The following is a 139,379-nucleotide window of genomic DNA, read 5'->3' on the forward strand; positions in this document are numbered from 1 at the left end:
TAACAAATTAGGTCAGGGCACTTCCTTCTTCAGGAAGAAAGTTCCCTTTTTTCATAGTTTTTCCAACGAAGCTTTTAGATTAGAGAAGTGGAAATGACTGGAAACTGCTTTTGTTTCATGAGAGGAGTACTCCTCCGGCTAGGGCTCGCAGCTGTCTTTCTGTGGTCAAGGCCTGGTGCTGGGGATGCTAACCTGCGGTGCAATGCGCTGAGCCCGGGGAATCTTAAGCACATACCCAATTCCCAGAAAAGGAACTAGTGTTCAGAAGCCAAAAAAGGGGGAAATGTTTTGTTTTCAGAAGGTCAAAGGGCCTGGAAGAAGAGCTTGCGGCCTAAGTGTCTTAAGCCTTTCTGGAGTGTTCGTAATCAGGCTGGAACAGTCTGCAGCATTCGCATTCCTGTCCCTCGGTGCCGACTTAATGAGTTTAAAACACCAAAGGGGTGGGGAAATAACTTCCGTTTTTCTCCCACGATGTTTAGAAGCAAATGACTTTAAGCTCAATTTCCTTATTTATCAGGTATGTGGCGGAAGACTTGACGTTAAGTTTCTTTCTACGGCTAGCTGTCCTAATTTAAATACCCCAATCACCCCTCAAAGAGCGCCAACCTAACAACCCACAAGGAACATGGAGGGCTCGGCTTCTGTCTAACGCGCAGACTCCACCCCAGACCCCGCCCCTTCCTTTCCCGGATTCTCCAGCAGAGGGCGCAGGCGCAAAGGTTCTGTCTGGGCCCGCCCCCGGGGGCAGGGGAGGGGTAGGCGGCGCGGAAACTTGGCCTCGGCTTTCCGGGAGCTGTGGCTCGGGAGGGGGTGGCGCAGGAAGGGTCGCTACCCAGTCGGGACCGGGTCGCCGGCTTCCCGGAGCGCCGTGCGCTCCTCCCGTCCCCGGGCTTGCGCTCTCGGAAGGGGCGCGCCCGCGCGAACCTCGCTCCCGTCACCGCCCACTCCTCCTCCCCGCGGCCGCCCCTCCCTCCGCCCGGACAGCCGGCGGCGGCTGCGGCGGCGGCCGGGAGAGGCCCCTCCTTCACGCCCTCCTTCTTTCCCTCGCTCGCAGCGGAGCGGAGCCGGCGGACGCGGCTGGGCCCCCAACCCTCCCCGGGCCATGGCCGGCAACGTGAAAAAGAGCTCTGGGGCCGGGGGCGGCGGCAGCTCCGGGGGCTCGGGCTCGGGCGGCCTGATCGGGCTCATGAAGGACGCCTTCCAGCCGCACCACCACCACCACCACCACCTCAGCCCCCACCCGCCCGGCACCGTGGACAAGAAGATGGTGGAGAAGTGCTGGAAGCTCATGGACAAGGTGAAAGGCCTGCCCAGGACCCGCGGGAGCAGGGGTGGGCGTGGGCGGAGGGGGCCGAGGGAAGGGAAGGAAGGGACAGAGGAAGCTGGGGGAGGGGACGGGTCATGCGGGGCTGGGGAGGCGAGGAGCTGGGGTGACCCGGCCGAAGGGTGGGGGACGCGGGGGTGAGGAAGAGACCGGGAAGGTGGGGGTCGGCGGTGGGGGGAAGGGCTGCGGTTGGGAGTTGGGGAACGTTGAGGTAGTGTTTGGGGGTGGCGAGACAAAGATGGGGTGGGGGCTGGGGTGAAGGTTAACTGGGAAGCCACCAGGGCGGAAGTATAATGGGGGGGGTGCAGAGTTTGGGGCTCTGCAGGGTCTGGGGATGTGGGTCACGGAATTGGCCCCAGGAGGTAGGAGGGAGGGGGAGGGCGAAGAAGAGCGTGCAATTTACCGGCTGGGGCTGTTAGCTGGATGAGCAGTCGAGCTCTGAGTCGGGAATTAACGTTTATGGGCTCCGGTTGAGAGACCTGGGGTCAGGACAACTCCGTAGGCAAACTGCGCTCGGGGAGAGCCCATAGTTTTTTCTCATTAAGATATTAACACCAAGGTAAAAGAAATCAGGATGTTTAAATGGCCAAGGAAGGAACTTTCCTCTACCTCTAGCGCTGGGGCAAATTTTTATTCTCCAAAACATTGGATGTGATCCATTGCTGGTGCTGAGATTAAGCCACAAGTTCTGGTTAGAAACATTATCTTCTGAAAGATGTATTAACGGAGCGTGCTAAGCAGCAGATTCTGACTTCTTCCAGATTCTGACTGCTTCCAGAACTTCCTCCTCATGCTGCTTTTAGCTGGGTTCTACTTTTTTCGTGGCCGACCTGACTCCTTGTTACAGGACCTGACTTTTAAGCTTGTTCAATGAGCTTCTTGGCTTACCTTTTTTTAAAGCAAGTTTGAAAAATATCGCTTTTCTATTTAGCCATCAAGTGTGGCGTTTGGGAGAAGTTTACCTCATTATAGTGTCTGTAATGTAGTAGTCCAGAGTCCTTAAAAGTGCTTAAGCATTTTGAGAGCACCCAGTACAGTGTTTTCTTAGTATTTTTCACGTTCGTTAATTAACAACTTATTTTTGGAAAATTTCATATTGTCAGTGAAAAGTAACTGGAAGTATCTGGCATATTGTAAGAAAATGGTGTTATTTCCTCCAGAGGAAAATTGGTTTTCTCTGGTTCCTCTCTAGGTCTAGGTTCCTCTTCTGTAAAGTCCTTCATGGATTGTTTTGGACTAAAACAGCTAATAAGAATGATTATGAAACACTTGGCAAATATAAAAGTGCTGTATAAATGCTTAATAAGTCCCGTGCGTGCATTAACACTCCTGAAGTGCATACGAGTGGTTTCAGAGCCACTTTTTCGGGGCTGGTGTTTCTCATGTTAAATAATTGGTATTGTAGTTAATGATACAAGTTTTTTCATATTTATTACGTTGGTGGGTGTAGTTTTAATTTCATTATTTAGAAATTGTAATAAAACCGTTACAGAAAGTTAGGCATGTAAAGGAAACTTTAAATTCATTGACACCTTTAAAAACGTTTTTTTTTTCCTTAAATGTTTACTTATTTTTGAGAGAGACAGAATGCAAGTGGGAGAGGGGCAGAGAGCAAGGGAGACAGAATCTGAAGCAGGCTGCAGGCTCTGAGCTGTCAGCACAGAGCCCTGTGCGGGGCACGAACTCAAACCACAAGATCTTGAGATCGTGACCTGAGCCGAAGTCGGAAGTTGGACCCTCAACCGACTGAGCCACCCAGGTGCCCCTCATTGACACCTTTTTAAAAAAATACCAAATGTATTCAAGATCTGAAGTTTGTAGGTTTGCATTTTAGGGATTTACGGCTGAGGACTGAAAAGGTTCTCCTGGATTTAAAAAAAAAAAAATTGTATGTTTAATTAGTTTCTCGTGTAAGATACGTGTATGCGATATACCCAAACTTGTATGGATTAGAGACCTTTCCTTAAAAATAATAAACTTTTCCTCAAACTTTTGAATCTCTGTAAGGTAGTTCAAATAAGATCCTTTTTAAAGTTTTTTTCCTTCATTTCTTTAAAGTATGTGTATAGCGATGTGATTTTTTTTTTCTGCAGGATGTTTAGTTGTATGGGGAGAATAGGACTCACTTTGAGTGCTTTTCAGGTTTTGATAGCTTCAAGGGAAGTAGGTGCCCAGCTTTTCCTTTCTAGTGTTGGGAGAGAGGGATGTTTTATTCTTGTGTTGCTTGTCTTAGAAGGTGATTTTTAGTAATGTCTCTGCCCCATATCACAAATTACTAGTCTTGTTTCTGGTGTATTAGGCTGATAGGTTCATATTGCTCTCCAGATCTCCTAGTACTTTCATAAGTATTGGATTGAACTGTTTCTTTTATGCTTGCATATTTTTTTCCACGTTTTTATTTGGTAGAGTCTTAAATAAATGTCACTAACCCTTCTTCATATGGTATGATGTAAGTGGTAAAAAACTTACTGTCAAATCCACAATTGCCCCACACATTTATTGAATTCGGTTCTGAGTCTCTCTCTCATACCTGTTCTATCCTTGTTGAAGCTAGGTGAATATTATTCTAGCCTATCAATGATCAGTGTCTTGACTTCGTGCTGGGAACTGTTAGTCTCTTCCCCTCCCCCAGTATTGAATGTGTGCAGATGGAGAAGTTGGCATAAGTCATGGGTTCTGGTCAACATAGGCCCAATTTACTAATCCATTGTGGAACTTAAACTCATTGTCGGAAAAATCCTTGTGCTGGGACACTTGTTATTAAACAAAAGACATGGTCAACCTCTGTTTTGCCAGCTGAGTATATTGTAATAAATACTTGTGTAAATACCTGTGTGTGAAAAAAGTGGCTGGGAAGAGAGGATTGGGCAGGGGAGTGGAGAGAAAAATCCTATAGATTGCCTTAAATGTAAACTTAGAAGTAGTAAGGTATCTAGTGAGACTCAAAATTCCATTACGAAGTAGAGCAGGAGTTGGCAATCTGTTTTTGTCAAGGGACAGTAAATGTTTTAGGCTTTGCTGGACACATACTTAGTCTTGTATTCTTTGTTACTGTTTCACAACTCTTTAAAAAAGTAAAAGCCATTCCTAGCTTGCAGGTGGACAAAAAGAAAGGGCTGGCGGTTGTAGTTTGCCTGCCCCTGAAGCAGAGCAACATACTGGCTATATTTTAGGTCTGTTATGTTTTTATTTTGAATTAGCTTATATCATTAAAACACTAAGGTGTTGATTTTTTTTAATGAGATATAATTTATAAGAGAATTTATAGTTCCCTTATGATTTTAAGGGAAAAAGCTTCCCTTTAAGGCATGAATTTTAAAAAAGTATTTTCAAAAGGTGATCATTCTGCTACCTGCCTTCTTCTGTTTGTCCCACCTCTGTCCCACCACCCCCCAAAAAATACCTTGAGTAACTTCCTGTATTTGGGAAGTAAGATGCACTAATTAGAATTTATGATTCAGTGTATTTCATTGGACTACATCCTCCTTTCTTCCTTCCTTCCTTCCTTCCTTCCTTCCTTCCTTCCTTCCTTCCTTCCTTCCTTCCTTCCTTCCTTCCTTCCTTCCTTCCTTCCTTTGCACACTAAGTCCCAGGCATACTGCTAGGTGTAAATTCTTACACTCCAGATTACATTACAGTGATGAGTGACTGCGTAAGTATGTAAACAGTGATAGGAGAACTCTTAAGTTTAAACTTATTTTTTCTGTACATATTAGTTCTGTACTCACCTTAACCTCTTGAGATTGTAAATTCCGTGAGGACAGCACAGCGACCATGATCTGCTTATCTCCTGCAGTGTCCAGTTATGAGGACTTATACAATAGTAAGAGCTTTGTAAATATTTAAATTGCTTTGTGTGTTCTGAAGGGATAACTGAAAAGAAAACGTGTGGGGGTGGGAATAAATTTTAACCACATTAAACTTATTTCTTGCAGTAGCCCTTCGGTGGTATCATCTCTTTTATAGATGGAGACACCTGGGCTCAGAGATGTTACGTAATTTAATTTAGTTAATGGTGGAGCCTGACTTGGAATCCAGGATAACCCACCTCCTTAGGCTTGGTTATTTCCTCCATACAGTACCTTCTCAGGTGTTCCACAAAGCGTCAGTAACAGAAACCATTCAGCAAGTGACCTGTGTGGTTACAATAGTCCTCACACACACACACACACGTTCATTAACGCACCCAAGCAAAGTAGATATTCTCTTGAAAAATAAGGTAGCATTTAATACCATCCAGTGAAATGTCTGTTATCTGCTTTCAAGTTCAGTGTTTGCATTTCTTCAAATTAATGTGTACTGGTTACTTTGCATGGTGGTCACAGAGGCTTGTACACTTCATTTTCCTCTTCTACTTAATTTGTGTTCTCTGCGGTAGTATTTATCACTTTTTCATCCGTTTCTCCCTTCGCTAGAGCTCTTCAGGACCCAGGCTCTGTCTTGATATCAGTTCCTGGGCCTAACATGTGGTACTTGCTGAATGAAGTGCAGACATTTAACAAAATAAAATGAGGTCAAAACATAGTCCCTCCTCATTTTTTGTATGATTGATTAGGGGGGAATCAGGTAGGGAATCCCCCCCCCTTTTTTTTTAATGTTTATTTATTTTGAGAGAGAGAAAGCAGAAGTGGGGAAGGGCAGAGGGAGAGAGAGAATCCCAAGCAGGCTCTGTGTTGTCAGTGAGGAGCCAGACTCGGGGCTCCATGTCACAAAGTGTGAGGTCGTGACCTGAGCCGAGATCAAGAGTTGGAAGCTTAACTGACTGAGCTACCCAGGAGCCCTAGGAATCTTCTTGAGTGCTGAATTAAAGTATCATTTACTTAAAGTAGTTTTACCTTTTTCGATTATAAAGGTAATATATACAGTCATTGTAAAACATGATTGTGTTGTTTTTATGCTATTAACTCCCCAAAAGGATGTAAAATTCTTCATAATTTCTTATGAAATGAGCTCACTTGAGCATTTCATGTGATTCACGGTAGAAAATTTGAAAGGTATATAGAATAAAAGTGGGGTTGGGCCAGGGGAGAAGAGAATTTGTTCTGTTCATTTTATAGCTTTGGCTAAAGTTTTTGGTAATTCTTGCTATAGTAAACCTTGTTTTGTTTTGTTTTTTTGAACATGCAGTGTAGACTTGGCTTCAGGAGTAGAACCCAGTGATGTACCAGTTACATATAACGACCAGTGCTCATCCTGAAAAGTGCCCTCCTTCATGCCCATCACCCATTGACCCCGCCCCCATCAACCCTCAGTTTGTTCTCTGCATTTAAGAGTCTCTTATGGAATGCCTCCCTCTCTGTTTTTATCTTATTTTTCCTTCCCTTCCTTTCTGATCATCTGTTCAGTTTCTCCGATTCCGCATGTGAGTGAAATCATGTGATAATCTTTCTCTTATTTCGCTTAGCCTAATACCCTCTAGTTCCATCTGTGTTGTTGCTCATGGCAAGATTTCATTCTTTTTCACTGTCGGGTAGTATTCCATTGTGTTTATATTATGTACCACATCTTCTTAATCTATTCATCAGTTGATGGACATTTGGGCTCTTTCCATAATTTGGCTATTGTTGATAGCTCTGCTATAAACATTGGGGTACATGTGCCCCTTCGAATCAGCATTGTTGTATCCTTTGGCTAAATTCCTAGTAGTGCGATTGCTGGGTCGAAGATAGTTCTATTTTTAATTTTTTGAGGAACCTCCGCACTGTTTTCCAGAGTGGCCGCACCAGTTTGCATCCCCACCAATAGTGCAGTAGGGTTCCCTTTGCTCCACAACAGCTGTTGTTTCCTGAGTTGTTAATTTTTGCCATTCTGACCGGTATGAGGTGGTATCTCCTTTTGGTTTTGGTTCGTATTTCCCTGATGGCATGTTGAGCATCTTTTCATGTGTTCTGTTTGCCATCTGGATGTCTTTGGAAAAGTGTTCCTGTCTTCCGCCCAGTTCTTCACTGGATTATTTAATTTTCGGTAGTAAACCTGTTTTTAGTATGTTGTTGGTATGTTTTTAGTATACATACACTAAACCTGATATGGGGATGGCAACCATGGGCAAATTGATCTATTCCTCTTTCATTGGAGTTTGTGTTATATTCAAACATAATAACGTTTATGACGTGAAAAAAACCCCATTTCCCTAATGATTAACCTAGATCATTAAAAGAAAAACAAATTAAGTATTAGTTTGGAAGCTAAGCCTAAGCTTCAATCACATTTTTTTAAATTGGTTTTTTTTTTTCAACGTTTTTTTAATTTATTTTTGGGACAGAGAGAGACAGAGCATGAATGGGGGAGGGGCAGAGAGAGAGGGAGACACAGAATCGGAAACAGGCTCCAGGCTCCGAGCCATCAGCCCAGAGCCTGACGCGGGGCTCGAACTCACGGACTGCGAGATCGTGACCTGGCTGAAGTCGGACGCTTAACCGACTGCGCCACCCAGGCGCCCCTCAATCACATTTTTTAATGAAGCTGTTAATTCTGATCTACGTTAGGTTTGTTGAAAGTAGGGGGATTATGACAAGCAAGTCATTGTGAAATGTTTTCATGATTAGCACATTTTGTGCTGGAAGGAAATAGGTGGGAGTAGTCAACCAGGAGCACTGGAAGCCAGCCTCAGCTCTGTCCCCACAATGTTCCTTCCTGCAGCAGCTTCCAAAAGGAGGAGGGGAAAAGAGTGCAAATTTCAAGCCCTGGGAGGATTTGGTGCTACTCTCATAGATGCTCCTGCGATTCCTTCAGAAGAAATCCACAGATGACTCTGGGTCTCCTGTCTGCAGCTTTTGGGATGGATGATGAGTCTTTCTTAGCAGACTCTGCTTCCTAGGCACCCTGTCAGAACCATCTCTGGTCACTGCCTTTCCTCTGGCTATGGGATCAGCCATGAGGAAGTCTTAAAATGAGACCAGCTTATTGGTAGTTCAGTGAATGGGATGGGATCCTAATTCCTGCCTCTTCCTTTCTTAGACCTGCTTTGCATAGGTGTAACACTCTTTGTGAAAAACAGTTTAATGCAGATCAAAATGTCTCCCTTTACTCTCACACCTTCAAGTGACTACCTCTCCAGAGGTACCTGGCATCTATAGCTTACAGTCCGTCCTTATCCATTTCCCTAAGTGGCTCTGAGAAGGCTGGATGGACACCTTTTGTCCTTGAAAGATTTATCAACTTGAGCAAGTTACTGACTTCTTAGCATTTACTCCCTAAGACTGATAGCTGAGTTCTAATCATTCCTTATATTGTAGACCAGTTTGCAGTTTCACATCTGATACATCAAAAATCTCAAAACAGTGTGTTTTAGGAGAATGAAACTGAGATACAGAGAGATTAAATAACCTAAGTCACCCACCCATCTAATACTTTTGTTTTTTTTTTTGTGAATCTTGAACTGGTATTCAGATTCTTTTAAGTGATTCTTGTAAACACGTGCTTCTCATACTTTAACATGAATTCAGACCATCTGGGGATCTTGTTAAAAATGTAGAGGCTGAATAGATCTGGGGTGGGGCCCATGATTCTGTAGTCCTGACCAGCTCTCAGGTGATGTCCATGCAGTTGGCAAAGGGACCGTGCTTGAAGTACCAAACCTCCATACCACAATTGCTTTTATTTTAGGTAAGCTTGCTGGATTTTTTTTTTTTTTTTTGGAAGAAATGGCAATAAGATATCTTGGTTATGTTGAAGGTTTTAATTATTATGTTCTTAAATTTCAAAAGTAATTTATACTCAGAATTAAACATTTTTAAACCAAAGTGGGATTCTTTTTAATTAAAAGAATATTTTTTAAGTTTATGTATTTTGAGACAGAGAGAGAGGAAGGGGATCAGAGAGAGGAAGAGAGAGAATCCCAAGCAGGCTCCGTGCTGTCAGTGCAGATCCCGACTCAGGTCTTGATCTCATGAACTGTGAGATCATGACCTAAGCCAAAACCGAGTCGGTTGCTTAACTGACTGAGCCACCCACGTACCTCAAAAGTGGGACTTTAAACAAAAATGGTTCTAGAATTTTTTTTTAAAATTTGCTAAATTGTGGAGATTTTCCATGTTAATACCACATATAGGTCTTCCTGAATTTTAAGGATTGTATAAGATTTCATAATTAAATATGTTTACTGAATTCATATTAACAGTCTTTTTGTTTTATTATTTCTTTAGAGAGCGTGCAGGGGAGGCACAGAGAGAGGGGAAAGAGAATCTTAAACAGGTTCCGTGCTCAGTATTGAGCCCCTATGTGGGGCTCAGTCTCCCGACTGTGAGATCATGACTTGAGCTGAAATCAAGAATCAGATGCTTAACTGTGCCACCCAGGCACAGTATTGATAATCTTCTAGGTTATTTCTGATTTTAAATATTAGAAACTGTGCTGTAGTGACTATCCATTTTGTGGTTTCTGAATATTTCTTTAGAATAAACTCCCAGAAATGAAATGTGCTGCGTCAAAGGACTCGCACGTCAAAGTTTTAAAAATATATATGCCCTCCAAAAATATATATTGCCCTCCAAAAAGTTTGCTTCCGACCACAATCTTTGTCTAGTTTGTTGATTTAAATGATTCCTGGGGCACCTGGGTGGCTCAGTCGGGTAAGCGTCCGACTCTTGGTTTCAACTCAGGTCATGATCTCATGGTTCAGGGACGCTGATAGCGTGGAGCCTGCTTGGGGTTCTCTTTCTCCCTCTCTCTGCCCCTCCCCTGCTTGCTCTCTTTCTCTCTCAAAATAAATAAACATTAAAAAATATATATGATTCCTTGTTACCTTAGGTGAAAATTATGGTGGATCTGATCGCAATCACACTTTTCCTGAACTCAAGCTATATGCCTGGTGCTGGGGAGTTAAAGATGAATCAGTGTACTCAGACTCTGGTGATGTAACTGGAGTCGTACAAAGGCTCTGGGAAGCCTCTGTGGGAATCATTAGGCAAACCATGACTTAGTCCCTGAGGACATGAGAAAGGGGACTGGGAATGGGGAGGGCTTTAGAGCAAATTGGTGCCTCTGCGACATCCTGAGCCACAGTTACATCTCAATTGGGCCTGACATCCAAAAGCGATGCTAAAATCGTCTAATTTCTAGCTCATGCTGAGTATTTGGTTTGAAGTTGCACCAGTGAGTCCGGATAGAGATTTTTTTTTTCCTTTTAAAAATAGGATATGTGTATAAAAACTGCATGTTTAAACTATCAGCACATGTAGTTTCTTTAATATCGTACATTGTGTTGGATGTATTTTTTTTGTGTGCGCAGTTAATGTGATAAATGAAAGTAATGAGATTGGTAATTAGTTGTAAGTGGCATAGTGTCTTTAATAAATAGTGTTGGGTGGTATTTGAGAAGTGTTAGGTAGTAATTACAGTTCAAATCCCTGAATGGAGTTTTGATAAATCAATAATGGAGAATAGTAATTAGAAGTAAAAGGCTTTTTTCTTGGGGCCATTATCTAGTGATGATATGTTTCTTAAAAAAAAAAAAAAAAAAAAAAAAAGTATAGGTTTCTGATTTCTCTTTAAAAAATATTTAAAAGCTTCACTGTACATTTATACTTGTAAAACTTAAATCTCTTCAAGTTTCTGTGTTGATGAGTTTCTAAAACTTGAAGCTTTAAGAAAGTGTTAAGAAACACTTAACAGGGCTTTAGAAATTAATTGATCACTCTCATTTATAGAAGCAGAAATTCAGATCCAGAGAGGTGAATAAACTTGCCTAATGTCAACAGAGCCAGTTAATGTTGGTCATCAGACTAGAACCCAGGTTTCCAGACCTGGTGTCCTCCCTGCTATATCTCCTGCTCCCTTGAGCAATATGGAGCCTTTTAAAACTGTAGTCAGATTCTACATGTTTTATGTTGAATTCAACATACTGAATACTCATTAAAAAAAAAAAAAATTTTTATGTTTATTTCTGAGACAGAGAGCATGAGTGGGGGAGGGGCAGAGAGAGAGGGAGACAGAGAATCAGAAGCAGGTCCCAGGCTCTGAGCTGTCAGCACAGAGCCCGACGCGGGGCTCGAACTCACAGACGATGAGATCATGACCTGAGCCGAAGTCAGTCGCTCAACCGACTGAGCCACCCAGGCGCCCCTGAATACTCATTTTTAAGGTATAAAGCTTAATCACGTTAAAATATTTTAATGTTTATTTTTGAGAGCATGAGCAGGGGAAGGGCAGAGAGAGAGGGGACACAGAATCTGAAGCAGGCTCTAGGCTCTGAGCTGTCAGCACAGAGCCCGACGTGGGGCTGGAACCCATGAACTGTGAGATGACCTGAGCCGAAGTTGGACGCTTAGCCAGCTGAGCCACCCAGGCACCCCTATCATGTTTTAACATATAAAAATGTTTGAAAAAACTTCCATGGATAAGTTGAGGTCTATAGAGATAAAAATACTTAGTCATTCATAGTCCTATATGCTTAGAGTTTTCTGCCTAATTAGAAATTCACATTCCTTAGCGTTAGAAAGGAGTCTGTGTTCAGAGTAGAATTAGGTTTAGGCACTGTTCTTGGTACCTTTTCTCTTTTTATAAATTTAGCTATTTCCAAGCATAATTGTATTCCTCTTTATTGTGACCATAGCACTTTCCAAATTTTTTTTCTATTGACCATTGAGCCTTGGCAGAAGCAAAGGGAGGAGCGAGGCCAATGAGAAAGCTATTATGAATGGGCTGTATGGCAGCTGTACAAGGATGCTGTTGCTTTCCCAGAGCTAAGCACGTTTCTTTTTGGCGTTGTTTTGAGTGACGCTGTAAATGTACAGGCAGAGGTAAACAAAAGGAAGCCATTTTTGCTATTGGAAGACTTGGAAGACAAAATAAAGTTGGCCAAGTAGAGGACACACTAAGCAGGAAAATATTTTATCTTTTTAGAAATTTGGGGGGGGGAATGTTTTTTAAGCTCAGAGTGTCCATTTATGCTTTAACTATGACTGCTAATTTAAAGTTCACTAAGTAGTAAAGGCAGGTTGTTAGCTTTTGAAGTTTGTTGACTATTGACTTGAATTATTCACAAAGCCTTTTTTGAACTTTTTCCCTAGGGATTATACATATTTAGGGTGTTTCTCTTTCTAGAAGATTTTAACATCAAAAGAGTAGGTCTCTATGTTTTCTTTATGTCTGCATTAGTGTTAAAAACTCAAGAGCTAGTGGTAGAATGCTGATTTCCCTGGTCATCGGAGGATTCATCTCAAAAAGATCTTGAGAAAAGCAGACATTTAATCTACAAATGATCTTTACAAGGTCACATTTGAAGGAGGGACAAATAATACTTGTGGAAGGTACATGGTACCAGCTTGAAAATGCAAGCAAATCAAATGTTTTGGAGACATTTTTTAACGCATGATGTTTTAAATCTGGTATGTTATGAGAAGTGATATATTTTTCAATTAATTGTCATAAACATTTATTGGTTGCATATTATAGGTTGGACATTGTATGTAAGACTAAGCAATTTTATTTTCATTTTGTTAGAAGGAAGCATGTCTTTTTTCCAGAGGTATTAGGCAAATATTGCATTTTAACCTAAGTTCTGTGAAGTTAATGCACTTACTTTTCTTTTTTTTCACATTTATTTATTTATTTTGAGAGAGACAGAGACAGTGTGAGTGGGGGAGAGGCAGAGAGAGAGGGAGACAGATAATCCCAAGCAGGCTGTGCACTGTCAGCGCGGAGCCCGATGTAGGGCTCGAAGTCATGAAACTGTGAGATCATGACCTGAACCGAAATCAAGAGTTGGACGCTTAACCGACAGAGCTAACTAGGGACCCCAGTGCCCTTATCTTTAAATAGGGAGACCATGTGGGTTGGTGTGTATCGCCCTGGATATAAATGGAAACTCTTATTGGGAGCTCTGCTGGATTTGTGCCTTTGAAGGAGTGGTGGTTACTGTAGCTTTTGCAGATCGTAGGTTACCCTGTTCTCGGGTGGCCTGCTGCCTTTTCTCTATCCTTTGGTCATCAGTCAGAGAGCATGCAGGATTAGGAAGTTGGAGTGGCGTGAACCAAGATGGTAGAAATAATGGTACCAGTTCCTGGGAGTCATCAAAGGGTGATGTGTTCTCTCTCACTCATCTTCGGTACATAATTCTTGCCTACCCTGAAGATAAGCCTGGTCAAGTTGTATGGAAATGGGGAGGGGAACTAACATATTGAGTGCCTACTTTATTGGAAGTTATACAGGCCTTTCATAAGTGTTCATTGTGAGTAGGTATTATCTCTGTTTTTGCAGATAATTTTTTAATTTTAATTGAAAGCTTAAACATTTTTAATTTTTTAAAAATTTCATTGAAAATTTAAAAAGGCTGTATTTTAGGCTTTATTGTAATATCTCCTTGTTAATTCCCTCCCTCTTCCACATCTCTCTCTTGCTCTCTCTACTTTGCTGTCTCCATTTTAGTCTCACTGATGTTTTTATTCTTCAAACAAATCTAGACCTGTTTCACTTTTGGACTTAAAGATGACCCGTCCTCTGGGCTCCTCTTCTGCTGATACTACCTGGCCAGCTCCTTTGTGTAATTTCAACTTTTAGTCCAGATTCATCTCAGAGAAGCTTTCCCTGTTCACTGGCCTAGAGGAGTTGTTCAGCATATTCTTACTATGTTACTCTAATTCTTTGCATTGAGTGTGCTATTTTTCTTTATATTGAAGTATAATTGACATGGAACATTCTGTTAGTTTCAGGTGTATAACATGATTCTGTATTTGTATACATTACCGAACGATCACCACAATAAGTATAGTTACCATCTGTCACCATACAGAATTACAAACCTGTCCTCACAAAAATTTTTTTCTTACAATGAGAACTTGTGCGATTTACTCTCTTAGCAACTCTCAAGTATGCAGTACAGTATTATTGACTGTAGTCCCCAAGCTATATATTACATTCCCATGACTGAAGTTTATACTTTTTGACTCCCTTCGCTCATTTTGCTGACCTCCCAATCCCCCCTCCCCTCTGGCAACCATGAATTTTTTTCTCTGTATCTATGAGTTTTATTTGCTTGTTTTATTTTTTTAGATTCTACATATAAGTGAAATCATACGGTATTTGTCTTTCTCTGCCTTATTTCACAGCAGAATACCTTCAGGGTCCATCCATGTTGTCAAAGATGGTGAGATTTTATTTTTTTTTATGGCTGAGTAGTAGTCTCTTGTGCATATATACCACATCTTTTCAAGTTCTTAGTTCAGGATTACACTTTTTATTTTATTTTTTAAACATGTTTAGTTATTTTGAGAGGGAAAGAGTGCGAGCAGAGGAGGGGCAGAGAGAGGAAGAGAGAGAGATTCCCGGTTGGCAGTGCAGAGCCTGATTCTGGGCTCAATCCCGCGACCCATGAGATCATGACCTGAGTTTAAATCACAAGTCAGACACTTAATTGACTGAGCCACCCAGGCACCCCCTACCACGTCGTCTTTATCCATTTATCCATCAGCGGACACTTAGATTGTTTTCGTATGTCGGCTCTCGTAAATCATGCTGCAGTGAGCATAGGGGTACATGTATCTTTTCAAATTAGTTTTTTGTTGTCTTCAGATAAATATCTGGAAGTGGAATTATTGGATTCTATGGTAGTTCTATTTTTAATTAAAACATTTTTTTTTAAGTTAGAGAGAGAGAGAGTGAGCGAGCAGGGAAGGGCAGAGAGAGAGGGAGAGAGGAAATCTCAAGCAGGCTCTGCACTGTCAGCATGAAGCCTGATGCGGGACTTGAACTCATGAACCGTGAGGTCATGAGCTGAGCCAAAACCAAGAGTCAGATGCTCAGCTGACTGAGCCACCTAAGTACACCTCTATTTTTAATTTAAAAAAAAAAAAAATTTTTTTTTTTTTAAATGTTTATTTATTTTTGAGACAGAGAGAGACAGAGCATGAACGGGGGAGGGGCAGAGAGACAGGGAGACACAGAATCGGAAGCAGGCTCCAGGCTCTGAGCTGTCAGCACAGAGCCCGATGCGGGGCTTGAACTCACGGACTGTGAGATCACGACCTGAGCCGAAGTCGGATGCTTAACCGACTGAGCCACCCAGGCGCCCCATATTTTTAATTTTTTAAGGAACCTCCATACTGTTTTCCATATGACTGCGCCAATTGACATTCCCACCAAGAGTGCATGAGGGTTCCCTTTTCTCTACATCCTTGTCAACACTTCTTTTTGATACTAAACATTCTGACAGGAATATGGTAGTATCTCATTGTGGGTTTGATTTGCATTTCCCTGATGATTAGTGATGTTGGTCATGTGCCTGTTGGTCATCTGTATGTCTTCTGGGGAAAAATGTCTATTGAGACTTTTGCCCATGTGAAAATCAAGAGTTTTAAAAAAGTTTTTTTGGGGGCACCTGGGTGGCTCAGTCGGTTGGGCGTCCGACTTCGGCTCAGGTCATGATCTCGCGGTCCGTGAGTTCGAGCCCCGCGTCGGGCTCTGTGCTGACGGCTCGGAGCCTGGAGCCTGTTTCGGATTCTGTGTCTCCCTCTCTCTGACCCTCCCCTGTTCATGCTCTGTCTCTCTCTGTCTCAAAAATAAATAAACGTTAAAAAAAAAAAAATTAAAAAAAAAAGTTTTTTTGTTGAGTTATAAATGTTCTTTATGTGTTTTGCATGTTAACCCCTTACCAGATACCTGATTTGCAAATATCATCTCCCATTCAGTAGGTTGCCTTTTCATTTTGTTGATGGCTTCCTTTGCTGTGCAGGAACTTTTTAGTTTGATGTTGTACCATTTATTTTTGCTTTTTTGCCCTTGCTTTTGGAGTTTGATCCAAAAAATCCTCATCAAGACCCATGTCCAGGAGCTTGCCACCTGTATTTTCTTCTGGGAGTTTTATGGTTTCAGGTCTTAGAACTTTGTGTTTTTTTACTTCTTTTTTATAGTTTATTGCCTGATTGCTCTCCGATTCAGGCATGTTGTCTTTTCACTTCTTTATCCCAGTGCTTGGCATATATTTATTGAATACGTGCACTGAGAAAAGTCAAAACCATCAGGAACAGCCTTCAGCTTACTGCCTTCATATCTCTGAGTTTATCTCTGAACCTGCCCTCCCTGCCTTTCTTCTGTTTAAGAGGAAGGAGGTAGCCTTTCTTTTAATGGTGTTTAGTGTTTCTAGCTGTGTGGTAGATCTCATTCCCTGTTGTTTGCCAGAAACCTTAGCTTTTCGTTTATCTTTTTCTCTTCTGATTCTTTCTACATATAAATCATGTCCAATTTTCTCTGAAAATAAAACCTTTTAGTTATAGACCTCTTGTAGTCTTTGTTGGGTCTTGATCTCTTAGTCTTATTGTCAGACTCTCCTACCTCCCTCCATGGACTAACCTAAGGAAGCTCTCATTTTAGTTGTTTTTATTATAAATATACTGTAAAAATATATTCTGAATTATAAACAACTGACTTACAAATGAGGTTTTGGAATGTAACACTTGTAAATTGGAGACTGTTTTATTAATATGAGTTCTTGCTGCTAGCATATAGTTGTCTTCTGAGGTAGAGTTTTTTTTTTCTTGGCTATGTTGTTCCCTTTTGGCTTAAACCTTTGATAGGATGAGCAGCTTCCTAAAACACTGTTAAAATATTCATACATCAGATTTTGATATCAGATCAGATATTGATGCAGCTTGTGTTGATTTGGTAGGGTTATACGGGACTATTTTTCAAGAGTTCAGGAAATGGTGTACAGAGAATAGAACACCTACCTGGCTTTAAAAATGTATCAACTTACTCATCGTTTGAAGAGTCATTGATGATTAGTTATTAAATGGGAATTTTACAGTTATTCTAGATGGACCTCATTTTTCCACTTCTGGGGCACCTATCCTAAGGAAATAATCTAATGTACAGAAGAGTATCATGCCCAGTGATGTCCATCACAGTCATACTTGGAGCAGTAAAGACTTGAAAACAATGTAAACGTTAAAACAAATGGGGGGGGGGGTGATGTTTGAGATATGTTATGGTATATCCATAGAATGGAATCATTTAAACATCACAAAAAGGTTTATAATGAGCTTTTGTTGACTCAAGGAAGAAATCGGTGTTTTTAAGTGTGAAATAAAAAGCAAGATGTTACACTTCTCTCCTCCGACTGGTACACAATGTTAGGTAAGTTTCAAACCAAATATTGCTGATAATTGGAAAAACCAGAAGACCCTCAAGAGCTGTGAAGGCAGTAAGGAATTATGAGGCCAGGTTCTGGAAGATACGGAAAGCTCTGAGAAGTTTGCCTGATGTTTGAGGCTACCTTGCCCATGAGGTCATGGCTGATTCTGGAAGTGACCGTTGAAAGGCTGAGTAGACTTTGCAGTAAAAAATGCAGTATCTGCAAAGCACAATAAAACAAGGCACACCTGCCTGGGAAGAAGTCAAAATATCAACATTAACAGGAGTCTGGAAGAAGTTGATTGTAACCCTCATGTAGACTTTGAGGGGTTCAGGACCTCAGGGCAGGAAGTAGCTGCAGGTGTGATAGAAATAACAAGAGAACTAGTTGGAGAAGCAGAGCCCAAAGATGGGACTGCATGGCTGTAATCTCAGGATCAAACTTGAACAGATGAGGAGTTACATCTTACAGAGGAGCGAAGAAACTGGTTTCTTGAGATAGAATCTCCTGGGGAAGATGCTGTGAAGACTGTTGAAATGGTAGCAAAGGATTTAGAATGTGACATAAACTTAGTTAATAAAGCAGTGGAAGGATTTGAGAGGACTGAAAGATTTTCAAAGAATTTCTACTGTGGGCATAATGCTATCAAAGAACATCTCCTGGTACAGAGAACTCAATCATGAAAGGAAGAGTGCATCGAAGCAGCAGACTTCACTGTTGTCTTAATTTAAGAAGTTGCCATAGCCACCCAACCTTCAGCAGCCACCACCCTGGTCAGTCAGCCGTCAGCATTGAGTCAGGACCCTCCACCATCAAAAAGGTTACAACTCACTAAAAGCTTAGGGGATGGTTGGCATTTTTTAGCAATAAAGTATTTTTTAATTAAGGTATGTACGTTTTTTAAGACCTAATACTATTATACTGTTAATAGACTATAGTAGAGTATAAACATGACTTTTATATGTACTGGGAATCCAGAATACTCATTTGACTCATTTTATTGAGATGGGTGCTTTATTGTGGTAGTCTGGAATCGAGCCTGCAATATCTCTGAGGTATGCCTGTGTAGTTTGGATATAGGTACATTTAGACGTATTCTGTGTATTTCAAATATATTCTTCGATTCTGTACATGTGTTTTTACTCTTTGTACGGTATCTCGTGAACAAGTTCTTATAAAGTGGTAGAATTTAAGTAGCTTTTGTATGTGTGTGGTTAATGCTTTTTATCCTGTTTAAAAAAGTTTTCTCTCTCATGAAGTAATGAAGATAATTTTCTTCTATTATCTTTTCAAGCTTTATAGATATGCCTTTCACATTTAGGTCTATAACCCACATAGTTCTTTGGTGTTTTGCTTTTGTTTTTTTGCTTTTTTATTTATTTATTTTTGGGATAGTGTAAGGTGAGGGTTTAGTTTGATTTTATTGTTTTTCTATATGGATACCCAGTTGTCCCACTACTATTTTTGGAAAAGACCACTCCTTTGTGATAAGTGAAGGGTCTGTATACGTGTGGGTCTGTTTCTAAGCTTTTCTGTCCCACTAATTTATTTGTTTTTCCCAGACACAGAAAAATCCATGTAAGTGGCGAAGTACAAAATAAGATGGTAGGAATAAATACAAATTTATCGGTCATTGTAACAAATATAAAATGTACTAAACTCACTAGTTAAAAAACAAAGGTTGTTACCTTGAGTTTTAAAAATACAGCTACCTGTTCTCTAAAAGAAACCTATATAAAACATCAGGACTCAGAAAAGTTGAAAGTAGAAGATGGGAAAAAGAATTATCAGGCAAATTCTGGAGGTCATTTATATGGCAAGGAATGGCGTCTCGGTTCGGCTGCATGCTTTACTGGGTTCAGGGCCGCTCTGCTCCCTCACCCCAGTGGTTGTTAAACTCTGGCCTCTGCATTACTTCCCAGGGTAGCCATGTGTTTGATTTTATATAGAGAGGGGGAGGGGCAGAGAGACAGGGAGACACAGAATCCGAAGCAGGCTCCGGGCTCCGAGCCGTCAGCACGGAGCCGAATGCGGGGCTTAAATGATGAACCGCAAGATCATGACCTGAGCCGAAGTCAGACGCTCAACTGACTGAGCCACCCAGACGCCTCTAGCCTGCTGTGTAATTTCTGAACCGTTAGTCTCTTGTACGGTTTTAAGAACCCACCCTTCCAGGGGAACCACTAAAAATGGAAAATCATTGTCCACAGGCAGGGGTGTTACAGATCATCTCTTAGGGTCTTGTGCCTTTTTTTTATATTTCTGCAATCGAACACATATTTTGTAACTTTTTTTTTTTAACTTGAAAAAGGATATTGTCCTTAAGATCCTCCCAGTAATAGCCCTTCTTTTCCATTTGTTGCAGGTGGTGCGGTTGTGTCAGAACCCAAAGCTGGCGCTAAAGAATAGCCCACCTTATATCTTAGACCTGCTGCCAGATACCTACCAGCATCTGCGCACTATCTTGTCAAGATATGAGGGGAAGATGGAGACACTTGGAGAAAATGAGTATTTTAGGGTGTTCATGGAGAATTTGATGAAGAAAACTAAGCAGACCATAAGCCTCTTCAAGGAGGGGAAAGAAAGAATGTATGAGGAGAATTCTCAGCCTAGGTAATGGCAAATACCACACAAATACTTATTCAGGTCTGTGACTGCCTGAGTGGGTGACACACAGAAGTAGTTGAATTGGTTTTAATATTTATGTCAGCGAGAATGCAACGTTGACATTTGATTTAAAAGTGTGCTGTTACTATGTTTATTTTTGAGAGAAAGAGAGGGAGAGACAGTGTGAGCGGGGAAGAGGCAGAGAGAGAGGGAGACACACAATCCGAAACAGGCTCTAGACTTCCGAGCACAGAGCCCAACGTGGGGCTTGAACTCACAAACCGTGAGGTTATGACCAGTTGGACATATTAATTCATCTAGAACAAGTCATAAAAATGTAAATTCTCCTTGAACTTTTTAGGTAGTAAATTACTCTCCAGGAGTGACATGAATTAGGAAGGACGGGATTAAGTTGGCATGTGTGACGACTGAAGCAGTAACTTACTAAATGGTATCCTTGTAGCCTACCTGCCACTCCTTTGACTCTGTTGGCTCAGATTCCAGGAACCCTCATCTCTCACTTAAAATTATACCCACATCATTATTCGTATTACCTTTACTATGACGAATTACTCAGGTTTGGTCCAGAGTACCAGTCTTTTCTTGTTAAAAAGATCTCTGGCAATTGAATTCAATCTGTGGGAACCTTTGTAACTCCTAGGTTTATAGGAACGTGAACTTTGTTCCTTTAAAATATTTAAATTTTATGACTTTTGTTAAAATAAAACCCTGACTATGTGGGCTATAGCTAACTGGTGATTTTGTATTGCTAAGTTTTTAAAAAATAATTTTCCTTTATTAGGTACCAGAACTTTAAAATTTAGTTTTAACATCTGCAGTGAACTAGGTTCTAATTGTAGGAGGTGAAGAGGGGAGTTAAGCTCTCAATTGAGGTACTGTGTTAGATCGCTTAATAGAGATATGGACAAAATGCTGTGTGAACACAGTTTGGCCTAGTAGCATCAGAGAATTTGGCACAGAGGAAGTGTTATTTGAGCTAGGTTTTAGGAGGGCAAGTAGAAATTTCCTAGTCAGTGAAATGAAGAAAAGGCCTTTAACACAGGGGCGTGAAAACATAGGCTCTGTATGTTGAAGGAAAGGGAGCAGTCTACTTTGGCTAGAATTAGGGAAGATAAGTGAGCTGGGAGTACAGGGTGAAGTCAGGTGGTAACTGTTCTATTACTTCTAGACAGTCCCCTATAGATCATACATACGCTGCCATGATTTTTAAGATTTTTTTTAAAGAGCACTGTTACAGTGAAATTATAGATTTTCCAGTCTTCGAGCATACTGAATATTTAACTTTTTTTTTCAATGTTTGTTTATTTTTGAGAGACAGAGCATGAGTGGGGGAGGGGCAGAGAGAGAGGGAGACACAGAATCTGAAGCAGGCTCCATCCAGGCTCCAAGCTGTTGGCACAGAGCCCGACGTGGGGCTCGAACCCATGAACCGTGAGATCATGACCTGAGCCAAAGTCGGACGCTTAACCGACGGAGCCACCCAGGCGCCCGTTAACTTTTTTTTTAAACAATGAAATGTTCATCTCTGAGTGGCAGTATGGTGTACTAGTTAAGAGGATGGACTCTGAAGCCTGTGTTTGAATTTTAACTTGGCACTTAGCTCTTTGATCCCTCAGTTTCTTCATCTGTAAAATGAGATAATAGTAGTACTTTCCTTGTAAGGTTGTTGGGAATTATTGAGAGCTTAGGACAGTGATTGGCACAGTGAAAGTGATAAGTGTATTAGCTCTAATTTGAATCATCTTCCTCATTTTCTTCACTCTAAACATAGCTTGTTGTACAAGGCTGAGTATTCGTGACACTGCCAGATCCTAATGAAGTATATAGACCGATTTGTCCTAACTGAATGGCCTCATACTATTGTTTCAAGTTCTTTTGCAGTTTTTTTTAACCCAAAGGCCATGAGGTTTTTACTTTTTCCTTTTTTTGTTTAAACAATGTACACCACGATGGTTCAGCAAGGAAGCAAATGCTATGAATACGAAAGCTGCAGTTGGCAATATACCCCATCTAGAACCCAGGGAAGGTGAATTAGACAGAAGTGGTAGTCATTCTAGTTAAACAATCAGGTAACATCATGACGAGTCGGTTTGCAGCATCAGAACTGTCCATTTAAGTTTCTTTCTTAATGATCAGAGGTCCCACGTTGTCTTGTCTCTTCATTGCGTTTGTGTGAATCCATCACAGACTGGGAACTTTTTGGACCTCCAGCAGTGGCAGTACACGAGCTTTTATTTCCCGAATCTTCCATGTCAAAAGCATGTACTACCTTAGGGTTGTCTTTCTGGATGTGAGGGTTCACCATAGATTTGTGGGATGACCTTTTTTTAATGTTTATTTATTTTGGGGTGGGGGATAGGGACAGAGACAGAGTGCGAGCAGGGGAAGGGCAGAGCGAGAGGGAGACACAGAATCCGAAGCAGGCTGCAGGCTCTGAGCTCCAGATCCCGACGCGGGGCTCGAACCCACAGACTGTGAACTCACGGCCTTGAGCCGAAATCGGACGCTTAGCTGACTGAGCCACCCAGGCGCCCCTTGTTGGATGATCTTTAATGTAAAATCTTTTGTGAGCCAGATAATCCAGTCGCAGCTGTACTGGCAGCAATAGTAACTGCTGCCATCCATTCACCTTGCGTGCTGGAAGTCAGACACGTGGTGCCGCTGCTTGCAAAGCGTGTGCACGGGACACTGAGCACAAACGGGCTGTCACAGAGGGCCCTCGTTTGCCTTTTTTTTTTTTTTTTTTTTTTTTACTTTACTGTTAGTGTGCCTGATACTTTACCCCAGTATTCCTGGGGAATATCAGTTTTATTCCCCATAATATAAAGTTTTTAATATACTATGGGTTTAATACAGCAAGATTTGTACAAGTTATATGTAAAGTGAGAATAAATTTCAGTTGAGATACAGTTTTTTTTTTTTTTTTCAATGAAGGAAAATGGCTTTACTGTATGACCTTTGTGATCTGTATTTTGGTTTCTTAGAGGCTTTTTTTCCTAATCAGTTTTGGTTTTTTTTTGTTTTTAGTTTATTTTGAGAAAGAGAGAGAGAACGAGCGGGGGAAAGGCAGAGAGAAGGTGGGACACAGAGGAGGCAGAACAGGCTCTGCGTTGACAACAACAAGCCTAATGTGGGGCTTGAACTCCCGAACCGTGAGATCATGACCTGAGCCGAAGTCAGATGCTCAGCTGAGCCACCCAGGCGCCCCTTCCTAATCGGTTTTTTATTTTTTTAAAGTTTATTTATTTTGAAAGAGAAAGCATGAGGGAGAGAGAACCCCAAGCAGGCTCTGCACTGTCAGCGAAAAGCCTAATGCAGGCTCCAGCCCACGAACTGTGAGATCATGACCTGAGCGGAAGCTGGATGCTTAACCGACTGAGCCACCCAGCGTCCCCCAATCAGTTTTCACATTGAGATGTTAACATATCATAAAATCCACCCTTTTAAAGCATGGAATTCAGTGTTTTTTTTATTATGTTCACAAAATTGTGTCACGTCCCCAGTGTCTAATTTCAGAATGTTTCCATTCCGTCAACAAGAAACATCATACTCATTAGCAGTCACTCTCCGTTCCCCACTCCTGCTCCGTACCCCTGAACCCCTGACAATCACAATCCTTTCTATCTCTGAAGATGTGCCTGTTTTAGGTGTTTTACATAAGTGGAGTTCTATAACATGTGGCCTTTTTTGTTTGGCTTTCATAGCGCATGTTTTCACAACTCATTCACGTTATAGTGTGGGTCAGTACTTGATTCCTTTTTAATGGCTACATAATATCTGCTTGCGTGGGTATATCACATTTTGATTACAGACAGACATCTTCGTTTCCACGTGACTATAATGAGTAATGCTGCTGTGAACATCTGTGTGCAAGTTGTTGTGTGGCCATGTTTTCTTGGGTATATACCTGAGAGTAGAATTGCTGAGTCATAGGGTAACTTTTTTGAGAGAAAGAGAGTGCACTAGTGGGGGAGAGGAAGAGGGAGAGAGATAATCTTAAACAGGCTCCAAGCCTAGCCTCAGGCTCCGTGAAGCTCCACGAAACTTGGTCATCTCATGACTGAGATCCTGACCTGAGCCAAAATCAAGAGTTGATTGCTCAACCATCTGAGACACCCAGGCACCCTCTACGTTTAACTTTTTGAGGAACTACAAGACTGTTTACCACAGCAGCATTTCACATTCCCCCAACAACGTACACGGGTTTCAGTTTCTTACCAACACTTGTTATTGTTTTTGTTTCTGATTATAGCCATCCTACTAGGTATGAAGTAGGTATCATTGTGGTTTTGATTTGCATTTCCTTAATGAGTAATAATGTGAACATGTTTTCATGTGTTTATTGGCTGTTTGTATATCTTTTTTGGAGGAATGTCAATTAAAATCCTTTGCCCATTTTGGGTGGTTTTTCTTTATATCGTAGAGTTGTAAGGGTTCTTGACATATTCTGGATACTAGACCCTTATCAGATATATGATTTACAAAATTTTATTTCCATTCTGTGGGTTGTCTTTTACTTTCTTGTTAGTATCAGTTGAAGTACAAACGATTTTAATTTTGTTTTTTTATTAAAAAAAAATTTTTTTTAATGTTTATTTATTTTTGAGACAGAGAGAGACAGAGCATGAATGGGAGAGGGTCAGAGAGAGAGGGAGACACAGAATCTGAAGCAGGCTCCAGGCTCTGAGCTGTCAGCACAGAGCCTGACCCGTGGCTCCAACTCACGGACCGTGAGATCATGACCTGAGCCGAAGTCGAACGCTTAACCGACTGAGCCACCCAGACACCCCCAAACGATTTTAATTTTGATGTCCACTATTTTTTCTTTGGTTACTTGTGCTTTTGATGTCATGGCCAAGAAACCATTGCTTAATTCAGTGTCATGAAGATTATGCCTGTGATTATTCTGAGTTAACTTCTGTATATGGTCTAAAAGTAAGGGTCCAACTTTATTCTTTTGCAGGTGGGTATCCTTTAGTGCCAGCACTGTTTATTGAAAAGAACACTCTTTCTGGGGCACCTGGGTGGCCCAGTCGGTTGAGCATCTGACTTTGGCTCAGGTCATGATCTCATGGTTCGTGGGGTCAAGCCCCATGTCGGGCTCTGTGCTGACAGCTCAGAGCCTGGAGCCTGCTTTGAATTCTGTGTCTTCCACTCTCTCTCTGTCCCTTCCCCTGCTGGTGCTCTGTCTCAAAAATAAATAAACATTAAAAAAAATAAAAAGAGAAAAAGAACACTCTTCCCCGTTGAATTGGCTTGATGCACTTGTCAAAAGTCAATTTACCATATGTAAATTTTTATTTTTAGATGTAAATTTATATGTAAATTAAAATTTTTATTTCTGGATTCTTTCTGTTCTGAAGACCATTGGGTATGTGTCTTTCCTTATGCCAATATCTACACCATCGGGTTTTTTTCTTTAAAAAAAATTTTTTTTTTTAACGTTTATTTATTTTTGAAAGAGAGAAAGAGAGACAGTGTGTGAGCAGGGGAGGGGCAGAGAGAGAGGGAGACACAGAATCCCAAGCAGGCTCCAGGCTCTGAGCTGTCAGCACAGAGCTGGATGTGGGGCTTGAAACCACGAACAGTGAGATCATGACCTGAGCTGAAGTTGGAAGCTTAACCCACTGAGCCACTCAGGTGCCCCCCTACACCATCTTGATTACTGTAGCTTTGTAGTAAAGCTTTGAAATCAGGAAGTGTGCTTTGTTCTTTTTCAAGATTGTTTTGGTTATTTGAGGTACCTTGAGATTCTTTATGGGTTTTAGGATCAGCTCATCAATTTCTACAAAAAGAGTGGCTGTAATTTTGCATTGGACTGGAAGATCAATTTGGGAAGTATTGCTATGTTAACAATACTAAGTCTTCCAATCTATGAACATGGGATATCTTTCCATTTATTTAGGTTTTTTTAAAAGTCTTTGAACATTGTTTTGTGGTTTCCAGTGTACAAGTTTTTCACCTCGGCTTAATTTGTTCCTAAGTATTTTATTCTTTCTGATGCTATTAAAAATGGAATTGCTCTTCTGATTTCACTTTTGGATACTTTATTGCTGGTTTATAGAGCACAATTGATTTTTATGTATTGATTTTATATCCTGCAACTCTGCAGAACTCATTTATTGATTCTAGTAGGGTTTTTTGAAGTTATTTTTTTTAATGTTTATTTTTGAGAGAGAGAGAGAGAGAGAGAGAGTGGGGAGGGGCAGAGAGAAAGAGGGAGAGACAGAATCTGAAGCAGGTTCCAGACTCTGAGCTGTCAGCACAGGGCCTGACGTGGGGCTCAAACTCACGAGCTGTGAGATCATGACCTGAGCTGAAGTCGGATGCTTAACTGACTGAGCCACCCAGGCGCCCCTGTTCTAGTAGTTTTGTAGTGGATTCCTCAGGATTTTCTTTTTTTTTTTTTTTTTTCCCTCAGGATTTTCTACAAACAAGATCATGTCATGTGAATAGAGGAAATTTTACTACTTCTTTATGGATAACTTTTATTTCTTTTTCTTGCCTACTTGTGTTGTCTAGAACCTCATGTTGAATAGAGTTTATGTTGAATAGAAGTGGTAAGAGCATACATCCTTGTCTTGTTCCTGATATTAGGAGGAAAGCTTTCAGTCTTTCACCATTGAGTATGATGTTTAGCTGTGGGATTTTCAGAGATGTCCTCTATCAGGTTATGAAAGTTTTCTTCTATTCCTTGTTTAGTGGTTTTTTTGTTTTGTTTTGGTTTGGTTTTTTTTTTTTTGTTTTTTTTGTTTTTTTTAAATCATGAAAGGAAGTTAACAAGCCTTTCATGCTTCATTCCTGGTTTTTCTTCTTTGGAGAGGGAAATCTGTGGACTTGTAAAATTCTAGAAAAAGTGAATATGTTAAATTACATTAAGGGCAAGAATGCAAGTAAGCCTGAGGAGTAACTGAAACCAGGGTTGGAAATGTGCTGGGATTCTATCTGCGTTCTCTCAATGCAGGTTAATGTCTGAATTAAAGGAAAATCTGACCTCTGCTACGTCCAGGATTAACATCTTAAGGGTTTCTGCTGTAGCAGAACATCTGACTCTTAGTTTCCGTTTTGATCTGACTTGCTAGAGATCAGTTGATTATCCCTGAACCAGTCAACTCCAAAGAAAAGGCAAGTGCTGGGATTCATCCAGCGTGGGCCAGGTGTCACCTCTAGATGAACCTGTGGCTTGGGGAGCATACTTATTCCCCTCAAGCTGTATGCACAAGGGAGTTTGTTCTTAGACTGAAAGTTGAAGAGCTGATCCCTTCAATATGCTCTGCATAAGTATATCTATCAATATTTAATATAGTTGCTTCCTGTCTTTGTTTTAGAGAGGATATTGGATGAAGTAACTTCCCTAAAGAGAAATTTGCCCTTGTTTTTCTTAGACTTCATAAAAACGATTTAAGCAAAAGCTATAAGCTGCTTTCTTGTCTTTGATCTGTAACCCTGGTTTTTGCACCTGTTTTCTTTCTTGCACAGGATGTTATAGCAGAAGCTGAATGGGATATTGAGATGCAGCTAATTTTGAAACATTACCGTTTTGTTGTATGTACTTTGGAAGTAAGACTAAACTTTGTTGTAACTGTCCTGCCTTTTTAGTTACAAAGTTAGTGTGCCAAATCTCACTGGTAGATGATGGCAGCTTAGATCTTTGTGTTGAGAAGTTTAGGCTTGGTGAGGAAAGATTCCCTCTCAGATTAGGAATGCATTTCTCTCGATTGGGAGACGGGCAGCACCTCCTTTTCAATGCTGGACAGAGAAGATGATGAATTGAACACAAAGTTGTGATGGCAGAGAAGGTAAGAAGTAGATAGTACTTGATGTGTTTTCAGGCTGGCATAACATGAGTTGTTAATGATTGGCTAGGTTTCTGGTTTGAGAAACGGGCTAGATGGTGCAATGGGAAGCCATAGAGAAGTAGAAAAGGGGAAGGACCTGATCTGGCTGTTACTTTACAGTGATACCTGCTGGCTGCTCTGTGGGAAACAGATTAGGCCTGTGGGGGTAGCAGTGATGGGGAGAGGCGGACGTGACAAGGTTGTTGCTGTCAGCCACATGGGAGGTGAGACATCCTGGTCTGGGGAGAAAAGCGGACAGACAGGAGATGGATTGGAGCTAGAATCGAAAAGAATTGCTAGTGAGTTGGACAAGAGGAGAGCTAGAAAAGATGACAGAGAAGGATCGATGATGACCTATAGATTTCTGTCGTTAACTCTGCCAGTGGCGGCAGCATTTACTAAACTGGGGAATTTGGAGTCTAGGTGTGGGAAGAACTAAATCGGGAGTGGGGAGAATCAAGAGTTCCTTTTGGACTTGTTTACTTTTGAGCTATTTTTATGAGCGATCTAAGGCAATAAGTCAACCAGGCAATTAGCTGTGTTGGACATTGGAATTCAGAGGGAGAGGTGTAGATTACAGTTAGAAATTTAGTGGCTTTCAGAATAATATTTAAAGCCATGAGAGTAGACAGAATCATCTAAGGGGAGAGGAGTTGACGGTGGAGACTGAAAAAGATAGAAAGGAGAGAGGATAGATTGCAGTAGCCAGCAAAGAAAAATTTAAAAACACACACAAAAACCCTCTCTCTAAATAGAAAGCTGACAGGGGGCACCTAGGTGACTCAGTCATTTTAGTGCCTGACTCTTGATTTCAGCTCCGATCATGATCTCAAGGTTACTGAGATCAAGCCCTGTGTCAGGCTCTCTGCTGACAGCAGGGAGCCCACTTGTGATTCTCTCTCCCCCTCTCCCTCTGCTCCTCACTTGCTTGTGCAACACACATGCCTGCCCCTGCTCTCAAATAAACTAAAAAGGGCAAATAGAAATACTAAAAAATAAATCTAGTTTGCTAGTCCTAAAATAATTTTCCTTTGGACTAAAAAAATTGGCAAAAAAATGGAAAATTGGCTTTAGTGTTTCAAAGGAGGGTGCAGGAAATTGAGTGCACCCCTATCTGGTTGTGGTAGGAATGAAATTGGTTCAGCCTTTCTGGGGGCTGGTTTGTATACAAAGATTTAAACTTTTGCTCGGCAGTTCCACTTTTATTTATTTAAGAAAAAAAAATTTTTTTTTTACATTTATTTTTGAGAAACAGAGTGAGGCAAAGTGTGAGTAGGGGAGGGGCAGAGAGAGAAGGAGACACAGGATCTGAAGCAGGCCCCAGGCTCTGAGCAAGAGGTCAGCACAGAGCCCGACGTGGGGTTGAACCCACAAACTGAGATCATGACCTGAGCCGAAGTCGGAGGCTCAACTGACTGAGCCACCCAGGTGCCCCCAGTTCCACTTTTAGAGATTTATCAAAAGAAGTGAGAAGGGATTTGAATTAAAATATAAAACCATGAAACTCCGAAAAGAAAATCTAGGCAGTAAACTCATTGGTTTCCTGAGGCAAGAGAAACAAAAGCAAAAATAAACACTTTGAGAAGACCTCAAATTAAAAAGTTTTTGCACAGTGAAGGAAGCCATCAACAAAACAAAAAGGCAACCCACTGAGTGGGAGAAGATATTTGCCAATGATATGTCCAATATGGGGTTAATAATCGAAATATATAAAGAATTGCTACAACTCAATACCAAAAACACAGATAACCTGACTAAACAATGGGCAGAGGACCCGGATAGATATTTTTGTGTTATCAAGAGTTAGAATAAGTTACCCAAGTAGGTGTAGCTAGTTAAGTGCCAGAGCCTCTTTTTTTTTTTTTTTTTTTAAAGCTACTCTCCCAAATGTTTATTACTCATGACTTTGGTTTTCTTTGAATGTAAAGGAAAGGTAACTGTATATTCCATTCCATACTATAGAAATGATCCCTTGGAGACCCCACTTTTCAAGTATCTTCTGAAATAGTAAACCACATAGACTCAGAGAAGTTAAAACATTTTTTTAACAGGTATGTCTTTTGAACACAAAAACATTCAGCAGTGCCATTTATCACAGGATTATGTCCTTACATAACAAGAGAAGGTCACTGAAATACTTCTAATTGGACATGAGCTTGATTATGCAAATAGAAGGAATATGAAGAGCTCCTCCCTTGCCTCCCCGCAAAGAATCTGTGGTAACTTCTATGAAACCAGAACATTATAGCGAAGTAGGCAGTGAATGTCAAGTAGAATGTGTAAAAGCCTTTTTCTAATCACTTTGCTCTAATAGTGCCAACCAAGGCTTGCTCTAAAACCATAGTACTTGTGAAGTGTACAACTGCATTTAAATGAGAACATCTTAAAGAACAAGCTCAAAAGCTGGCTGCAAGAATGCCTTTTTTGCCAGGCTGTTGTGTACAAAGTAGCAAATGCTTGCTAGGGATACCTAACTATGTGAATTCTCATCCTGGCAACTTCTTTTTCTCCTTATACTTACTGTGTGTTGCAATACATGTTTTTCGTTTTGTTTTGTTTTTTTCCGAAAGCTTAAATCCAGTGTTTTAAATTTGCCAAAGAAATGGACTAAGAAGACTTCGTTAGCATTTTTCTTTCCTCTTTGTTTAAACCCTCCCCCTCCTCCTTTTACATGCAAAACACTCACCCAGCTTTAGTGTCTAATAAAATACACCTAGAGGGTTGAAATCCAAGTTTAAGTACTTAGAGTTAGTATTTCTTAACTTGTTTCCATTCTTATTCTTAGGGCCTCTTCCCCCAGTTAGTTACATTTAATGTTTGTTTTTGAGAGAGCCAGCGAGAGAAAGAGAGACAGTGAGCGCGCAAGTGAGTGCGAGCGCTTGCAAGTGGGGGAGAGGCAGAGAGGGAGACAGAATCTGAAGCAGGCTCCAGAAACTGAGCTGTCAGCACAGAGCCCGACTCAGGGCTCCTGCCGGGAGATCATGATCTGAGCCAAAGTCGGCGCCCAACCCCGACTGAGCCACCCAGGTGCCGCCTCCCTCCACCCCCAGTTATTTATATTTAGAATAGTTGACTTGTATAATCTTGGTGAAGTTGAACCAGATAATAGTGATCCTTTTCTTTGATTCTCCTGTTCTGATTTCAAAGAGCATGATTGAAAAGGGATTTAGGAGAGAGAATCTTCCATTGTTGTTTGTGTTAACAGTGAGTTAAATTCTCCACACGAACTTTGCGCAGGGGTCTTTAGGCCTGTGTATGTGTGAATATTGTCTATTTTACTTTTTAATCACTGGATCAAGATTTTGTAGATTAAATCTTTACTTGCCGATCCTGAATGATTATTAAGGCCCTGTTTTATAGCACAGTTTGTCAGTCATTTCCACTCAGCGGCACACTTATGTATCAGGAAACATGGCATGTTGAGCCGTGATGTTTTGGCACAGTAGAATTAGGTGCTAAGCGGGCTGACGGTATGTGTGAGCTGGATTGCCCAGATTGGAGTCCTCTGCCATCAGCCGTGTGTCATGGCCTTAGACGAGTTACTGTTCTTTGCCTCAGTATCTCACTTAAAGGTGTTCTCATAGGATTATATTATAATGTTATAATCACGTTATATTAAGTTAATATTATATATAATTATATTTATTATAATAATTACATATCACAATCATAAATATTATATAATATGTTATGAATTATATATAAGTTATATATTATAAGTTATATAATTTTTATTATATTGTAAATATTGTATTTATAATATATCCTATTATATTAGCTGTCATATTATAATAAGTTAATATTTAGAAAACTCTTAGAAAAATGCCTGTACACAGAAAACAGACCTAAGTATTTGCTTTCTTAAAAAAAAATTAGATACACAGTCCTCAAATTATGGGAAGGAGACAAGTATTCAGTGTCCTATCCATTGAATTATAGACTTGAAAATGGTTAAAATAATTTTATGTCGTGTATTTTACCATAATTTTTTCAGAAGAAATCTCATAATTCAAAAACTACTGAAGTCACTTTTGAAAACTTGACTCTCAGTAGACTCCAGATGAATGTCAGGCTGGAATTCATGCGTGGAAGGATGACAGGTACACAGATCCCCCTGTTCTCGTGGTGTCCTGTGGAGAGAGGTGCTTAGGTTGGGACATGCGACTGAGCTCCAGGAAAGAGACCCTACCTCCCCAACCCACTCCTGAGCTCTCTTTACGGGGTTGAGTGTGATGAGTAAGGTAAAAAGTGGAATTTGGGGAACCGCCTGTTTCCAGGAACTGCTGAGAACCAGCTGCCTGGTACGTAGAGACTGTGGGAGCCCTTGGGAAGATGTTTAGGAGAAACTCTTCCTGTCAGGGAAGGAGGAGCCCTTGGTCTTTGTTAGCTCATTGCTAAGCTCATTGCCAGAGAGCATAGGATGGTCAGTCAGGAGCCAGAGTCAGTTATCTATGTGAGATGATGGTGGCTGGGACTAAAGTGGTAAGTGGACTGTGATGGAGATAAAGATGACTCTATAGGGGCACCTGAGTGGCTCAGGTGGTTGGGCATGTGGGTCTGGATTTCCGTTCAGGTCATGATCTCGATCTTGGGGTCATGAGATTGAGCCCTGCGTCAGGTTCCATGCTGGGTGAGGAGCCTGCTTAAGATTCTCTCCCTCCCTCTCTGTCTCTGTTCCCCCCCCCCCCCCCACGCTTATGCGCACACTCTCTCCCTCTCAAAAAAAAGATGGCTCTGTAAAGGGAACCTTTTTTGTTTTTGTTATTTCTGTATGCAGTTGTTAACAGTGAATTGTGGTAATAGATTTGTGATGCTAAACTATCCTTGCATTGCTTGGATCAACCCTAATTTGTAATGATGTATAAATGCTTCATTGGATTCTGTTCAACAATCGTTTACAATTTTTTCATCTATGTCAGTAAGAGAAACTAGCATAGAATTTTTTTCTCATGGTCTTTTGACTATGAAAGTAATCAAAATGAGTTATTTTCTTTCTGTATTTGTGACCGTTTGCAAAAATCATTAGTTTTTGTGGGGAATATTCAGTAAAAATTCTTCTGTAGTACTGTTATGGTCTAATGTGCATGCTTGTGCATACATGCGTGCATAACTATGTCTGTGTGTGAGGGCTGGGGAGGGGGTTTTTGATGCCTACTCTGTTTAGGGGTTGTGGTTTACTCAAGGTTTGAAATGAAAGTCCATTTCCCCCAAACTTAACACGTTTAAGAACAGTGCTTGCCATATAGTAGGCATTCACTGTTTATGGAATGAGTAAATTAGTAAAGGTTATTGGAATAGATTTCATTGTATTCTGTTATTAAAATACCTTCTATATTTTTATTTGTGTCTAATTGTGTTAGATTTTAAAAGCTGGTGCATTCTGAAGATTTTATTTTACCAATTCATCATGATAGGTTTAAGATTTCAGCTTTCAAATATCTTACATTCTACTCAAGACACATTTGTGATTTTTTTTCTTTATTTTTCTTCATTTGTGAACATAACCTCTGCACTTTGACAATGTTGATGTTTTATCATATGTGTCTTACTTTACCAAATTTAACGAACACAGTAAGTATGGTTTACTTTTGCATGGTGGCTCTAATATACAGGTTCCATATGATTTTCCTGTTGGGAAATATGAATGGGTGGTAGAACCCCTAAAATTTTAGAATGTAGGGAGATGCGCTGGGATGCTAAATGCATTTTCATCAAGTCTGTAAAAGATACTGAGAAACAAAGACTGGGTCCAAAGAGATGGCATTAATTTCTGCCTTATGTAAGAACAAGTAGAAAATCATGATTTTCTTAGAAAGGTGGCTCACTTGGGACACCGGTTGCCCATTGTTTCAAGACAACCTTCCACATGGATTTGTTCTGCTTTTTGTAAAAGAAGTCTGCCACTCATGTTCCGACTTCATCCCACCTTCCCCCACACTCCTCCCAAAGGGAGACAGACGCTCCACGTTTTTTCAAAACGCCATCATTTCAGTTGGATTGTCCTGTGTGAGGGAAGGAACAGACAGGCCGTTCCATTCCCAGTCGTGTCAACAATCCTGTGCACATCTGCTTCCCTGCCTCTTTCTCAGGCGGCTGGCTAGATGTTGCCGTGTTAATATCTTTGGACACCTCACACTCAACGTGTCAGAACACAGAATGTGCCCTTTTCACTAAGCAGACCAGCAGCTGCTGCTTTGTTCCTAGCATTGGTATCACATAGTGGTGATAGGCCCAAACTGCTAGGATTGGTTATAGGCTTTTTCTTTCAGCCTTGGGTTTTTCATCTGTAAAATGGGGATAATGGTTCAATCTATCTGGCAGGATTGTAAATGAGAATTAACTAAATAGTAAGATAACATAAAGTGCCTGACACATAGAAAGCCTTTAATAAAAGTGTTAGCTTTTATTACTATAAAATATTAATATATTGTATATTTATTACTATAAAAATGGGAATAACCCTATCCCAGTTGCTCAGGCTCAGAGTTTCCTGTTCACCATCTCTTCTATTCAGTCATCTCTTCTTGATTTTACTTCTGCGGTATCTCTCAAATTGGTCTTTCAAAAATACATACATACACGTGTGTGTGTGTGTGTGTGTGTGTGTATTTTTTTTTTTTTTTTTTAAGTAATCTCCACACCCAACACAGGGCTTGAATTCATGACCCCAAGATCAAGAGTTGCAACCTCTACCTACTGAGCCAGCCAGGCACCCTAAATCCGTCTTATTTTACTGCCCATGTTCAGGCTCCCATTACCTTTCTACTGCAGTATATCCTAACTGATGTTCCTGCTTTTGTCATTTCTCCTCTAATTCACTCTTCAATGCTGCTGTTATTTATGGCCTTAAAACACATTAAATATGACTCTTGATTGCAGACCTTTAATGACTTCCCACTGCATTTGTCCTGTCTCCCACCCAGCTTGCTAAATCTCCATTTTGAGTTTTGCCCGCGTTTTCAGTTTTATCGCAGGCTCCCATGGTGGTGATACACTCCAGCCATCCCGGTCGGGTTTACCAGTCTCCGAGCTCCTCTGTGGAGTCTTGGTTCACTCCCTCGTCCTGGAATCCCTTTCTTTCCCATCGTTGGAAGTTTTATGGATTCTGTAAAGCCCAAGAGGTCTCCTAAATTTTACTAGTTTTAATTTGTGGTTCTCCCACCCATGTTCTTATGGCACTTGGTTTTTACTTGACTTTAGTACTTATAGAGTCTTCCTAAGTGTGCAAGTCTGCTTTGCTAACTAGACAGTAGCGTCGAGGAAGACGTTCTTTCCTATGTCGTAGGAGTTGTCTTTGTTGATGGTTTCTTAAGTATGTTAAGTTTGATAAAATACTGCTAATACTATATACTACATATATACTATATATACACCTTTACATATATAAACTGTATACTAAACACTAATTCATAATACTAATAGCTAAAATACTAATACCAGAGTTGTACAGAGATACAGAATTGTGAGCTTGAGGATTATATTTCATGGAAAATACATTGAAGAGAATGGCAATGATGAAGATTTCTCTAGTTTTGATCCCTTAGAAGCATTAGATTCAGATAGTTATAGAAAATTCCATGTTCTTTCCCAGGTTTTGAGGATAGCAAAGTTTAGTAGCTACTCTGTATTTGTTGGGAAAAACCATGTATTTAAATGTCTAATGTCTAATATATTCAGGAGGTAAATAATTAATGCTAATCAGATAGACTCTCTGCATATTTGATTAGATTCTTTTAGAGCTATCTCCTCAGTATAATTTGTTCTGTCTGTCTATAATGTATCCATATATTAAAAAAAAATTTTTTTTTACATTTATTTATTTTTGAGAGACAGAGCACAAATCGGGGAGGGGCAGAGAGAGAATGAGACACAGACTCCAAAGCAGGCTGTAGGCTCTGAGCTGTCAGCACAGAGCCCAACGTGGGGCTCGAATTCACTGTGAGATCATGACCTGAGCTGAAGTCAGATGCTTAACAGACTGAGCCACCCAGGTGCCCCATATATCCTTATATTTTTAATTTATTTTTTAAGTTTACAGAATGAGCTTTCTGAAAATTGCCTGGTGGTTTTGTCATTTGTTAGTGGGAGGATATGAGAAGTTTTGGAGATTTCTGCATTATGTTACTTACGTGTTTGTGTATTCTTTAAAGAATTGGTATAGAGAAGTAGTAATCAGTTCTCAGGGTTAATATGCTTTTAGCTGCAGACAAATGCTTCAGTGTATATAATAACTTATATAGTTACCTTTCAGAACTTGGTTGAATAAATTCAAAGGTTATTTTGAAATATAGAGAAGTCAGATTTTATTTTTAAACTCTTTAGGAAATTTGTTTATTTGTTTATTCATTTTTTTGAGAGAGAGAATCTCTCTTTTTTTTTTTTAAATATATGAAATTTATTGTCAAATTGCTTTCCATATAACACCCAGTGCCCATCCCAAAAGGTGTCCTCCTCAATATCCATCACCCACCCTCCCCTCCCCCCCCCCACCACCATCAGCCCTCAGTTTGTTCTCAGTTTTTAAGAGTCTCTTATGCTTTGGAGAGAGAGAAAGAGAGAGAGAGAGAGAATGAGAATGAATGAATGAGAGAATATCTCAAGCAGGCTCCATGCTGTCAGCACAGAGCCCAACATGGGGCTCAATCCCACGAACTGTGAGATGACCTGAGCGAAAACCAAGAGTCAGATGTTTAACCGACTGAGCCTCCCAGGCACCCCAGAAATAATTATTTTAAAATATTGTCTCTAGTATAAGTGATCACTGTTTCAGATGAGTTAGGAAAGAAAGAATAGATCTGTGAAAAAGTAAATCTTTTCCACTGATAACTATACAGTGGAGAAGCAGACACTCCCGGCATTAACCAAATGGTCAAGCTTAGCATCACTACTGATGTCATGTGGACTTCACATATCCCCTGTTGTGATGAGAAGGGCACCTCACTTCTATGACATTCTTTCTGTAAACTCAAGCACGGTCAAAAATATGAGAATAAAATCAGCTAAACACCTTGAGGGCATGTGCTACAGAATACCTGGCCAGTAACCCTCGAAACTCTTAAGGTCACGAAAAACAAAGACTAAGAAACTATCCCACACCAGAGGAGAGTGCGGATATATGATGATAAATGTTATGTATCCTAGATTAGATCCTGAAACAGATAAGGACATTAATGGAAGAAACAGGTGAGACCTGAATAATGTCTGGGGTTTACTTAATAGGACCATACTGATGAAGGTTTGTTACTTTTGATGGATGTACCATAGTAACATGAGGTGGTAACATTAGGAGAAAGTGAAACTGAATGAGGGGTATATGGGAACATTCTGTACTATCTTTGCAACTTTTCTGTAAATCTAAGATTCCAAAATAAAAAGTTTATTTAAAAGGTAAAGTTATATTTTCTAATTCCATTCTACAAATTTATTGAATGCCTGTTAAGTGCAAGGCAGTGTGCTCACTACTGCAGGAGATAGTGTGTAAGACACTTTACCTGCTCCTGTCCCTAAGGAGTTGTTATTCTGTTGGGGACTGAGACAGCTGAAACAAAGCAGAACATGATGGAACCTGTGCTAAGTATTTTATTTTTTATTTTATTTTTTTAGGTTTTATTTATTTTGAGAGAGAGAACAGAGAAGAGTCAGAGAGAGAAGGAGAGAGTGAGAATCTCAAGCAGGTTCCACACTGCCAGTGCGGAGCCCGATGTGGGGCTCAGACTCAGGAACTGAGAGATCATGATCTGAGCCAAAGTTGGAGTCTTAACAGACTGAGCCACCCAGGCGCCCCGTGAAGCCTGTGCCAAGAATTAAGATGCTTTGGGGTCTGGGGTTGGAGAGTTAAGACATTAAATGAAAGCTGTTAAATATCCCGTGCCCACCCCACCCAATACATACACCAAAGAGACAGCATTTAGAATGAACTTTGGGCAGGATTTTAGTAACCACAGGCATTAGAAAGGAAATATATATCATTCCCACCAGCTTGGGCTCACGACCTGCTCTGCCGGTTACTAGCTCTGTGACCTTGGGTGAGTCATTTAATATCCTTGTCTTTGTTCTTCATTTGTAAGGTAGGATTAATGATTCCTATCTCAAAGCATTGTGAGAATCACAGGAGGTATGCATGTAGTTTAGCAAAGCATCTGACACATAATAAGCTCTTAATGTGAACTATTAGAACTAGAGGGAGGCATGTATTGATGTAACACCATCAAGAAAGGTGTGGGGCCCCAGAAAGTATAGAATGTTTGGGAAAATATTGTAGTATATGTTTAGAAGGATGAATTGGGACCATCTTGTAAGTGCTTTAATTTACAAGCTGAGGAGTTTGAACTTTTTTGGTGGTTATTGGGAAGTCTTTGAAAATCTTTGTGTAGGAGGGAGTAAAGAGATTGAGTCTGAGTTTTAAGATTAATTTGTTAGAAGTGTGAGGGGAGTATTAGAGATTCTCACATGGGCTGCTGCCCTCCCAGTCACTTGGTGAATTACATTAGTGTCCCTTTAGCTTTGAATTCTATGAAACCGGTAGTTCAACATGCTCTGGATGATTAATGTTGTGTGATGGTAGTCTGTTACATGTAACTGGGGACCTCAAAGGCAGGACCACCAATATGCAGATACGTTTAATGTGTGTTTAGTATTATTAAAAAAAAAAAAGGTCATTGATATTTTCAGAGATACTGGTTTAGAACTCCTTTTGTAGGTGATGCTTTTGGTTTTGCACCCCCCCCCCCCCTTTTAAAGCAGTTTAAGCAGATAAGAGCTAAACAGTACTTTATTGACTTCCTGTGAAGCTTGTTGAAAGAAGTTCCGTTGTATCTATTTTTAAAGCTGATTACTCTGAGCAGAGGATGCTGCTATTGAGTTATAAATGTCATGTCACTATGTTCTCAGTCAGCATTCTTTGGATGACATTAGTGTTTGCATGTAAGGTTTTTGGAGTCCAGTGACTAGGAAAGCAGCATAGTTATCACTGAAATGGTACCAGTACATGAAGTACTTACAAACACTGATCATTTCACCATTCAACAGTATAATTAATTTGTCATCATCTCTGTGGAGTCCTTAGTCCACACCATGGCTAAATGTCAAAAAATGGGTTATATTGACCTCATTTGGGAGAATGTTTTACAACTTCAAAATGATACTGTATAATGTTGTGTAGCTATTTATGAATCATTGTATTAAAAGTGTTAATCACTTTGAAATTTACCCACTGGGAAATACAGGTTCATTGGGTCCACAAATACTAAAATACATTTCAGCCTAAATTATTGGGGTTTCCCCCCAGTGTTTTACTATGAAAATTTTCATTCATACAGAAACATTGAAAGAACTTTACACCAATCCTCTACCTGTCCCCTAGATTCTACAAGTAACTAAATTATAAAAGGAAAGTCTTGCTTCCTTTGCTTTAAAAATCAAAGAAACTTCTTTCTGAGTCTTTGAACCATTTTCACATGAGACAGTATTTTGAAATGGCTGAGATGATTTTTGATGTTTCTGTGTTACCTTTTTAAAATGTTTTTAACACTTATTTAACATTTAATATTTATTTATTTTATTATTTTTTTAAAATTTTTTTTTAATGTTTATTTATTTATTTTTTTAACGTTTATTTGTTTTTGAGACAGAGACAGAGCATGAACAGGGGAGGGGCAGAGAGAGAGGGAGACACAGAATCCGAAACAGGCTCCAGGCTCCGAGCTGTCAGCACAGAGCCCGATGTGGGGCTCGAACCCATGAACCGTGAGATCATGACCTGAGCCGAAGTCAGACGCTTAACCGATTGAGCCACCCAGGCGCCCCTAATATTTATTTTTGAGAGCAAGAGCAACCAAGGGGGATAGAGCGATGGGGATAGAGGATCCTAAGTAGGCTCCGTGCTGACAGCAGAGAGCCTGATGCAGGGCTTGAACTTAGGGACTGTGAGATCATGACCTGAGCTGAAGTCTGATGCTCAACAGACTGAGCCACCCAGGCACCCCTGTGTTATTTCTTCAGAAAGAAAATTGAGTAAAATAATTCACAGATTCTGGCATTTAGCAAGTCTCTAATGTTAGAATGTATAAAAATATTTAAAAAAAATTTTTTTTAAGTTTATTTTGAGAGAGAGAGCACAGGCAGGGAAGGGACAGAAAGAAAAGGAGAGACAGAATCCCAAGCAGGCTCTGCAACAACCTCACAGAGCCCGATGGCAGGGCTTGAACTCATGAACTATGAGATCATGAACCTGAGCTGAGATCAAGAGTCGGACACTTAACCAACTGTGCCACCCAGGCACCCCCAAATAGGTAACAATATTTAACTTACCACATTAGATGAATAGGCTCTGTGTTGACAGCAGAAAACCCAGCATGGGGCTTGAACTCACGATCCGCGAGATCCCAACCTGAGCCAAAGTCGGTCACTTAACCAACTGATCCACCCACGCATCCCCTCCAGGAAATACATTTTAGATCTCTAGTCTTTTTAACTATTCTCACATATATTTTCACATACTCCTTTGTAGAAAGAATAGACAGACCATGCTTGTGAGTTACAGAATTTATTACTATCAAAATGGAGTTTTTTGTTTTTTTTTAAGGACTGTGCTTTAAGTTCATGTATTTATTTTGAGAGAGAAAGCACAAGTAGGGGAGGGGCAGATAGAAGGGAGCAAGGATCCCAAGCAGGCTCCACACTGGCAGTCCAGAGCCCTCCATGGTTTTTGAAATCACCAACTGTGAGATCATGACCTGAGCTGAAGTAGACACCTAACCAACTGGGCCACCCAGGCGCCCCCAAAATGGAGTTTCAGAAAAGTAACCGTAAGTGAGAATGTCTTTATGAATACATTGGACTAACTGTATTGTAAGTCATCATTGTTTTCTAAAAGATCTCAATCTCTTAATACTTATTTCTGAAGAGTCCTTTTCTTCATGCAATAAATTGTTGCTGTACTTGGAAGGGATGCAGCATTCTCATTAAAGCAAGAGTGGTGCCATTCTCAGTATTCCTCTTAAATGTTCATGAATTTTAACATAAAGAGTTAATTTATCTCCCCATACTATGTTCTTTTTTTCATTTCCTCTTTCTCTGCAAAGTACTTTGTGGCCATGAGTTCTAAAGATGGCTTGTTTTTCAGTATTTTGTGTGGTAAGTTCATTGGTTGGAATCGTTTGAAGAGTTTTCTGTTTATCTCGTGTTCATATAAAGGCTACTTTTCAACACTGTTCTGTTTGATTTATAGAAATGGTGATTGCAATTCGTATCAAGTTGTATTTATCTTTCTACTTTAGAAGCTAAAGCAGGAGCTATATTGCTTCTTTAATCTTTAATATAGCTATGTATTGGTGACATAGAAATCTTAGTCCCTTATTAACTGAAACTATACACAGAAAATGGAACCATTATTTTAGGCCTCAGGTACAAAGGTATGTTGGCTTGTAGAGTAGGACCTGAGTTAGGGGGAAAGAGCTGACACTGGTCTGAACTTTGAAAACAATTGACACTGTATACTGAGTCAGCATTCGATTATTATGGGGAAGTTGTGAGCTAAGAGAAGAGGAGGAGGGAAGCTAGAGGGTAGCATTTGCGGTTACTTAGGTGTAGATGTTTGGTGTCAAAGGTAATAAAAATGGGAGCATCTGGGTGGCTCAGTTGGTTGAGCATCCAACTTCGGCTTGGGTCATGATCTCATGGTTTGTGAGTTTGAGTCCCGCTTCGGGCTCTGTGCTGACAACTTGGAGCCTGGATCCTGCTTGGGATTCTCTGTCTCTCTCTCTCTCTCTCTCTCTCTCTCTCTCCCTTTCTCTCTCTCTCTCTCTCTCTGCCCCTCCCCCACTTGCTCCCTGTCTTGCTCTCAAAAATAAACATTAAAAAAAAAATGACTTCCTTCTTCAAATACCTCATGAGTTAAAGTAAAACCTGTATTACTTGCTACTGCTGGAACTTAAGAAAAGTTTTGTCTTCAGGGTATTTATAAAAAAAATAGAACAGTTGTGTTCCTTTGTGGCTCTTTGGAGAATTGTTAGAACATATTGTATGAATTGAAGTAACCGCTGACAGAATTTTGAAAAGTATTGCTTACCTCGTAATAAGCTAAATATCCATCACGCCTCGTTGTTCTAAGATTACATGTTTAGACGGATTCTGCTGATTAAACTCAGCCTTATACACAGCACTCAACCATAAGCCAGCGGCCTTAAAATGTTATTGAACAGAATTTCAACTCAGATCAGTTACAAAATGCTGTGACCCATGGGCTTTTATAGATATTTAATTTCCTTTTAAGAAGTATGATGCTTATGGTGCACAACTCTGGTGGTTTTCAGAAATGTAAGTTGGCTTTTTGGGGATGCATCCTTGAGTAGGAAAGTGTCTCAAATTGATTTTCAGTAACTATTTCAGTCAGCACTTTGAGCTGCTCTTAGGTGCCTGGTGCCATTACATCCTTGTGGTCAATAACTTTCCCTTTTCTTTTCTTTCTCTCTCTTTTTTTTTTTTTTGGTGGATTCACAAATTAAAATAGCTTTCTGCTCATTATGATTTTGGTGTGTATATTTTATCTCTGATCCAGCATCGTGCTGGACCCTTGATAGATCTCTCTGGAACATTCTTTGGAAAGATGCCAACACAGCTCAGTCATCCCAGACTCCCTTCTTGCCCCTGCTTCAGACTTGGCTTAGAAATCAACTCTGAAAAGAGAGGTTCCTAAGACGACCCTCTCTAAAACAGCAGCTCTCCGTGACTCTCTTCTCATAGGCTGCATTGTTTTTCTTCAGAGCACTTTTTTCCCACCACCTGATGCTCTCCCATGGGAACAGGAATGCCAAAAAGCCAGATTTTGTTTTGTTCATAGCTGCATCCATCCCTAGAGCCTAGCACTAGTAGGCAGTGTTTTCTGAAGGTATAACGAAGGTTAGAAATTGTGGCAGCTGCCCAAAGGGATGTAAATACCCGTTAGAAATGGATTTAGCTCTCGTGTACGTAGATAACTATAGTACAAGAGGGGTTCAGATGACATGAGAGCTGCGGTGAACATGCTGTGGGTATTTGAGTGGTTTATTACTTCTAGCTGGCTTCTTAGGAAATGACATTTAAGCTGCGTCTTATTTCAGACTAGGGAAACTGATAAGCAGAGGCTTATAGGTGGGAAAGTGAACAAGGGTAGTATGTATGAGAAAAGATGATGTATTCAGTTTGGCTAGAACATACTTGTGAAGAAGTAAGAAATTAGGTAGCTTAGATTCAAGTCAGCGGAAAGTCTTCAAATCAAAATTGAGTTTGGGTTTTGTCCCCCTGGCAGTGTGGAAATTGTTTTTTCCCCTCCTTAAAAAGGGAGTTGTATATGTGGCATGATTCGCCTTCACAGGAGGAGACTGAAGACTGAAGTCTGTTTTTGTTATTGTATTTAATTTTAATTCCAGTTGGTTAACGTACAGTGTAATAATGGGGTGCCTGGGTGGCTCAGTTGGTTAAGCGTCCGACTTTTGATTTCGGCTCAGGTCATGATCTTGCGGTTTCATGGGTTCGAGCCCTATGTCCATGCTGAATCTGCTTCGGATTCTCCCTCTCTCTTCCCCTCCCCCGCTTGTTTTCTCTCGGTCTCTCTCAAAATAAATTTAAAAAAACCTGTAATATTCGTTTTAAGATGTACAGTTTAGTGATTCTACACTTGCATTCATCACCCCGTGCTCATCATAAGTGCCCTCCTTAATCCCTACCATCTGTTTCACCCGTCTCCCACCCTCCTCCCCTCTGCTAACCATCAGAGTTCCCTGTAGTTAAGAGTCTGTTTCTTGGTTTCCTATCTTATTTCCTTTACTCATATGTTTCTTAAATTACATGTATGAGTGAAATCATATGGTATTTGTCTTTCTCTGCCTGACTTATCTCACTTAGTATTATACTTTCTAGCTCCATGCATGTGGTTGCAAATGGGAAGCTTTCATTTTTTATAGCAGAGTAATAGTTCATTGTGTGTGTATACACACACACACACACACACACACACACACACACACACACATCTTTATCCATCAGTCAGTGGACACTTGGGCTGCTTCCATAATTTGGCTACTATAAATAATGCTGCTATAAACATAGGGGTGCATGTATCTCTTTGAACCAGTGCTTTTGTAATTTTTGGGTAAATACCCAGTAGTGCAATTACTAGATTGTAGGATCGTTCTATTTTTACCTTTTTTTTTTTTTTTTAAAGGCTGAGACCTAATCATAGGACTAGAGACCACTCCCCTCCTCCTGCCCCTCCCCCAACCACATTTTTTTGGTAATGTTTATTTTTGAGAGAGAGAGACAAAGTGTGAGCAGGGGAGGGACAGAGACAGAGGAAGGCACAGAATTTGAAGCAGGCTCCAGGCTCCGGTGCTGTCAGCACAGAGCCCGAAGTGGGGCTCGAACCCACCAACCGGGAGATCATGACCTGAGCCGAAGTCGGACATCAACCGACTGAGTCACCCAGGCGTCCCTATTTTTACCTTTTTGAGGTACCACCGTATGGTTTTCCACAGTGGCTACAGCAGTTCACTTCCTACCAACTGTGCATGAGGGTTCCTTTTTCTCCCCATCCTCACCAACAATTGTTTCTTGTGTGTTGATTGGAGCCATTCTGACAGGTGTGAGGTGATATCTCTTTGTGGTTTTCATTTGCATTGCCCTGATGTTGAGTGATGTTGAACATCTTTTCACGTGTCTGTTGGCCATCTGTGTGGAAGACTAAAGTTTGAATTGTGGAGTAGGTGGGGGAGGGTAGCAACGAACTTCAATTAAAATCATGTAGTTTAAAGGTAGGAAGACAACAGTGGTCAGCAAATTGACAAATAGGTCAGATATGGAGAATAAGGGAGGTGGAAGAAGCCGAGATAACTCTAAGCTTTATATTTATATATATATACTTCAGAAACTCTTTATTTAAAAAAAATTTTTTTAATGTTTATTTTCGAGAGAGCACGCACATGCGCTCCTGCGTGCAGGCGGGGAAGGGGCAGAGAGAGAGGGAGACAGGATCCAAAGTGGGCTCTGTGCTGAGAGTGGAGAGCCCGATGTGAGGCTTGAACCCATGAAACCGTGGTGAGATCATGACCTAAGTCGGAGTTGGATGCTTAACTGACTGAATCACCCAGGCGCCCTTCTAAGGTTTTGAATTTGTGGGAAGTAAGATGGTGTTGTCATTACAGAGAATATGAAGACAGAACAGATTTGAGAAGGAAGATTAATTTAATTTTGAACATGTTGCTTTGAGGTGTTAGCATGTGAATGGAGAAGTATAGTTGGCAGTTGGAAAGTTACCAAATTTTAAGATTTGGGAATCGCTTGCAGAGTGGTTTCTCAAGCTTCTGATTGTGAAGGAAGAGTCAAGAGATTACACGGAGAGAGAAAAGAAAGTAGCCGAGAGCATATTCTTGGGAAATAGCTCTGTTGAGAGAATAGGAAGAAAAGCCAAAGAAAGACAAAGCCAGTAGGAGAACCAAGAGAGGACAACATGAGAGAAACCAAATAAAGATACTTTCAGGAGGAAATAAGAGTCCTGAAAAAGCTGTTAAAACCTTGAGAGTGTGATATAATATCTTCTTGGTCATATTATACATATATTACTCTGCTGTACTGTTTAGCATAGTTTGTTTTGTTTTTTGTTTTTTTAATATTTAAGTAACCTATACCCGCAGTGTGGGACTTAAACTCACGACGCTGAGATCAAGAGTCGCATGTTTTCTGTCTGAGCCAGCCAGGCGCCCCAGCATAGTTCTTTACACATAGGAAGTTCTCAACAATTTAGCATAACCTAAGGAAATCCTGGGCTCTCACTTGTTTCTCTTTAAAGATTAACATTTGGCAGAATGTGATCTATGTTTATTGAGGTTCAGTCTACTGTGTCCCGCTGACGACTTGAAAGTAAGGTCATTGGGAATAATTGGTGCTTGGCACGTTTTCTACCAAGTTCTGTGTTGCAGAATTCTTCTGAGATATATTCGTGATATATTCTTTTTGTTTGTTTTTAAAGTTTATTTATTTTTGAGAGAGAGAGTAGGGGAGGGACAGAGAAGGAGGGAGAAATAGGATCCCAAGAGGGATTGATGCGGGACTCAATCGCACAAATTGGAAGATCATGACCAGAGTTGAAATCAAGAGTCAGATGCTAACTGCCTGAGCCACCCAGGCGCCCCTAAAAATTTTATTTTTAAGTACTCTCTATACCCAATGTGAAACTCGGAACCCGCGACCCCAAGATCAAGTGTCGCATGTTTTACCAGCTGAGCCAACCAGGCACCCCATTCTGTGATACAGCCTTGATCTTTATGATTTTTTTTTTTTTAATTTTTTTTTTTCAACGTTTTTTATTTATTTTTGGGACAGAGAGAGACAGAGCATGAACGGGGGAGGGTCAGAGAGAGGGAGACACAGAATCGGAAACAGGCTCCAGGCTCCGAGCCATCAGCCCAGAGCCTGACGCGGGGCTCGAACTCACGGACCGCGAGATCGTGACCTGGCTGAAGTCGGACGCTTAACCGACTGCGCCACCCAGGCGCCCCGATCTTTATGATTTTTGTTACAACTTTGGTAAAATAGTAAAAGTTCTAGCAAGCCATAATGGAAGGATCTCCGAGTGCCAAGAGGAGAACTGCTGATGGAACTCAGGGATTGGATAAGTGCGTGTATTCCTGTCTCACGCTTGATCTATTTAGCATATGAATTATTTTAAGACTGTCTTCAAGGAATATATTATCACTTTTGTAGGTGCTTTCAGAAAACAAATAGGAAACTAGAAAGAGAATAACTTGCTACAAGTGCAAGAAGACATATCAGGAAAGTGGAGCGGATTTGTTGAAAAGCTGACTGGAAAGATTTCAGTAGCATTTTGCACAAGAGTCAGGGCTAGAGAGACTTGGTTACTTTGGTGCAGCATTTTATACATTAAAGACAAAGATGGGATCTCCATTATAACATAAAGAGAAAAGTCTCTATTAAAGAGAATTTTTAGATGAGCAAATTTGATTATGAATTGACTTGAAATTTTATAAGCCACTCATGACAAGAATGGTATTTTTGAATACAGAAATACCAATGACTGAGACAAAGGGAAGGTAGTGCAGCCGGTAGCTGGTTTGGTGCTTAACAGTAAAGCATCTGTCTATATCTTTTCTGTGTGACAGCACATTAAAGATAAGAAAGGTAATCTGATTACAGTATACACCTAGGGGTGCCTGGCTGGCTCAGTCAGTGGAGCATGTGACTCTTTAATTTTAGAGAGAGAGAGAGAGTGCTAGCAGAGGGGGTGGGGAATCTTAACGTGTGCGGCTCAGTCCCACGACCCTCAGATCACGACCTGAGCCAAAATCAAGAATTGGACGCTTAACCGAATGAGCCACCAGGTGCCCCAACACAGTGATTACATAACTCAGTACATTAAGCTGTGTGGCATCTTTATGATTCCATTCATTAAGCAGAGATTAAACAGGTTATTAGAATAAGTTCCCTGATGGTCGAAGCAAAATAGTAGCATATTCACTTAGAAATGTTTACACGGTTTGGATTTTAGCACTTCAGTTTTGGTATAGGATGAGGAGTTGTTTTGGTAAAACTTAACCTCTTTAAGGTCTGATTTAAGTGAAAATATTTGTTAGGTCTTAGATATTTAAATTGAGAATTGTCATTTATTAATTTATTAGTAATTTATTTTTTAATTTGTGTGAGTCGTATGATGATTCGTTTTAAAATCCAGAATAGCTTATACAAAGCTATTCTGATTATTTTGCTTTGTTAGCATTTCGTCTCTTTTGTGAGTAGATCAGTAGAGGTGTTCAAGTAAGTACCTTTATTTGAGTCCTCTGTCATCTTCAAAACGTGGATTTGTTCATATTAGTGAATACTCAGAGGTATTTGGCTTGAGTTAGATTAGAAGCCTTAAAATATATTCCTGTTAAATTTTTTCTATTTACTATAGGACATCTTTTGAATGGAGGGAATGGGAGTGGATCTAGTGAGTGCCACAGTCTTTGCTCTGTTATATCTGCATCTTCCATATGATGTTAGAGCAAAAACAGTTTCTGAAGCCCTGCTTTGAACACAGATAGCATCACAGAGTATTTCATATGTCAACAGCACATTTCCTTCCTCTCTCCTTTCCTAGTTTTATAATATCTCTGAATAATATTGATCAGAAAGTATATTGGAAGAGGTTCTTCGTAAATGTATATTCATGTTCATATTAATTACACACCTGACATGGTTGATTTCAGTGAATTTAAAATAAAAATAACTATGTGTTTAATTATTGCACTTCTGATCATTTGTAGGCGAAACCTAACCAAACTGTCACTGATCTTCAGCCACATGCTGGCGGAACTAAAAGGAATCTTTCCAAGTGGACTCTTTCAAGGAGACACATTTCGGATTACGAAAGCAGACGCTGCAGAATTTTGGAGGAAAGCTTTTGGGGAAAAGTAAGTGCCCAAATAATTTGAACTATGAAAAACTAAAGCATATGTTTTGGCTTTTTGTGTATTTTTTAATTTTTTATCTAATTTTTAACTGTTTTTCCTTTTTTTTTTTTTTTAATGTTTATTTTATTTTGAGAGAGAGAAAGAGTGGGGGAGGAGCAGAGAGGGAGAGAGAGAAAGAATCCCAACCAGGCCTCCTGCTCAGCACGAAGCCCGATACAGGGCTTGATGTCACAAGTGATCTCACAAATGTGAGCTGAAATCAAGAGTCAGATGCTGAACCAACTGAGCCACCCAGCTGCCCCAACTTTTTTTAAGTAAACTCTAACCCCAGTGTGGAGCTCGAAATCACAACCCTGAGTCATATGGTCTGACTGAGCCCCTACTTATTTTTTTATGAATGAAATAATATGGAAAAGCATGGAGAAAAATAACGAACATGAATGTACAGTAGCTTCCCCCCTCCCCCGCCCTTATCTGCAGTCTTACTTTCCATGGTCTCAGTTCCCTGCGGTCAACTGTGGTCCAGAAGCAGGTGATCCTCCTGATACTTCATCAGAAGGTCACGAGTAGCCTAACACTACATCACAGTGCCTACGTGATTCACCTCCCTTCATCACGTCACTTAGGCATTTTATCATCTCACATCACCCACCACAAGAAGGGTATGTACCGTAAGATATTGTGAGAGAGAAAGATCATATTTCTATAACTTCCATTACAGTATATTGTTATAGTTCTATTTGATTAGTTATTGTTCTTAATCTCTCAGTGTGCCTAATTTAGAAATTAAACTTTGTCTTAGGTGTGTGTGTATAGGACGAAGCATAATACAGATAGGGTTTGGTATTACCTGCGTTTGCAGACATCCACTGAGGGTTTTTGCAAAGTATCCTTTGCAGATAAGGGAGGACGTACTGTAGCTGCTTCCCTGCTGTGGTGTAAATAGTTAACTTTTTTTTCTTTGTGGAGAAAATTTCGCAGATTCAATTGAGACCCGTGCTCTTTGTTTGAATATTTATTTCTTTTTCTCCCCATCCGTTCTGCTGTTAATGGACATATGTTTCACATTATTTGCTATCACAAACCGCTGAGGTGAACAAAATTATATTCACCTTCATAGGCAGGAGCTTCTTCATAGTTCCATGCTAGGAGCAAAATAGCCAAATCCGGGGGTTTCACATCCTCTGCTTTGCCAGATATTGCCCAGTTGCTTTCCAAAGTGGTTATACTAGTTTATATCCCTGTGAGTAGTGTACATAAATTCCAGTAGCTCCACAGTCTGGCTAACACTGGTGATGTGAATTGGGTGTCATATTTTGCTTTACAGTCCTGATGACATGGGAGACTGAGCATCTTTTCACAAGTGTGACCAGTCAGGATTCTTACTCTAACTTGCCTATTCCTCTTCCTGACTTGTCCTTTTTACTACTCTTTCTCCTCTTGTAAGATACGGATTGTCTGTTAGTTACTTACATTACAAGTATCTTCTAATCTGTAGCTGGTTTTTCCACTTTCCTTATATTGTCTTTTGATGTATAGAAGTTTTAAATTCGACAGACAGATTCATGAATTAAGCTTATGCTCTTAAGTATTAATATAAATGTCCTTGTATGTCCTCTGAAACTTTGGATCAAGGAAATGAAAAGATAGAAAACAATAAAACTTTTTCATCGAATATACAGATCCTAATGTAAATTTCTTTTTAAATGCCACCTTTTTCAAAATATGTGTAAATGTAAAACATAGAATAATTAGTGATTTAAAAATCTGGGTAAAGAGGACGGGAATAAGTTTAACTTTGTTTCTTTTAACTTAATAACTACATTAGAAAAGAGTTCAAAATGCCACTTGATGTCTTAAAACTTTTCAAAGGCAATGAGCTTGTATTTTGAGAAATAGAAATCCCATAATATCTGGTGCTTGCCTTATCTGGGGTTTAATCACTTATATTAATAATTTATTCCTCATCCCTGTCAAACTCTGTTGCTCCTGTGCCATAAGCCTATTTCCTCCTGTCTCATCCTTGAGAGTGTGAGTTCCTCAAAGAACTCAGAATGTATTTCATGCTTTGAAAAAGTTATTTTGGGGGCCCCTGGGTGGCTCAGTCGGTTGAGCTTCTGACTTCGGCTCGGGTCATGATCTTGTGGTCCGTGAGTTTGAGCCCCGCGACGGTCTCTGTGCCTACAGCTCAGAGCCCGGAGCCTGCTCAGATTCTGTGTCTTCCTCTCTCTGTGCCCCTCCCCCACTCGCGCTTTGTCTCCCTCTGTCTCAAAAATAAATAAACATTAAAAAAAAATTAAAAAAAGAAAAGAAAAAGTTATTTTGGGGCGCCTAGGTGGCTCAGTTGGTTAAGTGTCCAACTCTTGGATTTTGGTTCAGGTCGTGATCTCACGGTTCGTGGGACCGAGCCCCATGTTGGACTCTGCGCTGACAGCTCGGAGCCTGCTTGCGATTCTCTCCCCTCCTCTCTCTGCCCTTCTCCCGCTCGTGCACGCGCACATGCGTGTGCAGTCTCTCTCTCTCTCAAAATGAATAAATATTTAAAAAAATAAAAAACTTAGTTTAAACGTAAGCTGGCTGTTAATTGAGGCCTGGCCAGAGGTTGCATTTATTATATAAAAAGAGTAATTTCCTCTCTCTTTCCATGCTTCCCTAAATGGAACAAATGTGTGAAGAAAGAGGAGAAAGGGGTTAGTTTGTGACCTTCTGCCAAAGAATAGTGGAAGAAGATGTCTCTGTTACTAATGTACGCATTAGAAAGTTAAGAAATACATCGTTTACTCCCTTTCTCTTCTCAATCCAAAATATAGCTTAGCTTCTTTAAGAGAATTGAAATTGATTTTAAGACCTTCATGTGGCTTTCTTTTCCTTGGTTATTTTAGCAATGCCCAGAATTGTCTGTTGTCTCACTCAGTGCCTTCCCTCCCACCCCCCACCCAGGACAATAGTCCCTTGGAAGAGTTTCCGACAGGCCCTTCACGAAGTGCATCCCATCAGTTCCGGGCTCGAGGCCATGGCTCTGAAATCCACTATTGATCTGACCTGCAATGATTATATTTCAGTTTTTGAATTTGACATCTTCACAAGACTCTTTCAGGTAGGATACTAAAAACAGAAAACTAACAACTACTTGTTGCTACTTTTCTGAAGAGAGAGCTCTTTAAAAAAGTAACATTTGAAAGTCTATTGTATAAAAGTATTTTTAGTCTAGAAATTATAAGCAAAAAAAACCCCCCACTGCCCTGTATTTCTATTTATTTATTTATTGGTAAAAATAACTATATGATCTGCTTTGTTCGCCTCATATTTATTATCTCCTTTTGTTAGTGAGTAGTCTTCTTTTGCATTGTCTTAATGGTTTTGGAACGTCCAGAAAATGGGTATAATATGATCTATTTAATCAGTTTCCTGTTGCTGGACATTATGTGTTCCCAACTTTTTCTCCTATTGTATTGAAATTCTTGACTGTTAATATTGAGAGCTTCGAAAGAGCTCATTTATTTCTTTCCATAAAGATAATGTGCGTGTAGCCAAACTTGCATAAGCCTTTGTTTGCAACTTCTTAGTTGCATGTGTGGGTCCTGCTGTTTCTCTGATTTTTTTGTTTGTTGCTATTTAACCTCACTCCTGTCAGTAGAACTGCGTTAGAATGTCTTGAATTTCATTTTATGAAAAAAATCTTTCTGTAAGTGTATATTTGTTTTTTCTTAGTTTTTGTAAGCTCTTATCTCAACCGTGTTTCCCTCAGAGTGACAACATAATTCAAAATTTGTGAGAGTAAATGGAGAGTTTATCATTGAGAATCAAGGTTGTTTTCCTTCTGTTTTTCATTGCTCCGAAGTTGGTTTTAGGTCTTGAGCTGAGTGGTCTGATTGAACTCTTGTTCCCTTAGCCGTGGTCCTCTTTGCTCAGGAACTGGAACAGTCTCGCTGTAACTCATCCCGGATACATGGCTTTCCTGACGTATGATGAAGTGAAAGCTCGGCTCCAGAAGTTCATTCACAAACCTGGAAGGTCAGTTCCTTGAAGCAAAGAGGTTTATCCTCCTATATTTTATTCTCTTGTGACCTTTGCCAGAAAGGAGGAAACACGATCTTGTGTTAGTTCCCCAGCGGCCACGTTTCTTTACTGGGATTGCTGTCTGTTCACCAGAGGAATTGACGGATTCAGATCTTAGGGTTTGATAAATGCTTTCTGAGCTTATGTGTTTCTTGCTTTTGCTCTGTAGTCATCGTGGAATCTATTATTGGTGGTCCTTTTGATTTTTGTCTCTGTCTCCGCTTCCACCCGAATACAAGTATGTAAAAGGTTCTGTTCCTCACTGTTCACAGTTACATTTTCCGGCTCAGCTGCACTCGTCTGGGTCAGTGGGCTATTGGGTACGTCACTGCTGACGGGAACATTCTCCAGACAATCCCACACAATAAACCTCTCTTCCAAGCCCTGATTGACGGCTTCAGGGAAGGCTTGTGAGTATCTACTGTTTGTCATCTGCTGGAGTCTAGGAACCTAGGGGTTGTGAAACTTGATCATCAGTGACTTTATTCCAGGGTTCTTTTACAGTTTAAGATTCAAGGAGCATCTTAACAGGTTATATTGTTTTGACCTCCAGGTTCTGGAGGACTTTTGTTTTTATTTAAAAGGAGTCATAGGGGTTGGCAAACTATGGCTCGAAGCTGTTGTTAGCTGTGAGGCTGGCTGTTGTGGTACAGCCCGCACCTAAGACAGGTTTTCCCTTTTCAAGTGTTGCTTAAAAAACAACAACCAGAGAAGAATACATGACACAGACTTACGTGGCTTGCAGAGCCAAAAATAGTTACCGTCTGGCCCTTTACTGAAAAAGTTGTCAGCCTCTCAGACGATAGAGCCTGGGGCATTGTGGCCTAGAGAAAGAGCTATCAGTGTTTGGGAATATCTTCTTGGAACTGTTCTGTTTTTGTTTTGTTTTGGTTTGGTTTGTTTTTAGAGAGAGAGAGAGAGAGTGCAAGTGGGGGAGAGGGGCAGAGGGAAGGAGAGAGAATCTTAAGCATGCTCCATGCTCAACGTGGAGGCCGATGTGTGGGGCTTGATCCCTCAACCCTGGGATCATGACCTGAGCTGAAATCAAGAGTCGGATGCTCAACCTACTGAGCCACCCAGGCGCCCCTGTATGTTTTTGAAGTATTAGTAAAATACATCTTTGTACTTATGCAAAACTACCCTTTTAGAATGAGAGAATTGCTAGATAAAATTTGTCTGTCTTGGTAGCAGTTACAAATTAGCTTTAGTAAAACCCCAAGGCTGGTTACTCTTTTTACAGCTATCTGTTTCCAGATGGACGGAATCAGAATCCTGACCTGACAGGCTTGTGTGAACCAACTCCCCAAGACCACATCAAAGTGACCCAGGTGAATTTTGTTGTATGGTGTAACCATAGCTCTGGAGGCAAGCTTTTGTATGTACTTTACAGAACTGACAGTTCTCTTGTATTAAGTGATTGAAACATTTACATTTATGTATTTTTATCCTTTTTTTAATGTTTATTTTTGAGAGAGACAGAGGGCAAGTGGGGGAGGGGCAGAGAGAGAGGGAGACACAGAATGTGAAACAGGCTCCAGGCTCCGAACTGTCAGCACCGCGCCCGACGTGTGGCTCGAACTCACGAACCTCAAGATCATGACCTGAGTGGAAGGCGGGTGTTTGAGCCACCCGGGCGCCCCAGAACATTTACATTTTAAACCACTGACTAGATTAGTGAATTTATGTGTGTGTGGTTTCTCTAAAGAACTTAAAATAGGACCGAGACCGAGTGCTTTTTTTCTCTCTTAACGAGAGACTATTGACCACTTTCGTACAAGCAAAATTTGTATAGAAAATAAGTCTTTAGTTTTTCTGTTGTTAGTATTTACAGTTACAGTCGGTAACAGTACAGTTACAGTTCAACAAATATCTGAATGGGCTGAGTAATCTCTTTAATTTCTTTTTAATCAAAGGAACAATATGAATTATACTGTGAGATGGGCTCCACATTCCAACTATGTAAAATATGTGCTGAAAATGATAAGGATGTAAAAATCGAGCCCTGTGGACACCTCATGTGCACGTCCTGTCTTACGTCCTGGCAGGTATGGATCCAAAGCATGCATTTCCCCAGCTGTGTAATCACTCTGAAGAATTGGGGATTGTGTATCCTTTACAGATAAAAAGGATGACCTGGCTTGTGGGGTAGGTTTTAAATTTTTGATTTCTTTTTTCGTCTCTAGGAAATGCATTTCCCAGTGGACAGATCTTGTCAGTACTTTGAGACGTGTCTGTTACCATCTCCTGTTTCCTCCGCAGGAATCAGAAGGCCAGGGCTGTCCGTTCTGCCGATGTGAAATTAAAGGTACTGAGCCCATTGTGGTAGATCCGTTTGACCCCAGAGGAAGTGGCAGCCTGCTGAGGCAAGGAGCCGAGGGAACTCCCTCCCCAAATTATGATGACGATGACGACGAACGAGCTGATGATTCTCTCTTTATGATGAAGGAATTGGCTGGTGCCAAGGTAAGACTGCAGTGCAAGAGACTGTGACAAACTGCATGGTGAGTTGTGCTCTAAAGCGATAGATAGAGCGCCTGCTGACATCGATCTACAAGGGATCACAGTAGCTTACGTTTACTGAGTATTTGTTATGTGAGAGATACCATGTTAAGCACTTCCCTTATTTTAACTCCTACAGTCCTATACTCATGTCTCCTCCGATAACCGAGGAGTAGATACTACTCCTCTCATTTAGCAGATGAAGAAACCAAGTCATGGCAAGGTTAAGGAATTTGCTGACAGTCACACTGCTAGTGAGTTGAACCGGGGTCTGTGGCCAGACATTCCGCCTTTAAGGCCCGTGCCCTGTGTCCTAGACTGGGCTTTACTCACGTAGCTTGTTGGAGAAAATGAGGGGAGTATAAAAAAATGGGACCCTATTTTGCTGCTGTGAGGAGAATGTGGTCTTCTTGCCTTCTTTCCTAATTAATGACTTGGCATTAGAAGGTTAGATTGCGGGGGTGGGGGGAGGGGGCGCGGGCGAGGCACTGTTAGTAACCAAATAAATGACAACTGGCGGTAGGAAGTATTATGTAGAAACTAAACAAACTGGAAAGGCCCTGGTAAAGAGAGAAAACATGAAGGCCGGGAAAGGATAGGATCAAATTCTGTAACATGAGTAGGTAGGGTAAAACAGATTTATTCACGAGTAAGAAGTAAGGCAGTCCTTGAAGATTTTAGCCAATATAGGGCAAACAAAAGCTTCTGATACGCTTTAGGTTGTTCTCTAGTTTAGAGTGTTACAGATTCATGGGCAGCTTTCTTTCATATCATCCCCTTACTGCCTGGCACATAGTAGGTGCTCAATAAGTATCGAAAGAATGGGTTGATCTCTTAAATGATTGTATCCATTGTGTCTCCTCTGTGTTCTCCGTGCCACTGCCTTATTTCAGGCTGTCCTCCTTATCTCTTCTTCCTGCTTCCAGAACCGTTGGTCTACCGTGCAGACTTGACCACCTCATTCCTTTGCCTCATACTCTTACCACAGACTTCTCATTACTTAATGGGTTAAGCCATTCTCCTTTCTAGGCACTTTGCCCTTATAATCCTTTCTGCTTTACGTTTTATGGTCCAGCAAGGCCAAACCAGATGGTAAAAATCTCTCCATGCTTTTGTCTTGGTAGTTTCTATGTAATTTAGTGGAGATTTCATTTCCTAGGAAACCTTTCCAGACTGTTCCCTGCCTCCTCCACCCCTAGTTCACATGGATTTACACACACATCTAGGTCTGGCCGGGTGTCTCTAGGACGCTGAATATGTCTGCCACAGAACTTACCACCTTGTAATATTTTATACATGTATTTCCTGGTATGTTATAAATTCCCAGAAAGCAAGAGCCATGTCTCATTTGTAATTTACTCCTCAAAATCGAGCACTTAGTAATTGTTTTGAATGTTTGGGAATTGAAACCACTTCAGAACAGGATTGATAAATCTATCTATACTGTATCAGTAATGGATAGTGGAGGAAATCTGGAGTGAGGTGTACATTTTTGGTTTTTTGAAGTGCACAGATTTTTTTTAAAGTTTTGGCCTCTTAAAACAGGCTCTTTGGTTCCATTTTAAGAGATTAATTTGGCCTCTAAAGCAGTTTTATATTCTTACATAAATTTCTGTGCGTTCATTCATGAAAATCTATTCGTAACTCCTGGAATATTAGGGAAGCTGAATAAAAGGATAAAGAGGTGAACTTTCATGGATGTCTTTATTTGAAATTAAAATTACCCCTTTATGAAATTTTATAGATGAGTAATACTGTGGAGAAATAGGCATCACATTCAGTGTTGGTTGATGTGGGTACAGATTAACCCATCTTTTTGGAGGACAATTTGACATCTATCAAAATGTGTAATGTTTAAACTAGCCATTTCAGTTTTAGCGATTATCCTGAATGGGACACCTGGGTGGCTCAGCCGGTTGAATGTCCGACTCTTGTATTCCGCTCAGGTCGTGATCCCAGGGTCGTGGGACCAAGCCCCACGTTGAGCTCTTTGCTCAGTGTGGAGCCTGCTTAAGATTCTTTCTCTTTCCTCCTCCCCTGCTTGCACGAGTGCTCTCTCTCTCTCTCAAATTAAAAAAAAAAAAAAAAAAAAAAAATCACACAAAGATGTGGATGTAGTTATTCTTACAGCATTATCTGCAACAATGAAAAATCAAAATGAATTCACATGTCCAGCAGTAAGAAATTATGATACATCCATGTGCTTGTATTCTATGGCTGCTGTAACAAACGACTACAAATTTGGCAGCTGAAAACAACACAAACTATTGTTACAGTTTCCAAGAAGGTGGGAAGTGCAACACACGTGCCGCTGTCAGCAGGTCTGTAGTTCTTTCTGTAGTCTCTAGGGAAAGATCCATTTCCTTTCTTATTTGGATTTGGCAGAGTGTAGTTCCTTGCCAGTTGTAGGATCAAGATCCCTGTGTCTTTGCTGGCTGTCAGCTCGTGCTCTTCCCAGCTTCCGGTGGTCAGCTGCATTCTTTGGATCCTGGACTCCTTTCCTCCTCCTCCTGCCTTATCTCTCAGAGGTTCTCTGCTTGTAAGGACTCTTGGGATTAGATGGGCCCATCCTGATAATCCAGGGTAATTCCCCCATCTCAAGATCCACACCCTTAATCATATCAGCAAAGTTCCTTTTACCAAGGAAAGTAAGGTATCCACAGTTGCTGGGTTTTAGGGTGCGCATGAGCATCTTCGGGCTGGGGGACAGGGAATCCTCATTCTGGCTACCACAGTCCACATAATGGAATCCTCTGCAGAAGGAGTTCAGTTTACATACACTTCAGTGGAAAGCCGTCTCATGTATATATCTATATATAGATTTTAAAGTTTATTTATTTTGAGAGAGAAGGAGAGAATGTGAGCATGGAAGGGGCAGAGAGAGAGAGAGAATCCCAAGCAGGTTCTTCGGTGTTATCACAGAGCCCCATACAAGGCTCCATCCCGTGAACTGTGGGATCGTGACCTGAGCCGAAACCAACCGAGCCACCCAGGCGCCCCTAATTATATTGTTTTAAAAATAACTGTATACTGTATATAGTGTCACCTTATTTTTGTAAAAAAAAAAAAAAAATTGTAAAAAATTTTCTTAATGTGATCTGTATGAATGATTTTAAATTCATTTAAAGTATAAATAAAAAGTACACTGTAAAAATTCAAATCAAGAAAAAACAGCTTCGTGTATTATCAGTTGGCTATTCCATAATTTATTTATAGTCTTTCCTGTTTTAAAAAAGATTTTATTTTTAATTAATCTCTGCACCGAACATGGGGCTTGACCTCACGACCCTGCGATCAAGAGTTAGATGTTCCACCAACTGAGCCAGGTACCTCAGTTTATGTAGTGTCTCTCTCTCTCTCTCTCTCTCTCTCTCTCTCTTTCTCTTTTTTAATTTATTTTTGAGGAAGAGTGTGTGAGCAGGTGAAGGGCAGAGAGAGAGGGAAAGAGAGACAATCCCAGGCAGGCTCTGTGCTGTCATTGTGGAGCCTAGGTTGCGGCTTGAACTCAGGAACCGTGAGACCATGACCTGAGCCAAACCAAGAGTCGGATGCTTAACTGACTGAGCCACCCAAGCGCCCCCAATTTACGTAGTCTCTCAACGAACATTTTGTATTATTTCGAGACTTTTTATGCAGGCTGGTGTTCTTTTGCAAGTCTGTCTGTATGATAAATTCCAAGCGGTGGGATTGCTGAATGAAAGTGAAAGTACATTTAGACTCTTTGATGGAGGAAAAGATACAGTTAGGGGAGAGGCACAGGGGAGTTTCACAGAGACAGTGCTGTTGCATTTCTTAGATGTACTTACGTAGGTGTTTATTATTCTTTGCATTTGTATGAATAAAATATTTTATGAAAATATTTAATTTTTTTTTTGTATAGATACTAAAATTTATCCCCGGTTTTTTTGTTGTAAAATCACTCCCAAAGGTAAATGAGACTAGGAGAGTGCCTGTTTCATCATGCCCTGGGTAGCTGCTGTTTTTTGTTGCTGTTTTATTTTGATTCATTTTTAATACAGTGGATCTACTTACTACAAAATCCAAATGATAAATGCGTGTGGATTTTCTGGTAAGTGTAAAAGAATTGCTAGAAGGCTGACAGAAACCTTGGCTCCCTGCCTCCACCGCCCTCCCTTCAGCTCCTCTGTGTGCCCACTCAGATTTGTTAGTCCTTGAACCCTTCATACCATCTACTTACACCACTTTCTTTTGCCTCCTCAATAGTAGTCTCTGTTCACTTCAGGTGTTGTAGAAAAGGGTTTATTGTCTGCCTCCTTCCTCCACCATATCTCCCTATTACATTTGAGTGGTTTGGGGCCAAATCACTATTCGGTCTGTAAGGATTTTGCTCCCTGACTCTCCAAGTAATACGCTACGATGCAATTGCTGTTGTTTTCTCATACGACCTTCTGCTCCTCTGGGGATAATCGCTTTATTTTTATTTCCTTAGTTTTCTGTCTGTACCTGTCACTGCCGAGGCTTACCAAGCTGTCCGATAGCCTCTTACTTCTCTGAATACAGTACATAGTATATAATATAGTGTAGGACCATATGAGAGTCTTTCACGTTCCAGCCCCAGCCTGGACTTTCTGGGGGTGCTGCAACCCAGCCCCTGGAGCCTTCCTCTCAGCCCCGTGAAACCTCCCTGTCTCTCCTTTCTGTGGAAGTGCCTGTGAAACACGTCTCCCATGTTCCCTCTTTCTTGCTTTACTTCCTTGTTTGGGTGGAGTATCTCTTCCAAAAGGTGAGAGGTAAGATTTTTGAGACGTTTGATACCTTACAGTGTCTTTGTTCAACCTTCAGACGGACTGGTTACAGAATAGGTTGAAAAAGACTCAACTCTCAATGGTTACGGCTTCACTTCGCTCGTAGGTTCTAGTTTGCTACTTGGTGTCCCCTTTCCCTGTCCCCAAGAAACTTTTAGGTTATTTTCCTTATCCTTAACTCCTTGAAAATGTAAGGGCCTTTTTGGTTTATTTATTTGCTTGTTTGTTGTGGGTTTTTTCCTTCATTGGGCTAACTGTGCAGTAAAACCTTCCTGTGGATATTCGTGTCTGTTAGGTCTCAGAAACATTCTTGTTTCATTTCTCTGATAATTTCTCCCCTGTGTTTTTCTCCTTTTCTGGAACTTTCATATATGTTGAGATAAAAGAACACTGCAAGGATCAGTTGTGATGGTGAGACATGAATTAAAGAGTATGATTAGCTCAACCTCTGCACTTCAGGAATGAGAACGAGGATAGATGGCGAGAGGGGTTGAAATAGGCTGGCTCAGCCGGTGCAACGAGCGACTCTTGGGGTTGTGAGTTCAAGCCCCATGTGGGGTATAGAGATCACTTAAAAACAAATCTTCAAGGCAGAGAGGGCCTTTCAGATTGGGAAACAACTTGAACAAAGGTGAGGAGGTAGGAATTCCTGAGTTGAGACATTGGGAAAGTGAGTTAGTGTTGGATGGTGTTTTGAGCGACTGCATATTGAAGGATGGCTAAGCTGGTAATGGTGAGCAAAAGGATTTGGCGAGATAAGAAACCAGAAGTTGGGAGAATTGCTAGAAGCTGGCTTTGATAAATCGGGTCTGGGATTGGTGAGCAGAACGAAAAGGCACATAAAGATACGAGACTCTTCCATGGAGAAATGCGGTACAGCGACTGGCTAGAAACTAATGGAGAAGTGAGAATTAGCCTGACTAATAACTTCTCACTTTAACCCTCGAGGTGCCTGGCTGCTCCAGCTGCATCACTCATGCACCACTGAGTCGGAGCCCCGTTTCCTTAGGCATGAGTACAGCCGGTAGCTGATGATGAGGGCTTTCTTTGCCCTGGTTTACAAACCACTTAGCATTAATGGCAGGACTAAGGGTGTGAACGTTTTTTTTGTTTTTTGTTTTTGTCATTTTACGTAAGTGCTTGTAATACATATTTACCCATATTCCATCTGTATTGCTTCCTGGAAGGGAACACAAATGCCAAGTAGCATTTTGTATGAATTCTGCATCTCTTTTGATCGCTTACCTGGAAACGCTTATCAACTACTCGGTCACCCTGCGATAGGCACAGACATGTATTGCTTCGTCCAGTTTGGCGCCTCATATTTTAAGAACACAGATTGACAGAAAATATTAATCCCTTTGAATTGCTGAATTGAAATAACCTGTTTCTTCAGAAGGACGCAAGATGCTTTTTAGCAATCCTGTTGGTTGTTTTCCTCTTAAAACACCTTTCTTTCTTTCTTTCTTTCTTTCTTTCTTTCTTTCTTTCTTTCTTTCTTTCTTTCTTTCTTCCTTCCTTCCTTCCTTCCTTCCTTCCTTCCTTCCTTCCTTCCTTCCTTCCTTCCTTCCTTCCTTCTTCCTTCCTTCCTTCCTTTCTTCCTTTCTTTCCTTTCTTTCCTTTCTTTCCTTTCTTTCCTTTCTTTCTTTCTTTCATCATAACAACCCATGGAGAATTTATCATCTTTGATCTCTTTCATTGTCCTGTGCCCTTAAATGTTTTTTTTCCCAGGTGACTTGTTGAAAGGTTAACGTCTGCTCCTTTCTTTTTTATATGGGCTCGTATTTGTAACCTTGAAAAGATTTTTTTCTCTCCAGGTGAGGATGTGGAAAATTGTAACACTTGTTTTCGGATGCAAACTAGGAAGCTTTTTGTAGCACAGCCATTTTTAGATCCTTGCCTGTAACTTGCATCTGTATGGTGTTTCTGTGATTGAGAGCGCCCTCTTATGGTGACACAGAACTAATTCAGGAAGTCTGAGCCATTGGCAGTTCTAGTCGGTGTTCATCTAGCACTTGCTGTCTACAGCTTTCGGTGGAGTTGAAACATGCCACTCCCTCAAAACAAGAATAACCTATTAGGAAATTTTATTTGTGTCAGGTGGAACGGCCTCCCTCTCCATTTTCAGTGGCCCCGCAAGCCTCCCTTCCCCCGGTGCCACCGCGACTTGACCTTCTGCAACAGCGGGTGTCTATTCCTTCAAGTGCTTCTGGGCTTGGAAGTGCTTCTAAGGTAAGACATTATCCGTTTCTACGGTTTTCTGATTCGTTGTTGTGGATTAGTGGGCTTTGTGTGTGTGTGGTGGTGGTTGTTGGGTGTTTTGTTGTTGTTTTTGATTAGTGGGTTTTGATTGATTTGCTTTCATCCTGCGTCCACAGGCAGCTTCTGGCTCCCTTCATAAGGACAAACCGTTACCGATACCTCCCACACTTCGAGATCTTCCACCACCGCCCCCTCCAGACCGGCCATACTCTGTTGGAGCAGAAAGCCGGCCTCAGAGACGCCCCTTGCCTTGCACACCAGGCGACTGTCCGTCCAGGGACAAACTGCCCCCTGTTCCCTCTAGCCGCCTTGGGGAATCATGGCTGCCTCGGCCGATCCCCAAAGTACCAGTGGTCGCTCCAAACGCTAGTGACCCCTGGACAGGTAGAGAATTAACCAACCGGCACTCACTTCCATTTTCATTGCCCTCACAAATGGAGCCCAGAACAGATGTGCCTAGGCTTGGAAGCACATTCAGTGTGGATACCTCCGTGGTGAGTCCTGCGTTTGAAATTATTTAGCCTGTTAACAAATATTTGTGGATGGCATTTCATGGGTCGCACTTTTGTCTACGTTTTGTATAGGATTCAGAAATAATAAAACGTAATCCCTACCCTCAGAAGTATATATATCCTCAAGAAGTGTATTAATAGATCAGATAAGGCATGTTTGTAAATACTGCAGTATGTATGTGGGTGCGTGCGTATGTGTGTATATATGTAGGTATGGCTGGATTCGTGTAGTGTAAATAGAAAACACTTCAGTTTTGGAGAAAGGAGAGGTTATTTCCAAATAGAGCAATCATGAGGGCTTTATGGAACGAATGGCATCTGAATTTGAAGTGTTCTTTCCCAAGTGGATAGTTTTAAGGTCAGAGCCACAGTGACACAAATGCTTGAGGTGTGTTGTGGGATAAGAAGTAGGTGAATATGAGTGGAGCAGAAGGTTTGTGTATCGGAGTGGGGAAAAGGTCATGAAAGGAGCGTTAATACTAGATTAGAGGACCTTGAAAATCCCATCAAGGCCAAAAGAATTTGAATTTATTTGGTGGGAAATGAGCATCTGAAGGTTTTAAATCAGTGGAGGGACATGAGCAAAATGATGGTTTCAAGAGGTACATGTAGTAGCACTATGTAAAATAGATTGCTAAAAGGATAGATTGAAAAAAGGCTAGTAGTTCATTGAATAAGCATGAGAAAGGGGTCCAGACCTGGGCGTGGGGAGGTGTATCTGTTTTTTGGGGGTTCGTTTATGTATGTACTCAACAAGAAATCTTACCCTTAGAAAGTTTACGTTCTGGTGGAGTAGAGACAAAATTAACTCGGTAAGTTAATGAAACACAGGATGTTGGGTGCTGATGAGCGCTGTGGAGGAAAACAGCTCAAAACGGGGTTGTAGGGATAGCTGGAGTCGGGCTGAGGTGTACGTGGAGGGATGGGGTACAGTTCTGAGCAAAGACCTGGAGGCCGCTGTGCTGATTCTCAGGGAGACCATTCCAAGATGAAGGGGAATCCAGCGAGTTTGGGAGAGTCTGTGAGGAATCACAAAGGGGCTTATAGAGCTCTGATGCTAAGTAAGCAAGAGAGAGAATGGTCTAGTGCACGTTTCATTACCCCGTGTTCTCTTGTATCTGCGAGCGGTGTTATTTCTTGTGTGGTGTACGGATAGTTGAAGGTTAATTAGCAGCATAACTAAATAGTAATGCTGGCAGTCTCCTCCAGACAAAGAAAAAGAGAGAATGGTCTGTGAGTAGTGAAGCTGAGGAATGCTGTGGCCCTTGAATGAACTGCACATTTCTTGGTTGCAAGAGAAGGGGGAGAGTGGCTTACATTTAAGTGGCATCTGTGTGATAGGCAGTCTAATTAGAATAAATTAGACTGGACTTTCTGGTGGCATCATTGTAGACAGAGGTGCAGATATTTAAAATTAGAAATGGTATTTGTGGAGACAGCCAGTTTCCTCAAATCTAGAATTGAAACAATAACCCCCATCTCCTTGGCTCTTTTTAGATCTCTGTCTTCCTAATCCTTACATTTACACTTTCTTCAGAGCCTGAAAGCAGTCCTACTTTTGGTGGGATGCAATAACCCGTAAGCACAGCGTTGAGAGTGAGGTCTGTGTCTGTGTTACTGTTCTTGTTATTTTGAATAAGTTGAATAAATAAGAGGAGATACTGAGCTGTGTTAAGAAGGTTCTTTTTCACCACTTTTCTTTCCAGAATATGAATAACAGCCCATTAGCAGGTTCAGAGTTTGAGCACCCCAAAATCAAACCTTCTGCATCTGCCAGTGCCATTTATTCTCTGGCTGCCAGGTAAGTACTAAAGCTGTATTTCAATTTTTTTTTTTTTTTAAACATTTACTTATTTTTGAGGGAGAAAGAGAGAGAGAGAGAGAGAGAGAGAGAATGAACACACAACGGGGGAAGGGCAGAGAGAGACTGAGACACAGAATCCAAAGCAGGCACCAGACTCTGAGCTGTCAGCACTGAGCCTGATGTGGGGCTCGAACTGTGAGCTCGTGACCTGAGCTGAAGTTGGATACTTAACAGACTGAGCCACCGAGGTGCCCCTAAAGCTGTATTTCACCGTGGAGTTGGTGCTGTTAAAACAGCTCACTCACGGAATTTAGAAAACCCACAGGAGTGTAAAGAAGATAAAAATTGATCTGTATTTGTATCAATTCAGAATTATTATATTTTCTGTTTTGGACTAATGTTTTTTCTGTGTGCATGTTCTCTGTCTTATTGGGCTTAACAATTTTATTCGTCTTCTTAAAGAAGCAGTTCTGGTTTTGTTGACTTTTGTAAAAACAATTCTTTTCTTAACTCTTATCATTTTTCATTTTAATTCTTAATTCTTCGGTGTCTTCTTTTTGTGTGTGTGGCAAAAAAACACATGAACTGTACCATCTTGTTTATAAGCGTACAGTTCAGCAGTATTAAATACATTCGCTGTATTAAGTACATTATCAGTATTAAATATTAAATTAGTATTAACTACATTCACAACCATCACAACCATCCATGCCTGTAACTCTTCATCTCGTAAAACGGAAACTCTGTACCTGGTAAATAGTAGCTCCCCATCCTTCCCTCCCACAGCCCCTTGCAGCCACCGTTATACTTTATCATTTTGACCACTCTACCACCTATATAAGTGCAGCCATGCAGTATTTGTCTTTTTGTGGTTTAACTCACTTATAATGTCCTCATTCATGTGGTACAGTATTGCACAATTTCCTTCGTCTTTAAGGCTGAATAATATTCCCGTTGTATGCAGTACCCACCCCACCCTGTGCCTTATCTGCAGGGGGTGCATTTCAAGACCCCCAGTGAATGCCTGAAACCAAGGATAGTACCGAAACGTGTGTATGCTATGTTTTTTCTCTCCGTACATACATGATGAAGTTTGATTTATAAATCAGGCACAGTAAGAGATTATCGACAATAACTAATCATAAACCAGGACAATGATAACAGTATGCTATGATACAAGTGCGTGACTGTGGTCATTCTCTGAATACTGTACTGTACTCACCCTTCTTGGGGTGATGTGAGATGGTAAAATGCCCATGTGACGAGATGAAGTGAGGTGAGCGACGTAGGCACCGTGACATAGTGTTAGGCCCCTATTGACCTTCTGATGGTACATCAGGAGGAGGATCATCTGCTTCCAGACCGCAATTGACTGGGGAAGTAAAACCACAGAAAATAAAATTGCAGATAAAGGGTGACTGCTGGGCCACATTTTGCCTATCCGTTCATCGGTGGATGGACACTTGGATCGCTTCCACGTTTCAGCTGTTTGCGAAGAGTTTGCCGTGAGCATGGGTGAACAAGTACCCCCCAGGACCCTGCTTCCAGTTCTTGTGAATATATACCCAGAAGTCGTATTCCTGGATCATAGGATAATTCTGTCTTTAATTTTTTTGAGACCCTGTTACACCATTTCCTGCAGCAGCTATTGTACCATTTTATATCCCCACCAACAGTGCACAAGGATTCCCGTTTCTCCACGTTCTTGCCAACACCTGGTATTTTGGGGGTTTTTTGATGGTAGTCATTCTAATGAGGTGGTGTCATAGTTTTGATTTGCATTTCCCTAATGATTAGTGATATTGAGCATCTTTTGATGTGTTTATTGGTCATTCACATATCCTCTTTGGAAAAACGTCTGTTTAAGACGTTTGATCATTTTTAATTTTTTATTTATTAAAAAAAATTGTTTTTTAACGTTTATTTATTTTTGAGACAGAGAGAGACAGAACGTGAACAGGGGAGGGGCAGAGAGAGGGAGACACAGAATCCGAAGCAGGCTCCAGGCTCTGAGCTGTCAGCACAGAGCCCGACGCGGGGCTCGAACTCACGGACCGTGAGATCATGACCTGAGCCGAAGTCGGACGCTTAACCGACTGAGCCATCCAGGCGCCCCGACTCGTTTGTAATTTTTTAAATTTTGCTTATTTATTTTGAGAAAGAGAGAGCCCAAGCAGGAGAAGGGGGAGAGAGAAGGAATCCCAGGCTCCTTGTGCTTGACGGCACAGGAGCTCGAACCCAGTGAACTGTGAGATCTTGTCGTGAGCTGAAACCATCTGAGCCACCCAGGCACCTGCCTGTTTTTTAATTGGATTGTTTGTTCTTTCATTGTTGTCGTCGGGTTTTATAAGTTCTCTCTATATCCTGAATGTTAATCCTTTATCAGATGTGATTTGTGAGTAATTCCCTCCCATTCTGTGGGTTGCTATTTTATGGTGGATAGTTTTTCGATGCATAAAATATTTTAACATTTTTATGAAGTTAGGGCATCCAGCTGGCTCAGTCGGTGGAGCATGTGACTCTTGATTTCAGAGTTGTAGGTTCGACCCCCATGTTGGGTGTAGAAATTACTTAAAAAAAAAATTGGTTGGGTGGGGGGTGGTGTCTGGGTAGCTCAGTCAGTTAAGCATCCAACTTAGCTCAGGTCATGATCTCATGATTTGTGACTTTGAGCCCTCCCTCGGGCTCTGTGTCTGGAGCCGCTTCAGGTCCTGTCTCCCTCTCTTTCTCTGCCCCTCCCCTTCTCAGCTCTGTCTCTCAAAACAAATAAATTTGTAAAAAAAAAGAAAAAGAAATTCAAAAGTACAGTTACAAACCATTGCTTTCTTTCAGCATTTAAAAAATATCCCATTGTTTCTGTTGGAACATTAGCTCTCAGGCTAATGTTGCTTCTTTACAGGTAGTGTTTCTTTGCATGACTCCTTAAGACCTCTTTGTCTTTGGATGCCAGCGCTGTTACTATAATACTTCTAAATAGTTTTCTTTATTCTTCTTAAGGTTTGTAGAGCTTATTGATTTTGTGATTTCACGTTTTAAAACCTGTTTTAGAAACTTTCAAGCCACTCTTTCTTAAAATAGACTGAGCACTGCCACCTCCTTCCCTTCTCCTTCTGTGACCACAGTTACCTGAATGTCCCTCCTTTTGACCGTGCCTCATACAGCTCTTAGGCTCTCTGCTGTTTTCCTTTCCTCGCTTTACTTTGATCTCAATAGTTTCTACTCTATTCCGGTTTCCTGATCTTCTCTTTTACAGTTTCTAACCTGCCCTGAATCCATCTGTTCAGTTTGTATTTTCAGATACTGTGTTTTAAGGTTCTGGAATTTCCACGTGATTTTTATTTTTATTTTTATTTTTTTAAATTTTTTTTTTTAACGTTTTATTTATTTTTGAGACAGAGACAGAGCATGAACGGGGGAGGGTCAAAGAGAGAGGGAGACACAGAATCTGAAGCAGGCTCCAGGCTCTGAGCTGTCAGCCCAGAGCCCGACGCGGGGCTCGAACTCACGGACCGTGAGATCATGACCTGAGCCGAAGTCGGACGCTTAACCGACTGAGCCACCCCGGCACCCCTCCACATGATTTTTAAAAATGTACGGATTCTAATTTTCTAATAAAATTCTCCATTCGTTTTTGTTACTGAACACGCGAAGAGTAATCTTTCAAAGGCCGTATCTGTTAACTCCAGCTTTGTCTCTCCAGGTTAGTGAGATAACCAAAGTATCAGTTGAGCCCTTCGGTTACTACCGTCTGCTCAGTTTCTCAGAATCTGCTGGCCTCTAGACACAGTTCAGAGGTTAGCTGCAGCTCCAGGGAAAACTGTAGCAGGATTTCAGACTACTTCTCCCCTATGCCCTTCTCTGGGATTTTTGGCCTCCCATGTCTTGGCCGTCATGGAACCCCAAATTTCTAGTCCCTTTCTCCCTAGCCTGTTGAAACTGCCTTCACGTCTCAAGTTCAGAACCTCTGTATAGGGCTGGCTTTAAGGTATTCTGAGTCTTGGCCCCTTGAGTCTTGGCTGCCAGGCCACTGTCCAGTGCGTCCTTTCGTTTGTATTTCATCCTGCCTGTATAGCTGTTTCAGGCAGTTAGATGATGTTTGCGACTGGTCGTGTCTGTAGGCATGTAAAATGTCCGTATGTTTTAAATCAAGGTATGGTTTTAAAGTCTCCCTTTTCTTCACCTTAGCCTTTTATTTTGGGCATTTCTCCCTATCATTAAAAAAGTTCTTTAACAATCCAGTGTGTATAGCCGCATTACTAACAGTAGCCAAACTAGGAAGAGAGCCTAAATGTCCATCACCTGATGAATGGATAAAGAAGATGTGGTAGTACGTATACAACAGAATACTACTCAGCCATCAAAAAGAATGAAATCTTGCCATTTGCAACAATGTGGATGGAGCTAGAATGTATTATGCTAAGCAAGATAAGCCAATCAGAAAGACAAATACCATATGATTTCACTTATATGTGGAATTTAAGAAACAAAGCAGGTGAACATATGGAAGGGGGGAGGTAAGAAGAGAGGGAAACAAACCACAAGAGCCTCTTAACGATAGAGAACAAACTGAGGATTGATGGAGGGAGGTGTGTGGCAGATGGGCTAGATGTGCAGTGGGCATTAAAAAGGGCACTTGTGATGAGCACTGCATGTTGCATGTAAGTGATGAATCACTGAATTCTCCTGAAACCAGTATTGCAACATATGTTAACTAAAATTAAAAAAAAAAAAGGGTTTTCAAAATAGTCACTTTTAATGGTTATATAGTATCATATAACATTACATATTTAACCATTGCCCTGTTGGATATTTATTTTGTATAAAACCTCTTACCATAATAAATTTGCTTCATTGAACATCTTCACATAACCAGAGATACATCCAAAGTAGAATTACCAGGACAAGAGATTGTGAGTGTTTTGATGTATTGCCAAGATACTTAATGAGGAAGGAAGTGCAGTTGTATACTTTTATTAACATCATCAACAAAAAGATTCTAATAATTTAAAAAGGTTTTGCTTGCACCTTTAATGATCTTTTTCTCTCTATGGAAGTAATATGCTAAAGAATATTTAGAAAATAGAGATATGTGACACTGAAGAAATGAAAGTTATCCATAATCTTAACACCTAGGTTCAGACAGTGGTTAGCAATTTGAATATCTTCGTTGCCATTCTATGTGGGTATGGAATCCTGTTGTGCATGCGTTTTTTCACTAGGAGGATCTTGAACATCCTAGGACATCATAATATAGTCTCCTACTACAGTGATTTTCAGGTTATTGCAAATGATTACAAAGCAGCAGAACTGGCTTAATGGGAACCTTAGTAGGTAAAGTAGATAAGAACAGACTGACTGTGGTAGAAGGAAGTAGGCCTCTGAGGCTTCTGCTTGGAACCTCTAGGGCACTGAGGGACCCGGTTGGCTTCAGGTATATTGCTGCGTATGTGGTTCCAAAGTTACTTTATTCAGTACATTCTTATTTGACCGGTTAGCACCTATTTTTTCGGTATCATAAATAATGCTCTAGTGAGTATTCTTGATTATTTCCTTAGGGAAAATTCTTAGAAATGGAATTTCTGAGCCCGAGTGTATGCCTGTTTGGTTAAATATTTTTGCTGAATTACACTCTAGAAAAATTGTACCAATGTCTCATTTCTGAAACTATTTGAAAGTACCATTTCCCTGTATCTTCACTAATACTTGATATTTTTTCTTAATCTTGATGGGTTTTTCCCATCAACAACTTGTTATGAAAAATTTCAAGCATAGAGTCAGGGTGACAGATTTTTACAGTGAACAGCCATATATTCCCCACCCGGGCTCTATTAACATTTTCTTATGCTCACTTACACTTTTTTTTTTTTTTTTTTTTTTTAAATTTACATCCAAGTTAGCATATAGTGCAACAGTAATTTCAGGAGTAGATTCCTTAATGTCCCTTACCCATTTAGCCCATCCCTCTGCCCAAAATCCCTCTAGCAGCCCTGTTTGTTCTCTGTGTTTAAAAGTCTCTTATGTTTTGTCCGCCTCCCTGTTTTTATATTACTTTTGCTTCCCGTCCCTTATGTTTATCTGTTTTGTATCTTAACTTCCTCATATGAGTGAAGTCATATATTTGTCTTTCTCTTGCGAATTACACTTAGCATAATACCCTTTAGTTCCATGTACTTTTTGTTTTTAAATCATCTCTGCACCCAGCGTGAGGCTCAAACCTACAATTCTGAGATTAAGAGTTACACGCTGCAACAATTGAGCCAGCCAGGCACCCCTCTATATACTTCTGTCCCTATCCATCTGTCAGTCTGTCTGACTTCTTGGGCACGTTTCAGAGCAAATTGTAGATACTAATATGCTTCCACCCCAAAACTTCAGCATGCGGAACACAAAGTAATACGTAGACATAAGAAAAACCTGCAGTTAGATTATAGGGACTGTCACTCTGTCTTAGGTTTCTGTAACATTTAAGTGTTTTATGATAAGCAGCTATTGCTTTTATAGTTGGGAAAAAGAAACATGGAGTAAATACAGACAAATCCAGTAGATGCTCCTTATCGAGTGTTAGGATGTGCAAAAAAAGTACAAAGAGGAAGGGAGGAGGTACACTCTTTAACTCACGTTCCCAGCAGCAGTTGTGTGTATGTGTGTGCGCTTGTGCACATGCGCATGTGTCTTGTTTTGTTGATTTTTCCCCCCTGGTTTTGTCAAGTTTCTTGGGTGGGGGGAGGGAGCAGGAGAAGTTTTGATTCCAGAGCTGCTAGGTGAGAGCTTCGGGTGGAACGGCAAGATCCCCAAAGCAGGAGTCAGAAGATGGGAGATGCCATCTCAGAATTGATGCTAACCTACCACTTGATCTCTCTTTATGTCAGATTTTTGTTTTCTAAAACGAAGAGAAAAGTGATTAAAGTAGGAGATAACCTATGAGGAAGCTTTCAACAAGCTGTATTAGTCTTTGAAACCATAGGTAGATGTTAAGAATTAGCATCTGGCATAGGTTCCTAGCATATTGTCAGAAGGCCACAGCTGCTGCTCGCTTGGTGCCTGGTGAGGGAAAAACCGGCACGCCAGCTCTTGGGCTGGGACCCCAGTTTATTTGGGGACTGAGACGAACTGGCTTCAAGCACTGTTCCCGTGTAGCCCATCTCAGACAACATAGCTGTGTCTGTGGTCAGCTGAAAGCAAAACTTGAAGTTAGTGTGTTTTGTAATAGTGAACCTGTCTCGACCAGGAGAAGTAACAGTTCCCTAGGTGGCATGTGTTTTTCCGTCAGAAGTGAGTTGCGGTCTGTCTCAAAGACTCTCATTTCACACTTGCACGTTTTGCAGCTTGTTTATCGTTTTCATTTTTTTTTTCTGTCTTCTTCCTCTCCCAGGCCTCTTCCTGTGCCAAAGCTGCCCCCCGGGGAGCAGGGTGAAAGTGAGGAGGACACGGAGTATATGACCCCCTCCTCCAGGCCTCTAGGACTTCCAAAACCGGATGGGAAATGGCCTTTGGACACAACCCAGAGTTCACGGTACGTTCATGATAGTCTTCTGGGAATTAAGTTGACACCACTCACCTGCCTAGCTGCTCCCTACGTGATGTTATCCGGCCAGAATGAAAGCAGAAAGACGTGTGGAGCCTACATACCCCAGCGTTTGGCCCCTCGCACCTAGAAGCAATTCCACTTAGGCTTCCTCACTGTCACAGTAGTTACAAAACCACACGTCCATTGTGCATCGTAAGAGTCGATCTTGTGCCATTTATTAGTGATCCTGGCAAAAGGAAAATGCTATCTTGATAGACTCAGGGTCTAGGATAGTTAAGAATAGACCAGGCTTAATAAGTTTGCAGATAACAGAGTTCTATTTCTGAAGATCATATGCCACTTTCCTTCTGGTTCAGAGCGTGTGATTGTGACCAGCAGATTGATAGCTGTACATACGAAGCAATGTATAATATTCAGTCCCAGGCGGCACCGGCTGTCACAGAGAGCAGCACCTTTGGTGAGTAGCCATTCTGCTACTTTGAAAATCATTGATGTGCCATTGGAATGGACCTGTCATACTTCGCTATTTGAGACAGCTTGATTCTAGGCAGAAACTTCTTTTTTATTTTTCTTTATTTTTGGGACAGAGAGAGACAGAGCATGAACGGGGGAGGGGCAGAGAGAGAGGGAGACACAGAATCGGAAACAGGCTCCAGGCTCCGAGCCATCAGCCCAGAGCCTGATGCGGGGCTCGAACTCACGGACCGCGAGATCGTGACCTGGCTGAAGTCGGACGCTTAACCGACTGCGCCACCCAGGCGCCCCCAGAAACTTCTTTTAAATAATCTTCTTGGCAAAATATCTTTGATCCAGGGGCAGTAAAACCCTCTCCTCTGTTTTATTTCCTGTTCACGCAACTAGTTCCCTTTGTACTTTTTCATCCTTCCAGGGCCTAGAGACATTTGGGTTCTGTGGCCTGGGCCCACAATGCTGGCAGCTCCCTTTTATTTCCTTTGCTTTTTAGCATTGATGAAATTCTTTTGTGTGTGGGTGGTGAATACTCAATTCCCATATCAACTAGCTTACCAAGTTGAAAGTTCAAGAAGGCAGCACACACAGGCCCTTTGGCTGGTCTTGCGAGGTGAAACGCCAGTAGAAATGTTGAATGAATGCTATAAAATGACACTTGAGTCTATGGCTTCAGTGGCTGTTAACCCTGACAAGGGTAGCCTTTACCATGTTCGGGAGAGCAGGGCCGCAGTGTCGGTGCAGATTGCGTTTTCTCTGTTCTTTTGTCTCCACCCGCGGGGCCTGCCATGGCGGTCAGGCCCAGGGTAGACCATTGGTAGCTTGCGTGCTGGACATGTGTGAACGAATGAGCTGCGTTAGAAGACGGGGTGTGTGTGTGAGACGCAGAAGATAACCGCACAAACCGTTCTCTAGGTGAAGGGAATCTGGCCCCGGCCCACGCCAGCACCGGACCCGAGGAGTCTGAAAACGAGGAGGATGGCTATGACGTCCCCAAGCCGCCTGTGCCGGCAGTGCTGGCCCGGCGGACTCTGTCCGACATCTCTAACGCCAGCTCTTCGTTCGGCTGGTTGTCTCTGGAAGGCGACCCCACCACAAGTGAGTCTCCAGGCCGGCCTGGGTTTGTGCTGAATGGCTGTGTGGCTCCCGGTTTGTATTGCAACAGAGGTGACTGCCTGGTGACAGTGCTTTTGTCACCAGATGTTAAGTCTGTTTTAGTCTACGTGGGAGGAAAGGTGGTCCCGGGGTCTCCATTAGGAAGTTGAACTGAAGTCAGACTCTTTAGGATTCTGCCAGACTTAGAAACAAGGTTGTTCCTTAACCCGTGGCTGCTCCTGGCTGGTGCTAGGTAGGGCGTCTGGTTCTTTGGGGTGCGTGTCATGACACCAGTAACGAAGCTTGATGGTTCAGAGCACGCATTCTTGACTTCCGGGCCCTGTCCCATTGGAACGAGGGCGCGCCGGCTCTGGAAGCACACTGAGTGGGCTCGGAGCCAGCTCACATTTGGGCCTTGACTCTCAGGGGCTGCCCTTGCACCTGTGGCTGCCTGGGAGGGCAGCAGCCAGAGTTGCTGTCACTTTGGAAATTGAAGACTGTGCTCAGGACAGCTGGCAAAAAAGATACATCCAGTTGCCCAAACAGGTGGTGATCCCCACCCGCCCAGCCTTGTTTAATGCTTCTCCACTGCAACTTAGTCTTATTTCTGTTGTCCTCTTTGTGGAAGGAGAAGTTTAGTGTCTTTGGCCCTGCCAGAGAAGTTGTTTTAAATAATCTAGGCACTCTGTGTGTGAAAAGTGTAGAAAGCGTGACGCGGATGCAGGTGTCTGTGCTCAGGACAGCAGTGTTCCTGTCAGCGGAGCAGGTGCATGGTATATTTAGAAGGCTGCTCCCGCTGTGAGGAGGAGGAGAAGGCTTTCTGCTAAAACCCTGGAACCGGTAAAACCCGGCCCTTTAAGAGCACAAGTCCCTGCCCAGATGCAGTAGGTCGGTAATACCTTGATCTTAGCACACTGTTATTCCTGCCGTTAAGTGGGGATCTCCCCCCCTCCCCGCCCCCGCCAGATTTGCAAATATTTTCTTTCTGATTTCTTCTAGACTTCACTGAGGGTTCCCAAGTTCCCGAAAGGCCTCCCAAACCGTTCCCTCGGAGAATCAACTCTGAACGAAAAGCAGGTAGCTGTCAGCAAGGCGGTGCCGCCCCCGCCCCACCGCAGCTCTCCAGCGAGATCGAGAACCTCATGAGTCAGGGATACTCCTACCAGGACATTCAGAAAGCTTTGGTCATTGCCCACAACAACATCGAAATGGCCAAAAATATCCTCCGGGAATTTGTTTCTATTTCTTCTCCCGCCCACGTCGCCACCTAGCACACCCCCGCCCCGCTGCAGCGTCAGAGGACCAGTGAGCCGGCCGCTCTTACTGGAGTGGCACCTGCAAGGGCAGAGGTGCCTTTGGAGACTTCGCGGTGAGGTCTCGCCCTCTCTGTGGGGTTTCACATCTGTGGTTCCGAGATTTCAAAGCAGTGGAATGAACATGGAGCAGCTAGTGTGTTTTATTATTTTATTTGTTTTGAGAGTGGATTCGAAGGTGTCCTTCAGTCCTCACCTTAGAGTGTGGATTCTTAGTAAATGGTAGCCTACCTGGGGAACAGTCCGGAAAGCAGTAGGAGAAGTATTGTGCTGTAAATCCTCACTGGGGACTTCAGACTTCCCTGGGTTAAGGATGTGGTTGTGTTTCTGTCTGTCTGTGGTTGCGTGTGTCCTGTGATTATAAGATTAACCTGCTGTGTGTGTTAATCCCAGGCAGGGAATTAGCACAAGAGGTTTAGGAAGGAATCGTTTAAAGACTTCCATCTACTGTGGTATTCTACCCAACCCCAGTGTGTATTACAACTTCAACACTCCCCGACGGCTTGGATTACCACGTGCATAGCTCAAGTCTTGTATTTTTAGAACACCCTCCCTCTGTCCTTTGTCCTGCTTCCTCCTCCTCCTCGGTGTCTGTCATTGGCAGTGGGCTTGCTGTGACCAGACTTACTGAAGCCGAGTGGCTCATAGGCTGTTCCTTATTATGTGTGATGGTCGGTGTTGGTTTGTGTGGTAGATGGGTAGTGGGGGAAAAAGTACTGTTGCTGTATCCTTATAGTCATGTTTGATCTAGCAGCTAACACTGGTCACTCCAAAGCACTGTTTCCCTAGGAACATCGACTCTGTTAAAGTACGATGTTTTCATTGTCCTAATTCCATAATGACTGATTCAAGAAAGAGGCCTTCAGATACATTCCATGCCCTCCCCAGAAGATGGTCTGTGGGAGTCCGTTGCCTTGATGCCAGGTATGTGTTCTAACGTAGGCCGTGGGTTTTTCTGCTTCACGGGAAGGGAAGGGCATTTGTTTCCAGCAATGGCTTTCTGACCCGAATACCACAAAACTTTTAGCAAGCTTCACGCACAGGCTCTTTGCCTTGTTCTACATAAGATGCACAAAATAGTGAAGATGTCTCTGTTGGGTTTTTTTTTCCCGGTGAGTTAATTCCAGCTTCTTATACGGGTGTCTCCCTTTGAACATGAGCCAGGTTATATTTTCGGAGGAGAATCTGCTCTTTGCCCTCGAAGGAAAGGGGCTGACACCCATGGTGGTGCAGCATTGCGCTGACAGCCCCAGTCCCGCATCGGGGCCTCCGACAGCTGGGTTTCTCTTGTGCCTGTGGCTTTGGGCATGTAGCACGTCCTTCCGTCTCCTCGTCACCTTAGTCCTGTGTACTCTCTCGTGACTGCGTTCTCCACGGTGATTAGCATTCAGTGTATAAATGACTTTACTGTGGTCAGAGACCGTATGTGAGAAGCCTGACGATTTGTGTAATTGCAGGTTACAAAGGAGATTCAGGGTCCAGCATGGGGCACCCGTTAGTCGGTTCCTGGAGGTGCTGCGAAATGACCCCTGGAGTTGGGTCAGTTCTCTGTCCGGTCTTTGCTGGCTTCCCCAGCAAAGCGGGTGTACCCCCTCGCTTGTCAGAATCACGCCTGCTCTTTGATAAATCTGCCCTCCTCAAAATCTAAGTCACGCTTTTGTCTTTAGATCCAGAATCTCTTCAGATCGGTTTTCTTTCTCACGTTGTCATCTGTGGAACTAAAATTTTTTCTAACTCTTCTCTTGGCTCTCAGCTGTTCCTAGACCTGTTGGCTTTATCTTCTTGCCTCCGAACCATTTACATTCCCAGGGTAGAAGGTACAGGACTTCTTGTTGATTTGCTCTGGTTCCCCAATGTCTGCTCCACGCGGCGGAAAACAGCCCAGCCCACCGTCAGGTGCAGGAGGTCCTGATGGTCGTGGCTGGGGGCAGGGAGAGTGGCAATAACCTAGCGTCTCCTTCTAAAAGCCAGTAAGGATAGGGTTTCGTTTGTGGTAACGTTCAGTTTGTATTTTGTTTAAATGCTGAAGACCCAGACGAGAAACTAGAAGAAATGGCAGCATTTTCCATGCCTGCCCACACTGGAAGTTTTCCTTGTCTGCAGACAGTGCCCATAGTCCGAAGATGTGTCAAGAGAACAGAACACTGATTCTGCATATCTTTTGCCTGTTCAGTGTATCCAGGATCTTTGGAGAGTATGTCCTTACATACGTAGGCTAAGGGCGAGTTCCTCCTTTTGTTCCTAGTTGAGCGCCCCTGTGGCTCATGGGGTCAGGCCTCCAACTGGGGTGTCAGATCCCAGTGTTGGACACACGCTTCATTGATTGGCTTGGTCATCGGCCTGGCAGCTGGGTAGCTGTAGGCTTTCAAGCTTCTGAGACCATTCTGTGAGGTTTTCTCTCCTCAGGTCTGTGAGGACAGACCTGGGTCCAAGCCTCAGGTCGCCAAGGTAGTCTCACGAAAGTTTTCACGTGGAGGCTTGTCTTGAGGGTATTTCCAAAACTTGAATTTCTTAAATTTTCCTCGGGCTAAGGCGCAAATAGCACCTTCTTCGTCCTCCATTCGCATGGCAGTTTTTAGTTCTTGGGCTCTGCTCTGAATTTAGAATTGCTCTTTCAGAAGTAGGTTTTGCGTTTTGCCATTTTGGGTAAACCCATCTCCCTTCTCCCTCCGAATTACACGTGGTTCCTTCTTTGTTAACTTGCCAGGTGGATAAGGTAAAAGTCACTTTGATGTTTTTCTTTTTTCTCAGATGCATTAGGCTATTCTGTTCAGTCCAGTCTCCTTTCCCTCTTTCTGGCTTGCCCTGCACGGCCTGCCTCGCCAGCTGCCCTCTGTGCTCCTTCCGCTAAAGTAAAAGATTCCCAGAGCAGAAAAACCCGTGGGCTCTGTGATATACCTCCCTTTAAGAAAATAAGAGATTGGGCACTTTCCGCTCTCCACGTGCATCTGTTCATTTTTATGTAAGTAATGATCTGCACCTTGGACGGCCATTCTCTTCCACTAGCCCTCCTCCCCCCACTCAACACACTCCGCCATTCTTCTGTGCTCTTCCCATACAGACGACACCAGGGCCCAGGATGGGGGTAGCGCTCGTAGTGTCATTCAGCTGCCTTGGGTTAAAATTTTTGGATGGGGGTCGCTGTTCTTCAATCTTCAAGTATTTATCTCCTCTGTAGAAAACTAAAATATAACTTAGGGTCCAAACAGCAGACCTACAAATGAGTTTTTGTAAATTTGCTAGCAGAGTAGGGACTGTATATTCCCTTCAAGGCACCATCATCAGACTTGACACCTGTGTGTGTGGGTGGTTGGCGATGGTGTTGATGCAGAATATTCTCCTACCTCACCTCATGACAGTCAGGGTTCTAGACCTCCTTCCCAAGCTAAGGAAGTCCCCCCTCCTGCCGTTGGCCTTTCTGACTCTGGTGACCGCTGCCCAGGGAACAGTGGTATTCTAACCATCGGGCTGGCCTGGTGGTTACCAGTTAGGTTGTTCGTTCAGCAAATGTGTACGAGCGATTACCATGTGCCAGAAGCGCCAGCTTCTCCGTGTCCCTCCCTGTCCAGGACTTGCATTTGGCCCTAAAATAGCTCCTCCCCAAAAGATGGTGCAGTTTTTATTCACAGCTCTTTTATGTAGATCTATATTTCCTTAAAGAGCTGTCCTGGGTAAAATCGATTCAAGGCTCTTCTGTTAACCCATGTCGTCTTCCTAGAGCTTGGATACTTTCTGGGAGATTCCTCAACGTGTCTCATGGGTACCCACCGTCTTTTGTGTATTTCAGTGGAATCTGTTTGGTGGGTTGAGGGGTGTGTTGGCTCAGCTGCACAGTTAGGGCAGTTACGTGTTTAAGTAAAGCATCTGCCCGTAGTTCCTCTCCAGTCTAGTGCCTTCCTTGATCTCCTACTGAGCTGCTGGAGTTCCTAATCCCCCTTGTTGTGAAGTTTCCTTGTTGCCCTTCGGGGACCTGTTACCACCTCCCATTCTCTTTGGAACTTATTTTCCAGTCTTCCAACACCCTTTGCAGCCGATTCTGTGTCTTAGAAAGGCTGAAGGTGTGGGAGAGGGGCGGCTACCTGTTGTTCGGTCCTGGTCTTCAGCTGTTCCTTTGGTCTCCCAAGAGCCAGTCGGCAAAATAGATGGAACTCAGTTCTCAGAAATGCCAGCCTTTCCTGGGCTACGGAGCCTAGGACCCTAGAACTTAGCATCAGAATACATACGTCACCACTCTCCTGCTAGACTTTCAGGCTTTAGAATTCAATCTGAAGTATTCTAAGTCCACCTACAGTGTTACTGGCACTACTTTGACCTCAGCCTGTGTTCGTTGTCTTTCTTTAGAAGCGCGTAAAGCTACGCAGTGCATGGAGGAGGGTTCATAGTGAAAGGAAGCCACAGTTTTGTATCTTTGTCCTGTTTAGGAATCCTTCGGATGTCAGAAACAGGTATTCAGGCTAAAGAAAGGAGGGAATCCTAAGGATACAGGGTATTTTATAGACCCCAGTGTGAGAAGTACAGTTGATTCTTGTATGGGGCTGGGGTGGGACTGGCAGACTTTGCACTCGGTCCTTTCTCCTGCTTGTCAGGCACAGCCCTGGAATAGACGACCCAGTCCCCAAGTCTACACGACGTCCCAGCTCTAGGGATCACCGTACACAGCTTCCCAGTGCCTCTTGATTCATTCAGATTCTCGAGAAAGAACACGATCAGCCCAGCACATTGCCTGGGTGTCTACGCCTGACCAGTTAGCCTTGGCGTGTGGGGCGGCAGCGGTGTGCCCCTTTGGGTGGGAGATGGGGGGAGAAGAGGCTATAGGCAGGATAGATACCCTAAAGGTATTTTAGTAGTAAAACTGCTGGCATACTGCCTTTTTTTAGAGTAGAAAGGTAGGCATGGGACTGTGTCTGGGATGTTGAGAAAATTCTTGGGTTTTGCTTAATTTGGGTTATCGTCGTCTTTATTTCTTTATTTCCTGTTTTCAATCCCTTTATCAGTCTTGGCATCCAAGATTTCTTACCTCCCTCCTCAGGACCCGTTTCTCCTGTTCCGGAGCTAGTCTGTTCTTAGGTGACGTTTCTTTGCCTTCATTCAATCTCAGGTTTTTAGCCTTCTTTCATATTATTTGGAGAGCAGATCACACATCCCACTGTAGCCACCCATGGACTTTTGGGCTCTCTTCAAGTTTTAGCACCGAAAATACATCCATTCTATGGGCCTGTGGCCGTGGCTCCCCTCCTCCTCGAGGAGAGCCCTGCGGCAATATTCTTGGGCAAGCCTTCCGGGGTACCTCAGAAACTACTTCCCCATAGCCAGCAGGAATATATAATAACCGGGACAGTAGCCAGGATATAAATTAGATGTAGATTCCAGTTTAGAAGAGTTTTGATTGAGAGCTCTTTAGACCGGGAACCCTGGTCTCCCCTGTCCACTTGATTTCTTTGTAGTCCTGTATCAGAGCCTTTTTTAATTTTAATTTTATTTTTCAAAAAACTGCTTCTGCTTGCCTACTAAGTCTTTTGATCTTGCTTACCTCATCCTAGAGCCTGTCCCGTGTTCTTAAGGCACGTTCATAATTACTTGTAACTTTTTTAAGCTGTTGGAGTCGTTAGGAATACACAGAAGTAACCTAGTAATCCAAAGATACACATTGAGGCACGTGATGAAGGGTGGGTCGTCAGCCCTTGCATTTGGTATCCTGGACTGGGCGCCAGAATCAAGGAGCAGAGGGACAGCAGGGCCGGGTGCCTCCGTGTCCTAGGAAATCTGGCGTGGTTCCACAGGGGAGCGTGGTGTTTTTTGGGTCTAAGCCGCGGCACCCGCGTAAGAGGCGGGGGGACCGGGACGGGAGGAGCAAGCTCTGGCCGGAGGCTCCCTCACATTCAGATGGGAACGGGAAAAGAACGGAAGGGCCAGCTGTCGGCTACAAGCAACAGCTGTCTGGAGCTCTCCCTGCCGCTTCCCTTGTGTAACGCTCGAGAAAAACGCGGTGGACCGCTCCCTCTGTTTGCCCAGAGCAAAGGCTGAAAGCCAGCCTCCGCTCTCCTACCGCTCAGGCGGCCGAACAGATCAGCGGAGTTCTGGTTGCCCGGCTCCACGTTCTTGACCCGCTCCTGAAATGAACGTGAGGGGCACCCCTCCACTGCCTCTCACAAGTCCTCTTTGCACGCCCGAGCCGGACCGGAGGGCCAGGGAAGGGGGAAGGCTCGGGGACACGCCCCGGGCAGCTCCTCGGACCTCACTCCGCCTCCCGCCCAGCCCCGACGAGGGGGGGCGCCGTGTGCCCACGCCCAGTGCGCCAACCTGCTCGCGTGTCGCGTGCCCCGTGTGTCCGTCCCCTCCTCCCTACCTACCTCGGACCCTGCTCGGGGCGAGGTAGCCATGCTCATGGCTGTCTTGAAACCGCAGAGGCAGAGAACCACGTAGGAGTCTGTAGACTGTGTGTTTTCTCTTCCTCGGTTTCTTCCTTCTGCTGTCTGGGTAAGCCTGCAGGCACGTTGCCCGTGAGAGTGGATGCCTCCTGACCTACCGGTCTCCGTGTCTCGGCCTTGACCTCCTGCTGAAACATGTGGTAGGGGCATGGCAGCTACGAGGTACCTCCTCCTACATTTGCTTTCTGGCTGTGGTGACTTGGGATTTTTAACCTTATATATCTTTTTCCTTTATTCAAAACAAAACAATTTTTAGCACACTGAAAAAAAAAAAAAAGCCAAACATTTTTGTGCCTTTCTAAGGCAGCACTGTAACTCAGGCTGCATTTTAGGACTTAATATGGAAATACCAGAGTCTTAGCTCCTCTACCTTGAGTGTCCATCCTTACAGATTGGGGGGAGGAGGAAACGCTCTGTGTGGCTGGAGAGATGTCAGATAGGTGAGGCACGTCTGGGGTCCCCTCTCCCTGCCGTGATGCTCTTTTGGAGTACGTGTTCCCCTGGGATCATTCGGTTGGCTCTAGTCAGGATCACAGCCGCCAGGTTGAAGGCTCTGTCTCCAGCAAGGAGAGAGGGAGACTGTTCTGGGATTTCCAGGTACGCCCTGGACCATTTCAAGTGTGCCAGCCTCTGGGCCTGCTAGTGACTCAACTGCATGGAAAAGTGTAGGACGGACTCTCCTGAGAACAGACGTGGTGTGTGTCTTTTCTCTTTGCTGGATCCTGAACTGGCCTAGACCTCCTGCCTCTCCCTCGAGACGTGGCTTTCCTTTCATTTGCAGACTTCAGTCTTAAAGCATTAAGCAGCCAGTGCCCTCTGCGGGTCCAGTTTTCCCCTGGGGAAGGCAGCAAGGACCACGTGCCCGGTCCTCAGCATGGTGGTCACGGTCAGTTTCAGCAAAGAAAAAAGGAAAAAGAGTTTTCTGAGATTTTACTTCTCCCTTTCCCCTTTCATTTCTTCCCTGCCTTTAATCAAGAATTGGGAGAGAAACCATTCTTTTGAACGTCCTCCCTCTTTAGGATTTTGACATTCTTGGCCTGGGTGGGGCTGAGGAGAACTTGATGCTTCTTCCGGAATAGAGTCCCAATTTGTATATCAGTGTTAAAAATGAAACAAAACGAAAACTTAGAGGAGATTTTTGTGGACTATTTTAAAAATGTGTCATTAATATAAAAAAAAATTTCTATTAGCAGTATTTAATCCTTCTCACCTGTAAAGAATAAGACAGAAGGTAAATATTCTTACAGAGAAGAGCAGAGCTTTAAGATTGGTTTTCATTTGACGTCCCTTTTGTTTTGCCAATGTATTAATGTTTAGAGGTCTGTTATACTAATGTTATTTATTAATTTTTTTTCATTTCCATACACAGTTAACTAAAGAGCTTTTTCAAGCACCCGTGTCTGTAAAAAAAAAAAAAAAAAAAAATATTTTTAAATAAAGTTTCTTTTGTTGTAGCAGCCTGGAGTTCTTGCCCTTCCGTGGGGGTGGGAGAGTGAAAGACCAGGCCCACACAGTCATCGTGGTGAGTCTGCTGCTACCTCAAGGCAAGTCTGAGCTGCTGGAAAGCCTAGAAAAAAGTTGAGAGCTCCTCCTTGCCAACAGCCTGCCGGGCCCTGAGAGCTGCCTTAGAGCGAGGGGGATTATCCTCTGTGGTGGAGCGGGAGCTGTTTGCTCAGAAGCAGAGGGAACCTCTGGTCCCTGCTCCTAAATGTGAAGGGTTTTGTGTTCTGTTCGGTACGATTCCAGTTGTGGAGACCCCAGGCTGCTGTGGTGCCCGTGATGAATAAAAAACGGGGTGAGATTTCTGGGACAGTTAAGCTTTATTTTTCTTACATATACATATATATATATACACACACATACATAGAGGAAATTTGCAAATTTACACACAACCTAACGGAACCACATATACATACAGGTGCACACACACAGATACACATTCACACCCCAAAGCTCCAGCCAGGCCAGCTCTCATCCCTAAGTACCATTCTCCCATTAGGGAAGGCCCTTCTCCCAGGGTCTAAGGCCATTGCTCACTTTATAGAAGTTTGGTGCTTGTAGAGTTACAGTCTTAATCGTCATAAAGGACAGTCTGGACCTCATGGCTGTCCCCTAACCCCACCTTTCAGTCTTATGTGACCCCCCGACAGGACAAAGGGAGCCAAATTAACGCAGGGGGTTTGGGCACAATGGCCTAACTTTGGAAAACTGCCCAGCTTCCTCCCTGCAGGGACAACAAGATCTAAGGAACAACAGTCCTGGCTTCTTCCCAGAGAGGTGGGTCACAAAAGGGCCTCCCGCGGCAGGCAGGCAGCTGCTTTGTAATGAATGCTGGGGTACATACTCTCCAGAACCGGTGTGAGCAACATACTTCAGCAGAGAGGGGCCTGGGCTCAGTGTGTCCTCACCTCAGTGACACAACCGAATGAGGACGCCAGCCTTTAGGGCAGAAACCAGCTCCAGATAAACAGACTACCTAACTTGGCTGCTGGTAGAAAACAGGTATATACATCCACAATATGTCTACAGAGAAAACGCGGTCTGCAAGAAGCTCCTTCCCGCTCCCAGGATACTGAGGCCCCCTCCCTGGGATGAGCCTCACCCAACCGAGACCTCGGTGGGTCGGTCCTTGAAGAGGACCTTCTCCCGACGGCCCTTCCCTCAGAAATGGGGTCTGCAGGCCAGCTGGAGTAGGGACCTTCTCCTACCCCGCTTTAGAGGCTTTGGCGATCATCCTGAGTGTTGGGAGAGGGTAAGCAGGGAGCAGGAAGTGTTCTCGGCGGGAAGGGCACTCAGTGTGATGAGCAGGCTAGTGCCTCAGATCGATGTATTTCTCTCCCTAGAAGTAGGTGAAGAGGAGAGAGGTAAGGGGAGCGCGGGGGGACCGCGCTGGCGTCTGGGGTGGGAGCGCTGAAGGGATGAGGGACCGAAGCCAAAGCTGATGGACGAGGCGTGGAGGGAAGCGGTGGGAGGGGACGGGGCAGGAGGGCCTAGGCTCCGAACTGGACTGGCCACACTGCGCTCGGTGACCTGAGCCACGGCACTGTTCAGGGAAAGGTGGCGGTGACAGGGCAGAGTGTGTGATGTCAGTCCCGGGAGCTACCCCTTGTCCACGGTCCCCCGGCCACTCTCCTCGCCCTACCAACCTGGGACTAGTGTTAGGAAGGCAAGACGGGCCTGCTCCCAGTCTCCAGTAGAGGAGGAGGAAAGGGAGAGAGAGTGAGTGTTCAGGGGATGAGAGCCATTAGCCCCCGCGGCTCCCAATCCCTGGAGAGGCGTCAGGCACTGGCCGCAGGAACTGCCTCCTACCTGGTCTCCTGGAGCCCTCTTGTCACCGGTGCTGCCCTGTAGGAGGCCCATCTCTTCTGGGAGCTTATCTGACTTAACTTCAACTACAAATTCGCTCTTACGAGACGGGGGCAGCGTGCTGGGAGGAGGGAGGGAGGCAAGAAGTTGACAACTCAGGGGCAAGGGAAGGGAAGGTCGCTGGGAAAGACACTGGACTGGGTGATGGGGCTCTTAGGCAGGTGCTGTGGGGCCAGCTCAGGGAAGGGAAACACGCAGTGAATGGAAGGGAGAAGGCGTGGGTGAATGCAGCGGGCAGGAGAGCAGGGAGCACTCACACTCAGCGTCCCCCTCCTGCTCCTAAGGGGTGAGCGGGCACTCGAGCAGGCAGGGAATGTGCCCGCGGAGGCAACAAGCTGGGTAGCACGACGGGGGGACCGAGGGCGCGGGGTGCCATGCTTACATCTCCTGTTTGCCCGACCGCCCGCACGGGAGCTTGCCCTTCTTGTAGAAGAAATAGAGAACGGCACCCAGCACGGCCAGGACCAGGACGCACACGGTCACGGCCACGATGGCCACGCCCTTGCTTTCAGGCTCCGGCAGCTTCTTCTCTGTCCCACAGAGATGTTCCTAGTCACTCCTGGCCCCAGGTGGCCACGCTTCCACCACTGCCCCACCCAGCCCGGGGCTCCCCGGGCAGGGACAGGGCAGGATAAGGGTGCCCTGGCACAGCCTCGCGGCCCCCCGTTCTGGAGCCCAGACTGCCTGCTCACCTGTGGAGGTGCTGTTGGCTCTGGTGTAAGGACTGACAGTGGAGGTGCTGGGGCCAGTGGTTCTGTTTGAGTCTGTGGTTAAACGGATCGAAAGGCGGGTTAAGAAAAGCACAAGCTCGTGCCCGCGCCCACCACACCCCGCCACACTGAGGACAGACGAGGCCCGTACCCAGCTCCAGGAAAATGGTGGTGGTGTTTCTGCCCAGGAAGTTGGAGGCCACGCACTCTGCACCTGTCTCCAACAGCTCTGGGGTCACGAGGACATTCAGGACACTCAGGACGCTCTGCGGATCTCGGTCTTGTTCATGGGCCTGTAAGGAAGGAGGCGGAGCTCAGGGGCCGGGCCGGTCCCCGCAGCAGAGCCTGGGGCAGGGGTGCGTGAGCAGGGGAAAAGGAGGGGGGCTCACCGTGCCGTCCACGCTCCAGGAGATGGAGGGCCGGGGATGTCCCGACGCTTCACAGGACAGATTCAACACTGTGTTCTCTTTCACCCACATCTTCCTTTCCTTTGATGTCATCCACGGGGACCCTTAAGAGAGGGAGGGGGACAGGTGTGGCGGCCAACTCCACTGGCCTGCCTCCCCCTCCCCGCCAGAGCATCCCGGGGCAGCCGGTGGCCTTTCGTCCTCGAAGAGCTCGAAACCACCCAGCCGGGGGTAGCTTCCCGGGCCGCCCGGTCTCTGCCCAGAGGGCCTCACCAAAAATGGCCACGCGGACCAGCTGAGTGCGGTTCAGGCCCGGGACGCTGGGCACGGAGGCCACGCAGCGGTAGCCTCCCCCCGCGTCTCGCTGCAGGTTGTGTAAGCGGAGCACAGGCCCCTTCTCCAGCACCTGGCCTGTCTGGGGGGGAGAGAGGGGTCGGTGCGTCACTCACAGCCACACGGCCCCCCACGCGCCACAGCCCCAGGCCCGCCTGCGTACCTCTTCTCTCAGCCACTGGAACTCCAGGGCTCGGTTACTCTCTGCCTCACAGGTCAGGGCGAGGCTGCCGCCCTCCCGGCTCTCCGGGGCCGCAGGGCTCACCCGGACATCAGACACATCTGGGGACACGGCAAGGGCGTCAGCCTGGGCAAAATTCCCGCTTGCCCCCCGCCTGCTCCCCACCCCCCCCCACCCCGTCCGGGGCCCCGGGGCCCTCACAGTTCACCAGCAGCTCCTGGTGCTCGCTCGGCAGAGATGCCATGGTTTCCAGGTCCAGGCCCTGACACTGATAGAGCCCACTGTGCTCCTTCCGGGCGGACTCCAACACCAGGACCCCGTTGTCCTCGGTCGCCTTCTCCTCCATCTCCTGGGTGCTGGGGTTCTGGGGGAGGGCGAGGGGGTGAGCAGTGTGCGCCTCCAGCCGCTCTCGCGGCCTGCGTGCACCCAGCGCGGGCGCCCTCCGCACCTGCTTGCTGATGGTGAAGTGGGGGGGGGGGTTGCCGTCAGCCAGACACCTGATTTCCACGCGGTCCCCTTCCTTCAGCACGCCCACGGGCTCCACTTCCAGCCACACTTTCTCCGCCGGGTCTGCACAGGGGGGCACGGGGGCGGCGGCCGTCAGCCCACGAGCCGTCCCCGCGCCGGGGAGCGGCCTGACTTTTCCACCCGCCCCGGCCCAGGGCTGTCATGGGGACTCACAGAAAACCGGGACGGCGACTTCCCTGGACTCCTTCATGTGGTTCCCGCTGGGCAGCCGGTAGTTGAGCTCGCAGTAAAACTGGGCGTCTTTGTCTTCCTTAACCAGCTGGGCCTTCAGGACGCTCTGCAGGGTGTACAGGCCGCTCGACTCGACGATCTGGGACGACTGAATGTGGACCCCTGGGCAGGGAGGAAGGGGAGAGAGGCTCGGCCTCGGCCCCGCCTCCGCCCCCACCCCCTGGTCGCAGGGGCTGCGGGAGGGGGCTCCCGGAGGGACCCCCGCCTCCGCAGAAGGCCAGGCACCACGGGAGCCGCGACTCTTCACCTCCGAAGTTTTACTGCTCGTTATCCACCTGCTCCAGGGGCGCGCGGGTGCGCGCGCACACCAGGGCGCGCGCCAGGAATGCCGCAGTGACTGACCGATGCCCCTCAGCAAACACTCCAGACGCCCACCCACGGGGGTAGTGAACGGCCAGCCTGACTACACCACACCCACTGGGTATGTCACTCAACTGACAGCAGAGATTACTTTCCGGGAGGGGATGTGGGGCAAGAAGGGAATTTTCCTTCTAGATCTCCTGGGTCGTTTACATCCTCACGAGAACGTTTTCAGGCCTCGCTTGTGTGCTTCTAAAAACCAAGGTCCGACGAAAGGCAAGGTGGTGGCACCATAAGCAGGGCCCTCAAGGGCTGACGGGGCTGCACTCACGTTTCTTCTCCTCCTTCAGGGGCCGCCCATTCTTGTACCAGATGACTTGAGGAATGGGGTACCCATTTCTCCCCACGCAGGTAGCAACCTGAGGGGGACAGGCCGTGAGTCTCCCTGCCGCTCGGGCCCCACCAGGCCCCGCCAGGCCACCCTGGCGTGGCTCACCTCCTCGGGCTCCTCGCTGTTGACTGAAATGCCCAAGGGATTGACCTGGATGGTCGGCTCCTCCGGGGCTTCTACAAGGGAAGGAGAGCAGGGGCATGGGACCACACGGCTTCCCGCGACCCACACCGCTTCCCGCGACCCACACCGCCCGCGAGGCACGGATGGGGCACTGACTGTAGACGTGGAGCTGGATTCGGTGCTCCTGGGACTGAGGGCGCTTGCCCTGGCACAGGAAGATGCGCTCGTCGTGGGGGGTGACGTGTGCCAGGGCCAGAGTAGTCCCTCTGTCCAGGAGGCTGAGCCGGTGCTGGTACTCCCCGGGTTCGCTCTGGCCCTGGCCCTTGCGCACGCGGAAGATGAGAGTCGGCTTCTCCTTGTGGACCTGAGGAAGGGTGACGGAGGGGAGGGGAGGGTCCTGGGGCTGCGGGAGGGGGACAGCCTCCCACCCTGCCACCTTGCCACCCTGCCACCCTCTCCACGCACTCACAGAAAACCAGTCCACGTGGCTGAAGTTGCCCGGGGAGTGGGAGGGGCCGCACTTCAGGAGGGCTGTGCCGCCAACTTCCACCTCCAGGGGCTCGGGGGTGGGGGGCTCCGCCTCTCCAGGCACACCTGGGGTGCGGGAGGGGACACCCCAGCAGTGGCGTCAGCTCCAGCTGCTCCCCGTGGCCTCCCCTCCCAGCCGGCTCCCTGCAGCTTTTCTTCCGGGAGAGGGCCCTGCCCTCCTGAGCCTCAACCCCTCTCTACCGGCTGCCCCAGGCCGCCCTCTCCCCCAGTTCAGGGGAGTCGGGGGGGACCGTCTCTGGTCATCGCAGGAGGAGACCCTGAGCACCAGGCACCTTCCAGACGAGGCTGGCAGAGGGGCAACCCAGGCGGTGGGCCAAGAGGAAGGCCCCTTTCCTTCCAGGCCCCCTCCACTCCCAGTGAGCTCAGAGTGTGGGAATGCAAGGCATGTGCCAGGCTGGGGCACACAGGCCCCTTTGTGTCCCCACACCGCGGGGAAGACCTCACTACTCTGCCCCCCAAAAAAGCCCTCCCCAAATTTCCCACAAGACGCAGCGAGCCAACCCCGGCCAGAAGCTCCCATCTCAGGCTCCCAAAGCGGTACCTCTGTGGACATCCCACACGCTCAGGGCACCCCCAGCCTGGGAGTCTCGTGAGCACGAAGGGGTCAGAATGTCCCCCAGGGATCAGGGTGAGGGCCAGGCAGTGAGCAAGAGTGACGTCAGTGGTGCCAGCGTGCTGCCTGCCCTGTGAGGAGGTGATGTCACTCAATACCATCTGGCTGGCCTCAGGGATGCCTGGGTTGTTGCCCCGGGGCTGGCGCCCAGACAAGGAGGGCAGATGGAGCGGTCTTCAGCCCACAGCAGAGGCCTCGCTCGCGTCCCTGACTCCGTTTCCCCAGAGCGAGAGGAGCGGGGCAGGGTGGGGCTAGATTGGCTGCAGCTGTGGAGCCCAATTTAGCCCTTTCCCCAGAAACACAGTCAGCCTGGGAGGCAGCAGCCTGGGGTACCCCAGGGACACTGTAGGCACCGGGCATGAGGCCAGCGAGCTGGGTATTGCCTAGCCCTCCCCTTCCCCAGCCGGACAGCGGCTGGGACCCGGGAAAGGGAGCCAAGAGAAACACGCGACACCGCTGCAGGCCATACAAGGGCAGCGTGGACCCGGGAGCGCCCGGCTCCCAGGCAGTTCCAGAGAAAAACTCCGAGGTGCAGGGGCGCTCTTCCCACCTGAACGTGGTCCCACTCCGGGAGGCGTAACAATTTTGGGCGCTTCCACCCTGGGCACCCTCGAGCCCTCGCTTCTGCCACCTGTGATCCCCTCACCCGGACAGGCGCGAGGCGACCCACGCCGCCCCCCAGCCCCTGCCAACGCCCTTGCTCGGGCGGGAGCCGCCGTCCCTCCCCCGCCCGCTCACCTCCAGCCTGGCTCGGAGCCCAGGCCGGAGAGGAGGCGTCGGCGCGCCCCCTCCCGCTAAGCAAGCCGCCTTTTCCAGCAACAGGCGGGCGCAGAATCGGGGATTTGGGGATGCGCTCCAGCGGCGCCTCCCGCCGCCGCTCCAGCCGCGGGCCCCCAGAGCGGGCACCTGAGGCAAAGCTCTCCCCCAGCTCCCCCGAGAGGCTCGGCTCCACCCGCTCCGGCTCCGGGCAGCAGCCTCCTCCCCGCGTCCTCCTCCCCGGGATACTCTAGGATCGAGGCTGCAAACTGGCCGCGAAGAAGAGTTGCACGCGCGCAAGGCGCCGGGAAGGAGGAGCGCACGCCGCGGCGCAAAGCCCCGACCGGCGCCGCGCCGCCGGCTCCGCTCCCCGGGCGCGCTCCGCCAAAGACCCCTGGCCCGGGCCGCTCGGGGGCGCGGGCCCCCTGCGAAGCCACTCACCCGCGGCGCGGCGACAGCAGCAGCAGGCGGCGAGCAGGAGGGCGCAGACGAGCCCGGACGGCCCCATGCTTCCCGGCCGGAGGGCGAGCGCCTAGTGAGCCAGCCGGCGGCGGCCGGGGGCTGACGTCAGGGGGGCGGGGGAGGGGGCCCGGCCCGCCCCGCCCCGCGCAGCCCCCCGCCCCCGCCGCCGCTCCACGGGGGCGGGCCCGGAGCTGCGCGGAGCCGCGCGCCCGGCTAGGCCGGGCCCGGCGCCCAGCCCCCCTTGCCGGCTCGGGTCGGGCGAGGGGGCAGTGACAGGTGTCTCGAGGCCGCGCTGACTGGCCGAGGCGGCGGCTACGGGAGGTCGGCCCGGACGCCCCGAGTCACGCCGGCTCAGAACCGGCGGCGCTCGGCCCCGCTCGGCCCCTACCGGGACGGCCGGGCGGAGGAGCAGCAGACCAGGTCCTCCGGCGCCCCGCTGGGGGCCTCCCGTGCAGGCGCCTCTGCCCGCCTCCTCCTCCACCCCGCCGGACCCCTGCCACCGAGAAACTGGCCGGCCGCGGCGGCTCCCCAGAAATACTGCACCACTGCGGCTGCCGCCGGCCTGACCCTACCCCCAAGGCCTCGCCCACCCCCAAGCCTCGCAGTGCTGGTCGCTTTGAGGGAAGAGCCCCGGGCCGGGGCCCGCAGACCCGGAGGTACCCGCACTGAGGAGTGGAGACGGTGCCCCGTGGGCTCCCCCTTCGAACCCAAGCCCCCGCAAGTCTGAAGAGCGGAAGAGGGAGGGGGGCTGAATTCACAGGCCCAAGGCTTTCGCACGGAACCGAGTCCGGGCCTCGAAGATTCTGCTTTTGCCCTCTTCACTCAATGAGCCCAGCTGGGGCTCAGTTTCCCCTCTCCTGAATAAAGAAAAGAGGGAGAAGGAAGGGTTCATGGGTGCGACGTCTCCAGTTGACCTCTGAAAACCTGTTGCTGTCCTGATGGTTGAAAGGACCCCCTGAAGCGGGGCCTTCCCCGCCCCCTCCCCCCCCCCCCCACCGCCCTTCACCACCACCAACAGCACAACCCCAGGCCCCCTGTGGACTGGCTCCGCAGCTGGGGGTGGAAGCGTGGAGGGGGAATCCGGTCTGATCGCAGGCAGCCCTCCACACAGCAAGCTCCCCCTCTTCCCACACCCAGGTCTTCTGGCCCCTTGAACTCGGGCTCTGGGGAGTGGGATGGGCTCCTGCCTCTTAGAGACCCCAGCATCACATCTGCTGGGACTCCAGGGAGAGGGTCAAATAGAGGTCTGGATTTGGGGTGGAGGCCGGTCGCCTGGCAGAGCAGCCTCTCAGCGGGCTGGGGGAGGAGCAGCGTGAGGCAGCAAACGCTAGAGATGGGCAGGTGACTTGAGAGAATGCTCTGGGCTGGTATTTTGATGACGCAGAGATGACTGGCAAACCACATGAGCCTCGGTTTTTTGGAACCTTGCTGACCCCTCCTCTCCCTTCATCACTCTCCAGCCAGAAGCAATGCCAAGCCGGCCAGGGCAGGGGCGTGGGGCCTGGAGCCTAGGGGGAGAGGCCAAGCGGAGGACCGGAGGACCGTGGCTCCGCATCCCCCAGGAGTGAATGTATGGACTGGCCCCCGGGGCCCGGAGTGGAATGGATGAGTTTGTTCGGCTACGGGGGAAGGAGCAGGAATGGCTGAAGGATGCTGTTTGCCTCCCCCACCCCACAAGCCAGAGCTGGGCAGGGAGCTCCGCTTCCCCGCCCCCACTCCCTTCCCTTCACTTAACACCATTAACTAATCATTCTCCTCTCCGCCTGCAAACAAAGCCAGCTAGCCACCAAGGACAGTCAGTTCGGAATTCTTCTTCCGCCCTGAGCAGAGTGCAGCCAGGTGGGGGTAGAGGAGCTGCCTCAGCGTCGAAGGGGAAATGAGGTTAGAGCCCAGGGTGACATCCTTTCCCAGTGTGTCTCCACCAAACATGCACGAAGACTGTCCTTTAAGGAAGCCGGCAGCCTGGGGGCGACCTGGGCTGCCAGGGAGTGGGTGGTAAAGGTCAGGGGGCAGGCAGCTTTGGGATGGGCTCATGATGGGGGGGCACTTTGAGATTCCAAACCAAAGAGAGATCAGGACCTTGGAGAGGATGCAAAGGGGCACGGAAACAAGAAGAAAGGGCAGTGAAGGCAGGAGAACAGGGTAGAGAGAACAGAAGGTGGAGAGTATCAGCCCTCCGGCTCCTCGAAGATGCCAGAAAGTGGAGCTGCAGTAATGGCAGGGAGGAGAGAAGGCAGCAGAGGAAGAACTTTCAGCAAGAGAGGACTGTGACCCAGCTGGAGAGGGATCAAGGAGGCGGTGGCCACGGGCAGAGACACCTGGGCTGCGTTGGAAGCAGCTTTACTCGAATGTAGGCCAAGACAAAAAGCAGCCCAGGACCAGAGGCCTAATGCTTTGTCTATTTCTCTCCAGAAGGAAGGGGTAGGAAGGCTGCTTTCCTCCACCCCCATGATAGGCCCAGGCTACTCGGAGATGAGGGGTCCCGCCGTGTAGAATGTCCTCTTCGTGTCTCCCTGGCATGGGTCTGACCACAGGCAGAGAAACTGAGGCTGGGTGGGGTGGTGGCCATGGTCTGGTCTCCAGGGTGGGTGGGGCTTTCGTTTCAGTGTTAAGTTAAAGTGGAGAAGAGTGAGGCCCCGGCCGCAGTGTAGCGGATGGGGAGGTAAAAAGACAAGGATGGGCCTGGCCCAAGGGGCCACCGGGGCAAGATTCTAACCTAGGAGTCCTCTCTCAGCACAGTGGGCACGGTGGCCCTTCCACCCAACCCTCTAGTTGAGGGGCTTGACTGGGAGGAAGATAGGAGAAGGGGGGGCTGGGCAGAGGAAGGAAGCTGATAAAGACAAGTTTGCAGCTGCAATGAGGAAGGAACTGGGGGTGGAGGGGGGGCAGCCCAGCAATCTTGGCAATTATGGAGGCTGGGGAACCCCCTGGCCTGGTCAGAGAATAGGGTCCAGTTTGAGTGTTTGGAGGGGAAGGGAGGGGAATTTTTCCAGAATGGGGGTCTGAGTTGGGAGGAGACCGCATTGAGGGAGTGGAAAATAGGGTGGGAAGAGGGTGGGGGGCGGTTGTTGCTGAAGACATCATCAGGCCAGGAAACCGGATACTGGGGGGCTGGGTTGGAAGATGTGGGGGAAGAGATTGAATGGGGGGAAGCAGCCCCTATCCTGGCCGGACGCAGTCTCACATGTCCTTTGCACCTGACCCAGGGCAGGAGGAAGGAGGTGCAGCTTGGATTGAGGTGTGCCCCCAGAAAGGCAGGGGAAGAGGAGGGTGACTTGGGCGTGGGGGATGGGAGGGGCTATTTTTAAACTTGGAAAACCTTGAGTGAGTTCATCTCCACCCTGAGTGCTGGAGGCGGCAAAGGCCCCATTGTACAGGGGTCTAGAGAAGGGGAGCGGGGAGGGGGTGAGTGGCACAATGGCAAGAATTATGTTGGAGCCGGCGGGGCAAGCGGAGGGCGGGGGAGGGGACTCCTCGTCACAGCTGGCCTACTGAACTACGGGTCGGCCTAGGCTGGGGCTTGGAACGGGGGGGGGGGGGGGGGGGGAGGGTTCCACTCTCACAAAGCCCCCTGTGGGGGAGCTGGGGTCTCTGGCATCCGGTGGTGGTCCATCCTGGGGAGGGGGCTGCGGGTGGGATTCCCACAGCCTGGCTTTCCCAGGGACTGCACGGCCTGTTCCCAGGCTCCCAGCATTCCAGAGACTCCCCTGGGCTCCGCTGGCCTCTCTTCTCGGCCCCCTGTCTGCTGGGAGTGGGGGGAGAGAAGGAGAAAGAGGATGTGGATGCATAGGGACGCTTCCTGGGGACTAGGGACCCTTCCACCAGAATGGAGGGGGGCTGCCCTCCCATCCCAACCCCGCTAAGGCCTCTGAATGGTGACTGTCCTTGTCCTCTCCGACCCCAGGGGCCTCTCCACGTTGGCGGCCCTCCAGCACCCAGGCCTCTGCCCGGGGGGGAGCCCGCCGGGCGTCCCAGGAGCCCTGCTCTCGGGGTCTCGCCCAGCGGGGGCCGCGGGAGGCGGGGCATCCGGCGCCGCTCGCCCCAACCCAAACATTACCTTAAATGCTCAGGCGGCAGCCGCGGGCCGGGGAGGGGCTCTGGGCGGGGGCCCGGGAGCTCTCCGGAAGCCCCAGTCGTTCCCTAGGCCTTTCCCAGAGCGCAGCCGGCAGCCGTGATTCAGTCCAGTACCCCACCCGCCCCCCTCGCGCTGGAAAGTAGGAGCGGGAAGTAGAATTGGGGGAGTGGGTGGAGAGAGCCGAGGCCGCATGGGGAGCCCCAGGGGGCCGCCTCCTGGGCGCGCAGCTACCTCGGATCAAGGAAAGAGTAGGACCCTCCGGCCAGGGTTTCAGCATCGGGACAGGAGTGGGGGTTTCTGGGTCTCTCTCTAGCTCTGCAATACCCACTCCTGTTAGCTGTGATAAGAGGGCCTCCTTGCACATCCCCTTCCCCGACCCCCCTCCCCCGAATCCTGGATCTCAGTTCTCTGGCTTCTGAGGCCCCTGCTGCTTCCTCCTCCCATCCTAAATTTGGAGAAGGGAGCAAGTTGGTAGGGTGGGGGGGAGGGCATGGGAGCAGGATGCTGGAGCTTACACCTCTCCCCCTCAGGGAAGTTCACATCCGCTCCCCAAAATACCACCACCTAGAAATGTCCCCAGAGGGCTGTTTAAATTTGACTTTGAGTTGTCCCTGAGGAAAGGCCAGCTAGTCTAACTGCAGAGAGACCTAAGGGGGACCCAGGCACACCACCAGGGTCTCCTGGCCTTCTCTTCCAGGCGACTTGTGCATTTTGTTTTCCCTTCCTTCCACACAGACCTCTGAGCCACCTGGGAGGAGCCCTGGAGGTGGGGACCTGTGATCCCCACTGTAGTTGACACAGCTGACCTTGGAGGAGAGGAGAGAGGAGGAAAGAGAAGAGGGGAGGCACTCCTGGAGACTGCTCCCTGCCTCCCTGTGCCACACCCCTGTGGCTGGAGGATGAACACAGAATTTGGAGTCAGGAAAAAGCCCCAGACTAGGTTTAAGACTGGGGCTGCGCTCCCCCCTGGCATCTTCCCTTTGCGTGCCTGTCAACTTTGGTCTCAAACCGCTGACTGTGGGTGGCTTTGAGACAGCCCTGCCACTTCGTTAACTAATCTTGGGCAAGTGACCAAACCAGTGACTGTTCAGAGGGGACACGGCAGTGCTCAGAATGAGGGAAGAAGCCACTCATATCTAATATATGGTGCTTTACAAGTTAGACGTTTCACATCAAGATCATTTTTATCACCAGTATTTATCTTGATCTTTGCAAAAAAATGAAAAAACTGAAGAAGAGTGACATGATCTAGGGGTGCCTGAGTGGCTCAGTTGGTTAAGCATCTCTTTTTTTTTTTAAGTTTATTTATTTTGAAAGAGAGAGAGAGAGAGAACACGAGCAGGAAAGGGGCAGAGAGAGAGGGAAAAGAGAGAATCCCAAGCAGTCTCCGCACCATCAGTGTGGAACCTGATGTAGGGCTTGAACTCACAGACCATGAGATCATGAACTGATCCGAAACTAAAAGCTGATGCTTAACGGACTGAGCCACCAGGTGCTCCCCACCCCTCCCTTTTTAAGTTTAGCATCTGACTCTTGATTTCAGCTCAGGTGATGATCTCAAGGTTCATGGGTTTGAGACCCGCTTTGGGCTCTGCACTGCAGTGCAGAGCCTGCCTGGGATTCTCTCTCCTCCTCTCTCTCTGCCCCCCCTCCCCCCCCCCCAAAATAAATAAATTTTAAAAACTTAAAAAAAAAAAGAGTGACATGATCTAAACTCACACAGCCTGTGAGCAATGGGAATACACACACACACACACACACATATATATATATGTGTGTGTGTGTGTATATATATATATATACATATATGTATATGTGTGTGTGTGTATATATATATATATATATATATATCTTTGGTAAAATACACATACCATAAAATTCACCCTTTTAATCATTCCAATTGTGCAATTCAGTGGCATTAAGTACATTCCCAATATTATCCAATCATCAACACTGCCTACTTCCAGAACTTTCTGATCGCCTCAAGGAACTAAACTTTGAACCAAGACTGCTCTAACTCACAAACCAGTGTGCTATACTTGTAACAATTTACAGCTGAATTAAGTAAGCCTATAATGGAAACAAAGGCAGTGGATTGAGGAGCACTGAATTCGGTCGTATAAACAGGATGTTCAACAGGGATTCAGAAAAGGCAACATCCATGTGAACCTCTGCCTGCACTAGCCAGGAAAGTCTTTCTGGAACGGTGGAGGCTTCTGTGAAGAGTCTGGATTTAGAGAGGGAGCAGTGAGGAGAGATCTTTCCAGGCAGGGCGGGTGGCAGGAGCAAGGGGAGGGCTGGGACTGAAAGGGAGGCTAGGACATGGGGCAAGTATATCTGCTTTCATTTCCATTATAGGTTTATTTGGAGTGCCTTGAGGAGAGCTTTAGCCACTACCATCACCTGTTGGCAGCACCTTTACGTAAACAGCTGGTGCCCAAGAAAGAGTGTTACATGGCTAGATATTCAGCAGGGTAGAAGGTGCGTAATGTGTGAGTTTGGACAGATGGGGTGGAGTTAGGTCATAGGGGAAGAACTGGATCTTAAGAGACAGTAGGCAATCGGGAGCCACTGCGGGTTCTTGAGCAATGGCAACCGATGTGATGCGATTGGAACTCAAGATTAGAGGGCCTGTTTCTTCTTTGCCCGAGAGCGCCCCCTGGTGCCCCTAGATTGAATTGTTTCCCTCATCTTCTGGAGTAGGTGGGAGGAACTGGGATTGAGAAGCAGGACTGATGAGTTGGAGAAGCCAGACTCTAGGGCCACATTCCAATTCATCCTGAGTGGTAACAGCAGGGAAGTCAAAGTCAAGGAGATGTGTGGACAGAGAGGGTTTGATGTGAAGGAAAAAGGCATTGTGGTGGTTCCCTTGTCCGCCCCATCGTTCTGGGCAGGATATTGGGTGTCAGATGCTAAGGTGGAGCTGGAGGTAGGATGATCATTTTTTTTTTTTTTAATGTTCATTTATTTTTGAGAGAGAGACAGAGCACAAGCAGGAGAGGAGCAGAGAGAGAAGGAGACACAGAATCCAAAGCAGGCTCCAGGCTCCCACCCGTCAGCACAGAGCCCCAAGTGGGGCTTGAACCCACGAACCGTGAGATCATGACCTGCTGAAGTCGGACGCTTAATCGACTGAGCCACCCAGACGCCCTGGTAGGATGATAAGTAAGACAGGATCCATGTTCTTGAGGAACTTTACTGAGGGAAACACACAAGTCAACAGTTATAATACGACGTGCCAAGTGCTTGAGCGCAAATATGCACACAGGGCAGTTACTGAACCCGGCCCGAGGTTGTCAAAGAAGGCCGCCTAGATGAGTTGACACCTAGCTTCATTTTAACCATGATAGTAGGTAACCAGGGGACGGGGTGTGGCGTGTGCTGTTTAAAGTGTGACCTGGGGGGGGGGGGGGCAGGGGCCGCTTGACTGGGTCGGTTGGTGGAGCCAGCGACCCTCGATCTCGGGGTTGTGAGTTCGAGCCCCACATTGGGTGTAGAGATGACTTCAAGATAAAATCTTTACAGTGTGACCTAGCATGCTGTGTGCAGGTGACCACTGGCAGTTGGTTAGTATCCTGCAGGGGAAGGATGGGTTTAGTGAGGGATGAGGCCAGATTACAGAGGATTTGTAAACTACGGGAAATTATCTAGAGCAACAGGGTGCTTTGTGAAAGCTGCGATCACGGAAGCATCCGCAGACGGGGGTAGATCTATCAGCGCTCAGGCCCCAGAGGGACAGAATGAGAGGCCCCACTTTCTAAGGTCCTGTTTCCCTTCTCAGGTCCATCCTCTCCCCTGTGACTGAGGTTGGAAACATCCAGTCCCTTCTGGGGAGGCAGTCTCCACACACGCATGTGGTCTTATTTTAATTTTCCACAAGCCGATTTATCTGATCATGAGAGACCCTCGCTATAGCGAAAGATGAGTGTTGGGGGGGCCCTCTTCCCTTATGTCACCCCCATGTGACTGAGACCCTCTTGGGAGCCTCTGTTCCTTCCCATATCCAACTTGAAGTGGGGTTCACTTTTTGAGCCCCCTATACACAATCCTTAAACCCACACAGCGGAGTACTATGCAGCTGTTAAAAAGAGTAATGATTTCTGTACGCTGATAGGAAGTGATGGCCAGAACACGATTTTAAATTAAAAAGCTAGTTATAGAACACAATACAGACAATGCTATTTTTTTGTGTAAGAATGGGTGAACATTTGGGGCGCCTGGGCGGCTCAGTCGGTTGAGCATCCGACTCTTGATCTCGGCTCGGGTCATGATCTCGAAGTTTGTGAGTTCAAGCCCCACATCGGACCCCACACTGACAGCATGGGATTCTCTCTCTCCCCCTCTCTTTACCCCTGCTCATGCTCTCTCCCTTTCTCAAAATGAATAAATAAAACTTAAAAAAAAAAAAAGCGGGTGAACATTTTATACATTACACCTCTATATTTATACTTTCAAATAGAAATGGTGAAAGGACCAAAACCAAATAAAAATCATTACCTGCAGAGGGATGGAAGGCACAGGCCCACCCCCAGTATTTGTGGGGCCAGGTCAGAGTACAAACGAAGGCGCACATATCGTATATCGAAATATTTGAGTTATTTGGAAGCTAACTATCAAATATGCTTTACCCTCTTACCTTGACAAATACACTTTCTAATGACAAAATTAAAAATTAGGTAAAGCTGTGGTTTTTGTATGACTTAAAGTCAAGAAAATATTCAAGGTAAACTAACTTAAGGTTTTTTGTCTTTTTTTTTTTTTTAGGTTTTATTTTTGGGGGGCACCTGGGTGGCTCATTCATCAAGCATCGGACTTCAGCTCAGGTCATGTTCTCACAGTTCGTGAGGTCAGGTCCCACATCCGGTGAGCTTGAGCCCTGCTTTGGGTGAGCCCTGCTTTTCTCTCTCTCTCTCTCTCTCTCTCTCTCTCCCTCTCTGTCCCTTGCTCACTTGTGCCCTCTCTCTCTAAAAAAAAAAAAAAAAAAAAAAGATTGTTTTATTTTTTATTTTATTATCTTTTTTAAGTTTCTTTATTTTGAGAGAGAGAGAGAAAGCACGTGAGAGCACAGGAGGGCCCAGGAGAGAGAATCCCAAGGAGGCTCTACACTGTCAGCACGCAGAGTCTGATGTGGGGGCTCCAACTCATGAACCTTGAGATCAGGACCTGAGCTGAAACCAGGAGTTAGACACTTAACAAATCGAGCCACCCAGGCACCCCTTACTTTATTTTAGATAGAGCAAGTGGGGGAGAGGGGCAGAGGGAGGGAGAGAGGGAACCCAGGGATTCTCAGCATGGAGCCTGAGGCAGGGCTTGATTCCATGACGCTGGGATAATGACCTGGGTTGAAATCAAGAGTTGGACATTCAACCCACAGAGCCACCCAGGTGCCCCAAAGATTTTATTTTTTATAATTTTTTTTATTTGAGAGAGAGAAAGAGAATGAGTGGGGGAGGGGCAGAGAGAAAGGGGAGACAGAGGATCCAACTCGGGGTCTGTGCTGACAGCAGAGACCCTGATGTGGGGCTGGAACTCACCAACCATGAGATTATGACCTGAGCCGAAGTCAAATGCTTAACCAACTCAGCCACCCCGGCACCTCCCAAAGATTTTATTTTTAGTTACTTAAAATATACACTTAAAATACTCTACATCCAACGTGCAGCTCAAACTCACAGCCCTGAATTCAAGTCACATGCTCCACCGACTGAGCTAGCCAGACGCCCCATAAATTAACTTAATTATTTATCATTGCCCGTGCCTGGGTATTCTCACGACGGGCCTGCAGTGTTTGGATGGAATAATACAATCATACACAACTCATAAATTATTATATATTTATCCCATGAAATTAATGTTTGCCTTAATTTTGGCAAAATCCCTAATTGTGTTGTTATAATAAAAATGTTCTCATGATGCATATTCTGTTGCCAGTAATGCTAAACTAATTGACCTTTCTTGAATGACTGTTGTTCTTAGATGTTTTAAAAAATTAGTTCCAATTTATTTTTTTTTAAATTTTTTTCAACGTTTTTTATTTATTTTTGGGACAGAGAGAGACAGAGCATGAACGGGGGAGGGGCAGAGACAGAGGGAGACACAGAATCGGAAACAGGCTCCAGGCTCCGAGCCATCAGCCCAGAGCCTGACGCGGGGCTCGAACTCACGGACCGCGAGATCGTGACCTGGCTGAAGTCGGACGCTTAACCGACTGCGCCACCCAGGCGCCCCAAATTAGTTCCAATTTAAAGAAACTTTGCTCCAAACTGAAATTATTCCTACAATTTTTAAACCGGTGCTTTGATTCAGAATTGGCTCATAAATTTTACGTCATGTTCAAATCTGATACAGGAGTTACATATAATAAATATTTTATCCCAGAAAATATTTATTTTGTTTATTTTTTATTTAAAAAATCAGTCGCTTAACTGTCCGACTTCAGCTCAGGTCATGATCTCAGGGTTTGTGAGTTTGAGCCCCGCATCGGGCTCTGTGCTGACAAGTGAAGAGCCTCCTTGGTATCCTCTCTCTCTCCCTCTCTCTGCCCCCGCACCCTCCCCCCTGCATGCTTTCTCTCTCTTTCTCAAAAATAAACAAACATTTAAAAAAATTTAGGGGTGCCTGGGTGGCTCAGGCTGTTAAGCTTCCAACTTCAGCTCAGGTCATGATCTCAGGGTCCGTGAGTTCAAGCCCCGCATCAGGCTCTCTGCTGTCAGGACAGAGCCTGCTTCTGATCCTCTCTCTCCCTCTCTCTCTGCCCCTCCCCCATGCGCTCTGTCTCTCCTCTCTTTCTCTCTCTCTCTCAAAAATAAACATTAAACTAAAAAATTTTTAATTCAGAAAATAAAAAAGTAAAAAATGTGATAAAATGTTAATACCCTGTGACACTAAGTAAAGAGTATACAAGGACTCTACTGCTATTCTTGCAACTTTCTGAATGTATGACGTTATTTCAGAATAAAGTGAAATGTATACATGTGGAAACTGAAACAAGGAAATAAAAAATGTTTGCATGACCATAAAGGAAAAGATTCACATGCAAATATTCCCCAAACCAATGTCTATACAGAGACTTCTGGCCAAGATCAAGTTACAATCTCAGTTGAGGAGAGATTTGAAGAAATATAGCAACATACTGCTTTTCAGAGTGTATTTTTTTTTATTATTTTTTTAACATTTTTTTAAAATTTATTTTTGAGACAGAGAGAGACAGAGCATGAACAGGGGAGGGTCAGAGAGAGGGAGACACAGAATCAGAAGCAGGCTCCAGCTCTGAGCTGTCAGCACAGAGCTTGATGCGGGGCTCGAACTCACGGACTGTGAGATCGTGACCCGAGCAAAGTCGGACGCTCAACCGACTGAGCCACCCAGGCGCCCCAGAGTGTATTTTTTTTAATTAAAAAAAAGCTTTTTTAATGTTTATTTATTTTTCAGAGACAGAGTGTGAGTGGGGGAGGGGGAGAGAGAGAAAGAGGGAGGCACAGAATCCGAAGCAGGCTCCAGGCTCCGAGCTGCCAGCACAGAGCCCGACTAGGGGCTCGAACTCACGGACCATGAGATCATGACCTGAGCTGAAGTTGGATGCTTGACTGACTGAGCCACTCAGGTGCCCCTCTAAATGAAAATATTTAAAAAAAAATTTTTTTTTTTTTAGTGTTTATTTTTGAGACAGAGAGAGAGCATGAGCAGGGAAGGGGCAGAGAGAGAGGGAGACGCAGAATGTGAAGCAGGCTCCAAGCTCTGAGCCGTCAGCACAGAGCCCGACACGGGGCTTGAACTCACGAACCGTGAGATCATGACCTGAGCTGAAATCGGACGCTTAACCGACTGAGCCACCCAGGCGCCCCTAAATGAAAATTTTTAATAATTAAAAAAAAATTTTTTTTAGTAATCTCTACACCCAATGTGGGGCTCAAAGTCACAACTCAGAGATCAAGAGTTGTACACTTTACCTCCTGAGTCAGCCAGGTGCCCCAGAAATTTTTTTAAAAAATTTTAAATGTTTGATTATTTACTTTGAGAGAGAGAGAGAGAGAGAGAGAGAGAGAGAGAGAGAGAGAATGAGCGCAAGTGGAGGAGGGGCAGAGAGAGAGCGCGAGAGAGAATCCTAAACAGGCTCCAAACTGTCAGTACAGAATCTGATGCAGGGCTCAATCCCATGAACTGTGAGATCATGACCTGAGCTGATATCAAGAGTTGGACACTTAACCGACTGCAGACGCCCCAGCCCCAGGAAATTTTAATTTAAAATTGTATTTGGTACAGTGTATATACATATATATAATTATTTTTCTTATGACTCATAAGAGTAGATTGCATACATCATGCTCTAAGGTCCCTGAATACTTCACTATTTCCTATGAAGGCTATTCTCTCTCTTTTTTTACAGTTTATTTATTTTAATTTAAATTTTTTTTAACGTTTATTTATTTTTGAGACAGAGAGACAGAGCATGAATGGGGGAGGGGCAGAGAGAGAGGGAGACACAGAATCGGAAGCAGGCTCCAGGCTCCGAGCCATCAGCCCAGAGCCCGACGCGGGGCTCGAACTCACAGACCGCAAGATTGTGGCCTGAGTCGAAGTTGGACGCTTAACCGACTGAGCCACCCAGGCGCGCGCCCCTATTTATTTATTTTTTAATAATCTCTCACCCGTCATGGGGCTCGAACTCACAACCCTGAGATCGAGTCACATGCTCCTCCCACTGAGCCAGCCAGGCACCCCAAGAAGACTATTCTCTTATATAACCACAGAACGGTTATCCAATTTAAAAGATTGAAGTTGATACAAGGCATGTCTAATCCATACTCCATATTCCAGTTTGACAAGAGTCTCAATAATGTCCATTGTAGCAATTGTGTACCCGCTCCAGGATGCAGTTCAGAACTCTCCATAGCATTTAGTCCTCGGGCCTCATTATTCTCCTTTCACCGGCAGTGATTCCCAGGCTTTGTCTTTCCTATTTGTCAATTTGGATTCATCTGATGTATCCTGGTGCTCAAATTATGGATATGCACCCAGGCTGGGATATTATGTAAGTAATCTGTACGTTAATATCCTTTGGTGGTTCTGGCCTGAACAATTTTCAATTTTCGCTATGACAGTTTGGAAATGGTGATTTTCTACCTTCAGCCTCTCTCCTTGTGTATCAGTGAGCATTGCATTGCAGAGAAGAGCTCTCCTTCCTCATTTATTTATCTAGTGTGTCAGTTTGGACTCATGGATTCCTATTTTATTCGATGGGTTTTATTCCATTACTGTCCTTAATTAATTAATTAATTAATTTTTTTCTAAATTTTTTAAATTAACATTTATTTATTTTTTGAGAGTCAGAGAGAGAGAGCATGAGCAGGGGAGGTGCAGAGAGAGGGAGACACAGAATCGGAAGCAGGTTCCAGGCTCTGAGCTGTCAGCACAGGGCCTGATGCGGGGCTCAAACCCACGAACTGTGAGATCATGACCCGAACCGAAGTCAGTCGCCCAACTAACTCAGCCACCCAGATGCCCCTGTCCTTATTTATTTTGATGTTGAAATTAGCTCAGATCTGGCCACCTTTGAGCTGACTCTTGTGTTCTTTGACATCGCCACCACCACCCCCCCCGCCCCCATGCACCATAATTTTTGGCAATGCTTTCTTTCTGGCACACCAAATTTACCTTGTTCTCTGCCCCAGCCCTGTAATCAACCATTTTTCAAGGAATCTCAATTCCTTTTAGTGCAGAATGGTAGTTAGAAACCAAGACCTGGGCATTAGGTATGCCCCCTTGCTATGGGGATGTTACTGTTTCTTGGCCCTTTCAGTGGACAGAGCTAGGGGGAAAAATATGTAGGTATCATTTACATATGATCTATAGAATACATATATAAAATATCTATACATAAAATAATACACATATAATACATCTAATCTAATATCTATTATATATAATACATATCTAATCTAATATGTAATATATATGTGTGTGTGTGTATATATATATATATATATATATACACACACACACACACACACACACACACACACACATATATGGAAGCATGGGTTCATGGTGGTGACTTCCAATTCTGACCCAACTCCATGGGGTTCTACCTTGCCTTCCTGCATTCCATATTTACGGCTCCCTTTTTCCAAAGGACTCTGGTTCCCAGCAATATTTCAGAATCGCCATACCCATGGTGCTACAAAAAGCAAAGCTAATAACAATAGTTCGAGAGGGGTCCTTCCGCCTCAGGCTGAGGGTCTGCAGTTAGTTCTTACTCCTCTCCTTTCTGGATGGTTATGTTGTTCATATGAAATACAGTTGGGTTCATTTGTTTCTGTTTGCATTCAGTTTGAGAGATTTTTTTTTGTAGTATTTTTATTGATTTAATTTAATTTTTTAAATGTGTAGAGCATTAGCATGCTTTCAAAAGTCAAAATTATGCAAAAAGTATACTAACTTTTTAGTGGCACCACCTCCCCTTCCACCCCATTCTTCTACCTCTTGTAAATAATTCACCTTATCGTTTTTCTGGTTTAACCTTTCTATGTTTTTATTTTTTCAAAAATAAGCAGATATATATATTCCCTTATCTCCCCCTATTTCTTTTTTTTTTTTAATTTTTTTTCAACGTTTTTTATTTATTTTTTTGGGACAGAGAGAGACAGAGCATGAACAGGGGAGGGGCAGAGAGAGAGGGAGACACAGAATCGGAAACAGGCTCCAGGCTCCGAGCCATCAGCCCAGAGCCTGACGCGGGGCTCGAACTCACGGACCGTGAGATCGTGACCTGGCTGAAGTCGGACGCTTAACCGACTGCGCCACCCAGGCGCCCCTCTCCCCCTATTTCTTACACAAAAGGTATCATACTACAACATTTTGCACTTTGCTTCTTTTTCACTTGTAAGCTGGAAATCACTCTAAGTTATACAGATCTTCCTTATTCCTTATTTATTTATTTATTTATTTATTTATTTATTTATTTATCTTTAAATAGGCTCCATGCCCGACATGGGGCTTGAACTCATGACCCTGAGATTAAGAGTTGTATGCTTGCAATCCCTATAAAAATAACACCAGCATTCTTCACAGAGCTAGAACAAACAATCTTAAAATTTGTATGGAACCAGAAAAGACCCCAAGTAGCCAAAGCAATCTTGAAAAAGAAAACTGAAGCTGGAGGCATCACACTCCCAGACTTTAACACATATTACAAAGCTGTAATCGTCTAGACAGTATGGTTCTGGCACAAAAACAGACACTCAAATCAATGGGACAGGATAGAGAACCCAGAAATGGACCCACAAACGTATGGCCAACTAATCTTTGACAAAGCAGGAAAGAATATCCAGCGGAATAAAGACAGTCTCTTCAGCAAGTGGTGCTGGGAAAACTGGACAGCGACATGCAGAGAAATGAACCTGGACCACTTTCTTACACCAGACACAAAAAGAAACTCAAAATGGATGAAAGACCTCAGTGTAAGACAGGAAGCCATCAAAATCCTCAAGGCGAAAGCAGGCAAAAACCTCTTTGACCTTGGCGGCAGCAACTTCTTACTCAACACGTCTCTGGAGGCAAGGGAAATCAAAGCAAAAATGAACTATTGGGACCGCATCAAAATAAAAAGTTCTGCACAGCGAAGGAAACAGTCAGCAAAACTAAAAGGCAACCGACGGAATGGGAGAAGATATTTGCAAATGACATATTAGATAAAAAGTTAGTATCTAAAATCTATAAATAACTTCTCAAACTCAACATCCAAAAAACAAATAATCTGTGAAGAAAGGGGCAAAAGACATGAATAGACACTTCTCCAAAGAAGACATCCAGATGGCCAACCGACACATGAAAAAATGCTCCACATCACTCATCATCAGGGAAATTCAAATCAAAACCACAACGAGATACCTACCACCTCACACCTGTCAGAATGGCTAATATTAACAACTCAGGCAACAATCGATGTTGGCGAGGATGCGGAGAAAGAGGATCTCTTTGGCACTGCTGGTGGGAATGCAGACTGGGGCAGCCACTCTGGAAAACAGTATGGAGGTTCCTCAAAAAATTAAAAATAGAACTACCCTACGCCCCAGCAATTGCACTACTAGGTATTTATCCAAGGGATACAGGTGTGCTGTTTCGAAGGGACACATGCACCCCAATGTTTACAGCAGCATTATCAACAACAGCCGAAGTATGGAAAGTATGGAAATAGCCAAATGTCCATCGATGGATGAATGGATAAAGATGTGGTATATAGGGGCACCTGGGTAGCTCAGTCGGTTAAGCGTCCGACTTCAGCTCAGGTCATGATCTCACGGTCCGTGAGTTCGAGCCCCGCGTCGGGCTCTGTGCTGACAGCTCGGAGCCTGGAGCCTGCTTCGGATTCTGTGTCTCCCTCTCTCTCTCTGCCCCTCCCCCGTTCATGCTCTGTCTCTGTCTCAAAAGTAAATAAACATTAAAAAATGTTAAAAGAAAAAAAGATGTGGTAACTATACAATGGAGTATACTCAGCAATCAAAAAGAATGAAATCTTGCCATTTTCAACTGCATGGATGGAACTGGAGGGTATTATGCTAAGCGAAATTAGTCAGAGAAAGACAAATATCATATGACTTCACTCATATGAGGACTTTAAGATACAAAACAGATGAACACAAGAGAAGGGAAGCAAAAAGAATACAAAAACAGGGAGGGGGACAAAAACATAAGAGACTCAAATATAGAGAACAGACAGAGGGTTGCTGGAGGGGGTGTGGGAGGGGGGATGGGCTAAATGGGTAAGGAGCATTAAGGAATCTACTTCTGAAATCATTGTTGCACGATATGCATTATATGCTAACTAACTTGGACGTAAATTAAACAATAAATAAATTAAAGAAAAAAAAAGAGTTGCATGCTCTACTGAGACAGCTGGATGCTCTCCCCCCCCCCCCCCCGCCTTTTTTTAAACAGCTGCATTGCATGCCATTGATTTACCTACCACAGTTTTGTCAAACAATCTCCTGTTTGGACTTGTGCAATTACAGATAATGTTACGCTAATTTTTACTTTGTTGAAAGTGTCCAGGACACTTGTGTGCCTCAGTCGATTAAGCTGCCTCAGTGAAGCATCTGACTCTTGATTTTGGCTCAGGTCATGATATCAGGGCCATGAGATCGAGCCCCACATTGGGCTCTGCACCAGGTGTGGGTCCTGCTTGAGATTCTCTCTCTCCATCTCCCTCTGCCCTTCCCCAATTTGCGTGTGTTCCCTCTCTCTTGAAAAATAAAATAAAATAAAAATAAAGAAATTGTCTTAACAGTAAATTCATGGAAGTGGATTGCTGGGTCAAAGGGTAAATGCATATATAGAACGAGGAGACAGAGAATCCCAAGCAGGCTCCGTGCTGTCAGCACACAGCCCAACATGGGGCTCGAACCCACGAACCACAGGATCATGACCTGTGCCGAAGTCAAGAGTTGGATGCTTCACACACTGAACCACCCAGGCGCCCCCAGTATCACCCGTTTGTGACTGACTTCTCTCGCTTAGCATAATGTTTTCGCGTTTCATTCATGTTGTAGCATGTATCAGAATTTCATTTGTTTTTATGGTTGGATGATATTCCATTGTATGCATAGACCCCATTTGGTTTGTATATATTTTTTTGTCAACGGGCACTTGGGATGCCTCTACGTCTTGGCTGTTGTGAATAGCGCTGCTATGACCCTGGGTGTGCCAAATCTCTTTGAGACCCTGCTTTCGGTTCTTTTGCATATATTCCCAGAAGTGGGGTTGTTGAATCATAGGGTAGTTCTATTTTGAAGTTTTTGATGAACCTCCATACTGTTTTCTATCCTGCTGCACCACTCCACAATCCAACTAACAGTGCACGAGGGATCCAACCTCTCCACATCTTTGCCAACACCTGCTATTTTCTGTTACCTTCATAGTAGCCAAACCACTGGGTAGAAGGGGACACCCCACCTGAGCCCTACTAGTAACCTTACTTTTCCTTTAAAAAAATTTGTTTTTAATGTTTATTTATTTTTGACAAAGAGAGAGACAGAGCATGAGCGGGGGAGGGGCAGAGAGAGAGGGAGACACAGAATCCAAGGCAGGCTCCAGGCTCTGAGCCGTCAGCACAGAGCCCGACACGAGGCTCGAACTCACAGACCATGAGATCATGACCTGAGCCAAAGTCGGACGCTCAACCAACTGAGCCACCCAGGTGTCCCTACTAGTAACCTTTCTGATGACCAGAGATGCCAAGCATCCCCCCATACACCTGCTGGCCAAATGCACATCATCCTTGGAGAAATGTCCATTCAGGTCTCCCACACAATCCTCCTCTATGTGATTTTCTGCTATTGACTGGGAGGAACTCTCCAGACACCAACCCCCATTAGATACATGGCCTGCAAATACTATCTGTCCCCTGCTTGATAGACTTGCTCCCTACTCTGTTGATTGTATTGCTTGATGCATAAGAGCCTCCACATTCGATGTAGTATGATTTATTTAATTTTTCTGTTTTGTTTATGCTTTTCATGTCAGATCCAAAAAGCCACTGCCAAGTTCAATGTCATGAAACCTTTCATGTATGTTTTCTCCTAGGAATTTCATAGGTTTGGGTCTTATGTTTAGGTCTTTCTTCCATTTTCGGTTAACTTTTGTAAGTGGTGTAAGATAAGGGTCTAAATTCATGCTTTTGCATGTGGATATCCAGTTTTCCCAACATCATTTGTTGAAAAGACTGTCCTTTCCCCCACTGAGTGGTTTTAGCCCTCTTGCTGAAGATCCTATGACCAAGTATGCAAGAGTTTACTTCTGGGCTCTCTCTTTATTGGTCTGTATGAATTTCTGTCTTATGCCATTACTACCCTGTCTCGATTATTGTAGTTTCGTAATAATGTACATGTAGGTATTATAGATACTGCCCTCCTCCCATTGGCTTGGTAATGTCTTGCTTTCCTACCAGCAATGTATAAGAGTGCCTGTTCCCCCAGAACCTTGCTAACAGAGTGTTCTGTCATGTTTGTTTCCTTACAAGTTTATTAGAATAGAGCTCCCTTAGATTTAGAAAGTATTTTAGAATTTAAAAGAAGTTAGTTAATCCCTTGGGAAGTAAAACAACTACTAGACAGGCACATGCGAAAGAATTAATCTAGACACAAACCTTGCATGTTTCACAAAAATTAATCTCATAGACCTCAATGTAAAATGCAAATCTTTAAAACTACTAGATAACGTAGGAGAAAATCGAAACGATCTTGGGTTTGGCGTGACTATGAAAGAGAAAATTGACAAGTTGGACTTAAAATTGAAGATTCCTGTTTTGTGGAAGGCACCATTGAGAGACTGAAGAGACAAACCACGGACTGGGAGAAAATATTTGCAAAACATACATCTGATAAAGAACAGGCATCTAATGGGGCCCCTGGGTGGCTGAGTCAGTTAAGTGTCGGGCTTTGGCTCAGGTCATGATCTCCCGGTCTGTCAGTTCAAGCCCCAAATAGGGCTCTGTGGGGACAGCTCAGAGCCTGGAGCCTGCTTCAGATTCTGTGTCTCCCTCTCTCTCTGCCCCTCCCCTGCTTGCATTCTGTCTGTCTCTCTCTCAAAAATAAATAAAGATTAAAAAAAAAAACCCTAGCATCTAAAATATACAAAGAACTAGGGGGCGCCTGGGTGGCTCAGTCATCTGACTTTGGCTCAGGTCATGATGTCACAGTTTGTGGGTTCGAGCCCCGCGTCGGGCTCTGTGCTGACAACTCAGAGCCCGGAGCCTGCTTCGGATTCTGTGTCTCACTCTCTCTCTCTGCCCCTCCCCCACTCACACTCCGTGTGTGTTTCTCTCTCTCAAAAATAAATAAACACTAAAAAATTTAAAAGAACAACAACAACAAGGGGCTCCTACGCATCAGTTAGAAGGGCTAAATTTGAGGACACCGGTGGGTAACACGAATGCTGGTGAGGCTGTGTTGCAACAGGAGCTCTCACTCAGTGCTGACGGGAATGCACAGTGGTACGGCCACTTCCTAAGATCGTTTGGCAGCTTCCTACAAAGCTAAACATACTCTTTACCAAACAATCAAGCAATCGTCCTTCTTCGTATTTACCCAAGTGAGCTGAAAACTTATGTCGGACAAAAACCTGCACGTGGATGTTTACGGCAGCTGTATTCATAATTGCCCAAACTGGAAGCAACCAAGATGGCCTCCAACAGGACAATGGATAAACAAACTCGTAGGTAAGGGATAAAAAGAAATGAGCTGTCATGTCACAAAAAGCCATGGAAGAACCCTGAATACATATTGTGAGTACAGAGCATATTAGCACGATGCTAATTTGGAAAGGCTACGTACTATAAGAGTCCAATGACATGACATTCTGGGAAAGGCAAAACTATGGAGACCATGAAAATATTAGTGATGGTGGGGCTTGGGGGGGTTTAGATGGCTCCGTCGGGTAAGCGCGGACTCTTGATCTCGGCTCAGGTCGTGATCTCACGAGTTGGTGAGTCCGAGCCCCGCATCAAGCTCTGCTCTGATGGCTTGGAGCCTGCTTGGGGTTCTCTCTCTCCTTCTCTCTCTGCTCCTCCCCCGCTTGCGTGCATATGTGCACTCTCTCTCTCTCAAAATAAATAAATAAACATTTTTTTTAAAGTTAAAAAAAATATTAGTGTTGCTAGGGGGAGGAGGAAAAAAATTTAGCGATGGCCAGGGGTTGGGGGTGGGGAGAGGGAGGGAAGGGAAGAATAGGTGGAATGTGGGGATTTTTAGGGCAATGAAAATATTCCAGATAGCACTGAATGGTGTATGTATATGGCCTCATACATTTGTCAAATCCCATACAAAGAGTCAACACTAATGGAAACTATGGACTTCAGTTAATAATAATAATAATAATAATAATAATAATAATAATATATTAGTATTGCCTCATCAATTATAAACAAAGTAAAATAGTCAAATAAACTTAGATTTTCTTGGTTAAACTTTTGTCAATATTATTATTAATTTTTTTTAATGTTTTATTTATTTTTGAGACAGAGAGAGATAGAGCATGAGCAGGGGAGGGGCAGAGAGAGAGGGAGACACAGAATCCGAAGCGGGCTCCGGGCGCTGAGCTGTCGGCACAGGGCCCGACGCGGGGCTCGAACTCACGAACTGTGAGATCATGACCTGAGCCGAAGTCGGACGCTTAACCGATTGAGCCACCCAGGTGCCCCTGTCAATATTATTATTATTATTATTTGTAAACATTTATTTATTTTTGAGAGGGGGGGAGGGGTGGGGAGAGAGAATCCCAAGCAGGATTCACGCTGTCAACACAGAGTCCCACATGGGGCTTGAACTCGAGAACTGTGAGATCACGACCCGAGCCGACATCAAGAACTGGACACTTAACCAACGGAGTCACCCAGGTGCCCCGAATCTACTTGTTTAACAGCATTGAGCCTGTGTTCCCGTCATATGTCCCAGAGAGGTAGTGAAGTCAAATGTGATGTGTGTCTTTCTAGGATGTTTTATCTTTGGGCAGAACCACAAAACATTGTATATAATCTTTTTATTGTTCCCAAGAACGCCACCACGATCAGCACAATTGAGGCCAGGTCTAGAAACAAGTTCACCTTTGTGCCCTACAGGGAGCATGGCACAAAAAATGCTTCTGGAACCTTGTTTCTCTTTACCTTTACTAACCATGTCAGTCACATCATCATTGACTTGCCCTCAACGATCTTTTAAATCAATGCCTAAAATTACGAGGTGCTTTTTTTCAGTCTTTTCCTTCCATTAAAACAGAGCTACACCCAATTAAATATGTATGCATGTTTCATCTAGATGTACATATATGCACAGTTTAAAATATCTGAGTTGACATTACAAATGTTCCTCAGCCATTGCATTAGTTTCTGAGTACTTCTGGAACCGCAAATTAGAACAAGAAGAAAAGCATGAGGATTTGACTAGTTAATGAATGTATTTCTTTTCTTACCTGAGCATTTTAACTGCTCGAATCCTCTCCCACATAAAAATTCAGGAGTTTTGTTTGTGGCTTTTGGACACAGTCCCCTCAGAGATGCAGGAAAGGGCTTCCCTGGGCCCAAATGGTGTCATGAACAGAGCTGATGTTTAGGGTTATGAGTTCTGCTGTGCCAATGCCAAGCCCTGGATCCTGATTGACCAAGCAAAACATTTTTTGGTATGTTTGTGATTTGCGGGGCCCTTAGCTGGTGTTGGGAGGGAACAGGGTGGAGGGGGCAGAATGAAAACAAACCTATGAATGTACCTTTTTATACAGTTTGGACTTTGGGACACTGTAAATGATTTGTATAAGTCAAAAGCAAAATTGGATCAAAAAGAAAAAAAAAATCCAACTCTAAACCACGGCAGTAATAGAAATTACACCGAATGCTTGATGGGGAGCCGAAGGGGAGGGTTAAAGTACACACAAGATTACAAACAAGACCCCTGAATTGGACATTCTTTCATGGTTTTACCCCATCTTTAAAATCCCCTTTCATTATGGCAGCTCGCGTCTTTCACCTAGCAAAACAAAAGCCCTCCCGCACTTAGTGCCACAGCAGAAAACGAGTTGTTGATCCAGGAGGCCCCTTGGGGTCAGGTCTCCCCACTACAACTTCCGTGATAAAATTCTACAAGGATAGAATGTGCCTCTAGGCCTGACATTTTCTCAAGATCTGGCTGATTTTCTTCTCAATCACTGCAACTCATGCTAGTAAGCAATTTGAACTTCCTCCTTAATGTCGGTGTAAGATCTTACCGCCAACTCTCTCCAGTCTCCTTTCTCCAGCCTCCAAACAGGTGATGACCCCCGCTTTGGCAACTGTGGGTTTGAACCCGCTCTTATCTGAAACACAGTCCTGGAGGAAAAAGAAACATTATCAAGTTAGTAAGAGATACCACTTGACTCCAAACCAAGTGATCATTTCCAAGGTCACCTCAAGGGGAGTGGTTTAAAACCTCTCAGCTCTAGGACGTGCCTTGGCTTCTCCACGGGGGTGTCAGCCCAGCACTTCTTTAAAAAAATTTTTTTTACTTTATTATTTATTTATTTATTTATTTATTAAGAGAGAGAGCGAGCAGGGAGGGGCAGAGAGAAAGGGAGAGAGAATCTCAAGCAGGCTCCACACTGCCAGCGCAGGGCCCTACGTGGGGCTCAAACTTGCAAACCATGAGATCATGACCTGAGCTGAAATCAAGAGTCAAAGGCTTAACCAAAGCCCAACACTTCTTTAATATATATATATTTTAAAAGTTTATTTATTTTTGAGAGAGACAGAGTACGAGCAGGGGAGGGGCAGAGAGAGAGGGAGACACAGAATCCGAAGCAGTTTCCAGGCTCTGAGCTGTCAGCACAGAGCCAACACAGGGCTTAACCCACAAACCATGAGATCATGACCTGAGCCGAAGTCGGACGCTTAATTGGCTGAGCCAACCCAGGAGTCCCTGAAGCTCAGCACTTCTTTTGCATTGTGTTCACACGGTAATTTTCAGCTGTTTCTAGCTGAAGAACGGAGAGCATTTTGTCATACACCAATTCATTTATCACAAGAATTTTGGCCACACAGAAAACCTCTGCCTGCCCGCAGCTGGGCTGCCAGTTGAGTCAAAGGTTATAACTCCTTTAAGTGGCTTTGGCGAGTCTCAGGTCACTCAGAGGGAAGGCTTTGGTACCAAACTAATGGAAATACCGTTTTAGAGGATCCTGCCAATTCTAAGAGTGTCTTTCTTGGTGTTGAAAGCTGGCTGGTTAATTGCACACAGTGTAGGCACAGCAAGTTTGCTGAGTTTGAAACATGGTGAGTTTCAAGTACCATTGTGATATTCAGGCACTGTCTATGTCTAGGAAGCACTTGGAACCCAAACTTTGCAAGAGATTCAGGCTGAAGGCACAGAATTGGAAATCATCATGTAGAGAGAAGGGGCCATGAAAGAATACAGGAGAGTGTAATGTCCAGGGGCCAAAGGTGGAGGAAGTGGTCACTGGTATGAAGTGCTGCAGAAATACAGATTAAGAACACCTTAGTGTTCACGGAACAAGGAAGGTTTCTGAAGAGAACAGGTTACCGGTGGGGAGATCAAACATCTTGAAATGGAGGTGGGTGTATTCTCCAAGATTTGAAATTGGGGAAAAAAATGCACAGTCGGACAATAAAAACATCAGTAACAATAATCACAACAGACCATGATCTGAGCAGGAGGCTAAACCAAATCTTTATTTATGCTCCCTTGTTTAGAGAGATTAGCATTTTGTGGGGGTAGAGACAGACTCTTCTGTAAAATCAGATAACAAAATAGGAAGTTGGAGTCTGATGGCTAGAGAAAGGGAGGGGAAATCCCAGGAGGAAGAGGAAGAGGAAGAGGAAGGGAAAAACATGTCTCAGAGAAAACATTAAGTTGGGGCCTGACAGGTGTGAGAGAGAGGCTGGAGCAAAACCAGTGGAGTTGTAGGAACTGCAGTCCCTGCACCACACTATGCTGTAACCCTGTTGGGACCCCGCATCTCAGTGAAGGCTTGCTGCATACCTCAGCTTTGTATTAGTGATGCTTTGGGGAATGAGGGATTCAGGTAGTGCTTGGGGTTGGGAGGGTGAAGGGGGACAAACACTTTTAGGAGTCCAGGCCAGAGTGGAGATGAAGCATTCAAGGGAGCAGGAAATTAAAGCAACGGTGACCAGGGGAAGGATAAGACAGACCCCCAAGTATCCTTGGCATTGGTAGAGAACACCAGGTTTGGCTTCCCAATATATTTGGGGTGGGGACTCAAATATATTTTGAATATTAAAGGAAAGGATAACTTGTTGAGGAACCTGGAGCCGCCCAGGTGTAGATATCTAACTACAGTGTTCAAGTAAACAAATAATAGGGGCTAGTGTAGGAGGGTGAGCTATTTCTCGTCTGTGGCCTCCTTTTCATAATCACAATGAGGTAATCTAAAGATGCTGAGAAAAGCTGATGGCGCCAAAGGAAACAGTTTGGAATAGCAGCTTGGGAATGCCCTGTAACAACAATGTTTCCCCTTGTGAAGGGCTTGAGAGAAGGCACCCCCTTAACCATTATTTGTATCCCCAATGTATCTGCAGGAGCTCAATAAATGATAGACTAAATGAATGAATGAACAGAGGAGGACGAGGCAGCGAGTCTGAGGAGGATGTGGAGGCGGTAAAATTCCAGAGTCCAGCCCAGAGGCAGTAACCGTCAACAGCACCTAAAAAGTTCACTATCGAGGGCTAGGAGCAAGAACAACTCCCGTATTTGGCCCAGTCCAAAATCCTGCTGTTAGGGGGCGGGACTAGGAGGAGGGCATATTCCACGTCTGCCCGTAAACTGGCCAATCACCGCCTCAAAGGGGCGGGACTTCATTCTGTCTCCGCCCTTTCCTCTGGAAAGTAAATACGTTCGGGCACCGTTCAAACAGACCAATGGGTGCCGGATGTTTCCTGCGGTTGCTCCTCAAGATTGGTCGGAATTCGTCGTCCCGCCCTCCTCGTCACGCTTTTTGCCCCACCCTTTCGCACACAAGATGGCGGCGCCCAGCGGAATAGAGGCCGCGTTTGGGGTTTGCTGAAGCTGACTCCCTTTCCCACTGCCCCTTTGGACGCAAAGAGCCGCGAGCCCCGAGGACAGGGGCCGGGCGGGGACAGCGGTTCCTGCGTAGCTGGACCGCGAGCCCGCGCCCAGCCTGCGCCGCCCCCACCCGGCCCCGGCCCGATCCCATCCGTTCCCGGTCTCCTCTCGGTCTGACCCACTGCCCGGCCGTGGTTCGCCACCACCAGGCCTCCAAAGCTGAGATATCTCCTCCAGCCCGGGCTCACCTCCACTTTAGAGATGTTTGGCCTCTTCCCTTCCAAACGGGCCGCATTCAAAACCGGGACTCCTGGACCAGCATCTGGTCTCCTCTCCCTCCACTGAGACTCCACTTCGCTCTAACCCACTCCTTCCTCTGTTTCTTGATTCTCCCTGGCTTGGAGACTGCCTCACTTCCCTTCCAAATTAATCTCCGACGCCCCCAAATATTATTAACCTTGACACCCTCCTCAACCGGGAGTCAGACTTCCTTTTGGATTAACCTCCACAGTCCTATCATGGAGGCTGTGTACCTGATAGTGAATGGGGTGGGCCTTGTGCTGGACCTGCTGACCTTGGTGTTGGATCTCAACTTCCTGCTGGTGTCCTCCCTCCTGGCTTCTCTGGCCTGGCTCCTGGCCTTCATCTACAACCTGCCACACACGGTACTGACTAGTCTTCTGCACTTGGGCCGCGGAGTCCTGCTTTCACTGCTGGCCTTGATCGAAGCCTTGGTCCGGTTCACCTTTGGGGGCTTGCAGGCCTTGTGTACTCTGATGTATAGCTGCTGCTCTGGCCTGGAGAGCTTAAAGCTCCTGGGGCACCTGGCCTCTCACGGGGCACTGAGGAGCCGGGAGATACTGCACCGGGGTGTCCTCAACGTGGTCTCCAGTAGCCATGCTTTGCTGCGCCAGGCCTGTGACATCTGTGCCATTGCCATGAGCCTGGTGGCCTACGTGATCAACAGTCTGGTCAACATCTGTCTCATTGGCACTCAGAACCTTTTCTCCCTGATGCTGGCCCTGTGGGATGCCGTGATGGGGCCACTGTGGAGGATGACGGACGTTGTAGCTGCCTTCCTAGCCCACATTTCCAGCAGTGCTGTGGCCATGGCCATCCTCCTCTGGACCCCCTGCCAACTAGCACTGGAGCTCCTAGCGTCAGCTGCCCGCCTCCTGGCCAGCTTCGTGCTTGTCAATGTCACCGGCCTGGTGCTGCTGGCTTGTGTGCTGGCGGTGATGGTGACCGTGTTGCACCCGGACCTCACTCTGAGACTGGCCACCCGGGCACTCGGTCAGCTCCATGCCCGGCCATCCTACCACCGGCTGCGAGAGGACGTCGTGCGGCTATCTCGCCTGGCACTGGACTTGGAGGCCTGGCGCCGGGTCTGGAGCCGCAGCCTGCAGCTGGCCACCTGGCCGAACCGGGGAGGGGCCCCCGGGGCTCCTCAGGGTGGCCCGAGGAGGGCGCCCTCGGCCAGGACCTGGCGACAGGACACTCTTCCTGAAACAGGGCCCAGATCAGAGGCAGAAGAGGAGGAGGTCGGGACGGTCAGAGCAACAGCTGCCCGCGGCCGGGAGAGGCTCAATGAGGATGAGCCCGTAGCTGGGCAAGACCCATGGAAGTTGCTCAAGGAGCAAGAGGAGCGGAAGAAGTGTGTCATCTGCCAGGACCAGAGCAAGACGGTGCTGCTGCTGCCCTGTCGGCACCTGTGCCTGTGCCAGGCTTGCACTGAAATCCTGATGCGCCACCCCATCTACCACCGCAACTGTCCACTCTGCCGCCGGGGCATTCTGCAGACCCTCAATGTCTACCTCTGAAGACTCCTTCCCTGTCTGCCCACCCGTCTGTGCTCCATGAAGCCACCTGTGCTAGGACAGCTTTAGCACCCGACCTCTCGGTTTCCGGCCTGAATTCCCTCCTGCCCCCATGGCTGTCATGCCAAGCCCCTAAGCCATACATCCAGGACATTGAGATAGGATACTCTGGAAGACTTATGAGCCGGGTGGGGCAGGGTAACAGTTCTTCCTTACCCTGTGGGTCCCCGAGACGCCGGAGGTGGTGAGTGTGTCACACTATGCAAGGCCCCGGGACTGCCGTGGACTCCCCTCCAGGTTGCCAGGGCCCATCCAGATGCCAGCCTCTGGGGCTCCCCTCCGTGCTTCTGGTTTTTCTGTTGGGGGTTTGCAGGTCCTCTCCCTGGCCCCTCCCCATTTCCTCCCCAGCTTCAGCCACAACAAAGCACTGTCATTTGGGTGTTTGGGCAACTCAGGGGCCTTGGAATGATCTTGAACCTTTGCTTTCAGCCAGAGCGCCCGTGCCCTGGTAAGCCTTGGGGATAGCATCTCTCAGGTGCCCTTAGAGCTACTACTTCTGCCTGTCTTGATCTTACGAGGCTCCCTCCCAACCTGATCCAAGAGCTAGGATCAAGAGTTTACCCCTTGGAGGGTGGGTGTCTGCACCTGGCTTTGGGACCACATACCCTCTGGCACCCCAGCTCCACCGGGAGCCTCAGGAGGGATAACCAGATTTCTACTCCTACCCTTTTCACTCCCCACATCACAGAGAACACTGGCATTCCCCTTCTGTTTGTCTCTCCCTGGCACTGGGGAGGGCAGACCGTGCACATTTGACGAGGGTCCAAATACAGAAGGGGCCAGCCTAGGGGCATGCAGCTCCCTGCTGGGTCTGTGTGGCCCAGTTTCTAGTGAATAAAGTTCTGTTGACCGCTCTGACAGCCTCTGTGTGCATCCTTACAGGGGCGAGCAGTTGGTCAGGTTGACTGATGCTGCAGCAGGGTCCTTTGGTCCTGCTGGAGTCACTGTGGTCTGGGGGGACCTGGTGGGGGAAGAGATAAGATAGGATGTGAGTACTGTGCCTCGGGGAGAGCCCGTGCCAAGGGTGGCTGAATCCACCCCCGATTTGTGCCTTCTCACACACCTGGCTTTGGAAAAGCCCTCCCCGTCTTTTCTGCTTTTGCCAGAATGAAGTCCCAGTACGGAGGAGCTGCGAACGGCTTCCCAGCTTCTCTGGTGCCACTCGTCCCAGGAGGGATTTGGGGTCCTTGCTGTCTGGAGTCCAGTCTACCCTCTGGTCCCTGGAGGAGCTGGCCCTTGACTTTGTGTCTCTTGGCATGGTGTGGGGCTGTGGTGGGCTGGGGTGTGGCTGTGAGGCCTCCTGGTGGAGAGCTGGGAGCTGAAGCCTAGAACCTGAGCCCAGTCCCCATGGTCATATCTGCCCTCACATGACCAGCAAGAGGGGGCGGGGCACTCCCCCATAATTGTATGTTAAATCTAGGAGCATAATGCCAGGGGCAGCTTTCTAGAAGCCGTTGGGTGGGGGGAGGTGGGGGGGGTGAAGAGGGAGAAAGGGTAGGTTGGGAAGAAACTGAGAAGAGGCCCCACCACATTCTTTGGGGGTTGAGAGGCTGAATTGATTGTGGGTCTGGCAAGCCCTGGTTTGTTAGTCATTGGGTTGGGGGTGGGGCTGGGGCTGGGGCTGACTTCTGGAGGTTTGAGGAGGGGAACCTTGAAGGGGTTTGTGGCTAGCCTCAGACTTAGTGGCGCGGCCCACCCAGGCTATGCCCAGCATGGTGGGGGAGTTCTTCACGTGCATTTTGGAGTTGGGAGGCCTGGGGAGAGCGCCCCGCCCCCCCCCCCCCCCCCTCCTTTGCCCAACCCTAGGGGAGTTGAGCGCGGGGAGGCTTGACTCCTTTCAGTCTCTGTTTAATGTGAGGATAAACATTTTCTGAGAGAAGATAAACTTCCTGAGCTGGGAGCAAAGGACCCCTTTTTCCTGCACCCCCATCCAGAATTACATTGGCAGACGTCAATACCCCATCCTCCCCCCTAACCACCCGAAGCAGGCATGAGCTCAAGCGCCTCAGGATCATTGCTGCATTCTGGAGCTGGGACGCCCTCTTGTGGTCATCTCAGAAATTACTTATCTCTAGCCACTCAGGAACGCACCACTTCCCCTGGGATGGGGGGACAGAGAAATAGCTTTCCAGTCATCTAGAGACCAGGCAAGCAGCCAGAGCAGTCACAAATGCAAACCCCGGGCTCCTTTTTTGTTGATCAGGGCAGGGGTGTGTGTGTGTGTGTGTGTGCGGTGAAGGTAGCTCCCGCCCCGTTCATATGACATCTTTGAGTTAGGAAAAGGTGGTCAGAGCCCCATGTCAGAAGGCCACCCTCCTCAGCTAGGCACTCCTATTCACGTCCCACACGACTTAGGGGCAGCTCTATGGAGCGGCCTCTCGGTCAGCTAGGCCTGCATCCTGTATCTCTTGCCCCACGGCTGGTCCAGCCCAAGAGCCCTTCCTTCCGCATCGCTCCCTCTCCCCTCCCCCATCCTCAGAATCAGGGCATCCCCACCACTTAAAGAAGAAAGGCTGAGCCAGTAGGAGGATTTTTTGGGGGGAGATTTATTGAATGGTCTCTGAGAAAAGGGCCCAGGAATAGGAAGGACAAGAGAGGACCCAGAGAAGCAGAGCACCAGGAAGAGGGCACCCCACCTCTGGGGTCCCGGGCCAGAGCAACTGGGGGACCCACACCTGCCAACACAGAGTGCCCCTTGGTTTTGGGCAGAAATCCAGCCACTGCCCATATTGCCAGCCCTGATCTCAGACAGCCTCTGTCCCCATTTCTCTGCCAGCAGCAGGACGGAATCATTCACAACATCCCAAGGGGGGGCCAGCCCTCCCGGATATGTGACTGTCAGAGTCACACCCTCCTTCCCTAGGAGTGAGAGAGCGCGAGCTCGCTTTCCAGTGAGCATCAAGCGAAGACAGGGGAGTTGTGCCAGTCAGAATACACCAGAAACCCCGAGAAGGTGCTGTCTGTCTTGATGCTGGCATAGATGCCAATGTAATCACCCACGCCCACCTGCACCCACACCTGGTCCTCTGGCTCCAGCCTCACCATGGCGCCCCCGGACAGCGAGGCTGGCTTGGGCCACCCTCCAAAAAACTGGAAGAAAGAGGCGATGGACTCGCCGTTCTTGACCAGATCGAACTGCAGGCTAGCCCGGTAGACGGTGGCGTGGACCGCGAAGTAGTAGACCCCGGGCACCTGGCAGGTGAACTTGCCGGTGGTGGCGTCGTAATGTCCCTGCTCGTTCACCAGCACGCGGTCGAAGGGTAGGGGCGCGTCCGACGGCGGAGGCACCCGGCTCTCCGAGCGCTTGGCGCTGAAGGCGGAGCGCGGAGGTACTGAGCACTCGCCCGCAGGCCCGGTCGCCCCCGCGGGTCCCGCCTCTCCTCGCGGCCCGGGCTCCCCCCGGGGCCCCGGCAGTCCTGCGGGGTGCGGGCAGCGGTTAGGGCGAGAGTGGCGGCGGCGGCGGCGGCCGCCCGCAGCGGGGTGCACGGAGGGCGACGCTGAGCACCCTCCCCACCCTCTCTGGGGCCCCCTGCCGCCGCTTCCCCGGCGAGGGCCGCCCCGCCGCCCGGGCCCCGGGCTCCGCTGCCCGAAGGGCCGGGGCGGACCCGAGCGGCCGGCCGCAGAGGGTCCCCGGAGCCGTGGCCTGCGGCGGGCTGAGTCACCCTCTCGGCGCCCCGCTCCCGGAGCCCGGCGGCGCCCCCTGGCGGGACCCCGAGGCCCGGCCCTCCGCCCCGCGAGCGCGGACGGCCCCGCGGACGGCGACCCGGCGGCCTTCTTACCTGGCCTCCCGCCCTCGCCTTTCTCTCCCGGAACCCCGGGCGCGCCGTCTCGCCCGTCGCGGCCGTCGCGGCCGGGCAGGCCCTGGCTGCCGTGGTGGCCCGGCGTGCCGGGGAGGCCGGGGTGCCCCGGACACAGGCTGGGGATCTTGTTGTCGTCCAGCGGGGGCGAGCCGGCCGCCAGGCCCAGGAGCAGCACGGCGACGAGCGGCCTCATGGCGCTGGCACGGGGACTCCGGCCGCCGGGGTCCTCTCGCAGTCTGTGGGTCAGGCGGGACGGGAGTCGGGACCCAGAATCCGGACCCAGAATCCCACTCGGCGCGGCCGAGCGCGTCCCCACCCCACTGCCATGGGCCCGAGGCTGAGCGGCCGCGGGGGAGAGGAAGGAGGGTCGCCCCCGGAGCCGAGGAGACGAGAGCGCTGGGGCGGGGAGCGGGGTGGAGGAGGGCAGGAGAGGCTGGCCGCCCCCGTCCCGCGCCCCCCGCCCGGTCTTTCCCCCAGCCCCCTCCCGTCCCCACTCCCCCCTCCTGCTCTCCGCCAGACTCACCCCCTCCCGGCTCCCGGGGCCTCCTTCGGGGCGCTCGCTCGCTTCTCCGGACCCTCCAGCTGACCCCTGTCCCGCCCCTGCGCTTCCCCCCTGCCAGGCGTCCCCTGCCCTCTTCGCCCCCCTGGTCCCGGTTCGCTCCCTGCCGGCTCCGCTCTGCTCCTCCCAGACTCCAAGAGGAAACCAGTTGTTCAGGGGCCAAGAACTCCGAGCCGGGAAATAGCAGGGAAATAACTCGTGGTGTCGCCCGGCCGCTGGCCAAGGTTTGGGAGAGAAAGGAGGGGGAGAGAGTCTTAGCTGGGCACAGAGAGGCAGAGCTGTGTGAGACAGACACTCAGGACACCCACTGCTCCAAGGAGCCGAAGGAGAGGTGGTGCGGTGATGCACCAGACTAGTCCAGGAGAAATAGAAGCTGAGAACCCAGGGTGGAGAGTTCTAGAGGCACACGGACAACTGGATCCCCAGGACTCAGAGCAGGGCCTGCCACAATTCCTAGGCACTCAATACATTGTTGTTGAATAAATGACAAAAGTCAAAAGGCAGGTGATGGAGAACCTGAAAAAGGAGGTGGCGAGGGGAGGGCAGGAGACAGGAAATGGGGGTCAGAGGCTTGGGTGGGAAGCAGTCCTCACTGTCAATGGCATGGTGTGGAGCTGGGGCAAGTAAAGGGACAGGGAAGCTTCCATCAGCCCCTCTGGGGACTCCTCTTCCCCTCCCTGGGAGGCTCCAGAGAGGATGGGCAGAGTCCCCTGCCTGCCCGCCCTGATAGGCAAAGGTGGATGGGCAGGCAGAGGGCAGGTGCCTGCTTCAGGGTCAGGGCTGGGCACAAGCCTCCAGGCCAGCCGCCTCAGGCAGCCTGTTGCAGTTGAAAGGCCAGGGGGTGCCCAGTAGAGCCAGGCCGGACTGGCACTGGAGCTCTGCCTCCTGGCAGACAGAGCGGCAAGGGGGAAGGACGCTGCCTGTGGGGGTGCAGTGGGGCACAAGCAGCCCACAGAGGAGCCTCCGGAAGTTCTGGTAACAGGGTAGACTTGTCAGGCTCTGTGGAAGGAGGAGATCAGCGCTCAGGAGCCACACTCTCACAGCTCCCTCCACTTCCAGCAGGGGGGGGGGGGGCGGGGGGGCGGGGGTCCCTCCCTATCTCTGCCCGGAGCACCTTGTAACTTCTGAGGACCTCCATCACTTCCTCCTGGGTGGCCATGCCCACCCAGATGTTAGGGAAGGCTGTGGCGTTGTAGCTCAGGCCGATGCACATCTCCACCTGGACGGGTTCACAGGCCAGCTCTGTAGGGGCGGGAGGGGACAATCACTGTGGGGATACACTGGCCGATGACCCGGGGCAAGTCACTTCATCGCTCCCTCTGGGCCAGATGGGCATTGTTGTGGGAATCAAAGGCAACAACGTGGAGAGATGCTTTGCACATATCGCGGGTTCTATCATCCTAGAGAGCCTGCCCAAATATCCTTTGCCAGCCCTGGGCATCATGCAGGTGTCTTTTGAATCTCTCAGAGCATGGGGCACTGACACTGGCAGGGACTGCTCGGCATCCAGAAGGAACTCCCTGCTCTCACCTCCATCTTCTTCTGCTTTTTTTTTTTCTTCCCCCTTTTTTTTAATAGGCTCCACACCCAACATGGGGCTTGAACTCATGACCCTGAGACCAGGAGTCACATGCTCTACTGACTGAGCCAGCCAGGTGGCCCTCACCTTCATCTCTGAGGTGGGCTGTGGAGAGGGGGTCTTTGTGTGACAAGGCTGGGCTGGTTCTTTTCTTAAAAAATAAATTTTTTAAAAATGTTTATTTTTGAGAGAAAGAGTGAGTGTGAGCGGCAGAGGGGCAGAGAGAGAGGGAGACACAGAATCCGAAGCAGGCCCCAGGCTCCGAGCCGTCAGCACAGAGCCCGACGCGGGGCTCGAACCCACCAACTGTGAGATCATGACCTGAGCCGAAGTCGGACGCTCGGCCGACTGAGCCTCCCAGGCGCCCCCTTTTCTTTTCTTTTTTGAATTTGTTCATTTATTTTGAGAGAGGGAGAGGGAGGGAGAGAGAGAGGGAACCACAAGCAGGACCCGCACCAGCAGCATGGGGCTCGAACCCACGAACCGCAAGACCATGACCCGAGAGGAAACCAACAATCGGACGCTCGGCCGACTGAGCCACCCAGGCGCCCCAAGGCTGGGCTGGTTCTTGAAGCCCCACCCACTGACTCCCTGATTCCCACTTCCCTCGGGGGTGACATTAAGTACCATTGCCACCACCGGGTGCCTCCCGGACTCTGTGGAGTGGCCCCTGAGTCAGGATGGGGAACTCTCCATCAGGGAGGACAAGGGTGGGCCGTTAGGAAGTGTGCCTGTAGGGCTGCCATGAACAGGCACCCAGCTGGCTCAGACCTGCCGCGCCCTGCCCACGGTGCTCTGGGCCAGGCTTCTCACCTGGGGGCGGGAGCAAGGGGCTGGTGCAGTTGCCATTGCTGCTATCTGTGCAGTCTCTCCACGTGTCACACATCCACTGCAGACTCTTACACCCTCCATCGCGGCAGGAGAACTCCCCGGGCCCACAGGGGTCTGGAGGCAGAGGGGGCGTGGCAGTGCCCTGGGACGTGCCCGTGCCCCCACACTGCCTTCACGGTGCCCCGACCAAGGCCCAGAGCCCTTCCTCGTTCTCCCAGAGGCAGCCGTACCGCCCACGCCCACTCACCCCGGGGCACCTACTCTCTGTGGCACTGAGGGCCCTGTAGGTGGCAGAGAAGCCCCCACTGCTGATGCCACGGTCTGTCCTAAAGAGCACCACCAGCTGGTGGCTGGAGGAGATGAGGCGAGGTGGTGGCTCCGCTCCACAGAACCTGCCCAAGGCGGAGAGCAGACCTGGGCAGGGGGCCCTCGGAGACCCGGGGTGTTCCCACAGGCGTCACTGTGACTGGCACTCGGGGCGATGCCAGAGGGGATGGGACACATGGCTGCTGACTGCTGGAGCTTAGGGCCCCGAGAAGAAAGACACACATGTGGAGTAGACGAGGAATTAAGCAAACTGCTTGAACTCGAGCCAGTTGGAGATGGGAAAAACCAGGGAGGGTGTGAGGGGAAGTGGAACGGGCCCTTCGGGGCAGGAGAGGCAGGAAGGGAGGGCGCTGACCTTCCGCAGAAGGGCAATGTGGAACAAAGGCTTTGGGCTGAGCAAGGACAAGCCTTTTCCTAGGGCGACAGTGAAGAGACCTCTGGCTTAGAGCAGAAGGAAGGATGGGATGTATCCGGGGCTCCTGCTCTGCTGCTACCTGCCCAGGAGGCCCAGGGCCCCTGAGGTGCTGGTCTCATACACCGCCACGTAGTCCAGCTCGCACTCGTCCTGAGCTTCTAGGCTGAAGTTGTGCAACTGCAATTCCACGCCACGTCCCGCAGGCACCGAGATATGCCAGGTGCAAAGCTGGGGGAGGGCACGGATGGAGTAGTTCGAGGGTCCCTTCTCCCGTCCCCGTCTGGGCATCCAGGCTGAGCTCCAGGAGGGTTCCCTCCCTGCTGCAGGCTGGGTAGAGTGCGGGCGGGTGCAGCCCCCGCTAGCTCTTATCCTTGGCGGTAGAAAGGCCCTTTAACTTGTCTGCTCTGAGAGATAAGTTTACCCAGCAGGGGAAACTTACCCGGCCACCTAGTAAACGCTAAATACGGTTCCCTTTCTGCCTGTTTGAGCTCCGATCTTCCCCAGAACAAGGCAGTGTCTCCCATGCCGTTCCCAGTCACACAAACTGGGGGCACAGGTGTGCCCACGTGTGCCACACCGCCCTCCCCGTGGACCGCTGGCTTACCTGTTGGTGAGGGTACCTCTGCAGGTAGCTGGGAGCAGAGAAATTTCCCTGGAGCCCAGTCAGATTCCCCCCACACCCTGCGGAGAGGAGGAGGGGCTCGTGAGTTTGCCAGGGTCTGTGCCTTCGCCCAGTCGGGCTGGCAGGGACCGCAGGGGAGAGTTTTTGGCCAGGCCCATGAGGAAGCAAGGTCTGGGCCAGAAGAATGCCCTGGCAAGCTTGGGGCTGGGCCAGAGCTGGGGAGCTCAGGCCGAACCCGAAGCAGATGCCCAAAGACAGTACATGCCCTGTGCCTGGCGGGGCCCGTACCCAAGAGCTTGGTGCTGCAGTTGGCCTCATCGCTGCCGTCAGCACAGTTGGCAAAACCGTCACACATTGAGTCAGGTAGCAGGCAGACGAGCTGGTCACAGGGGAACTCGTCATGAGCACAGTTCCCTGGGGAGGGGCATCTGGATTCAGAACCCCCTCCCCCCCCCCACCGAGTCTCCACCCCTTTGGCCAGTGCTGGAGGGGCGTGGAGACACTTGAGAGGTAGCCAGAGACATGGTGGGAAAACACTCACCGTTCCCGGGGGTCACAGCCTGGTACCAGGCATGGAAACCAGATCCTTCCACACTGCTGTCAGAGACGAAGGCCACCCGGAGGCGGCTGGCGTTGGTGTTGAGTGTAGGGGGAGGCACCTTCCCACACACTCTGCAAGAAGCCAGGTTGGGCGCCATGGAGGCTCAGAGCTCAGGGCCAGCCAGACTGGGGGCTGCCTGGGCCCCGTGGTCCTCTTTCTTCAAGCCCTGAACCGGTGGCGATGCGGTCAAAAGGGGCCCTTTCATTTCCTGGGGAGCTCTGGCTTTCCTGACCTGCACATCCACCCTTGTGGCTTTTATTCATGGGTAAGATAGGTGGGGGCCCCATTTGACAGAGAGGGGAGGGTGACCTTCCCAAGGTCATACAGCAGGCACGGGGCAGAGCTGGGTCCAGAGGAAGGGTCTCTCGGTGTCCTTCCAGCCCAGCCTTTCCCAGCGCTGCTCCCTGGTTCTGCCCTCTAGACGGCAACGCAGGGCAGCGGTGAGATCTCCTGGGGGCAGGGGGACCCACCTGAGGAGGGGGCCCTCAGGCTCAGGGGAGATTTCCAAACGATCGAAAAGACAGGAGGCCACGCTTTCCATGCTGAGCGCTTCAATCTTGAGTTGTACTGCATGGCCTGCGGCCACCTGGATATGCCACACGCAGTGGGCGTTGGGTGGGTAAGGGTCTGGGTAGTTGGGGCTGCTGAAGAAGCCCCTTGGGCCAGGGAGGAGGCCCCCACAGGCTGCAGAGATGAAGGTGAGAGTTCAGAGCTCAAAAGGAGAGAGACCCTTTTATTTCCAAGGTTCCTCTTCCTAGCCCTCCTTCCTCCTGCCATCTTGGACTTTTCTCCAGGAAGATCTTCCCTGGGTACTCACAGGACTGCGGTGAGGGGCTCATGCCTGCCTCCTTCAGCTGTCCTTTAGGGTTCCCTGTTGCTGGAGAGGGGGTGGGAGTGGTGGTGGTGGTGGTGGTGGTGGTGGTGGTGGTGAAGCCTTGGGGGGGCAGTGGGTGATAGGAGGCCCCGGGCAGGGGTGTAGTCTGCAGCTCTGGAGGGAAGAAGATGGGGGAGTGGGATTCAGAGGAGCTGGTTCTCTAGGGGTGATGAATAGAATGGCACATGGAATCTCATTCAAGAGCACTTTCAACCCAAGCAGGGCCCGGTACTCACGGGCTAGAATGATGGCCACCAGAAGCCCGAGCAGCAGGAGCAGGAGGCTGGCCAGCAGGAGGACACAGAGCCAGGAGAAGTGACAATCTGGCTGCAGCCCTCGGGGCCGCCGACCTGTGGGTGTGCGGGGTGGGATTTTGAGAGCCCCTTGGGCTCTCAGCTCCTGGGCCGGTTCTCCCCCGGTCACCCCCTGAGATGGTTACCATGCCAGGGAGCCGGGACGCTGCAGCTGGCATCCTCCCGGAAGGCCGGTGGGGGAGGCCCTGATTCAGGCTCAAAAGCAGGATTGCAGAACTCAGTCTGAAAGGGAAAGTCTTGAGGGCTGGGGGGCAGTGGTGGCACTGCCTGGCTGGCGTGTCCTCTGGGCACGGCCAGCCCGAGGCAGGGGTCTGGGTCTTGGGAGAGGGGTCCTATGGGACCCTTACCTTGCTCAGCTCTGTCGCCTCCGCACAGAGGATGATATCTGAGCATTCCTTCATGGCTCAAGGCTCTGCATGGCTTTCCTGGAGTCCCTGTGATAGCCCAAGACCGCCAAGGGCCCACTCTCTGATCCGAAACTGCCTATCAAGGGGCAGCCTCTGCTCCCTTGGGGGAAGGGCTGCCAGACTAGACTGACTTTCAGACGGCCCTTGGCGGACGGACGGTTCAGGCTACTGGCTACTCGGTCTCTGTGTGGGGGAAGAATGCAGGCAGAAGGAATTTGCAAAGGCATGAAAGGGTCCCTTAATCCAACTCAGCTGAGGATGCTGAGGTCAAGAGCTTGGCTCAGGGCAGCAGTCCTTAAAGGCACAGGCAGTGGTGGAGGACACCCTGCAGAGGAAACCAGGTGCTCGGTGGGGGTGTGACCAGGGGAACTGGACACCCCACTTTCCTAACCTCACCCAGACTACTGAGTGAGCTGGGGTGGGTGGGAAGGAGGACAATGCAGGCATAAGGGAGCCTTAGAAGCTAGGTGTCAAGGTTTGGCAGCTTTAAGGCCTATGAGCCCTAAGGGCCCTGGAAAAACCTGCTGCCCTCCCATCCGGGGACTGGGGCATTTAGCCAAGCCTGGGTCTTTGGAAGGTCCCTGTTAAAGCACTGGTGTGACCAGGACAAGGAGATAAGCCAGTATAGGAAAAACGTCGTATGTATGGGCTTCTTCTGTCTGTGCCGACGTGACTAGGGGAGCTTCAGGGGCTGGCTGCCTTTTCCCGGGCCCTTTAGGCTGCAGAAAAAGGGCAGAGGAGAAGAGGAGCCAAGTCCTTGGACAGGGGCAGGCCCTCAGCTAGGCGGTGGAGTCTGGCGGTCCGTGGCATTTGCTGCTGCAGGATAGAAAACCCACACTCTGCCACCTGGACCACTTCATGCCTCTTCCTCTGTGACGACGTTCTCTTGGAAAAACCCAGCCTGGCCCAGCTGTCCTCCAGGAGAGAGAAAAGGGCTTGTTAACGGGTTTTGTGTTAGCCATGCTCAGGCTGAGTCGGGCAGGGCAGGACAGGGCGGGGGCGGGGGCGGGGGCAGTATAATGACATTTCTGGCTGCCATTTGCAGAACGTTACGTAGTAGGCCCTGGGCAGGAAGTCTTACTGGTTTCCCCTCCTTAGGTCGCGCCATGAGGTAGCATAATCATTTCACGAATGATGGCACCAAGGCTCCAAAGTGTTCTCTGTGGCACGCCACTTTCACCCTCCACGGGGGCTGAGGCATGTTGGTGACAGAGGGGAACAAAGCCAGAAACCCAGAGCGGAGAAAAGGGACAACAGAGATAGGTTCTGTGTTTCCTAAGGCAGCTGTCCTCATACTCAGGGGAGACCCTTCACCCCCAGGTTCTTCTCCATTCCTCCCCTGGGGGGCCTTGGGCTGCTTTTGTACAGGGGGGCAAGCCTTTCTTTCTTGGACCCTCGGATGGGGACTGCTTTTAGAGGGTCTGAGAGATCAAAAGTATTTCCATAATAACACTGAGACCTTATTTGTCTTTTCACCTGTGAGCACAGGGTACAGTTTTCCAGAGGCTGTGTGGGAAGCTTCTCTCTGGCTTTGCTGTTGCCCACGGCCGTCCTCTGGGCAAGGGAAACTTGGAGTGGTGCTCAGGTGGTTTCTAGCTCCCTTGGGCTTCTGCTTGTATTCCTGAAAGCATAGCTTCCTGTAGCCCCCCATGCTGACCCCACACACAGTTCTCTCTCCTTGGCTCTCTGTGGTTCTTCTTTCACCAGGAAGGGCGAGGCCAGACCGAGGTTGGCTGTTAATACTCTGGGACTCCGGCTTTCTAGCGTTCTCTCCTGCTGGTTCTCTAGCTCACACTTCCACTCCAGCCAGACCAGCCTGTTCGTTGTCCCTGGAACACGCTGTGTCCAGGTTCAACCTTTCATCTGGAATGCCTTATTTTTCCTTGTGCTCAGGGCTGGCACCAGAGGTGTGCATTAGGACCCGACTTCTCCTTGCCCACCCCAATCTGCCAATTTTACTCCTCCTCTCCTTGTTCACCGCCACCCCTAGCCTTGACCCTCATCCCATGGCAGTGCAATCCGAGCCAACCTTCCGCTATGTCCGAGAGGCAGGCGATGCTGAGTATCAGGAAATCAGAAATGTTCATCCCTTGGATTTGGGTCGTCCATATTGTGGCTCCACGTCAAGAATTCTGCTTGGTTTGGGCAATGCTAAACTTACTCGGCATTCCGAGCCTTTATCGTATGTTGTTCGGAGGAGAAAAGGCGGCACGGGCATCCTGGGAAGCTGGGGAACTCAACACTGGCTAAGCATCACCCACTAAGAGAATGTGAATGGAATGTTGATGGTACAGTCCTGGAAATGTGTGTGTGTGTGTGTGTGTGTGTGTGTGTGTATGAAATGCACAGCTGAGTACCTAGTATGTTCCAGACACTCACAACTCTGAGTAGGTATTGTTATGTTTGGATTACAGAGGAGGAAACTGCGAGGCTCAGAGAGATTAAATAATTTGCTTGTGCTGAAAATACTAGTCTCTTTCTGCTGCCTCCTGCCTCCCGCCCTGGTGCTTGTTTCTGCCTACAGAGCGATGAAGGATGGGGGCCCTCAGAGGTGCCCGGCCCAGACCTTGCTGGGGCCCAGGTAGGTGATAGATTGTGCTGGTTTTGCTCTCGGGTGTGTGTGGATGTGTAGAGTCGGGAGCTCCCTTGCTATCCTGCCGTTCAGCTCAGTTCCTAACAGACACGAGGCTGGAAAATTTGTTGCATAAAGTCCTGCAAAAAGCTGTCAATTATTCACCCAAAGGCAGAGTACTCAGATGGAAAGGGAACTGTCCCGCCTCTGCCACTGACAAACCAGGGACTTGAACAAGCCTTCTCTAGCGCTCGTGTCCTCACTGGAAAAGTGAGAAGGTGGACAAGGTGACCTCTGTGGTCCTGACGGTAAAGCTTTACAGAAAAAAGTATTTTCTGAGCGCTGGTCATTAAAAAAAAAAAAAAATCTAGAGTAACTCTATAAGCTGGAATCATGGAACCAGAGGCATGTAAGGCCCCCTAACTTGGGACTTGGAGGCATGTACTTAGATAAGAAGTGACTTAGAAAGAGGACACTTGGGCTGAGAACTTCAAGGTCCAATCTCCTTAATGCAGATGAGGCACAAGGCCCAGAAAGAGGGAGGTTCTTGCTCAAGGTCACACAAGAGCAGTTGCGGGGGGGGGGGGGGGGGGAGAACTCCCTCCCTTCCCCAGGGAGAGGCCCGCTGGAACATAAGCAAAGAGTGGGGGAAGAAATTCCAGTTGCTAGGAGGCAAAGCTGATGGATAAAGAAACGTGGGGGACAGATTGTGTTTGGGATCTGGGTAGCATTAGGACCTGTTACCATGGGAATGAGAAAGCGCCATAGTACAGAAGGGAGAGCTGGGTGCAAGGGTGGAGTGGGCTGCCTGTAGCCGTCTGCTCCCCTGTGGGAGACCACAAAAAGGCCGCAGTGGCTTCCACATCCAGTGAAAAACTGGTTGAGGGGTCCAGCAGGTTACAGTGATTTGGGGCTCACCCATCCGCTTCGCTAGAAGCCTGTTTCCACCTTGAAGAGCATCCTGTTGACTTGTGGTTTGGGGGAAATCATCAGCATTTAAAACCTTACCCTGGGTCAGGCCACTTCCAGGGCCTGTCAGGGAGAAATCCCAAGGTTTGAGTCGATGTTTTTCCCACTCTTGGAAAATGCCCAGGAGAGATGCTCCCAGCACGGTCTCATCCCATGTGAGTTTGACAGCAGGCGCTGCGGTGTCAGCAAAGATGCGATAGACAGGCCTTGATTTTTCAGGGTCTGGAGCAGGGAGGCAGTTAGGAAAAACCCCAGTAAAATACTCTTAAGTTCAGCTGGCGGAGGCTTCAGCTTCCAGAGTTCTAAAATCAGTGGCAGAAAGGGAAAAATCTAAATTGTACTAAGAGTTAAAAGACAAAACCAAAGGAGACAAGTCCCCGAGTGCTCCAAAAAAGCATTCTCTTTAAAGGGTTAAATCTGTTTTTAAGTCTTGAAAAAAAGCACCTTGGAGAACAAAACCTTCAGCATAAAAGCGGCTGTTTCTAGGTATTAATAGGCCAAGTCAGAGTCTCATGTTCATCAAGGCCAAGTCTTTTATTCCTCCACATCCAGGTACAGCCACTCTGCTCCAAGAGCAAACTGTTATACCCAGCCTCTGCTGGAGACACCGGTTGTGGCTTATTCTAGGTCCGTACAAGACGCCCAAGTGTCAACAGAACCGGGAGTGCCCACGCCAGCAGTTAAATGGCAGACGGTGGAAATGTCTAGTAGATATGCTAATTTTCTTCGGTGTGAAGGCGATGTCGAGGTTATGTGGGAGAATGTCCTTACTCTCAGGAGACGCATGCTGAAGTATTTAGAGGTGGCAAGGGCACCTCACCACTACATGTTTGGCCCCCAAGAACAAAGTATATGTGAACAAGCCCGGCAAAATGTTGATCGGTGAATACGGCTGAGGAGAGCATTCAAAACGTGCACTATTTCAGTTTTGTAGAGTTGGGAAGTTTAGACTGAAAAGTGGGCAACTTTTTCAAGAACTTGGCATTTACGGTCTGGTGGTAGCAGTAAAACATGCGGCGACTAACAGGCTCACAGCTCTTCCTGGGAGCAGACCCTTCCCAAATCAAGATGCCGTCACTTACCGACTTCTTTCTCAAAGCTATTATTTATTCTGTACAAGGTTCCACTGTACATCAGACATTCTTCTACTCTTGCTTACACAGTAAACAAGTGCACACCAGCCCTTTGGCTCAGGTTCACAGGGCTTCCCTGGGGAAGGGGGTCAGGCCAGTTAAACTTGGGGCATCTCTCTCTGATGCCTCCTGGGAGCATTGGAAAGCTTCAGGCTCCAAGGGGCACAAGCTGGGCCCACCTGCGTGGATGCACAGAGCTCCGTGCCTTGGTGCCGGACAGCTTACTCTCCGGGACAGCACCGAGTTTTGTCCAGAACCACTCAGGGCAAAATCACGCCCGTGGGAAAAGAATCATACGGCTGAGGCAAGATGTCCCCAGACACCCAGGCTCCAGCTCCTGGGGTGGGACTGACGACCGATGCCAAGAGGGGCTGAGGGGTGGCATGGGCATCCCTGAGAAACTCGGTCCAAAGGGCCTATGTCTAGGAGGCTCTGAGAAGGGGTGGGGGCATGAAGGTCAGGAAGAAGAAGCACATTAAGAGGGAATAAATTAAAGGTGAGAGAAGTTCTAGGGATAAGGGGCTTGTGCTATCCTTCAAACAGCTGGGGAGTAGACCAGGGGTGGCTTAGAGGAAGCGGGCAGGAAAAACTTGATACGCTACCGTAAGAAATCTCCACCTACTCTCCTCTTCACCTCACTGCGATGTAAAACAAGCCAGGGGCTACGGGCACGACCCCCATCTCCCCCAGCGGGTTTGAACACGGCACTGGGGAAAAGGGAAGAGGCTGAGGGATATTTCAGGGAGGGGCAGTTACCCCCTGGTCCCCAAATGCTATAAGGCACAATTCTTGGAGGCAACTAGATTCCATCCAAAACATTAAAACAAAAACAAAAACAAAAACTTGTTAGATCCCGGGTCTACTGTGGCTGTACTTAGGGCCTGGCCAACACCCACCTAGCACCACTGGGGGCTAGCATTAGAAAAGCTGTATTTGAAGAACTAAAAAAAAAAAAAAAAAAAAAAAAAAAAAATGACCAGCATAACGTCCCAGCTGTGAAGAAGTGTGAAGGAGAGCATCTCCAGTCTGAAAGCTTTAGTTATGGTAATTAAAAAAAAAAAAAAAAAAAAAAAAAAAAAAGTTGGGCTTTTAAAAACCAAAATCAGCTTTTTTAAAAGTCATCCCCTTGTCTGTCTCCCTGGAGACAGCAGCGTTAAGAGGGCTCTTGGCTCATGGGTGTTTTTCTTGCTTCTGGACTGGTGAGCAGGGTCCAGGCGGAGACAGGTGCCAGGCTCCGGCGCCGGGGCTCCCAGGCGGCGATCCTCCCAGCAGGCTCCAGAGGGCGCTGTCTTCTCGGGAGGAACGGGGGCTGGACGGGCACCAAGAGGACGAGATCTTCTCCCCACAGACCGCTGTTGTTTATTACACACAGGAAAAAACCACAAGCTTAAAAACGCAAACAAGAGAAGCCGAGGGGACACTGTGCTGGCTCCGGGCTCTGTGTCCTGTCGATCTTCGTGCCGCGTATGGCTCAGGGGCTCCTGGCTCCGCGCTCCAGACCCTGACCAGGCTGCAGCAACTCCTGCTCGGCAGCTTTAGTTTACTTTATTTTTCTCTTATTTGTCAGGATTTTTTTTTTTTTTGTCTTAAAAAAAAAAAAAACAAAAAAAAACTTAGGGTGGGGGGCCACCACAGGAAAGGGAGACAGGGATGTAGCTCCTTGCTGCTACATGCGGGAGGGTGGACTGGCCAATTCGTAGAAGAGCAAATAGGCGTCGCTGGTGCGCACTTGGCTGGAAGACATGGGTGTGACGCTGTGGAGAGAGAAGGGAAAAGTCAGGGCCCTGGTGAGTGGGCCACCGGACACAAACTGAGTGGCTGAGGGAGTCGTGAGGGCCCGCTGCTTCTCTCCCTACTGTGCCCCCAAAGCCAACCTCTTTCGTCTTCTAGAAATTCTGCAAATGGGCAACAGACTCGTATATATCACACGGCCTTTTGGCTCTGACCTTTTGCAGTCAAGTGGAAGCCACACAGATGGGTGAGGTACAGGTGTCTGACAGCCAGGAACCCTGAGACCTCCGTCTCACCTGGAGTCATTGAAAGTGTGCCATTCACCCGTCACTGGACTCCGGCAATAGGCTGTATAATGGCCGCCCATGGTGGTTCCAGAGTGATTGGACACAGCGTACAGGTTGTAAACAGCGTGGTCTGAGGAGGAAATACGAGGTTTCAGGCCCCCAGGGCATTCCTCTCCCACCTGGCCTCTATTCCTGATTTTCATAACTCACTCTTCAGCAGCTTCCTTCTACCTCTTGGCCTCCCATCTGGATTTTAGGCACCTGTACCTTGTTTCCGCCCTTCCAGCTCAGAATACTCACTGGTGTTTTCTGAGGCAAATTCTCTCAAGTCCAGGTCTCTTAGTGGGAAATTCACAAATGTTGTGAGCTTGCTGGTTCGTATCCTGGATTCTGAGAACCGCTTCAGATCTGGGGTTGATGTGAGTCAAGGACAGACAGGGTGGCAAGAGTAGTCACAGTAAAGGAGACTGGGTCCTAAGAGGGCGATGCGCTTCTCAGAAGCATTAGAGCAAACAGGGAAAGGAAAGTCTACCAAGTTTCCTTTTTTCCTAATCTGTTCGCCCTCACTTAGGCCCCCAGTCACTCATTGAAGGCAAGGCCCTGCCAAGGGGGATGTTTAAGGATACGGAGCACCAAGATCTTTGGGAACCTCTGGATGGAGAACTTCTTTATACATCGTTTTCTGGCTCGGCAGCGACAGCATGTCTGAAAGACACGACCAACAGAGCTACAGAGGACTTGGGAGAGAAGTTAACAGGCCGCGTCCCGCAGCTCCTGGGCTCGATCTGCCGGTGACAGGTCTTTCCCAGAGAGGTCTCTTGTATGCGTGCTCTTGCTCTCGTGGAAGGGGGACTTACTGGCTTTTCATCGCCATCAAGCACATCCTCTTTGGTGAAGAGCCTCATGCAGTCCATTAAAGTTACCTCAGGATAACCTCGCTGGGAGAGACAAAAAGTCACAGGTCGATGACGTGAAAAGATAACAGTGGGAGTTTCCAATGTGGGGCAACAGGGGCACATACCTTAGCGATGGGCAGTGAGAGGTCCCAGAAGGGATCAAAGACTGTAGAGCAGTAACCACAGTCAGTGCACGTCAGGGAGCTCTTTAGCTGCCCAACAAAAAGATCTGCAGAAGAGATGGGACAGCGAAGCTTAAACCCGGAGAAGGAGCACACGTCTTCTCTGGACTGCGTCCCTTCTCAGCGCTCCTGACTCTGTCCGTGGGCCACTGGGCAGAAAGAGGGTTCCCTGGGAGGGTGATTCTCAGGGCCTTTCATGCTCATTCTCTGCTCAGGCAAAAGCAGTTAAGGGGGAGAGCAGGCATTCCTCCCATTCACGCACTTACCCCCAATCCGACTGTCTTCCCGTTCTAGATACTTCCTCCACATCTGTCGCCCTTTCTCATCATCACTAGGAACCAGAGAGAGGGAGACAACTGGGTCAGAGCTCACGAGAAGTTTAAGGACCCATCGATCTAAATCCTTAATATTAAGAATTCTCTCCAAATTATTAACCCCAAAGTAGTCAGCAAAAGATCACAAGTTCACGAAGGGTTTCTTTCCTATGGCATTCTCCTCTTACTTACGGAAGATGATCGAGGTTCTCAGGGTTGGACTTAGGCCTCACTGTTACCCGGTTCACCTCGTTGTGGAGCCCATCCAGAAGAAAGCGCAGAAACTCCTGAGCATCTTGCTGACTGAGTCCAAAGAAAAGAGAGTGAGCAACACCTCTCGTTCTAAGAACCGACCTGCTGTGGCCGACTCCCACCCCGGAGAGGACATGTCTGCAAGGCTCTTACTTATAGCCAACGAAGCGCGGGGCGTATCTCTGGATCTGGGTCTTGAACTCAGATGGGCTCACCACATCATTGGGGGATGAAGTCCATATGGTCTGGATTAGTTTTGCAAACTCTACAGGAAGGAGAGGGTAGAGAGGGGGCACGGAGGGCAGGTGAGACATTTTCTGGAAGAAACTCCAACTAGAATCCCACCAAAAAGCAGCTAAAGGAAGAAAAACAGGATGGATACGTAGAAAACACATCTACTGGAGTATGGTAATGGAGCGGAGAAAGTGTCCTCGGATGGGCTCCTCACCTTCCATGAGGGCTGTGTGGACACTGCTGCCGTGGCTGAGATCCCGCATGTAGAGCCTCTGGAGGCAGTAATCCCTCAGCTCCCGGGTGTTGCTCAGACACTGCAGAATGGAGTTCATGAAGCACTGCAAGAGATCATCCAGACCATGAGCGGAGAGAGGCCCCTGTCATGCGTGTCTACTCGCACAGGACCAAACGCCCTCTGGTTCATCTACTCCAGAAGCGAACCCTCCCACAGCCTCAAGTTCCTCTTTTCGCAAGTGAAAGGGGTGCAGTGAGGCAGATTCCCACTGCCGGCAGAGGTGGCCTAACTGGTTATTTACCGTAGAGATGTACAAACCGGTGTGGGTGAGCTGGGCAGAAGTGGGTGGGAAGTGATGGATGTCCTTCAGGAGAAGGATCCAGGAATGTAGCTGACGGTGAAGGGGGCAACTCCCCTTTAGCAGTGCTTCCTGCTCGGGGCGAAGAGTGAGGCAAAGCCCCGGCCACAAGGGCACATTTCAAAGGGCCTAGAGGATGGGGAGTCAGCAGGAGCTGGGAGGGAACTCTGGTTAGGTGGTCCCAGGTGGGACAGGAGGGAGTGGCCTCAGGAAAGAAGTGGGCTGGGAAGAGCTCACCGTGTTCCCAAGGTTTCGAAGACCAGCCAGACCCTGGGCGCTCTTAGAATTCTGTAAGCAAAGAACACATGGCGTATGAGACTGAAGGCAGAGAGGCTGGGCCTGGGGTAGGCTCTCCCGGGCACTTTTCTGCCAGTTGGAGCCATGAGCATCAGGCACACACGTTATTCTCTCTTCAACTTTAGACTATGTACGTGGTAAGAAAGAGGGTTGAAGGATGCCTGTCATTTTCAACAAACAGCAAAAATATTCTTCAGGGCTTTCTTTTGTTGAGATGTGTCCCCCCCCCCCCCCCCCATCTCTACATTACTCTTCATTCTCTGCCACACTGGAGGCTGGAGATTAGAATGAGAGACTAGGAACTTGTGTATTTGATTCCGGCTACAAGGAACTCCAGGTCCCCAATCCAGGCATTATCTCCAATGACCCACTTTTCTGCCCGTAGATGTCCAAAACATGAAGCAGCTGTCATAACAGGCACTTCAAGGAGGTCTTGAAATGCTCAATGACAAAACATCTGAAGCGAGTCAGATCTTCAGCTGGGGAAAACCGAAGTTGGCCTGCCATCCTGAATTGCCGGGAGACAGGTGGGATTCCTTCCAGCTGAGCTCAGCTCCTAAAGGCTGATTACAGCCTGGGAGAGTCCTCCCTGCCTGGCTCAGGTTTCAGCATCCTGACTGGTCACTGGCTGGGAACACTTCTGATGGCAGACTGCGGCCACACAGAGGTAAGCACCTGGCTGAAGGTGCCACTCTGGTTCTTGTCCTTGTTGTGGAGGCCGGTGAGGGGGTTGGAGCGAGGCAGCTGCCAGGCCGAGGACTGTGAGTATTGTTTGTCCAGCTCTCTTGGCTAATTCCGGCCCTACCTCCAAGGAGTCAGAAAACATTTGGGCTCAAAGGGTTAAAGACACAGTGCGCAGATGAGCCTGCCACCCCCTCTCTCCGGGAGGGGACGCGGGAGCCGGCAACTCTGGAGCAACACTGACTGGGGCATGCGTGGGGCCAGCTCAACCCTGATCAGAACAGGAGCCTGAAATAACTCAGCTAAAATTACTCATGCTGTGTGCTGACAGCCTCTGAGGCTGTCAGCAGCTCAAAGCCCATGAGGTTGTCAGCTCAAGGGGGTGGGGTGGGGACAGGCAGGCTGAAGGAGGGCTTTTCTCAGGAACTGCCCTGCTGATCCCACAAGGAAGTGGATCCCTCCTTCCTAGTTACCAGGTCTAACACTAACAGGGAAGGAAATATACTCAGAAGAGAGACCTGGTTTCCACCTGCAGTTAGAGAGCAAAGCTCATTGGCAGCAGGTGGGCAGAAGCATCCTCGAACTCAGCCAGCACTAGAAGTATATGGCCCCAAACACAAATTTAAATCTTACCTGACAGTCTAAACCCTGATGTTCCAGTATGAGGGCCACAACAGAGATAATTCCCTGGACAAAGACCTTATCAGCATTTTCAGGGAAGCCCGGAGAAGGACTCCCTGCTGCCCATTTGGAACTAAACGTTAAAGCCCGTCCACAAAAGGATACCCACTCTTCCCTCCCCCAACAGCCACTCTTACTCCTATTTTTGGCAGCGCTTTGTTAGTTCTTACCCCCTGTGCCTCAGACGACACCTGTCTAAAGGAGCTGTAGAAGCCAAACATTCTACCACTGGTGATCATGTCAAGGTCCATCAAGGTGGGCCCTCAGCGGAGACAGTAGTCACTCAGTACTAATGGGGGACGGGCAATGGAAAACTGGAGGCACTTCTGTGGCCTTGACACTTTTAACTCCGACCCAGCACAGGGAGGGTCAAGAACACGTCATCACCTGTGGTTACGGTTCTTGATCTAACCCTACTAATGGCCTAGCCGGTGCAGACATGGGGAAGGCTCCTTTAAGGTTTCGCCAGACCCTCTGTTAGTTTTCCTTTTCGTAAGGGGTGGGGGGTGGGTCGTGCCTCTGTCTAAAATTTCCTGAGTTCAAAACTACTTGCCAATTTCTAAGCGCTCTGTGTAGAAGGCCGTTGGATAACAGGAGTCTGGGGGTGGGAGTGGAGGGGAGAGCAGGGCTGTTCTGTGCCCAGCCAGATATTCTTCTGCCATGAATAGGAAATCAGGAGCTCCGGGGAAAGTCAGCACTTTCCATTCCAGAGAGAACAAAATGTCCTAGGAGTGACCT

General features: G+C 46.8%; 6 protein-coding genes and 1 non-coding gene across 23 annotated transcripts in view; 3 read left to right on the plus strand and 4 right to left on the minus strand.

Moving 5' to 3' along the window:
- Positions 1-768: 768 nt before the first annotated feature.
- On the plus strand, positions 769-82,843 carry CBL (Cbl proto-oncogene). Of its 5 annotated transcripts, none has more exons than XM_058687019.1 (17): positions 769-1,297; positions 19,756-20,003; positions 48,151-48,297; positions 51,238-51,394; positions 52,190-52,311; positions 52,629-52,766; positions 53,597-53,684; positions 54,270-54,401; positions 54,616-54,819; positions 61,722-61,853; positions 62,000-62,377; positions 64,102-64,196; positions 71,572-71,712; positions 72,084-72,184; positions 73,111-73,293; positions 74,290-74,367; positions 82,487-82,843. In XM_058687019.1, exons 1-17 carry the CDS (start codon positions 1,103-1,105, stop codon positions 82,525-82,527), a joined length of 2,580 nt encoding a protein of 859 aa, XP_058543002.1. In that variant the 5' UTR covers positions 769-1,102; the 3' UTR covers positions 82,528-82,843. The 5 variants fall into 5 exon arrangements, with proteins under 5 accessions (XP_058543002.1, XP_058543004.1, XP_058543001.1 ...); XM_058687021.1 differs by having other exon boundaries at positions 82,490-82,843; XM_058687018.1 differs by lacking the exon at positions 82,487-82,843 and having other exon boundaries at positions 74,290-82,485.
- Positions 63,481-63,610, plus strand: LOC131488969 (small nucleolar RNA SNORA19). The gene has a single exon (XR_009250345.1). It is a non-coding gene; the product is annotated as a small nucleolar RNA SNORA19 (small nucleolar RNA).
- Positions 82,833-90,089, minus strand: MCAM (melanoma cell adhesion molecule). 2 transcript variants are annotated; one of them, XM_058687024.1, is made up of 16 exons: positions 89,961-90,089; positions 88,071-88,195; positions 87,758-87,965; positions 87,584-87,654; positions 87,419-87,506; positions 86,710-86,889; positions 86,477-86,598; positions 86,230-86,392; positions 86,011-86,129; positions 85,788-85,929; positions 85,497-85,618; positions 85,259-85,400; positions 85,090-85,161; positions 84,780-84,927; positions 84,341-84,458; positions 82,833-83,870 (listed from the first exon to the last, which is right to left on the minus strand). In XM_058687024.1, exons 1-16 carry the CDS (start codon positions 90,025-90,027, stop codon positions 83,841-83,843), a joined length of 1,917 nt encoding a protein of 638 aa, XP_058543007.1. In that variant the 5' UTR covers positions 90,028-90,089; the 3' UTR covers positions 82,833-83,840. The 2 variants fall into 2 exon arrangements, with proteins under 2 accessions (XP_058543007.1, XP_058543008.1); XM_058687025.1 differs by lacking the exon at positions 84,341-84,458.
- Positions 90,090-115,525: 25,436 nt separating this feature from the next.
- On the plus strand, positions 115,526-118,345 carry RNF26 (ring finger protein 26). Its single transcript, XM_058687027.1, has one exon. It carries the CDS (start codon positions 116,132-116,134, stop codon positions 117,431-117,433), a length of 1,302 nt encoding a protein of 433 aa, XP_058543010.1. The 5' UTR covers positions 115,526-116,131; the 3' UTR covers positions 117,434-118,345.
- Positions 118,346-120,015: 1,670 nt separating this feature from the next.
- On the minus strand, positions 120,016-121,922 carry C1QTNF5 (C1q and TNF related 5). The gene is made up of 3 exons (XM_058687047.1): positions 121,814-121,922; positions 121,270-121,526; positions 120,016-120,906 (listed from the first exon to the last, which is right to left on the minus strand). The coding sequence occupies exons 2-3, from the start codon at positions 121,481-121,483 to the stop codon at positions 120,389-120,391; spliced, it is 732 nt and encodes a 243-aa protein (XP_058543030.1). The 5' UTR covers positions 121,484-121,526; positions 121,814-121,922; the 3' UTR covers positions 120,016-120,388.
- On the minus strand, positions 121,820-129,125 carry MFRP (membrane frizzled-related protein). 4 transcript variants are annotated; one of them, XM_058687039.1, is made up of 13 exons: positions 127,760-129,125; positions 127,538-127,634; positions 127,335-127,448; positions 127,042-127,212; positions 126,695-126,908; positions 126,165-126,295; positions 125,912-126,037; positions 125,606-125,682; positions 124,942-125,000; positions 124,521-124,651; positions 124,242-124,373; positions 122,964-123,091; positions 121,820-122,848 (listed from the first exon to the last, which is right to left on the minus strand). In XM_058687039.1, the coding sequence occupies exons 1-13, from the start codon at positions 127,811-127,813 to the stop codon at positions 122,624-122,626; spliced, it is 1,659 nt and encodes a 552-aa protein (XP_058543022.1). In that variant the 5' UTR covers positions 127,814-129,125; the 3' UTR covers positions 121,820-122,623. The 4 variants fall into 4 exon arrangements, with proteins under 4 accessions (XP_058543022.1, XP_058543021.1, XP_058543023.1 ...); XM_058687038.1 differs by lacking the exon at positions 124,942-125,000 and adding an exon at positions 125,081-125,229 and having other exon boundaries at positions 127,760-128,203; XM_058687040.1 differs by lacking the exons at positions 124,942-125,000; positions 125,912-126,037 and adding an exon at positions 125,081-125,229 and having other exon boundaries at positions 127,760-129,111.
- Positions 129,126-132,446: 3,321 nt separating this feature from the next.
- USP2 (ubiquitin specific peptidase 2) overlaps positions 132,447-139,379 on the minus strand; it is a 24,848-nt gene continuing 17,915 nt past the window's right edge. For all 9 annotated transcript variants that reach the window (XM_058687034.1, XM_058687028.1, XM_058687032.1 and 6 more), the window contains 11 exons: positions 137,220-137,270; positions 136,604-136,727; positions 136,309-136,420; positions 136,096-136,206; positions 135,856-135,920; positions 135,533-135,636; positions 135,369-135,449; positions 135,138-135,216; positions 134,812-134,919; positions 134,521-134,641; positions 132,447-134,247 (listed from right to left, as the gene is read on the minus strand). In XM_058687034.1, the coding sequence (XP_058543017.1) occupies positions 134,160-134,247; positions 134,521-134,641; positions 134,812-134,919; positions 135,138-135,216; positions 135,369-135,449; positions 135,533-135,636; positions 135,856-135,920; positions 136,096-136,206; positions 136,309-136,420; positions 136,604-136,727; positions 137,220-137,270 (1,044 nt within the window). In that variant the 3' untranslated portion in view covers positions 132,447-134,159. The remainder of the gene's footprint in view (positions 134,248-134,520; positions 134,642-134,811; positions 134,920-135,137; positions 135,217-135,368; positions 135,450-135,532; positions 135,637-135,855; positions 135,921-136,095; positions 136,207-136,308; positions 136,421-136,603; positions 136,728-137,219; positions 137,271-139,379) is intronic.

This window comes from Neofelis nebulosa, chromosome 10, assembly GCF_028018385.1.
Source record: "Neofelis nebulosa isolate mNeoNeb1 chromosome 10, mNeoNeb1.pri, whole genome shotgun sequence".
NCBI lineage: Eukaryota > Metazoa > Chordata > Mammalia > Carnivora > Felidae > Neofelis > Neofelis nebulosa.

Bases quoted from the DNA above. Each gene is read 5' to 3' on its own strand.
- RNF26 (XM_058687027.1), top strand. From the start codon at position 116,132: ATGGAGGCTGTGTACCTGATAGTGAATGGGGTGGGCCTTGTGCTGGAC.
- CBL (XM_058687018.1), top strand. From the start codon at position 1,103: ATGGCCGGCAACGTGAAAAAGAGCTCTGGGGCCGGGGGCGGCGGCAGC. The intron at 52,767-53,596 runs GTGAGTATCTAC...CTCTTTTTACAG, and splicing joins GACGGCTTCAGGGAAGGCTT to CTATCTGTTTCCAGATGGAC. The intron at 72,185-73,110 runs GTGAGTAGCCAT...ACCGTTCTCTAG, and splicing joins CACAGAGAGCAGCACCTTTG to GTGAAGGGAATCTGGCCCCG.
- C1QTNF5 (XM_058687047.1), bottom strand. From the start codon at position 121,483: ATGAGGCCGCTCGTCGCCGTGCTGCTCCTGGGCCTGGCGGCCGGCTCG. The intron at 120,907-121,269 runs GTAAGAAGGCCG...CGCACCCCGCAG, and splicing joins AGGCGAGGGCGGGAGGCCAG to GACTGCCGGGGCCCCGGGGG.
- MFRP (XM_058687038.1), bottom strand. From the start codon at position 127,813: ATGAAGGAATGCTCAGATATCATCCTCTGTGCGGAGGCGACAGAGCTG. The intron at 125,230-125,605 runs GTAAGCCAGCGG...GCCCTCCCCCAG, and splicing joins AGAGGTACCCTCACCAACAG to CTTTGCACCTGGCATATCTC. The intron at 122,849-122,963 runs GTGCTCCGGGCA...CTCCTTCCACAG, and splicing joins AGGTCCTCAGAAGTTACAAG to AGCCTGACAAGTCTACCCTG.
- MCAM (XM_058687024.1), bottom strand. From the start codon at position 90,027: ATGGGGCCGTCCGGGCTCGTCTGCGCCCTCCTGCTCGCCGCCTGCTGC. The intron at 87,507-87,583 runs GTGAGCCACGCC...TGTCCCCCTCAG, and splicing joins ACAGCGAGGAGCCCGAGGAG to GTTGCTACCTGCGTGGGGAG. The intron at 86,599-86,709 runs GTGAGTCCCCAT...CCCCCTGTGCAG, and splicing joins AGTCGCCGTCCCGGTTTTCT to ACCCGGCGGAGAAAGTGTGG.